General features: G+C 38.2%; 4 protein-coding genes across 12 annotated transcripts in view; 3 read left to right on the top strand and 1 right to left on the bottom strand.

Moving 5' to 3' along the window:
- The window catches only part of Rsrc1 (arginine and serine rich coiled-coil 1), a 306,538-nt gene extending 260,533 nt beyond the window's left edge, over positions 1-46,005 (top strand). For 4 of the 5 annotated variants that reach the window (XM_040754324.1, XM_040754325.1, XM_040754323.1 and 1 more), the window contains 3 exons: positions 36,220-36,326; positions 43,127-43,279; positions 44,056-46,005. In XM_040754324.1, coding sequence (XP_040610258.1) covers positions 36,220-36,326; positions 43,127-43,279; positions 44,056-44,148 — 353 coding nt within the window. In that variant the 3' untranslated portion in view covers positions 44,149-46,005. The remainder of the gene's footprint in view (positions 1-36,219; positions 36,327-43,126; positions 43,280-44,055) is intronic. The other variant, XM_040754327.1, reaches the window with a different exon arrangement.
- Positions 46,006-60,694: 14,689 nt separating this feature from the next.
- Mlf1 (myeloid leukemia factor 1) lies at positions 60,695-86,141 on the top strand. 5 transcript variants are annotated; one of them, XM_021231740.2, is made up of 8 exons: positions 60,695-60,858; positions 73,661-73,808; positions 76,260-76,304; positions 78,339-78,398; positions 79,582-79,710; positions 81,680-81,839; positions 83,971-84,109; positions 86,020-86,141. In XM_021231740.2, the coding sequence occupies exons 1-8, from the start codon at positions 60,812-60,814 to the stop codon at positions 86,123-86,125; spliced, it is 834 nt and encodes a 277-aa protein (XP_021087399.1). In that variant the 5' UTR covers positions 60,695-60,811; the 3' UTR covers positions 86,126-86,141. The 5 variants fall into 5 exon arrangements, with proteins under 5 accessions (XP_021087399.1, XP_005078002.1, XP_040610255.1 ...); XM_005077945.4 differs by having other exon boundaries at positions 78,315-78,398; XM_040754321.1 differs by lacking the exon at positions 76,260-76,304 and having other exon boundaries at positions 60,696-60,858.
- Positions 86,142-96,374: 10,233 nt separating this feature from the next.
- Positions 96,375-137,893, top strand: Gfm1 (G elongation factor mitochondrial 1). Its single transcript, XM_005077948.4, has 18 exons — positions 96,375-96,580; positions 97,904-98,056; positions 99,533-99,665; positions 102,167-102,371; positions 105,193-105,309; positions 107,133-107,283; positions 110,798-110,952; positions 112,313-112,397; positions 115,661-115,798; positions 117,293-117,394; positions 118,940-118,996; positions 121,769-121,906; positions 122,131-122,213; positions 130,073-130,235; positions 131,764-131,908; positions 136,226-136,386; positions 137,369-137,422; positions 137,540-137,893. Exons 1-18 carry the CDS (start codon positions 96,497-96,499, stop codon positions 137,669-137,671), a joined length of 2,256 nt encoding a protein of 751 aa, XP_005078005.1. The 5' UTR covers positions 96,375-96,496; the 3' UTR covers positions 137,672-137,893.
- Positions 122,247-128,037, bottom strand: Lxn (latexin). The gene is made up of 6 exons (XM_005077947.4): positions 127,643-128,037; positions 126,424-126,486; positions 125,399-125,576; positions 124,972-125,108; positions 122,826-122,888; positions 122,247-122,570 (listed from the first exon to the last, which is right to left on the bottom strand). Exons 1-6 carry the CDS (start codon positions 127,769-127,771, stop codon positions 122,472-122,474), a joined length of 669 nt encoding a protein of 222 aa, XP_005078004.1. The 5' UTR covers positions 127,772-128,037; the 3' UTR covers positions 122,247-122,471.
- Positions 137,894-144,179: the final 6,286 nt, after the last annotated feature.

Raw genomic sequence — 144,179 nt, 5'->3', positions numbered from 1 at the left:
CTCTGATGGGTCTTACAATATGTGCATGTAGGTCTGAGACACTCTCAAGCAGAGGGCAGAAAGGGGCCAAGACTGAAGTGTGACCAAACTGGGTTGTCCTTTCTGCCGTGGCGGGTCCACTCTAGGTGGGGAGCAGGCCCAGGAAGATCCAAGGAGGGGGATGTAGAGAGTTGGGACCCTAAGCAGAACCCACACTCACCTCAAGCAGAGGGCAGAGGGGGGACCAAGACTGAAGTGTGGGCAGACTCAGGGTGTTCCTTTCTGCTGGGACAGGTCCACTCTAGGTGGGGTGCAGGCCCAGGAAGATCCAAGGAGGTGGATATAGGGAGTTGGGGCCCAAGCAGAGCCCACACTCACCTCAATCAGAGGGCTGAGGGCCAAGGAGGGTCTAAGACTGAAGTGTGGGCAGACTCAGGGAAAATTTTTAAAGTTCTTCTAGTGATAATGGAAATGTCCTGAAATTGGACTGTGATAATGATTGCTGCAATTCATTAACTTGAGCTGGAGGTGTGACTCAATGGTAGTGCGCTTGCCTAGCATGACCAAGGATCAGGGGATTAACTGTAACACTGTTGAGGGGGAAGGGGGAGTCATTGTATTATACACATGAACAGAGTAAATCTTGCAATATATAAAAGTATGCTTCAGTAAATTGGTATAGCTAATTTTGTTTTTAAATTTAACTGGACTGAGATACTTAGGCTAGTGAATTGTATAAAATATTTCTGTGATTACTGTCCTCTAACCATCTTGCCATAATAGTATTTATCATAGTCATTCATTTCATTCTACAAGTACCTAGTGAATGCCTCTTATATGAAAGACACTGTTCTAGTCTTAGGCTTCTGGTGGAAAACAGTGTATTGGAACAACATCCTAGTGGTGAGAGGTATTTAAGAACAAACATGTAAATGATGACAGGTGTTAGGGAGAGCAATGGAACATAGCAAGGGCTTATAATGTGATACCCTTTGAGAACTTTGGACAGGAAAGTAATGAAGACTTGTAAAGTTTTCTTGGCTTATTCGCTTAATAAACCCTACTCCTGTAAATCCATACTGTTAAATTTTAAATTGTTTTGTGTTATATTTGATGCTTCCTCAAAATAAGAGACATAAAGCATGCCAAAGTGTAGTCATAATCTCTTGGCAACCAACAGTAATAAATTTGTATTGCTTAGCATTTTACCAATCCAACCACTATAGCAATGTTTGGCTTTTTAAATCTACTTTGTCACAACAGTGGGGAAAGTGAAAGATACAAGTGTAAACAGAAGACAAAAAGGAAAAATTAAGCATAAGAAAACAGTAAATAAAAACATAAATTTATGTATGATATACGATTGGAGATGAGTTCTTACATGTTTTTTATTTTTTAATTTCCATTTATAACAATTTTTCAAATCCATCAAATAAAATCATCTCAAACAAATCAAGCAATTTCCTTGTTGGCATATATCAGGATATCCCTGAGAACTTTTAACTATATCTCACTGTGTTTTGGAAGTGTGGATACCCAGGCCTCAATGCAGCACAAAAGAATAAAGACCCTGTCATTATTACTCAGTCTGCCAAAGCCAGCCAGAGACCGACATTTGTGAATAATTGTTCTATGTCATTCGTTTGTAACAAATATTACAAGATTGTGTGTTCTAGTTTTACAGTGAGATTGTCATTGACACTTTCAAGTTATTACCTCCCCCAAAGAACTCAGTTTTCAAAGCATGCAATAAAGTATGTTATGTCCTTATGGTACTACCCACCTTTTTGCTTTAAAGTTTGGTTCCCCCATTTTACTCCCAGATATGTCTTAACAAGTGGGATAAATCGAGTCCACCCTCTGAGAATTGAGTGTTTAACCACATATTTGCATGGTAGACTGTGAAAAGCAACATTGTAGATAAGTAGTAGACTATGAAAATCCAATTGTTCAGGCAATATATTCATCAGTTTTATAAGTTATCTTTGAAGGTAATGCTTATGTATTTTTATATATTTATTTAAAATAACTCATATTAAAACTAGTACTCTCAGCTAACTTATAACACCTTGAATGAAAAAGATGTATATTTTAGGCTTCTTTATAATCTCAGATAATAAGCCTTCATCATATAGATCCTCCTTATATTTATGATAATATTTCCTGTTAACAGTGCCTATGCTGTGAACTAACAAACCCTTTAAATGCCACATCTGTGCCTCTGCTGGGATTAAAGGCGTGCACCACCAACGTCCGGCTTGTAAACCAAAACTTTTATGTATTTAAAAAAGGTCACCATAGCTGGGCGGTGGTGGTGCACGCCTTTAATCCCAGCACTTGGGAGGCAGAGGCAGGTGGATCTCTGATTTCGAGGCCGGGCTGGTCCAACAGGCTCCAAAACAATACAGAGAAACCCTGTCTCGTAAAACCAAAAAAAAAAAAAAAAAGTCACTGTAAAGAAACCTGCTACTTGGTAAACTTACTAGAAAATGATATAGTATTTTTTTATTAATTATTTTTTACAAAACTTACTTGGTGGTCCTCAGTGACTTTCTAGTCTTCTCACAGGTCAGGAACAGAGTCTCAACTGAATATTTACATTAAAAAAAATCACACAATAGAACAAAAGGTATCACCTTCTTGGGAAAGGCCTGTGAGGTTGAGGAACCACTTTGACCAATAACATTGAATCATGCCAGTCCCTAGGCAAACAAAGGAGATCTACAAATCTTCTCCATCTCAAACTAAAGAAAGATAGGAATCAAGCACAAGGAAGTGATTTTTAAATTTGTTTGTATGTGAACAATGTATTGAAAGCTTCTTGAAAGTCTAGACCTGCTGCTTTATCTGTTCCTTCCCCTCTTAGGACTGATCCACTCCCCAACAGTTACCACTAAATGGCTATGTGTTCCTGTAGAGTGTGAACTGTGAGAAGGCAGCCAACATGCTTACATGTCCGTTTTGCTATGCCCCAATACAGAATGGTTTCTGCAGTAATTTAAAAATGGAAGATGATGATTCCCTAGGGAATTCTGAAAATTCCAAGGGTGGGAGTGTCTTTTGCTTCTTCGGGTGGAAGGAACAAGGTTTCACCACATTGTCTAGCATAGGGAACCATGGGTTCAAGCAGTCCTCCCACTGCAAGAGTTTATCTTTAAAAAAAAATGCATTAGATGTTATCAGTGTAGAAAAAAGGCCCAGCAAGACCCTCAATTATTATAGCACCACCCGCTTAAGACTTGAATGTCCTCATGGTTATTTTTGTCCTCAGATTTGTTTAATAGTTATGACAAGCAAAACCACCAATCAGAAAAGGGGGAAAATCAGATTGATGTAATTGTTTATGGTCTTGTCTATAAATATGAATTTAAAAGACGGAAAATGATGAAATTATAAAATATATTTTTATTTCTGCATGATTTGATATGACTAGGTAGAATAAACTGATTTCTCTTTAACATAAGTCTTAATTCAAGTATATTCTTCAGCTCCTTGAAGTATCCTGGACATGCATTACATGCCACACTACAGGGTTTTTTTATTTAATTGTAATCTCCCTCTCCTTCCCTCCCTCCCTTCCTTCCTCCCTATTTTCCTCCCTTTCTTTCTGTCTCTCTCTGTCTGTCTGTCTCTGTCTCTCTTTCTCTCTCTCTCGCTCTCTGTGTGTCTGTGTGTGTGTGTCTGTGTGTGTGTGTGTGTGTCTGTGTGTGCATGCGTATGTATGTTTTGGAACATTTGTAATCAAATCCATGCTCTTATAAGGAAGTTGTGTTATTTTGCTCTGGTTTTCTGCCTTATCATTGTTTTATTACTTTTAAGAAACAGTCCATTCTCTTAAAAGAGCACTTGGACTTTTCAACAGATGGAAGTTTATCTTGGATCAAAACAAAGCTTCTGTTTCAATGTATTCCTGCCTGAAGGCAGGAGACTGGACCAGAAGACATCATGCAAGCCCCTTGACAGACCTGTGTTTTGTTTGCAAGTCTCACTGCTGTTTAGTGAGCTGAAAAGAAGGAACTCCTAGTGCCATCAAAGCAGCAGCAGAGCTATTGACATGCTTTGTAAGTTATTTTTGCTTTTGTATTGAAAAGGTGGCCTTAGAAGTGCGGTGAGCAGTGCAATACTTTAAAGCTATTGCTTCCCAGCCCATCAGAAAAGTTCTTATTTCTTCACTTTGTAGTGATGGTGCACCTGCATCATTGTTACTGTAATTGTATTGCCAAATCAGGTGTGAGATTAGTTGTTGGATGTTACATGTAATCTGCACAGAAATCAAATTATTTAACCTCGAAGCCCACAATACCTCCTCCTGCTGGTTTGCTGTTAAATATTCAGTATTTTCTTGTCATGAATACAAATGGAGGACAAATTAGAATCTACAGACAGCTGACCTGAGCTTCAGATTAGAGACTGAGGGGCCTGTGCTGTTTTAAATGTTTTAATTATCATATTCCCAGTAGCCAGTTGAAGGACACACATAAAATCATTTTTTAACAAAAGAAAAAGCAAGTCTCCTCCTCCTCCTCTCAGTGCAAGTGTTTGAGTATAATTGTGTTGCGCTTCCATTAAAGCGACGCTGATCGGCTGCATGGAATCAGGTCTATTAGTAGGAGTCATTTTTAAACGCCAAGTATTCCCAGTAATGTTTTCTCTTGGTGTGTATTTGCCTTGTCGGAAGGATGATGTATAGTCCTCATTTTATTTTGGACAGTGGATCTGTTTTTGTGTGTGAAGCCTAATTTAGACAACAGATCTGGTAGCTTCCATTGAATGGGGTAAAATGTGTAGAATAATGGACTGATTTATACATAACAGCACATATTTACAAGCTACAAACAATTGTTCTGGGAATAGAAATACTTAATGTGTGCTAGTCTGAGATTTATTTTTGAATAAATAAAATTTTATAGCTTAATCAAAACTTTCATCATTTAAAGCAATGGGAAGGTTATAATATAATTAGAATGTTAAGCTAGTTGATAAATTATTAATATATATTTATAGACCAAAACAATTTTTAAAAGAAAAAATGTCAAGTAATTTTATTAACATTTTTATCAAGTATTAATCTGGTATCTATAGTGTTACATTTGCATTTTTTGTTTCTTGTATATATGTTGGTGTAATGTTGATTTGATTAGTTATGCCTGGCTAGTAAGCGGTGAAACATTTTTATATACTCTTGGGAAATAAATTTGGCAGAAAATCAGCATGAGTAGATTTAATTATCACTCTGAGACCTTTCCCTTTTCTAGCTTAGTGATCCTGAAACTCCATGTGTCTCACTGAAATCTGTGTGGACGCTAAGCTTCGCTTCCCAATTTGTTCTTCATGCAATGATAAGCCAAGCAATTACTGGTTTATTGATTTTTCATCATGGCAAATTTAAAGTTGATTTTTTCCTGAAAAGGCAGGGGTGATTAAGTGTTTCCCCTCGGTTTAGTACAAGAGAGCTGTGTGGCAGAATCTAATATCCTGAGGTCAACCTCTGCAGGCAGATAATACGGTGTCTTGGCCACGTGCTAAAGAGAGAAATCAGGACTACAAATGTGATAGGATATATGTGGAGACAGTTTAATTTGCTCCATTTATATGAACAAGTCATGTGGCACATGCTTGGAAAACACCATTTTCAATGGGCTTAGAAGTAAGGCCCACGTGGGCAGAGAGAATGAGTGAGTACAGACAAGAAAGGTGCTATTGGTTATTAAGGGAATTTCACTACAATTTTTAGATGAAAATAGCAAACCATTGGAATATAGAATTTTCAAAATATGGAGTGAAATACACATTATTGTGACAATTTGCTGGACTATAAAATGCTAAAGTAAACTTCAGTGTAAGAAAATTGTGATTAAGCTATGCACACTAGTCTTAAATATGTATACATGATAATCTCTTCAGGCAGTTTTCTGGCAGAGTATATTTTTAAACTCTGAGAAAGTACAAATTTTTCAACAAAATAGTCCATACTTGACTCAAATTACTTTAAACACCTGAAAAATTTTTAAATAATATTTAAAAATTACTTATTATAAATAGGAATATAAATATACATGATGATAGGAAACTTGAAACATAAAAATGGTAGAAAGTACATCAATAACTTGAGTCAATATTTCCCATAGTATTAATATAAAATTCAAAGGTTCTAATTTTAGATTCAGGTTCAACAAAATATATTTATTAAATCATAAAATAGAAGAATCAAGTTCTCAATTTGCTTATGTATCTTAGTCTTTTATATGGCACTAAATATCCTACCAAAAAATTAACAATTGTAATGCACTCCCAAATCTTCAAGGAACTTTTCCAACAAGTTCTTCTCCTGAGAAAGTTTCTTCCTGTGTGTTAGAAGCCTATGGGTCTAGGCCTAGGTTACATATTGAGAAACTCTTCTACTCAGCTCTGTGTATTTGTTTTCTCCTCACATCTAATAATGCCATTATGATCATATATTTAAAATTGATGGATATGTTATCTCAATATCTATTTCCAAATACTTGTGATTTATGACAAATGTACATAAGTACATCATTTTCCATATAGAGTGACTCATAAATTAGATGGTTGTGATTGTTTGTCACTGACTGTAGTTTTTATTTAAAGATGTTTTTCTCTGAAATAGTAAATATTAGGGAAACATTCTGACTTCAGTGAGAAAACCTTTTTCAGTAAATATGAAGTCCATATTATATGAAATATTCATAGAATACTTAAAAGAATTTAGTCAGAAATGCTTGTTTATGAACATCAAAGAAAATAATCTTGTTTTATTGTTTAGTGGCCACTCTGCTCATCATTTCTCTGGCTTTTTAAGTCATGTGGCACTATGTACTTGTCTCCCCAGAGCGATTAACAATATTTTCAGACCAAGAAAATGCCAATGTATTACTCTTCAAAGGTTCTTTCCTATCCCGGCCTTCAAATAACCATTAGTTGACCTAATCACTAATTGATAAATCACAGTCGGTTGTCTCCTGTCTGACTTTTAGTGTTGATTGAACTATAGTGGCCTCTTTTAGTTAATGGTTGTTCAAAAAGAGAGGTCAGTATGGAAACATGATCCCTGCCTTGCTTTTTCATTCATATCCTTCTGTTAGCAAAACCTCCTATCTGTTGCTGACATCATGTTAAATGCTAGTACTATGAAGATAAATTAGACAAGTTCCTTATTCTTTAAAATCATATGTTTGTGACCATTAGAAAGATATGCCATATGCATAAAGTGTGAAACAATGTGGAAATACGCTTCAGTAACAAAATGCAGGTAGACTGTTTGCGAAAAGGGAAAGATTACTTGTAGGCAAGAGAATTGGGGAATGCCTTGAAGAAATTGCTTACATTTTTCAAATCTGTCAATATGGCCAATCCTGGGGTAAACATATATAGGAGGTGGTAGCAAGGGAAGGGGAAAGAACTGTTCTGTTTTGTTTTGTTGTTTGTTTCAGCTTCCTTTGCTAAAATGAATACCTAGCCTGGTTATATGATTATACCCTCACAATAGCCCTGTGAATATGCAGTGTTCTTGTTTTATATAAATCAGACAAGCGGTTTACTCAAGATCCTATGGAGCTGGAACTTAAAATTTTTCATTCTAGCTTTATATTCCCAGTTCCCTTTTTATTGTTTTTTGTGTGTGTTTGTTTTGTTTTTCTACTTTCCAATTATGTAGCATACATAGCAATTGAGTTGACATCTTGACTTCCACAGCAACAGACTCTGAAACTGACCAGTATTTCAAAATATGGCCTGCATCAAAATAACCTGAGAGTAATTTTTAGCATATCTAGATTTCTAACACCTTGTACTTTTAGTATAGAGGAATTTGACCCCCAAACTTACATATGATCTAAAGTGTCTATGGTGAGTGCAGTTTCCTGTGTGTTCTTTTGCATAAGTAAGTGCTGGGAAAGAACTCCAACTAGCATGATTTACCACATAATGTAAGGGTGAATCATTCTGTGTATGTAGTTAATCATTGTCCTTTTTTCTCATTTTTATTGCTTCCTTAAGAATTTGTGCAGTATACTTTGATTGTATTCAACCCTGCCCCAACTCTTCCCTGATCCAGCCCCCTTCCCTACACACTCAAGTTTGTGTTCTCTCTCTTTATTTTAAACCTATCAAAACCAATTTCTGCAGTCCATACACTCAGGGAGCCACACCCCTAAAGAAAACTGACTGCCCCCCCCTTTATAAGTCATCACTGATTATTTAAATATTTAATTTTATCATTGTGTTCTTTTCCAAATTATTTTATATAAATTTTTCACGCAATATATTTCAATCATATTCTACTCCCTCCCCCAACTTGTCTCAGATCCTCTCCAGCTCCCTACCCACCAGCTTCATGTTCTTTCTCTCAAAAAGAAAATGAAAATCAAATAACAAAACAATAAGACAAAATGAAGACAAACCAAAAAAACTGCATAACAAGTAAATAAACATTGGGTCTGTTTTATGTTGGCTAACTATTCTGGGCATGGTGTCTGTCTGGAATGTGATTGATAAACCCAAGGACATTGAAGAAAACTGGTTTGCCCTTTGCTAGCAGGTTTCAATTACAGTTTGCGGGTAAAACTTATAGTTCAGGGGTATAACTCTCTCCACTTCCCTTTCTCAATCCTGGGATTCTTATCTAGTCTGAACCTGTGTAGATCTTGTGCATGTTGTCACGGTTTCTGTGAGTCCATATGTGTATCAGTCCTGTTGTATCTGAAAAAAATCCTCTTTCCTTTGTGTCATTTACCACCTCTGGCTCTTAAAATCTTTCTACCTCTTCTTCCGCATAAATCCCTGAGCCTTGAGGGGAGGAATTTGATAAAGACATCCCATTTAGGACTCAATGCTCCTAAGTCTCTCACTGTGTACATTGTCCAGTCATGAGTTCCTTGCTTAGTTGTCATCTACTGCAAGAAGAAACTTCTCTAATGAGGGCTGACCAATGCTCTGATCCAATGAGTCATTGGAAGTCATTTTATTGCTATGTTCCTGAAACACATGGCCTATCTAATCTCAAATTTGTGGCCCCTTTAGTAGTACCAGGTATAGGGTCCAGCTTATGGAATGGGCCTTAAATCCAAGCAGGAAGTGGTTGGTTACTCCCATAACATTTGTGACACTATTGCACGGTCTCTGGGCGATATTGATGGTTACTTTTCACCTCCAGTAGCACTATGAACACTATTAAGCTTTTAATTGGTCACCAGCTTGATTTTTCCATTTGTGATGAAGTAAATAAGTTGTATCTTCAGTAGTAGGGTCTTACCATCAGATTGTCGAAGGTAATCCATAGCCTCAGCAATAGCCTGTGATGTTTGAAGGAGGAGATCCTATGAGACCCATTTGGCCAATGACTTAAAAAGATGGAACCTATTTCTGACACTGGAGGTTTTAACTTGATAGCATAAAGTGTCTATTTGGGATATTCTCTCCCCTATTATGTGTTGACTACTTTTAAATTTCTTTCCTATGTGTATATATTTTAAGAAGCTTCTATAGCAGTAGGCTTCCATGTGGCTTTTCAAAAGGCCTTTAATCTTATTTGTCCCTCCCTACATTCTCTCCTTTATTCTGCTCTCCCAACTCCCTCTCCCTTTAATCCTCTCATTCTAACTTCCCTTAATATCTCTTAATAATACTATATACCATGTCCCTTTCTTTAGAGGATCTCCTCTTCACCACTTGCTCCCTCACTAGTTTTAACCTCTGTGGCTATTTTGAAAGTGCAATGGTATCCAACCAAAATATTTATAAATTCTTAAACATATATTAAACCATATTTCCTTATTATGAAAGCATAGTTTAGTTTTATTTCCAATGCTGAGGCATTCAAACTAATATGCAACTTTTTTTGAGAGAGAGGATCTCTCTATGTAGCTCTGGCTGTCCTGTAAACCAGGCCGACCTTGAACTCACAGAGATCTTCCTGCTTCTGCATCCCTGGTGCTGAGATTGAAGTAGTGTGCCACCATGACTGAGTAAATCATACTTTTTAAATTTTTTTATTATCTTTGAAATGGTAGTTCATCTTACTGTCGACTTAAAATCACCAAACAGCAACTGAGCACTGATGTCCTGTCTATTCATTGGTGAGCTTAATTATTATTTTGGCCACATAAAGTGTCAATTAGCCCTCCATTGGCTATCAAGAAGTGTTCAAAGAACCATTTGAGGAAGGGAAATGAACCCCTACTCTGGCCTACTGACACATTAGATAACAGTTAAGAAAGTACATGTTAGATTGAGTGATGATGTTGTATCCTGTAAGTTCAGCACTCCAGAGCTGGCAACAAGAAGATCAGGAACTCAAGCTCATTTCAGGCTGCATAGCAGATTCAAAGACAAATTGGTTCACGTGAAACCCTGTCTTTAAAAAATAGCCTCCATAAAATGTACTAAATGATTGTCAGAACATGGGCAGAATAGAGAAGAGAGATACTAGGAATGCCCTAATGCATGGATGCCTTGAAAATGCTATCTTTAAAGTTTGGTTTTCATTACTATATAAAATTGTATGAAACACAATGTAATGCTTCCACAATTGTATATATTTATGAATGATGATTATGATTTGTATCTTTGTGTACACTATCCATTGTGTAGTACAATCTGAAATTTCACAAATACTTCCAATGACAGAATGTTATTGTGAACAAAGATGTGGACAGCAAAAACTGTAAGTTTAAAGATTGGAAAGAATCATTATCTGTTGTGAAGAAGTTTTAGAAATTCTCTAGCCAATTGCTTCTCTTGTCTGTGTCTTTTTATGTGAGGAGTGATATATACTAACAAATTTAAGTTTGAAAGAGCTCTTTTAATAACCACAAAATTTGAATAAGGGTGTTGTGAAAATGATTTAATTAAGAACTACTTATACTTAGAATGATATATTTCTTATACTTGATACTTAGAAGTGTGCATCACAATCAGTGATGTCATAGATTTTAGTATCCACATCATATTATTTTACTATGTTGTTTTATCATTTGATCTCATCCTTGTGACCTGCCATGTTCAGCTCAGATAAATGACTCTGGTTGTAGCTGACAAGAGGATGTTGTTCAACTACTGGTAAGTATATTGGAAATTATAAACATTAAAGGGAGCTGCTCTGATATTGGAGCATATCATGATGTTTTTAGAAACTAGCAAAGTGTCCTCTATAAAAATAAAATAACCTAATAATTTTAAAAATAAAACAAAATTAATTTTCTTTTGACAGGTGAAAAAGGCCATTGCCTTATTAACCTCTGCTGTTATATGTAGGTTATTTCTAACTATGTTAAACCAGGAGTTGAGTCCCTCTGTTTAACACTTCTTAAGTACAAGTTAACATCCTGCCTTTATCTAATTGCTATCAAAGACATTAGCCTATTTGCCTCTAGCATGATTCAATTGTATGAGGTCATGCAGCCTGACTATAATAACTTAAAGTGCTTCACTTGGTGATAAGAAAATATATTAAAATGCTCTCAGGTTCATTAGTTATTGCCTAAGGTCAGACTTATGGTTAGTCCATTTACTAAAGTTTGTTGTCAAAGCAGTAAGCTGAATTCACATTTGTAAATCTTTCAATATAGGAAGCATAATGAGTTCATAACTTGTATTTTAATCCCTCTTTTCCAATATTGATTATTCTCATTTCTATCACTTGTTATAGGGATTGGAGATAGATTTAATGTCATCTTGTCTCTTAAGAATATGTAAAAGATCATTTTCTTTAGTTTTAATTCAGGTGAATTTTAAAAACTTTTAGCAGGAAACTATGTAAATAAGAAGGCATTGAGTCATTTCATTTTGACTTTGACTTCAAATCTTTCTATATCCTTTCCTAAATGACCAGATGAGATCAGGCCCCTCCAAGCCCACCCTCTGTGTCCCCCATGAGCGAGCATGTGTGGCTTCATTAGGCTGTTCAACCACCTGGTGTGGAATCCCTGATCTCAAGAGATTCTCAACATCTGGCATTCACTGTGATCTCTATATATGTAGACTTAATCTTTTCATTGACATTTTACAAAGAAAACAATGTGAGACAAATTAAGAAAATATATAGAACAATATGAAATACTTATAGAATGCTTTATATGCCAGTGTATTTTCAAATTATTAGAAGAAATAAACCAGTAGATGGACGATCAATAAGTATTTCAAATTACTGTATTTTATAGCAATATAACAGATATTGTTCTAAGAGATATATCTACTTATATAAGAAATTGTTCTTAAGTAATCAATCTGTAGAAACCCTTTAATTTTCCTTTAAATAATTATATATTTCAAGACAACTATAAGTAAGTTCTTGTTGCTCTAATATAATTTTAATTGATAAAAACTTTTAAGATGACTTGATAGCAAAATAAAGGACAAGATTAGTGTCTTATTAACCTTCTGAAAGATAGTGAAGTTGAGTCTCTGAATTGTAGAATATTGAGATAGCTATACTAAAGTGAATGTCTCATCAGGAAAACTAATAAACCTGTCCTGCAAGAAAAAAAACTAAAGGGAATTATTGAGAAACTATTATTGAGTTATAAGTGAAATAATGCTGTGGCTTTTTAAATAAGAAAATCTATTTTACTGTCTTAATTTTTTTCAAAATGATACCTGAAAACTTAAGTATTTTCACTTACTTCTTAAAATTGTCCCAAGTACTTTTGCTCTAGTGTCTTGTACAGACCAAAAATAAAACCATGATGTAGCGATGGGAGGTTGTTGATTTTGTTCTCTTGTACATTCATGGATAGGGCATTTTCATGTATAATAATTTATATTTTATTGGGAATAATTGAAGAATATTTGCTAAATAAGGTATACATGTCCAACTATACTAAATAGATCTCTGGTATACCCCCAAGAAATTAAAAACAGGAAGAAAGATTCAAGTCTAGTAATGATAAATCGCACTTGACATGGATTGAAAAATAAGGGTGGAGTGAATATCTGGATTTAATCAATAAAATTTCTGTAATTGTTTAGTTGTTTAATTGTGATTGTAATTGTTGCAATATTCTCCCTTTTATCTGGAATGTAGTTCTGAGGAAATTCAGTGCTTTGTGTTCTTGGCGCCTGTTTAGCCATCAGCAGAGCAAAGGGACAGACCGTCTAGTCAAGCACGGCTCAGCTGTGTTGTCGTGTTTGTTTTTTTACTCAGAAGAATTGCCTGAAGTAAGTGGCATTTTGCAGATGAGGAAACCGAAACTTGGAAAGGAGAATAATTTTCCCATAATGACATTTGTACTAGAAACAGGGTTCTAACTAAGCTTATGTACTCCATGCCTGTATTGTTAGTTTTTTAATATAGTGTCTCCATGTTCATTTTCTTAATAAAGGAGTAAACTTAGTTCTTTTATTTCCCATACCAGCAATTAATCCCAGGGCCTCATGCATGCAAGGCAAGCACTCTACCACTGAGCTACATTCCTCACTAACTTGATTCTAAATGATAGTTGATAGAGAATATTTCCACTTTCACAAAGCTCACTAGTCATTAAGTCAACAGATATTTAGTGAATACTTACTAAATGCGTATCATCAACTTAAACGTGAATGGGCTTTATAATCTATCTGTGCAAAAGATTCTCTTTAAGAATTAATTCTGTGAATGCCTTTAGCAGTATACACAGAATCTTAATTTATCATGGTACATGTATTTTCTTCACAGAAAGCAGTGTCTTTGTGAATTATTCATGCAACATTTGGATCCTGCCTTTGCACACACTGCCCCCAGTCACTCAGGAAGTACAGGTAATAGAAATGTGTTTTAATGACAGCTTAGTTAAGGATCAGCAAGCTGTTGCCACTTGGTCACATTTTCCCACAGGGTGGTTTTAAAAATAAACTACTGTTGAAATAAAATTACACTCATTTGTTTATAGTGTATAAGGTCACTTTTGTGCTGCAGAATCAAGTGGTCACAACACAACTTGTGCCCTGCACATCCTGAACTAGTTGCTGTCTTGCCCTTTGCAGAAAAAGTTTGCTCACCTCTGATTTAGAGCAACATCTGAAAATAGTTCTAACACCAAAATGCAATGATGTGTACATACATACACATGTGTGGTATAGATAAAATCATACATAAAGAAGAGAATTTGCAAATTTTCTGTCATTTTATGACATCTGTACAAACCATATTCTTTTTGCCTAACTTCTTTGACCTGGATATTAAATATTAATGTTATGTCCCTGATAATATATCTAAAGGTACAGTTAGTGCTTAAATTTATGTTATAAATTGTTATCCTTTCTCTGAGTAAACACTCAACTTTAATTTTATGTATGTCTCATATTCACATACTTGGAAGATTAGGTTTCTCTTTAATCAGGATAGACAGTAATTCTCAAATGTGTAGACTGAAGTGTTTGATTCAAGAGTCTGAGATGGGAAACAGTAATTTTGTTTTTAACAAGGGCTTAACTGATACTGCAGCTATTAGTCTGGGACCACTGTGGTAGACCTTGATGATAGTAAAAGAGTAGCAGTGGTATTGAAAGTGGTCACTGATTTCAAAAATGTATCACCTTTTCCAAGAAGGTCCTGGGGTCACTAAAGTACTGAGAATTCTTTAGTGGAGGTGCTAAAGAGTGCTTGTATACATGATAGCCTTGCACATGGGATTCTCAAAGCTGCTAAAGACTTACTCAAAGGTCAGCCCATATTTTGGTTCTTACTTGAAACTATGGTAAACCTATTGGTGGAAACCCTTTGTACAATAATAACTAACCTAGTTAATAGTCAAAACAACAGTGAAATTTCTCAGCGAGTAAAGGTGCTCATTGCCAAGCTGGACGGCCTGAGTTCTAAGCCAAGGACCTACACAAGGGAAGGAGAAAACTAACTACAAAATGTTGTCCTTTGATCTCCACTAGCTTTTTGTGATTGGCATGGCTATACACACACACATAAATAAACAAACAAATAAATAAATAGATAGATGTAATTTAAGGATTTGGGGAAATGGGTAAGCCTCTATAAAATCAACAGAGACCAAAAATTCCATAAGGTGGTTCAATACAATTAAATAACAGCAAAGGACTATGAAAAATCTCATAACAAAGAGTATTTCAAATGAGATAAATGGACAAATGCAAGAGTTGGCTCATGGGAAAAACAGAAAATTTTAAGTGGGGATGAAAAGGCAAAGCACAGTAGAATATATACAGCAAAAATGTATAATAATGTAATTAAAGAATGTAAGCTAATATACAGTGGAAAGGGCAGAAGGATGAGATTTTTTTTTTTTTTTTTGGTTTTTATGAGACAGGGTTTCTCTGTATTGTTTTGGAAGCTGTGGGTCCAGCCCGGCCTCGAACTCACAGAGATCCGCCTGCCTCTACCTCCCGAGTGCTGGGATTAAAGGTGTGTGCCACCACCGCCCGGCAGATGAGATGATTTTTAATGACTGGTCTTTCTGTTTACTGATTGAATAAAGTTGGGTGTATCATCTAACCTCACTGAGCTTCAGTTATCCACATAAAAAATGAAGAAAGCAATGCACCTCTCACAGAGGTTTTATTAATACTGAGTGTATGAAAGCACTTTGAAAAGTTCATCTGGGTGTTAGCTCAACACTATGTAAACAAAATAATCTTGACTGTGGAAGGAAATAGTAAAGGCTTCCATTGTTAGGACTCAGGGAACTAAAGTTTGTTAGAGGAAAAAAGTAATCAATACTGTCTTTGCTGAATTGTTAAGTTTATCAGATTCCTGTGTTTGCTATTTCATTTAATTTCTGAGGTTTGGCCTTTAAATTTTCATTCATTTATACTGTTTAGACTTTTGAGGTTTTCGTTTGTCAGAACTGTGAGCTCTTGGGTATTACTAACACAAATATTGATGTGTAGCTTCAGCCTATTAGGTATCAATGGAAATCAGAAAATCAATAAACTTAATAGCTGTTCATTACCCAGTTGATGCATTTGCAGGACTCTGTTGAGTACTGTCAGTGAATAATCAATTCAGTCAACATCTATTACCAGATCACTGCCAGAACTTTTGTATAATACACTATTTTATTTATGACTTTATATAGCTACTACAGCACTTTTTATGAGTCCGCTTTGTCTTGTGGGATTCATGTTGCTTATAACTGTGGTCACTGGAAGCACCTGTCATGCTGAAGGTCTTCCTAGATTAACCCTCACTTGACATAAGAATGGCTCTAGCTCTAACAGCGTTTCCACTGTAGGACTAATTTTAGGAAGCAATTCACTGAACATGCTGACAGTTAAGAATCCCTACTGTGTGCTAAATAGGAGTACCTTTTTGATTACTTCTGAATTATATCGCCTACTGGGTCAAAACATATACTCTACTGTAATCTATGAAGTATTAAATAAATGGTGTGTTCAGAGTTTAAGTAAACTATTGTACATGATAAAGATTTGAAAAGGGCTTCATAGGGGTTGTCATTTGAGCTAACTTACAGAAGGAAAACTCAGGTCTGAAGAGTAGACAATAGGCGTCTAGCCTGAGGGATTAACTCAATAACTGTAAACAGAATTTGTTTTAGGGTTTCTCCTGATGTTTAGGCTAAATGAATTTTTTTTTGGAGAAGGTAAATTCTAAGCTAAGAGTTAAAGAAAAAAACAAGGTGTTGTATAGATTAAAAATAGGAAGATCTGCTGATAAGAAAAGCAGCATACATGAAACCTAGAGATTCAGAAAGAACATGGTTTCAACCTTCATCCAGGGATTGATGGAAGCAGAGACAGATACCCAAAGCTAAACACTCAACTGAACTCCTGAAACCTAGTGACAGAGATGGAGGAGTGATGAGCAAAGGGGTCAAGACCATGATGATGAAACCCACAAAGACAGCTGACCGGATAAGGGGGGAGCTCTTGAATCCCAGACTGATGGCTGAGAGGCCAACAGAGGACTGATCCAGACTCCATGAATGTAGTGCCAGGGAGGATGCCACAGAAATCACTGGGGCCTTGGGTAGTAGATCATTGTTCACCATGGTTTATGAATGAGCTTTGGAAGCCCATTCCAAATAGAGGGATGCTCTCTCTGCCTGGACACATGGAGAAGGGCCTAGGTCCTGTCCAGGATGAAATGACAGACTTTAGAGATTCCCCCGCAAGGAGGGCCTCACCCTCCCTGGGGAATGATATGGGGATTGGGTGGGGGGTTGGGGGGCTGGTGGAGGGACAAGGGAGGAGAGGTGGGAGAGGGAGCTGGGATTGACATGTGAAACATTCATGTTTCTGATTTAAATAAAAACATATATTGAGGGAAAAAAAAGATTCTGAAAAGTGTTGCTGCCATTACAGAGAGGGGTCTGGCTCAGAGAAACTCAGAATGAGGACAGCAAATGGAAGAAGACAAGACTGACGATTTCTCAGTGCTATTTGTGAAGTCTTGTATCTAACATTCTCAAATTAAAGTTATATTTTACTTAAAAAAAAAAAAGAGTTGCCAGGCTGAACCGACAGCCTCCAAAACAATACAGAGAAACCCTGTCTCGTTAAAAAAAAAAAAGAGTTAAGAATGAAATGAAGTTTAGCATGGCTGAAACTAAGACACAGTGTGTTCCATGGATAAAGTCCTTACACAGACAGTAACAAACCCTCTTTCAGCAAAGTCTCAGAGCAATGTGTTACTGCCATAGGATTGTCTACAGAGCTGATTTTTATAACTGCTATTAGGAATGTCCATTATTGTAAAAGAAAAGGCATTCATGAAAGCATCCTCAGTCAAGGAAGCACTTGAGGGAAGTGCATGGTCTTTGTATATGAAATAATTGTAAGAACGCCTATTTTACAGTGAGATTAGGATTATGTTCTGTAGGCCAAAACAGAAACTCATGAGGAAGAGTTTCAACAGTTCCTTTTTGTTTGTTTGTTTTTGTTTTGCTGTTGTGTGGAATATCATGTCTGTGTTGTCTGGGATGGCCTTGAGTTCATTTTCTCAGTCAATACTCATGCCTCAGCTTCCTGAGTAGCAAGGATGGCAGGCTTGGGTGCCTCACACCTAGCATTCAAATCCTGGCCAAAAATTTTTCTGTAAGGAATGTTAAATGGTTTGGAATTTGTGTCTGAAAGGCTTAATCAGTCCCAAGTCTGCAATCACCAGATTATGCATGGCCCCAGTCAACTAGTGTGGTGTGTTAGGACAAGGCTATGTCCAGTCAACTAGTGGGGTGTGTTAGGACAAGGCTGTGTCCCACCCCACCCTATTTGTTTCCTTATCCTTTATTTCTCATCATTTCCTTTCTCAGTTTTTCATACCTTACAGTGGGGAGGGACTGTACATGTCACATTTCCCTGTCTACTCTCTTCCTCTATCTACTTACCCCCTACTCTCATTTTCCTTACTTTAACTATCCATAATATACATTATGCTATATATGATATGTATTATATATAGTAAATATATATACATGCTGAATGCCACTTTGTTTCCCTTATGAATATGATTTGTACATTTTAGATATGTTATATCATTGACAGATATAAACACAAATAGTATAATATTTACATTACTCTTTTATGGATCAATTATATATCAAATATGATATGTATGTCAAAACTTATTCACTAATTTTTGTCCCTTGACCCTACAGAACAGGTGAGAATAAAGCCATAAGATGATACTTTCAGTGTTTGTATCGGTGTTTGCATTTGCTTTTAGTAGAGATTTGGTTGGAATAGTTCTCTGTAGACTCTATATTATAAAAGAATACTCTTTTTTCTCCTCAATATATTAAAGGATACTCCTGAAATAAAATAAGATGTTTTTTGGAAGAAGTAACTACTGTGAGAGCCAACTAGTTGCTTTCTAGCCCTGTATTATTCTGTAGGCAATAATATGATCAATTAGCTAGCTTGTACTTCAGTCATGTTTGTCTAACTACCCTGCTCTCATACATTACTGTTTATTGCTGTGCACCATGCTTTTTTACTTTTTGTGTTACATTAAGAAAGCTATGCATTTTGCAAAACTAAATATAAGGAAATAACAACATGGTACAAAATACCCTATACCAAAAATAATATCTAATACATTATATTTTACGTAGTGTTAGGCTTTGGGGTGTGCATGTGGGGGGGGTGGGTGTGTGGTTTTGGGAGTTTGTTGTTGTTGTTACCACCTAATAACTGGTATGCTTGTCAAGTTCTTTAGTGAATACTTGGGGGGAGTGATTTTGATTATTCTATGGCACATGATTCAGATTTGAGTATTTCAAATAATATATTCTGTCCTGGCTATAATAAATAAAGATTGTTCTGAGAATTGGATATATCTGTCCTCAAGAAAATTTTACCACTGTCTCTATCATGTCTTTCATCAAGTAGACATGTAAAGCCATCCATCTATTGTGTGGCAGTATTCCTAGGGAGACATGAACAAAAGTCTATTAACACAGATAAGTAACTGACTACCAAAATCCAACTTGGTGAACCAGTGAGTTTTATTGGGGTAACTTACAGGACTCTACTTACAAGAAGAGAAATGGCTTAAAGTCAACTGAATGACCAAAAAACCTACCCCTGATGTGAAATGGTTCATGAACCTGGAAACCTGGGAGTTCACTGCAAGCAACTTGACTAACTGCAGAGTATCTCCGCAATTCAGCTATTTTTGCAGGCAGCTAGGCTAGTGCAGCTTAAGGGTTGAGAGTCTTCTAGTAACTCTGCTTGTCTAAGAGCATGTATCAGCAGTCATTATGCATTCTGGGGGAAGGAGACCCATATATCTGGTCAGTTTCAGGGACTTCCGAAGCTTTCAAGTTGTTACTTCCTAAGTTTAATGAGCTTCCTTGCAAGATGGAAGATTTTGTCTCAGAAGAAATTTCTACATAATACCATCCAAACTCACTGTCTTTCTCCTTAAAAAGTATTGCTTCACCCATCATGCCCTTCCAAATGTAACTTGTCATAAAATCACCAATATTTCTGTTTTGCTAAGTTTAGTGTTGTTTTTTCATATTGTCTTCAACAGCAACATTCAAACTATTTCATCTGTTTTTCTATCCTATCTCCAGTTGTCTTTGTTAACTAAAACCCAGACCTCTGCTTTTCTCTTTTCCTACTTAGGTCAATTTGTCATTTTCATCATATGCTTTACTATCCCTATTTCTACTTCTAAGTTATTTCTTTGGAATAGGCTTTTTCTGAACTCAGACTTGGGAGGTGTTTTTTTAAAAAAAAAAAAAAAACAACAGGTGTCTCAGTCTGTCATCTTCAAAACTGAGCTTTGAAGTCTACCCCTAACTCTTTTTCATTTAAGTGACTGGACCTTAGTTTGTCTAATTGCCTAATTCATCAAACTGAAAACCAACCTTGATTCCTGATTTCTTTATCTTTTCCTTAAAATTTCTGCTAACTCTACATCCAAAATATGCCTTCAGCTTTTCTATTATCCATTGTTAGATGCGTATTATGGCTTACTTGGACTCTAGTAATAGTGTCATAGCTCTCTCCATTTGCTGTATTCTGGGAAAGTAGAAGGAACACCTCCTCTACAAGATGAGTGCTGACATACCCTAAAGCAGACAGCATAACAAAGGAAATGGTTACAGATTTGGTTGAAGAATTTAAAAGGAATCAGATTATCTGGGGCTTTGAAAATAAGTATCGCCAGGTGGTGGTGGCACACGTCTTTAATCCCAGCACTCGGGAAACAGAGGCAGGTGGATCTCTGAGTTCAAGCCCAGCCTGGTCTACAGAGCTAATTCTATGATAGGCTCCAAAGCTACCCAGAGAATCCATGTCTTGAAAAACCAAAAGAAAAAAGAAGAAAAGAAGTAGTACTATTCTATTGCTCTGAAGACACACTATGACCAAGGAAACTCATATAAAAGAAAACATTTAATGGGTTTCAGAGACTTAGCCCATGATCATCATAGCAGGCAACAGGCATAATCCAAAGACAGGAAGGCATGTGGGGTGAGGGAGAGACACACAGAGAGACCTCAAAGCCAACCCTCAATTACAAACCTGTTAATCCTACCTAATAGTCCACCAACTGGGAACCAAATATTCAAATATATGAGCCTGTGGAGACCATTCCCATTCAAACCACCACAGTAAGGGTATGGAGTTTGAATTTTATTCTAGATATGACAGAAGTCAATGGTAAGTAATGAATTTATGGTCTGGAAGAGAAAAAATAATCTAGATGAATCTAGAGATTAGAAAAAATGTCAAGACCAGAGCTAATGATTTAGGGGTCATCAGGTATATGATTTAAAGGTCATAAAATTTAGATGGTATGAGTCACCTGGAGAGTACATACAAAAAGGTGTGAGCCTTGGTATATCCCAGGGTTTACAGGAACCAGTATAGGAAAATGAGGCATTGCAGGCACTAAAGAGAAGGAAGGGAGGAGGAAAACCAAACATGTACCTTATCATGAACTGATGAAAACAGGCATAGATCCACAGCCAAACATTAGGCAGAGCTCAGGATATCCTGTAGAAGAGGGGGGAAAAGAATTGTAAGAGCCACAGGGGTATAGGACACCACAAGAAAACCCACAGAATCAACTAACCTGAGTTCATAGGGTCTCACAGAGACTAAAGCAACAACCATGGAACTGACCTAGGTACTTGATCCTCTTGTGGAACTCCTAACTGTAGGATCAGTGATTGTCTCTGACTCTTTTACAGGCTTTTGGGACCCTACTCCTTATTCTGAGTCACCTTGTCCAGTCTTAATACATCGGGAGGCGCTTAGTCTTACTGCAACTTGATATGCCATGTTGTGTTGATACTCATCAGAGACCTGCTCTTTCCTCAACAGAAATGGAGGAGGAATGGATTGCGAGGGAGGAGATAGGGGACAGGGTTGCGGGGAAAGGACTGGGAGGAGAGGAAGGAGGTGAAACTGCGGCCAGGATGCAAAATAAATAAATTTCTTTATTTTTAAAGGTTCTAGTGGTACAAAAGGAAGCAATAGAAATGTAACCTTTCTCCTACAAATGTCATCATTAAGTAATTTCAAAAACATGTACTCTAGAAATTCTTGTTAAGAGTAATATCTCTCTTTTCCTAATATTTTACAAGAGAAAGAGATTCTTCAAAGTTTTCTTCCCTAATAAAGAATAGTTCTTTGACCATAACAATCTATCTGTTCAACAATTCATCTCCTCATTCAGCAAGTGCACTAGATTTCTTATGAGCATTTACTATGACACAGACACTGTTCCTTTTAGACCTCAAACCAGACTGTTTAGACAACCCGCCCCCCAAATTAAGCTGGTCTGGTTCATTTCAATTTTGTGCCAAAACTTCAGCACAATTGGTAAGATTTTTTTTCCCTCAGTCAGATCCTCTTTGAGCTTATAGCCCAGCAGTGTCTCTGGATAGAGACACAAAGGACCGGATATGTTCTCCTAGGAGTCGTCACTTCAGTAGATTCCTCGTTTCTGCAGTTATATGCATTTGAACAAAGACTTTTTGTTGTCAGTAGTTTTTGTGAATGTGTACAATATACAAAATTGTGAGGGTGGGGCAGCAAAGAGACACTGAAGCTTACCTTTTGAATCCATTTTAGAACATTTTGGTCAAATGGCTTTCTGACATGTTGGACAGTAATTGCTCCCAGGGACTTGTTTTACTGTCTGACTAATCACTGTCTCATTGCTTCTGTATTATTGACCCTCTGTCCATCTGGCTGCTGGGATCAAGCCCTGAGTCAGCTGGTAAAACCTCTTCTTGAAATGTTTAAAATTAATTGTGGATTTGCAGTGGTTTCATTGTCAAATGTTTGTTTTTAATGTCTACCTTGCAATATGATAGTTTGTGGGAATTACATGAATTTGAGAAGTCCTGGAGTATATTGTGCATGTATACTCCATATGTATGAGTATAAACATATGTATATGAGCATATATCTTTTAGTGTTAATGGGTTGGTTGTTAGCCTACATTTGTTGCTGTTTCTTCCTGAATTAGAGTGGCATGCTTATCTAGTCTAAGTGGTACTCCCTGACTGCCCACTTAGAGTCCCACCAATGGATGCTTGCACCTAAGAAGTTTACAAGGTTTCCACTTATGTGGACTCATTACAGATCTCTGCTAAGACTTGGAGATACTCACAGAATGATTGCCACTAACACTGACTGCTACCTTGTCCTCTCCAAAGTTCATGTGTCATCTGAACACCTGTTACCTATCAGTGTGTGGTATGAATCCGTCACAGTAAGATGTGGAAAGTTTTAGTAAACCGCTCACAAGTTCTATTGCTGTGCTTTGAAATCATGCCCTAGAGCTACTGTCTTCCCACACTCATTACCAGTGGTTGTACCTGTGAGGCTCAGAGCTGTGGAAGACTCTGCTTACCTCACCACTTTTCTAAACTGTCCTGCTTGCTTTCATCTACAAGCCCCTTGTCCTATATTATTCCCAGAGTGTACACCCATCTTCATTTTCTCCCTCCAAGTTTATCAATCCTACAAAGCCCTGCTCATTTCCATGGAATAACAAACTCATCTCTGCCTACCCTAATACAGAGGTCACACTTACAGTGTAGGAACACCATACCCTAACTCAGAAGAAGGGAGTTGCAATGGTAAAATTTGAAACTCAAACTTAGAACAAACTTTTCTGACATAATTCACCTACAAGTAGAGCAGAGCTTCCCTATTATTTGTTTCACAACTCAAGGTATTGTTTTTATCTTGAAGAATAGTATTAGCAAGAGCAGACTAGTGGTCAGTATTGATAATCCTTCATTCCTCAAATTGATTTTCCCCAGAGCACTGAAGAAGGACTAGAATGTTTCTCAGTTCCCTCCCCTCGTCCTTTTGCCCTCCTCCTCATCAGATCCGAATGACACTGTGTATGTCTCAGTTTATTCTAGCTAATATGAGGTCTGGTCTTGCTTTCTTTACTGATATCATAATGTATAAAAAATAGCTTAAAATATGGGAAAATGTCTCCATTTTTATAAAGAATATTGATCTAGAATTTTCAGCCGAAAGGTTTGCTACTCTTTGTCTTAATTTTTAATGAAAATAATTTGATAATTTTGCTAAAATGTGCTAATTAAAATCAGCTATGTATGTAATTCATATGACGGGTTTATCAGAATATATTTATAGCATCATCAGGGAGATTCAAGCTTATCTAAAGTTACCAACAATAACCTAAAGCAAATAAGACTCTCATATTCCTTGAATCAGCCTGGTTAATTTGTATTCAACATGGAAAAACAGCCCATGATGTCAGGACTTATTGTACAAAATGTTCCATAAATAATACTTAAAGTGTGTACAATAGCCTAGAGACACATTTAAAATAATTCTTTAAACTTCATAACTCAGTGATAGGAAGATAAGGAATACAATTCTAAAATGAACAAAAGATTTGTACATACATTTCAGTTACCAAATGTCTAATAACTGCATGAAAAAGTTAACTATCATTGCAATTCAAAATACAACCAAATATTGAAGATATTGAACAACTATTTTATAGACTGTTGGTGGGAATGTAAAGTGACACAGCTGCTTTTTTTTTTAAGTAGTTTGGCAATTTGGAGTGGCAGTGCAAAAAATTGAATCCAGGACCTCAGACCTTAGTTAAATCCATACACTAGAATTCTACCATCACTAAAATAACACACTAAAACATTGCAAAAACAGTGTCGCTTTTATCTCACAAGCATGCTCAGTGAAAGAACTCAGATATGCTATTTATGTCAAATTGTAGACATTGCAGACTATAGCTGCAGAAAGTAGGTCTGTGATGACTCAGGTCAGGATAGGAAGGAAATTGACCGAAGAGGAGCATAAGGACACTTTTGGTGACAGTGGAGATATTGTGTATTGTGATCATGGTGATACCCAAGTTTAACTTTGCCAAAGTGGGAGCTGGCAGGAAAATGAGTAAGTATAGGGACTTTCTGTTTATAAAGTGTCTTTCCATCTGTCAGATCATTTGAAACCCTAAGTTGTAACTTTGGCAATAAATAAGATCCCCCATTTGGAAGTTTAAGCCATTTTTTCAGTCTTCTATTTCATTTACATGAGTCCCCTACTACACTAAGTGGTTCCATAGTCTTTGGATCTCTGATAATATTTCAAGGTAAATACTTATGATTATATGTGGTTATAAAACTTTGAGGTTTTATGTATAATTTTAATCTCTCAAACAGACATAGAAGGATGGTAACAAATGGAAGAATATGCTATGTTTTCCCTCCTTAAACAGAGTATTTTGCTATAATGTAATTTTAAGAGAAATACTAACAATAAATACTTAAAATAAACTTCATTAAGGCTTAACTTGACATTGTGCCTGTTTCCTCTAAATTTCTGTGTCCAAATATAGCATGCTTATATAAAAATAAAATGTGTTAGAATTCATAGCTTTCTACTGACTGCTTTGATGTTCAAATATCAAATATGTTAAATACCTACTTCTGACATAAAGACATCCCAGGTACTAGCTTGTCCTTATCCTCACTGCTCCTGATCCAGAAAGACTTTTTATTTATTAAAAATGAAAACAAAGAACTGGTCAAGAAAGGAAATATAAGACAAAATCCAGCCACCATCATCTCCCCTGTCTTATGAAATTAACAATTCAAATGTTTATTTTAGTCAATTCTTGAGTATGCTTCTCATTGCCAACTTGAGCCTCAGCAGTGTTGCCTGTGTGATTCTAAACTGAGAGGGCTGACGCCAACACCAGCGCTCCCAACGTCTCCTCAATTTTTCTTCATTAGTCTTAGTGCATACATAGTATGACTTGCAGAGACAAAGGCATTGCTGCAAAACTTGGGCAAACTAGAAATTAGTTGTTATCTTCTTTGCACCTGAGAGTAAAACATCACTAGTGCTATGGGGGGGGATGACACAAGTGTGTCCTGTTGCCTTATTGGAGACAGAGAATTAAATGCATGTGTTATGTGTAGGTTCAACGTTTCTTCTAAAAAAAATACGTCTTTTCATTTCATCATGATATCCTAATAATCCAGAACTTGCCCTTTACAAAATATAAGACCCCGGAGTTACTATATATACTTACAAACATACCTTTGGATAAATGAATCTTTTCGTCTTCTATTGCTCTTCACCTCTGTCTCATTGTTTTTTCAAGTTCTACATTTTTGAAATGAATATTTAGAATTAGAGGTATAGCTCAGTGGACAAGAGCTTGCCTATTATGTGCAAGGCCCTGGATTTGATCCTCAGCAACACAAAAATAAATAAAAATATACAGATTTTAACCTAAGACAGTTATCCTAAGCAGTGAACTAAAGATCTTAAAACTTAAGTTATTCTATTGTAGTTGTTTATGTAAATGTTTCATCAGCCATTATTAATATTCCTGTTTTCCCTAATTTGTTATGAAAGGTGTAACTGTGATAAAATAGTACACTGCATTTTTATCTTAAATCACAAAGATATCTTTGTATTTGAACCTAAATGTCAGTATGAATTTGTGAGATCTTATTTTTATATGAATACATGTATTTTATAATGTATGTGATATATGTCTGTGTTTATTATAGCTGTATTTGACTATTCTTATATACACCAAGATTTATATTAAGGCATTAGGAAAACAGGCATAGTCACTCATGGATGTTAGTTATATATAAAGGTTATTGAGGATGCAAAGATATAAAAGATAGAAGAACCTAGTAATTGCCTTTAAGATCAGAGCACAAAGCATTAGTTTGGATTTTACAAGGCCAGCCAGCAACAAAAGAGCAGTAATTTATGAGCTCAGCGTAAAAGAATAGCATAATTGCATTAAAAATTAATGCTAATGAACACTAAAATGGGGAAGGTGGTTATGATGAAAGTTTGTATTCATCTTCCCTGGTTTGAATGATGGCTAGTGGCTTGATTAATGGCTTAATTTCTATCAATTAGCGGGGAAAAATCTCCTGTGAGACAAGGGTAAATTGAGCATTGAATTACATATCTTGCTTTTGTGTGCTAAGAAAAAAAGAGCTGCGTATCTCTGATATTAGCCACAGTGACAAATGTGGTGTGCCCTGAGATGTCTGCACCAGCTCTCCTGACAGGCGGGCTGTGTGTGGTTATAGGGTGTTGGAGATGGCTGGCAGACAGCATTCATTCTGAGTTCCTTAGAAACATTCAGCTCTCTCATCTACAGAATTTTAATTAGAGTCAATAACAATTCTGGAATTAAAATGGACAGCAGACAGTAACTACAGGTTCCTTATTCTGATCTACTAATCTAGGTTCTTCAAGTTACATGGCTTTCTTTTATCTCGTTAAATAGAAAACTCCAGCAGCCTTAGTTCTGTTGGAATGATTATTTCCTATTATTGCATTAAAGTAGACTTGATTCCCCAGGTTTAACATATCTTGAGCAAGCATAAACTAGTAGTCTTTGTAGTTGAACTACATAGCAGCCAAATTCATGAAAATTGTGGTTTTTGTTTTTGTTTTGTTTTGTTTTCTAGCAGCAGGTGTTGCACAGTAAATCAAGAACTCTGAAGTGAATTTTTTTTCCTGCTTGGGTTATTTGTAAGCTTAAGTGGGAAATGCTAGGTTTTCAGAAACAATTTTGTATTATTGTTCATTATAAAGGTTTTAAGAATATGACATAATAATTGTTTCAAAATGTTAAGTGTAGAAGATTCTAAAAATACACTTCTGTAATCCATGTCAAGATAATGCCAGAAGAGCACAACCGTGTATACATCTCTTCTACAAGTAGATCTATGTTACATTTTTCTATACATGCATAGGCATTAGAATACACAATAAGTACAGTCCTGTGTATATTTGTTATTTCTGGTAAGTGGATGGAGTAAGGGGAAATATATTGCTTGGTGTAAGATGGGTAAGTAATTCAGTTTAGAAACAATGAATAGATCACAGATCATGGACTGGATCCCAATTCTACCACCACCTAGCCACATGACCTTGGTGGAGTTACTGATGGCCTTCAGTGAGAATAGTAATGTTATCCCAGCAGTTATGATGGGTAAATAAGATAATGTGTGAAGTGGTTAGTCCAAAGTGCCTTAAATCTAGCCTCCCATTGCTGCCAGAATAGTGCATATGGCCATTTAAATGAAAACGTAGGCTCCATCTTGTCTCCCACTAGAAAGGCATCACAAATAATGACTGGAGCAAAGGTTTTGTGCATTAGACTATAACAGATTTTCTCTAAACATAGATTCAACCACTTAAGGTAGATCATGCCATAAGAAATGGCAAAATCCTCTCTATCTCAAAGCACTGCATCCAGGCAGCTGTGACAATGGAGTAGCCTCCCCATTAATCCCACTACCCTGGTCCACTGTATGGCCAGGACAGATAAAATTGTATGGGGTCTTGTTCACCTTCTTCGAGATGTGAGCAGGACTGCCCTCTAGTGTTCCTACTCTCTGTTCTTCCTCAAAGTCTTGACTGACTGCCACACCACAAGTGCGCATCACAGGGTGAGTGTACCAAAGCCAGTTAAGCCTGGCTGGGTTTAAAGCAGATTGGCCACTTCAGCATGTTTAGTACAATAGCTGAATGGCAGTGAGCATATTACTATAATAGCACTCATCTACTGAGTGCCTGTAACTGAGCACAGGCACATCATTTTCTTCATGTCATTTTCTCTGCTGAAATGTCAGTGTGTCGGGCTGTTCCTCCCTGTTTCCCCAGCTAACATAGCCCTCCTAGCTCCAGTTTCCATAGTATCATTAGTATCATGAGGCACCTTACTTGGTTTTATTTGTCTCTCTCTGAAAGGAACATTCAGTTTCTAAATCCAGGTATTCAGAACAATGGTTGGTGTGTTGAATGTGCTCAGATCCTTGCCAGGAAAGCAGAGGAGGTGGAATCTCTCACCCTTCTAAGATGCATAGCCCATTACCACCCCAACACCACAAGAGAGCAGAGACCTGCACAGCATGCATCATTTGCCCAAGGCTACGACAGCTTGTAAGTGGCAGAGAAAGTTTAACACAGGCAGTCTAACCCACAGCTCCAAAAACTATCTCTTAAGTTGCTGAAGAGATGGCTCGTGGTTAAAAGCACTGACTGTCTCCAAGAGGACCAGTCCAATCCCAGCACCCACACAGAGGCAACAGTCCTCTGTGACTGCAGCTCCAGGAAATCCGATGCTCCATCTGTTCTCCATGGACCCACCCGTTCGCTCGTGTGCGCAGGCACATGCAGGCAAAACACCAGTACACAAAATGCTTAAGCACTTAAAAACATTGAATTGTTTGAGTTAAAACTTGTAATTTGTCACTTGCAAGTTTTACTTGTAATACCCAAGATTTTATTTTTGATGCTTTTAATGTCTTTAATTTTCAGTTATTTGACAAATGTATGCTACTTGTTCACGAAACTACGCACTCTCCACTAAAGCTCTGAAGGTAATACAGAGGTATTTTGTCTCCTAACTGGGGAGACAGAGCTGTCACTCACACAGAGATTGTGATCAGTGTAAGGCAGCATATGCCAGTGAATTATGAAAGAGGCCTCTTTTCACACCAGTGGCAAGAGACAGCATCATCACAACACAGGCATTTAGACATGGCCTTAAATGACAGGGAAAATATACACGTATGAAAACTTCCTAGGTGAGAGGAGCTGAGGCAAGGTTTTGTTTTTATGAAATACAGTGGCCTGCTGCCCCAGTCACTTGATTATAAAGTTTAACTGAAATTCTTCTTTGCTAGTATAGTCATACTGAAATTACTTATTTAACCCACTGTAGTGACAGTTTAATATGAGGTGGGCTTGTGCTGGACCCCATGCAAGGATTGCTTGTGAAAACACTTAAGTAACCCACTGTGGTGAAGTTTGTTATGGGGTGGGCTTTCACCCCTTGAGAAAACACATGAGGGCTGTCTGCTTCCCTCAGGACTCTGTTCCCAGTGTTAGCTTCCAGAAACTTAGATAAGGCCTTTTCTCCCTAAAGAGTTTTTCTGATTTTTCGAGTTCTTTGTAGACATAATTTCTGGAGATTTGTTACCAGGAGTATGTTTTATGAACAGTCTTTAAATATTAAGATTGGATAGGTTTCTAATATGTGCCTTTTAAAAAGAAACATTAATGATATATTGGTTTGGTAGTAGATAAGTACATAAAAATAGATTCAGTGTTGAAAGTATAAAATCCAGTGTGAAGCTTACCAGTTTCCATTCCAGATAGCTACTATAATTGTACAGAATTTCATTGCATTGTATAGCCTTTGGTTCTGGTTAATTATGGTGTGTGATTTTATTTTGTGTGCAACTTTTTATAATAGTTTACATAAAGCAACAAGATAAATTGTTTTAAAATAGGAAAGCAATAACTGTGTTTGGTTAAATTTTATTTTCATAAGAAATTAGCTTAATAATTTTAAAATTCTAATTTCATTTGCCTACAAGTTTTATTTATTAACCAACTTTACTCTTCAAGTATGTTTTCTTTTTGTTGTTGTTGTTGTTGTTCTTGTAAAGCACTTGGAAATGCTTTATAGTACAGACACTTTTTTTATTTGAAACTGTGTGTTCATCAATGTTTTCTATTCTTGGTTAATATCTCAGTCAATTTAATCTGAAAATAGGGCAATCGTTTCTATTATTCATAGATTTGTAGCAGTACTGTTAGTATATAAATATTTTTTCCTGGAATAATATCATATCAAATAACTCAATAACCTAGACAACTGACCCAAATTCTTTGTTAACATAAAACGCATTTTAACTTTGGATAGGTTCATAAAATATTAATAACTGGAAGGAACCAGTTGAAGATGTGCTCTTTGCATGTCTTTAGGATGTCGTTGAAATACCAGTTGGCCTTATCCCAATATGACATCCTGGGCAATAGTGCCATCTGCTGTTCCTAGCTTGGTACTGCTATTACAGGAGATACACTCCCTGCCCCCGTTTATGTTTGCAATCAAAAATTTAAATATAGACTAAAATTTTGTATTTTTAAATGAAATGAAAAAAATTTCATTAGACTTCTCTATTTCACAGTTTAAATTAGTAAATAATACTTGATGATATTCTAAAAGAAAACTTTATAAATGCTATTATAACATGAAACCACTAATGACTTCAAGTATGAGCTTATTTTTCAATAAAATCAACAGTAAAAACATGTTACTTTATCACAAAAAGATCAAAATTACGTTTGTTTGTTTGTTTGTTTGTTTGTTTGTTTGTTTGTTTGAGACAGGGTCTCTCTTGTTGCCCTAACTAGGAACTAACTCTATAGACCAGTCTGGCCTCAAACTCACAGAGAGCCACCTGCCTCTGCCTCTGCCTCTGCTTCCCAAGTGCTGGGATTAAAGGTGTGCACTACCATACCAGCCAAAATTACTTTCTACAAAATTAGTTAATACTGATATTTTTTTGTCTCAAAATGACTTCCTGATCTCTCTCCTCTCTCCTCCCTCTCCTCCCTCTCTCTCTCTCTCTCTCTCTCTCTCTCTCTCTCTCTCTCTCTCTCTCTCTCTCTCTCTCACACACACACACACACACACACACACAGAGGGAGACAGAGACAAAGAGAAACAGAGTGTTTATGTATCTTTTCATGTCATCTGATCAAGGAATACACTGTACTTACTAATGACGTTCTTGTAGAAATTACTAAATGTTAATGGCTGTGTTTCCTTCCTTTTCCCCATGCTAAAGTTTTTAAACATTATTTTTATTCTTCTAGTAACTTTTTACCTCCATTCTGACAACTGAATTCAAGGAAAGCGGAACTCTGTCCCTAAGCTATACCTCCTGACCTTCCTTTCCCAGCCTTCTTTTTGGTCTGGGTCAGGGGCTCGCTGTTACTCAAGCTGCCCTTATGCTCACTGCACATCCCAGTCAAGCTCTGAACTCACAATGTCCCTAACTCATTTCCCCAAGGAGCTAGGATTACAGGTCTGTAACATGAAGTGAGGCATCCAGTAATTTGTTTTTCTTTTTGGCTGATATGATGCTTTATACACATTCATGTAAACATGCAAGAAGTAACTCGTTTAAGTCATATTTTGTTCATCTTAAATTGGCGTAGATTTTTTTGATGGCATGTAACAAAGAACCTGGACTAAAATGGTATGGTATATGTTATTAGTGTGTTTCATTTTGCTTCCTAAACCTGCAAGGTTATGCTCAAGATTATATTTGTAGACATTTGGTACTAGAATTTTGAATAAGGGACAATTTAATATATTTATGGTTATTGTTTTCAGATAATATAGAGCTGAGCTATTATTATGAAGCAGAAATTTTACATCTCCCAGGCATCTTCCAATTTTTAATTTAAGTATCATTGTTGCTGAGTTTGGCTTCAGCATTAAAAGATGAAAGCTGTGTAGTTTGTTTTCACGTTGTAAATCAGGCAAGCTGGCTCTCTCCTCTCTGCCCTGTCACCTTGTTAGTCCTGAGGTGATTTTTTTCTTAAAGGACAAGGATAATGTTCCATTTTCTCTAATCTTTTTTCTCTCTTTTGTAATTTCTACAGTGCTATTTTAATAAGCATACTGGCCCTTTGGCTGGGTTCTGTGATACCACATTTATTTGTATTATGCACTGGTTGTATTTCCAAATTTAAAGCTACAAACACTACAAGCTTAGAAATCAGTACTGTTTCTCGGTTCACCTCTGACATTTAATACTAATGATGTGCTTTGCAAATCCAAATGAGAGAATATGTTAGACAGTTAGAGAAAAAAATCCAAGAGATCCAGCAGCTGATACATGGGAGACATTATCCTGAAGTCAGAAATAAGGACTTCTTGTTGACAATTTATGATGGTAAATAATCCTGGTAAATCCTAGATTCAAAAAAAATGTTGTTTTCAGGGAGACATTAAAGATGGTATCCACTTTTTGTTATTTTTTTGTGATATAGCTTTTTTCCTATGCATGGAGCCTTAAAAATTACACATTAGTATGGTATGCATTAATATTAATACATTAGCTAGACAAAGAATCTCTCATTTCATATGCTCAGTACATCACATAATTAAAATCTAGAGAACCTTTTATACGAAGGCAAAGGGAGCTATTTGCTCTTCTGTAACACTTTGACAGTGTGTGAATTTATACTAGGAAATGTACTGCTCCAAAAATGGGAAGTTGACTGCAGATGCTGTTGTTTCCAAGCATTCCACACATGACTTCTCAGCAAGGGCTCAGGTGGAAGGATGGTCTTCCCCTTGAGTAAATGGATGCCTGCACAGGACTACACAACTGTAATCTGTGATTGGCTGAAAGTTGAGACAAAGGTTTTTAAGACAATATCAATTTTTACAGACTCTTCCCTTCATATTCCCTATGTTTTTCTCTGTAACAGCTTCTGAACATTCAGGCCAGGGCTGCTGGAATACAAAATCTGCTTTCATACAGATAACCTGACTAAACTCATCCATTATCTGTAAAGTCTAAATCCCAAAAAGTTGAGCTGCCTTAACGAGGATGCAGTAGCTTCTGGTTCAGCCATGTGTTGATACCACTGTCAAGGGATAATTTCAATGGCAAGCATGTAAATGTTTTTGTCTAGCTAACACTGGGGGAAAAATAAGTAAGTGAAGGTTGCTTCTTACTAAAATGCTAACTATGAAAGAAAACTATAAGTCAGTCATCAGTTGAGCATTCATAAAACCATCATCATGAAACTATAAGATAGATGATAGCTGTATAGTTGTAAAATAGTGTAAAGAAAGCTCTAAGCTGTAGTGAGTTGTACTGAAGATATCGGAAGTCAAGAGGAATGTAGTATGCTAGTGTCACACAGTAAGAAGAGATATAAATAAATGGTTACAGTTTTATAAACAGTGAAAACTAATTCCAAACCTAATAAAAATAATTATCTTTGGAAGGGAGGAAGAACTCAAGGCCTGGGATAGGAAAAGCAGTCTAAGTCTCTGAATGGTCATGTTTTAAATTTTAGACTAAAACTCCATCGCAGTATAAAAATGGGTGTTAGCCAAAAATCAATACCTAAAAATCAAAAATAAAGTTATGAAAATAAATAACCCTATCAAATTTGTAGCTTAATTAGATAGAGAATTATTTCAAGTGACTTTAGAGCAGTGGTTCTCAACCTTCCTAAGGCTGTGACCCTTTTCTATGGTTCTTCATGTTGTGGTGACCCCCAGCCTATTTCAGTGCTACTTCATGACTGTAAATTTGCTGCTGTTATGAATTGTGATGTAAATATGTGATGTGCAATTGTTGCCATTTTATTTTTTAATCTAATGAATACCTCAGAGGAGAGTGAGTACTTTTGATAGTACTGTTATGAAGATTTTAGCATATGAGAAGATGCTTGGCTATAAGATCACTTAAATCACAATTGCTGATTTAAGTTATAGTAGCATGGATTCATATTAGAATTTCTCTCTTAGGATGTCTTTTCTTCCCAGCACATTAAAAAGACTGAAAAGCAATGGCAGTTCAGTTATGACAAATGCTCAAATCATTGATTCTGCTGTCTTCTCCTGCTGGAAGGAGTTTTGACTTTGTAGCAAAGTGGATATTTTTAGTTGAGGGACAGGAACTGTATAAGATAACCCTCCAACACCTTGGCATGCCTTCACTATTAGGGATCACACCATAAGACAAACTACCCAGAGTTGAAGCATCAAAATAAGAAAGTACTTGCCTTGGATTAAAACTATTTGCATATTATTGTGAGATAATAATGGCATCTTTGGTCACCTTTAGACCAAAAATACTAAATAAGGAAAAGAAATCAGGGCCAGTGAGATGGCTCAGTAGATAAAAGTGCTCACCACACAAACATGGTGACCAAGTTCAGTCTCTCAGTCCCACAGTGGAAGGAGAGAACCAATTTCCAGGAGTTGTACTCTGGCCTCCACATACATGCCATGGTGCGCACATATGTGTTAGAGAGAAAACACTTTTGTGACCCCACAGTAGAGGCTATATTTCAGTCACCAACAGCTAATGAGAGAATGTTCCCCAGTGTAAGACAATCAGAACTAGTGAATATAAGAAAAATTACTATTTTATAGCTTCTAATGAAATAATTGATTTAAGAAGCAAACAGTAATGTTACTAAAAGTATTAATTGAAAGATTGATGAATAGGAACTTTATAATGGAATAGGGCAAACTGATCAGTTTGAACATCTAAACAGGCTGTCAAAGGGTTTCCTGATTTAATGTAACAAAAATTACACAACAGTGCCTATTATAAGTTTTTAAAGTTGATTTATTTATTTTTATTTTATGTGTGAGTGTGTGAGTGCCTGCATGTATGTGTGTGCACAACACGCATGTCTGGTGCGTGCAAGAGCCAGAAGACCCCCTGCACTGGTGTTGTGGGTGTTTATGAGCTGCCAGGTTGGTACTTGGAACTGAACCTAGGACATGTGCAAGTACAACAATGACTTCTAGCCCCTGAGACATCTCTCCAAATGTCAAATAATATATTTTTGATCAAAATTAATTGAAAGGAATGGAGTCAGGTCTCTGTGCTGATCTGTACAAACAATGGGTGATAGAAGAACATGTTGGATAATAACATGAGGTTAATTTCAGCCAGATTCAGATGGCAGAGAACTATGAAATAAGTAATTAATTTTCTTCAATAAATAAGTGACAATGAAAGGGAGGGGTGGTAGGCTGTGTGGACAGAGCCTTAAAATCCATACTACCAAGCAAGTATAATGTAAATCCTTGTTTGTATCTTGTTCAAGCAAGCCTACTTCAGGATGACATCATTTTAATCAGTAAAAATTAAATGTGGAACATTCAAATTATATTTAATTACTGGTAATTTGAGACCTAACAAACAGCATTATGATAACATTATTATTATTGGTGACAAGCTTTAATCTGTTAGAGGTGACCATTAAAATATTCAGGGGAAACAGTACATGGTCTGGAGTTTGTTTTTGCATACTATGCCCTCTTTGATTTGTTTCTACGTATTCTAGGTCTCCATACCAAAATATATTGAGAATGAGAGTCAGTAGACTAACAATAACAAAATGTTGGTGATTATGTAAATTGAGTGATGGTTATAGGTGGATTTATTGTCCTTTCATGCCTTTTGTGTATTTCCATAATAAAATAAAGTAGAGGGAAAGGCCTTCCCACAAAATTGTTTAGATTACCAAAAATCATAATAGTAAAGCCTCCTCAGTAGATTTTAGATGAGAGTCTTAGTTTCTAGTTATATTTTATTTTTGAAATTCAAGGGGGGAAATGCTTTCTGTAGCTTGACTTAATGTATTTCATTTACATCCAGTTAAAAGAAAGAACCGAGCATGGGTATAATGAAGAAGCTTGTACCAAAGTTCACTATCATTGTTCTTTTTTAGACCAAGCTACCCTGGTGGAACAAGTGAAAAGAGTAAAAGAAATTGAAGCCATCGAAAGTGATTCTTTTATTCAGCAAACATTCAGATCAAGTAAAGAAGTCAAAAAAGTAAGTTTTTACATGGTCATAATGATTAAGCCTTTGGGTTCCCACTGAAGAGACTATTAATGAATTTCTTAGATGTGAGTGTTTCCAACAATGGGCAGATGAATGGGGGAGAAAATGTCTGTGGTGATATCTTGCTTGTACAAATAAAGCCTGTCTGAAGATCAGAGGATGGAGCTTGCTACTAGCTAACCATAGAGGTCTAGAGGTCTGTACAGATTGGAAGTGAGATGGCTGGGCAGAGAGAGTATGAAGAAATAGGAACTCACTTTCTTTTCTGCTAGGAAACTAATAAGGTAAAGGTGGCTTTGGCTTGCTGCTTCTCTCTGATCTCTCAGCATTTTCCTCTATATCTGACCCTGGATTTTTATTATTTAGACCAATTAGAACCCCATTTACAAATGTCAGTCATGCTGGTGAGAGAAGGAGTCAACAAGAATCAGCCCAAGCCTACCTATATAAAATACTGTAAACATGGATCTGGCACCATTTTTATTTTAAAGTTTATCAAAACAACTAAGATATCACTGTGATTCTGTAACTGTAATGTCCATTTCATTAATATAGACAGGTTTGTTTGTTTGGGGCTTTGGGGGCTTTTTGGAGCAGGAGTTGGGGGGCGGGCTTCAAGACAGGGTTTCTCTGTAATTTTGGAGCCTGTCCTGGAACTCCCTCTGTAGATCAGGCTGGCCTCAAACTCACAGTGATCCACCTGTCTCTGCGCCCCAAGTGCTGGGATAAAAAACATGTGCCGCCACCACCCTGTGTTTGTTAGGTTGTTGTTGTTTTGGTTTTTTGTTTATTTGTTTTGGTGTTTTTTGCTTTTTTTTAAACAAATGTCTGTATGCATATTTTGAATTGTTATTCCTAGATATATGTTGGAAAATGACTTTAAATGGTAACGCTATTACTCAAATAGAAGAATCTATCTCTGGTCTTTGCCTAAATGTGTGTCATTTATTCAACTTCAGTAAAGAGTTTTGAATACATTCCATTTCTGTTGAATTTTTTACTTATTCTTTCCCTTGTTAATAACACTGCTCTTAAGAATTTGCATTCCTAACCCTGTCTCATAAAACCAAAAAAAAAAAAAAAGAATTTGCATTCCTTTAGTAGGAAAAGATGTTATAAGGAATACATGTGACTGGGTGGTGGTGGCTCACACCTTTAATCCCAGCAGTCAGGAGGCAGAGGCAGGCGGATCTCTGTAACTTTGAGGCCAGCCTGGTCTTCAAAGAGAGTTCCAGGACAGTCTCCAAATCTACAGAGAAACCCTATCTTGTAAAACCAAAAAAAAGAAATACATGTGTCTTTTTGTAGCAGTTGTGTAGTGAAGTAATAGCTGTAATTTCAACTTACTTTAAAGTCTTCTACTTTACTGCATTGCACTTCTAAAGTGCAAATGTAGTAAGACTGTATAACATCATAATGATAGATGTAATAATCATTTATTTTTTTCTTTGATATCAGATTTCTAAGTAGTTGTGTTTTGGAATGTTACCTGTTTTTAATAATATGAAGTTATTTGTTCAACTTTTCATTATTTAATGGTTCAAAAGTTATCCTCCAAAAATATTATAGCAATCTAAATTATGCCCAAAAGTACAAGGAACTTTCTGTTTTATAAACAAAATCTTTTTCATGTTTATTAAACTGATATGTCAAAATTATCAAATTGTTTCCTATAGATTCCTGGTGTTAAGAGAGATCTGAAACTTTGCCAGATATTTTTAAAGATAGAACATACAAAGATATGAGTTGAGTGTGTGATGTATGTTAGTTTGTATGTTAGTTACAGGACTAGATACCCTTGGATAACCCACATATTGATGGCTGGGAGACCAGCATGGGACTAAACCAGACCCCCTGAATGTGGGTATCAGTGAGGAGGCGTAGGTAATCTATGGGGCCTTGGGTAGTAGATCAGTATTTATCCCTGGCATACAAATGGACTTTGGGTGCCCATCCCACAATGAGAGATTTTCTCTCAGCCTGGACTCTTGGGGGAGGGTCTAGGCCCTGCCCTGAACAAAATGATAGACTCTGGAGACTCCCCCATGGAGGGCCTCACCCTCCCTAGGGAATGGAGTGGGGATTGGGGGGGGGCGCTGGGAGGAGAATGGAGAGGGAGCTGGGATTGACATGTGAAGCAACCTTGTTTCTAATTTAAATTTTAAAAAGGCAAGAAAAAAAAAAGAAGTATATCATCACAACTCCTGGAAGCCACAGCTATGAAATGAGCATTCATATGTACATATGCCCATTATATTTAATATCTTAATCTTGCATAGTATAAAGACATTTGCCTAAAAGAATGTATTTATTTGAGGATTTGGCCTTATATTTATTTTCTGAAGTTCATTCTGAATTCTTATTGGACATTCTTACAATCAATGAGTAAGTTTTCCTGTGAAAACATTCATCTAGAGTCTGTAGACTAGGTTTTGTCTTATGACACTTTCCTATCTGGTTTCCCTTTACAGTTACTTTTAATTTGTATTTTTCCTTCAAGAACGCAAACTGGTAAGGATTAGTATCAACAGGGAATATGCTGGAGCCTCAGGAGATGCCATTCTCCCTTGAATACGTAGAGTCGTAGCCATCCAGCACATGACTGTTGTTAGGAACCACTACACTCCAAGATGCTCAGAGGAGCAGTGATGGGCTAACAAGAATAAATTTATACTCCACTGAAACATAAAATGAGGACAATTTATTAGCCTAGAAAGTGGCATTGCTTTCTAGTCTGAAATGTCTGTGTCTGCAGTAGAAGGCCAGGACTCAGGATGCCTAAGAAGATGAATTATTTATGAGGAGATTACTTAGCAAAGAGAAGTAAATTATCCTGAGTACTATTTCATCCAGATCCTGGGGAGACATGATGGTCTATCCTTGCTGCATAGCAAAGATTAACTCTCTTGGGGACTAAATCACCCAGGGCCCAAGTTTCCACATCTGTCTCTTCTGGACAGTTTGTGCTCTTACAAAGTTTGCCTCTAAAAAAGGCTGTCCATGCTAGCACTCCTCTCAATTGGTGTCGATTTCCTTAGGAGCTAAGTCCACTAATTAAGCTAGAAAGCTGTCACCAAGAAGAAACTGCCTCTTAGCAATAACATTCAAGACATGGCCGTCATACAATACATATTTATTTATCTAGTTTAACTCTGAAACCTTACCCAAGTACTTAGGGGATGTGATAGATCTTTAATACATCATTAACTTTAGAAGCCAAGATATAGCTTGTTTTCAGGATGCTGTACCACATAAACTTGTTCTCAAAGACTGGTATATTTGACAGATAATCCTCCAGTGTTCAAAAGGAGAGTAAATAACCCTGTGACACGTGGGCATCTGTGTTAACTTGGAAGATCAGGGAAGTATTTTGCAATTATACCACCAGGTGGCAGAATTGCACAGTCAGCCCTTAATGTGGTTTCCTTTTTTTTTTTTTTTTTACTGTTTAGTCATAATTTTCTCTTAGAGTTTCTGTCACTTAACTATGGAGCAGCTACTGATTTTACAGCCACATTCAACCACTCTACAACTCCCATGCTCCAATCCTAACTTTTGATTGTTTTAATTTACATGTATATTTATACTTTTTTTTAATGTTGGGATTGAAGAAATGGCTCGGAGCACAAGAACTCCAGCAAGCATAAAAATAAAGGTTTAGATGTCAGCACACAAAGGGGAAAATACCAGGGAAAAAAGCCAGGTGTGGGCACATGTGCTGGTCACTGGGTCCTCCTGGCAGCCCGCCTATCTCCATTTTCAGTGAGAGACCCTGTCTCAACGGAATAAGGCATAGAGTGATAGAGCAGGACTCTGCATCCTCCCCACCCCCACCCCCACACACACAATGGATAGCACACAAAGGAAAAAAAAAACAAAATGAGACTAATTGGCCTCTATAATAAGAATGTTGTCTCTGAAGAGAGAGAATCCACTGCGTCTCCACATCTTTTCAAGACAGTTCAACATGAGGTCAGCATCTCCTGCCTAAGTACTATGGGAATATGATGGGGTACAAAGACAGGTTGTCTTTATGAGGAAATATAGACTGCCAAAAATTGTTTTATTGAGTCTTGTTGAATTCCCCATGCAGAATATTGGGCTTGCCTTTAATGCAATTTCATAAATGTATATCATAACTTTATTTCTAGGGCCATGACCTTCTAGGCTCAGTAGATCAGAGATATACAAATGTTTGAAATCTGGATAGCATGGGAGGGGGATATTGGCTCTAAAATATAAAAAACTGCCAAATAAAATTTAATAACTATTTCTCTTTAATGCCTATATGTAAAAGTTAGTGTTATGGTTCACATTAATATCTTAACTATTTGGCTTAATGTTGATAAGCATACCATCATTTAGGAACAGTTTGTGGCATAGATTTCTCTAGTTTGTAACAATTTCTGCTCTTGTTTGATGACTTATCAGAAATATAGCCTTCAGGGACATTTTGCTTATAAAAGAGTAAAAGTCTTCTATGCATACCGACCAGCTTGCTTTAGCATGAAAATGAATTCATGCTTGAATCAAATAAAATGCTAAAACAATGAATGAATCTTACCATTATGCATTAGCTCATCTTGGATGAAGGGATGGTTGAGTACATCAGGTGCTTGTCATGTAAGTATGAGGACCTGAGTTCCATCTCCAAAACCTCATGTAAAAATGTGGTGGTGTGCTTGTAATCCCAGCACTGGGGAGGCAGAGACAGGTAGGCTTCCTTCCGTCACTGACCAGCAGGCCTACCTGTTCATTGAGCACCAGGACAGTCAGAGACCCTGTATCAAGAAACAGTATAGACTCTACCTGAGGAACAGCACCTAGTGTTGCATTTAGCTTTAACCCACATACACATGCATATAGGAATTAGCTACTGACCACAACATAAGGACTTTCCCTTCTATCGAAACAACTATAAAAATTTGACAAGATGTATGGTGCAGTTTTCAGGTACCTAACATTAGGTAGCACGGGAGTGATCATCTTATGATGAGTGAGGCAAAGTATAATTCTCCCAGTCCCTGGCCCTTCTGCCTAGAACCAGTTTCCTGTACTGGTGCTGAGTAGAGGTGTGGCTGGGCTTAGCAAGCAGCAATCAAGGGTCTAACTGCATGTCATCTGTTCTGGCCTCCCTTCTGATATTCCTTCTTTCACACTGCACACACTGCTCACTCTGCCTAAAGCTTTCTCTTCCTATTCTCATTTTTCAGATCTTAAATTTTACCTACTAAATAAAAGATACTGTGCCTAGGCACGGATTTTAAACTTGACTCACCTCTCCAATCCCCCTCATTCTTATTTATTTCTTGCTGGAGTATAGTGTTATTAATCATTATATACTTATTAATATATGTGTTTATAATCTGTTCATTCAGTCAACAACAAAAAGCTCACCAGCAAAAATACATGGCCCTTTTCTAGTTTATTCTCCCTTTGTATCTGGGACTTACCAAGCAGTGTTTAATGAGATTACTAAATTGATAGGTCTCCAAATTGAAGATCAAGTAATCAAAAAAAAACTTAATTAATTTATGCATGATTCACCCTCTGAACATTTTTCATAGTAATATTTGTTTTGAACTTCATTCAGAAAATGGGTGTTAAGAAATAGATACAACTCAAAATAAAATAGAAAGTAAAAACAATTTAGAACCAATAGATACAGAAAAAGACTACAGAGGAAAATTGACTTCCCATTTGTTTCTTTTATACTATATTTCAAGTTAACTTCAGATTTTTATCTAATTCATTTCATACAATCCCTACAACCTTACTGCTAATCAGTCACTCCTCAGGCCACCTCCTCTGTCAGGGAAGATTGAGGTTCACCTGAGTCAGCACATGCCACTTGTTCCTCCAAGTTCCCAGCATTTACAATAATGTGTGGGCACCCATGGTATGTAGTTTACAAAAAAACACTGCATGTAGTTTGCAAAAAAAATAACAAATTTAGTTTTATTCTTGCAGAATATGATGTATCTTTTTAAAATATTTAAGTAATCTTAAAAGATAATCTGTGAGTCCATCAATAGATGATACACAGATAAATAAAATGTGCAGATCCATACAATGGAATATTTTTCAGCAACTAAAAAAAATAAGTACTGAAATGCTATAACATGTATGATTCTTTAAAATACTAGGCTCAATGAAAGAGCCAGCCACAGAAATCCACTCAGTGCATGGGTCCCTTATATAAAGTGACCAGAAAGCCAGAATATCCAGAGTAGACAAAGCCATCATCAAGAGATTGGAAGAAATAAGGAGTGATTGCTCAGATACATGAAATGTTGGAAGGAATATTCTGAGATAGATCGTGGTAACTGTTGTATAATTTTGTAGATATGCTAAAATCCATAGTATGGTATGTAAATTATAGCTAGCAGGGATAGATATGTATTTTAAGGATAACTTTTAGACTTCTCTTTATACCTGAGGCCAACCAAATATTAGTGATATACTGTAATATTTTATTATTATAATTTAGACATCAAATATGTGTGTATGGTATGCATGTGTGTATGCATGTAAGTGTGTTTCAATAATATAAGACCAAACACTGATTTCATAAGAAAAATACTCTCATCATAGGAAATTAAAACAATTCCCTCCACACTTGTATTTGTTTCTTTGAGTAACAATTTTTCCTCATTCAGGAATGTGGAACCTTTTGAGATGAACATCATCTTAGAGGAGACTTACTAGAACAATTATTGTTCAATATTAGATATTATGAAAGCCAACTTCTAAATGTGAATCATGCATTAATTGCTGTGTTGCATTTTCAGTCTGTAGAACCTAGTGAAGTGAAGCATGTGACCCCAGCATCAGGACCAACATCAGTAGCTGCTGACCCGCCTAGTGTTGGAAAGGAAATAGACCCTGACAGCATACCCACGGCTATCAAGTACCAAGATGACAATTCTCTAGCTCATCCAAATGTGAGACCCTTAAACCTGATGAATCTGCTCACTGAGTCACCCAAGCAATCATTCCTTTATTCTGACACTAGGAAGACAGGCAGGAAAGAGTTCATGGCTTTTCTTTGCTTTACATGGGCAGCTAACCTCAGGCCTTAGGATTGTTTACATATATTTGAGTCTTGTGTTGTCTACATATTTCCTGACTTCAGGAACGATTCTGTCAAAAAAGGAAAATGGAAAAAAAAAAAAAGGCCAGGCGGTGGTGGCATACACCTTTAATCCCAGCACTCGGGAGGCAGAGGCAGGCGGATCTCTGTGAGTTCGAGGCCAGGCTGGACCAACAGCCTCCAAAACAATACAGAGAAACCCAGTCTCGTAAAACCAAAAAAAAAAAAAGGAAAATGGTAAATGGTTTTCCTTTTTTATAACTGACAGTAGAAGTTCTAATGCTAGCTCAGCTCTGGTTTTTCAGCTGTGAGCTGTCACTAACACCATACTTTACGGCCTTTACACAATGATGTGATTGATGTTCCTCAGAAAAATGGTAAGAAATAAACTCACAGACATAGGTTGTAAAACAGCCAGTCAGTGAAACCATGTTCAGGTTGTTCCTTTGCTCCACTACTGCTAAGTGCTAACTCATAGTGGGTGGGTTAAGCAGTGACATAGCCCTCAATGTTGAGCAGTATACACTGCTGTTCTGGGAGTCTTCTATCAGAGTGATTTGTGTTATGTGGCGTCAGTCCCGCACTACTGACGCACAGTAACGTTCCTTCTTCTTTCTTTTATTGTAGTTATTTATTGAAAAAGCTGAAGCTGAAGAAAAGTGGTTCAAGAGATTAATTGCCCTCCGTCAAGAAAGATTAATGGGCAGTCCTGTGGCCTAAGGAAGACACTTATGGTTGAACTGACAGAAGCCTTGAAAATTGAGGTTTTTAAATACCAATATTAACTTTTACTCAAAATAATTTAGCCAACTACATAGAAAGAAAATCTCATTTCTTCCCTAGTGTTCAATGTTGATTCAAATCAAACATTGTGAATAGTGAATCTATTATAAAAGGTATGAGTGCATGAGCGTATTGTCTTGTTAATAAAGCTAATCACAAAAATATCAGTGATGAAGTAAATAAATATTCAGTAGTGTTTATCATGGTTTTTACAAATTTGTGTTTTGACCCTTTTATGAATTCTAAGCAATAACTGTGTCATATTTGAAGACAACATCTTCTGCTAAATCTTCTCTTGTGCCAAGTTTGATGTCAACCCTCTAATCCTAGTCCTCTGGAGACTTAGGCAGGAGGACCTCAACCCCAGTCTGCACTACACAGCAAGTGCTGGGACACCTTGAACTGCATGGTGAGGCCTTGTCTGAAAATATTTCAATTAGAAATCAGTTTGTATTCGTGTTCTTTTGAAACCTGTAAGCAGACCCAGCCCTATCCCTTGGAAATCACATGCCCACTTTATCACTCACTTTGCATTGCTATGACATAACCTCAGAGGAAAGGTTTTTGTCTATTGCTTGAGAAGATTCAGCCCATGGTCAGCTGGCTCCACTGCTTTTAGACCTATGGCTGCTGATAGGGATCCAAGAGACAGGAAGGGCCTAAGGTACCCTTCTAAGATACATTCTACTCACCTGCTCCTAGTGTGTTCCCTCCCTCCTGACAACCCATTCAGCTCTGAACTCATGCTTTAATTCATTGGCAAAGTTACAGTCCTTATAATCCAGTAACACTCTCAGTAACACCACCAGTGGGGAACCAATACTTAAACATTTGAGCCTTGGGGGGACACTTCGTATCCAAACCTTAATAACCATGCTAGACCTATTTGATTATCCAGATACCCATGATGGGAAACCATTTCTGGGAAATGAGGGCTCTCACATCCCTCTTGCTTAGCTAGCTTGTCTTCCCTCCCTAGGAAGCAGCATGTGCTGTCTTTCTCTAGTGACTGAGCAACAGAACTCAATGTAATCGTAGTAGATGGACTAGAGAGAAGGACTTAGGTCCTTGCTGTACATAACTGAATTTCAACCCCTGACACAAATACTTCCTTTTTCCATCTTTCTCTGCTTACTTTCACATGATCTCTATGAGGACTGGAGCTTAAGACACAGCCATGGGAAGTCCTTGAGATATGATACATAGGACATTTTGATTCCATCTTTTTCATACTTTAGAACTACAGAAATTCTCAGCTCTGTTAAAAAAATGAAAAAAATGAATTTGCACTCCATTGCAAGCGTTAACACAGAGCTTTGTTTTAAATGCTTGTTTTTATGAGTACATGTCCTTGATCTTAGTAGACACTCTTAATTAAACATGGCCAGTATGAAGTCAATTCTGTGTAGTTGATGATGCAGATACACAGTAGTGGTTTCAGGACAGATTAATGTTTCTGAAATATTTTGCATTTTAGTTCTTTGTATAATATGTAAACTGTAAATGTGTTCTCACAAGAAATATATGTCTAGGAACAGATATAGGTTTTCAATTGGCCATAGGGAGTCTCCAGAATTTTTTCAGTATGCTTGAGTCTTCCTATTTGTACAGCAATGAAGATACTATGACCTACTTTATAATATACCTTCCACTCATATTCTTTGATAACAGGTACACCAAACACAGAGGCTTGAATTAGAATGAGTTTGTATATCAAAGATAAATGTTTTGTGGGAAGAAAATTAAGTTGAAGTTTGTTGTTTTAAGTGAACAAATAAACTTGGTCCTAAAGAACTCAGTGACCACTTCCTCCCTTCACTTTGGTATGTCATTAATTTTGTTTCCTTCTGTTTCTTTCTAAAACTACAGTATGACCACAGAAGCCAAATCAGATTTAATGAGGAGACTTCACAGAGCATTTCAAAAGCATTGCCAGACTCAAGCTAGATGATGCACCCTGGCCATCTTTAATATCCCAACATAATAAGCTTGTAAAGCACAACAGTCCTTTTCATGTTACTTGATAATTATAATAATTCAGCTTATATGTGACCTTAAGTGCATTGAAGCAAGATTTCTTGCAAATGATAGGCATTAATGCAGGTTATGTTTTTATTCCCTGTTCTAAGGTACACTGTTAGAAAGAACAGACTAAGAATGATGTTTCTGGCACTCACTGTTTATGAGGAGGCCCATGATGAGGGGACAGAGTACTTTAGGTCATTTACCTACTTGGCTTGAGCATCCTATCTAGCATGTGAAGTGAGGATATTAATAAATGACCTTCCTGCTTTCGTGTTTTGCAGTGGGAATAGCATTAAAAATGTTCATAGAAAAGTATATTACTTACCCCAAGTGAACATTTTGACGTAGGGAGATTTTTGAAATACAGAATAAGCAGTTGCATGGGTAATAGTTTAAAAAGCTACCCTCCAGTTTATGTGTGTTTCATTGTACTTTGATCTGTTCTTGTCAATAGCGCACATCCCTGCTTTGTGTTCAGTCAACCTTTCCTGATCTGCTTCCTTGACAACACCATGAGGTTCTGTTCTGTCACAAGGGAACTGCCATGTACTTATTTGAGTAATCCAGAACTTTTTCATGGTCATATTTACCAACTTATTCATGAATATTATTTTGAGTGCTTACTTTATGCTCAGCACATTATAGGGACCTTTGAACATACACAACGTGTATCAGTGAGGTTTAGCTACGAAGCCCACACATGGAATGATATAAGAAATCTAACACATACTGTTAGTAGAGACGTCTGGGTTATGTAAAAGAAAGAAATTAGTCTGAATCAAAAAAGCACAGGAAGGCCTCGTGGAAGAGATTACACAGCAGTAAAACTAGACAGTTAAGAAGGCGGCACCTCCAGCTCACAGCCACTGGTTTTGCCTCCCAAAGGCGACTTTAGAAGACTGGAAGCTTCCGCAATTCTTTTGCCTATGGTTAGGGCTTTCACAAAGTTTTTGTTTTGGACATCAATCAAAAATGTTTTGGTGAAGCCGGGCGGTGGTGGCGCACGCCTTTAATCCCAGCACTCGGGAGGCAGAGGCAGGCGGATCTCTGTGAGTTCGAGGCTGGGCTGGACCGACAGCCTACAAAACAATACAGAGAAGCCCTGTCTCATAAAAACCAAAAAAAAAAAAAAATGTGTTGGTGAAATGACCAGACAACTGTTAAATAGTATCCTAACAAAACTTACTCTTGGACACCCTTGTGGGAAAACGTGTCCTTCCCATAGCAAGAATACCCAAGGCTTTAGAATAAAGCACAGGTAAAGAACACTGTAGAATGGGCATTATCTTAACCTTTGTCATGAAGATGAAATTTTAATATTTGTGCTCCAATTTGTGGTAGTTTTTTTCCTAAACCAAATAAAATATCCAGACAGTATATATTTCAAGACTGCTTTTGCTATCATTTTACCCCAGAATTTGGCCCAACATTTTACACAGCAATCACAACTGTCTTGTTTTGTTTTTATGAAAGAATTTCCCATTTTAGCTGTCTGGTTATTTAAATCGCTCAATTAGGGATAAGGTATTTATGTTCATTTCTTATTGCTGGGATAAAATCCCTGAGTAAAGCAGCTTATAGGACAGAGGATTTATTTTTCTCATAGGTTTGAAGGTTTCATCCATCATGACAGGAGAACATGGCAAAACAGCTTGTATGGTAGTTAGCAGGAAACACAGTGTACGCCTGGCTCTAGCAAGGTGTTCTCTTTCCTCACCTTGTAGGGCAGTGTTTCTCAACCTTCCTAATGCTGTGACTCTTTAATGTAGTTCCTCGTGTTGTGGTGACCCCCATTATAAAATTATTTTTGTTGCTACTTCGTAACTGTGAATTTGCTACTTTTGAATCATAATGTAAATACTTTTAAAGACAGGTTTCCCATATTGGGGAAACCCATAAGTTGAGACCCATAGGTTGAGAACCACTGTTTTAGACCATTCACATCACTTAGCCTGTGAGATAATGACAGCCACATTCAGAGGTCTTCCCTCAGTTAGTCCTTTCTGAACATATGCTTGGAGACACAAAATCTTCCAGACTCTTCTCTAGCTGGTTAAATTGACAATTAGATTAACCATCTTAGTTGTGGAGTGCAGGCTGTGGTTTCAAGCTTCATCACCAAAAATACACAGAGAGTGCAGTAAAATAAATTTCACAAGCTCATTGGGACAAGTACAAAAAATAAACAAACTTTACAACCATCTTAGTGTGTTTTCTCTGACTTATGTATCCAATGTCTCTAACCCTACAAAGTTTAGCTCTGTGAAGTATAAGATACATGGTACTGTTTCTTCTGGATTAGCATCTGCTGACAGTGACTTTAGACTTTACACAAACATCTCATTAGTCTCACATTCTCCCAGGCTTTCATTAAAGTCTAGTCTTCATTGCATAATTTGCATTGAAACTTTTTTAAAACATAAATGTTTTCCAAATACCAGTACAATGAATTTGTGAGTAGTTTTGTTTGTTTGTTAATTTTGTTTTTTAATAAATTCTATGGATAGATCAAATGATGTGGGTATGATCATTCAGGATCTACCCTATGCTGCCCTCCTATGACTTCCTCTTCTTCCAAAGAGATAGATCAATTTTCAAAAACTAAGACTTGCCAATGTAGTAAGACAACACTTTAAACTCCACAATGTAACACTTTATTTTTAGGTCTTTGAGAGGAATTGCAAAATGATACCACCACAGTTCTCAGAGTGGTGAACTGAGCTGACCCTCTCTCTCTTCCTACATCCTATACATGGTACTCAGTCGAACCCCACAATACAAAAATTCTGCCTTCAGAAGCTTTTCACAATAAGCTGCCAAGGCCTTGTTGTCAAGCAAAATCCATGACTGTGTCTGTTTCCATGTTAAAATGGAGTTTTTAAAAAAGCATAAATGGCTTCCAAATATACCAAGACAATGTACTGAGTACTTATATTAAAGATGGTGGGTATTCACCTGGCGTTGGTGGCACACACCTTTAATCCCAGCACTCAGGAGGCAGAACGATCTCTTTGAGTTTGAGGCCAGCCTGGTCTACAGAGAGAATCCCAGGACAACCTCCAGAGCTACAAAGAAACCCTGTTTCAAAAATCAAAAAAAAAAAAAAAGGGTGGGGGGGGACTGCCTGGTTTTGTTTTGTTGTTTTCTAAAAAATCTATGGATAGACAATTTATTTAGACTTTTTGTAGCTTAAGTAATTCTCCTTGATCTGGAGGAGATAAGTCTTAGAATTTATAACTTTGTAATGGTTTGAAATAATAGCTTTCTTTCAAAATACTGTATGTTTGAATGACCAATATCTACTCACATGAGGTTAAAAAAATGTCTGAAATCTTCTAAAGTCTTATAAATATGTTTTGCTGCATTTCATAAAAAACACGTTTTAGAAATGTACCATAAAGTATAAATAGCAATGTGAGCCCTGTGTCATTTAGTAGCTCTCTACCAAGAGCACTTGACCCTTCAAGGAGAAACTCATTTTCACATTAGCACCTATTCTCTGTGCCTGTACTTGTCTTCAACATTGTGTGGCCAACCTTCAACAGAGGAACTTATACAGAGACTTTCAGCATACCTTTATAGTTGAATCTTAAAATGACTGTAGTACAATTTCCAAGTAACACTGATTAATTCCTAAATTCCTAGGGAGGATATTTAGCCATAGACATATGAGGTCTTTGAAGAGGAGTTATATAAAAATAAGTCTTTTTCTCATGTGAAAACCTATTTTAAAGTTACCACAATCTGTGACAAAAAAGGCAACATATATCAGTAGAAGTGAAATGGTAGATTTCAATTCTAAAATGAACCTTGCAAATTAAGTGATTGCCTGCCATCTTACTAGATTATGCAAATTCTTCAAAGTTCCCAATGTTTGCCACTATATTTTAGATAAATTATATAATGAAAACATTTCAGGTAGTAATAAAGCTGCTCATTTGCTACCTTTGTATACAGGAAATTACCTTTTGGGTGGGAGTCAGGGTTTCTCTGTGGCTTTAGAGCCTGTCCTGAAACTAGCTCTGTAGACCAGGCTGGTCTCGAACTCACAGAGATCTGCCGGCCTATGCCTCCCGAGTGCTGGGATTAAAGGAGTGCGCCACCACTGCATGCCTAGGAAATAGCTTTCTTAAATAACATAAAATGAAAATTATATATTACATTGTTATTTTTCTTATCATAGTTGCATGGGTCAGTCTGTAATACCTGCCACTGAGCCTTGCACCCTTACTGCACATGATGAAAAGTGAGAACTGACTTGCACAAGTTGTTCACTGAACTAACCTCAAAGAAAAAAAAGGCAGAGAAGAGGGTGAGGTCATGGAAGCAAAGTATATACCTTCAAGGGCTCACCCTAAGTAACCTACTTCCTCTAATTAAATCCCATGTCTCTGTTTCTACCAAAAAATGCCGGCAGATTATGAAGCCATTTGTGAATTAACCCAATGGATTTAGGTTAGAGCTTTCATGATCCAAATGCTTCCTACAAGACCTGCCTTTGATAGTTACACTTGGGACCACACCTTCAACACATGAATTGGGGGAATATTTAATATCCAAACCACAGTGAGAAATAGTGTTTCAGTTCATTCATACCAGAAAATTTCCTGACAGTTTTGATGTAAAGTTTTCTCAAAAAGCCAAGTTCTCTCAGTAAGCCACATTTATATTGAAGATCCTACAAACTGACTAACACACTGTGATTATGGAGAGATAGAATATTGCATGTCAAGAGCCAAAATTATCTTACAATATCACCAGTGCCTTTTCATGCCTATTTACCATCATCTCTGTGTCTAACAACCTCATAACAACAAAGTAAAACTTTGAGGATATATCATTAAGCTTAACAAAAAGCTAGCTTCCACCAATCTTTAGTTAAGAATGCTATATGGTAAACTCTGGAATTCATGCAGAGGTTTCCCTTTGGTTCTGCTGGGCCTTCCTGATATCCCCACAAAGGCATTTGGTAAAGACACTGTGGTGTCTTGAATAAGAATGGTTCCATAGGCTCAAATGTTTGAATGCATAGTCCCCAAATAGTGAAACTGTTTGTGTAGGAAAGGATTAGGAGATGTAACCTTGTTGGAGGAGGTGTGGCCTTATAGAGGAAGGCATTTCCCTGGGTTTGAGGTTTCAAAAGCCCATACCTGGCCTAGTGTTTCTCTTCCTGATGCCTGCAGATCAAAAGCTACTGGTTGATATACTGTTTATGATTTATTAAAGCCACTGGAGGTGAAAATAATGGCCATACTAGTTAGCCATAGAGGCCAAAGCAGTGGTGGCACATAACCTTAATCCCAGGACTCAGGAGACAAAGGCAGATGGATCTCTTAGAGTTCAAGGCCACCCAGGGCTACAGGAGATTAAATCAGTCTGAAAGAGTAACAGAGTGCATGCCTTTAATCCCAGGATTCATGAGATGTATTTAAGACAGGAACAGAGAGGGTCTCAGAGCTGGCATTCTGAAATTGATTCTCCAGTCACGTTGAGGAGAGGCAGCAGTCTGAGGCTTGGTGAGAGCTCATGGAGACAGGATCAGCCATTTCAGCCTGAGGTAGAAGTAAGAGCTAGTGACTTGGTTGTTTTACTTCTTTGGTCTTCAGCTTGAAACTTGAACTCCAATGTCTGTCTCTGGGCCTATTATTTTTCATGTTACATGCTTCAGCACCATGTCTGTCTGCTTTCTGCCTGGATGGTCATGGACTCAACTACTGGAACCATGAGTCCAAAATTAAATGCTAACATTTATAAGATTTGCCTTAGTCATGGAGTGTCTTCACAGCAATAGAACACTAACTAAAACAAGCTCGATTTCTTTCTTTGGTTCTATGACTGTAAAAGTTCACATGGCCCCTTCCACAATAAGTAGCATTATTCAGATAGCTTAAATTTCTGTCCCTGGAATTGCTCATTTGTTTTTGGCTCACCATAATCTATTTTCTTTCAAGCAAAATCTGTGTTTTACATAAACAGTCCATAAACGAAATTTTATACAAAAGCAAAAACTTAGCTGCACAATATATCTACCCATTCAAATTTCTGTCTAATGTGGGAAAAGGCTTAACCTTAACCTCTCAGCATTCCAAATGCTAGACGTGCCCTTCCTACTGAAGTTATACTAAATACAACAGCCGTGGCCTTATACACAAACATTTCAGATGTAAAGTGAATGACATTTAAATGCTGAGAATTGATAACCTCGTATGCTCTTCAACACTTTATTGCAGACTGGTCCCAGTCAGTTAGAGTAGTTCTTTAAAGCTGAAAACAATGTCTTGGAGAAAGTTTGGCTTGCAGGTTTCAGCTTGACTCTGTTTTGAAGTATACATCCATGGGATGAAGACATAGGGGAAAGGAGGCACAAGATCATCAATTTGACTCTGGGCTTTGTCCAGTTTGACAACTTAAGTGCTTTGGTTTCTTAACTAAACTTCTCTTTTCAGAAGGAAACCTAAAGGAAGTTTTCATTCATCATATTTTCAACACATAGAAAGTGCTCAATTCGATTCCAATTCTACATTTTCTAAACAAACTTTACTGGATGATTTCTGTCTCCACTAGGAGTATCTGTCAGTCAACAGCTACTAAATTACTGTTGAATTATCCAGCTGTGTAATCTCATGGAAATGAATATTTCAGTAAGTCTCAGTACTGTCATTTTTTTTAGCCTGCACTTGGTTCTCAAATGACAAAGGGGAAATAGGAAACATAGTCTTTCTCTCTGCTACCCCAGGAGAAAGATTCCCTGGCCAACTTTCCTAAGTAGCCAGCTCTGGAAATCAGGTGCGCAACTGCTGGAGCATCCCCTACTTATATGTATGAAAAACATATGTATTGGCAGGAAATAACTGGACAAAAAAGTGGGTTTAGCTGCCGCAACACCAACAATCTGCAAGTAGCAATTTATAGTAGACTCTTTGTTACTGTCTGTGATGGCTTTGAAACATATCTGCAAATTTGTCATGACTGAATGTTTATGTGTCTCGGTGACTTGCTTACAACCAACAGATTACATGGGAGGTGACACAACATAATGCACCCAGCTATTCCAGAAAGATTTTTGCTTATATCTAACTCTCCTGGAACACTCACACTTTCAACACTTGAGTAGTCACAGAAAATGACCAAATACTAGGCCCACCATAATCTGACAAAACCAGGCTCTTGTGGAATCCACTTGTTGGTGTTACCTAGTGTCAACTGAGTTCCTAGCTCTAAACCTGCATCAGGCCCCTGGAGTACAGCCATCAGACACTGGAGTACAGATCCCTCCAGTCACGTCTTCCCACTAAGGCCCCATCACAAGCATCATCATTTGTCTGTCTAGTTTCTTCATCCACTGAATTTATGAGGCTAATAATGTGATTGTTTTATAGAGGTTGGGGTTTGGGATGCAGATGTAGAAGTCTCAACTACTTCTCCAGCACCATATCTGCCTGCATGCTACCATGTTCCCTACCATGATGATATTGGACTAAACCTCTAAAACTGTAAGCAAGCCCCAACTAAATGCTTTCTTTTCTAAGAGTTGCTGTGGTCGTGTCTGTTCACAGCAATGGAACACTGACTAAGACAGTCAGCTTTATGCTGGGCAGTTGCTACTATTATTAGAGAGGCTACCTGGCCTTGTGCCCTGAACTTGAGCTGTAGAGTTCAGATTCACTGTTGCAAGCTTCTCTGTTTCATGAAAACAGAAATTTTCCATCATGTCAAGTTCCTATGTGAGAGGTAATTTATATTATATGTGTAAAATATTTAACATAACGCTCAGAAAAAAAGTCAATAAAAGTAGGAATAATACAATTCTCTGAGTTTATGTTTGCAGTCATTTTGCTTTTTAGGGTAAATTTTCTTTTTTCCTCATGAGCAATTTTCTTATTTTTACAAAGCAGATTCACCATAGACACTTATAGGCAGTACCTTGTAAATGTGTTTGGACTAAATGACAAGTAGAGCTAGAAAATGAGAGGCCTGTGTTATAAAAAAAAAACACTGGGTTATTTAGTGTCTTTAGCTGAAAAGCAGAATGTTCTACAAAGCTGACTGTCATGAATAAGGCTCTATGAGCCATAACCATCAAAATGACTGTGAATTAAGAGAGAAAATTAATTCCCAAAGGAAATCACTGTAGATCTCATTATTTCAGGAATAACCCACCTTAGGACTTTAATTAAAAATAATATTTATTCAAAATAAATGAGTGCTGGCAGGTTTCTGCAGAAGCCATAATCTTGGTTATGCTAAATCTTCTTATATTAGTGCTGACATCATTAATCTCATTTGAGGTGCCCTCCAGTCTGACAGCCCTTATAGCACTGGGGCAATTTCTTGCAGAAGCCTTTTTATCTTCACTGAAGAGTTATAATTCATGCAGATACCTAATGTAAAAAAGGCCTGGGCAATTAGAGACATCACTCTGAGATCGTCACTGGCACTTTATCATGTCAGCGAGTATCCCTTAATGAGTTTGTTCTCAGACAGAGGCCAATATCTCAACACTGCCATCAAATTAATGGTGGCTACCTTATTGCTTTCTTTATGTATACCTACTGTTATCTGTTCTAGAAAAGCATCAGGTGTTTTTATCAAAATTCACAGAATAAATCTAGATAAAACACAACATTTATTAAATCAGAAGAAAAAAATCAGCAAAAAGAATGGCAGCAGAAAAGGTAAGTTAGAATGACTCAGGCAAATATAGGAACTGTGCACTATAGTGTTTGGTTAAGACACACTTTCAAATTTGCCAGTTAATTGTTGGCTGATATTTCTGATCATTTTTTTCTGGCCTATTCTGATTACTTTTTACAAGTTACTAGTAGACATGTGAACAATTAATCCATAACAGTGTCTGGCCTCATGCGCTTCAATCTGCAGTATTGCAATATGTAAATAAAAGGAGGGAGGATTTTTCAAGTGGCCAGGGAGAGAAATGTCTCATTGCTCACATATAAGGCCACCGGTTCAATCTCCAGCGTCACAAAAAGAAAGTAAAGTGTAGGTTTACTACACAAATACTGTATGTGCAAGCTCTGTGACAGAGGGTAAAATCTTGGAAGCAGACAGTTTTATTCACAAACTGTTTCGTGTGAACTATTTTATTCTAACATCTATAAAATTATTTTATCAAAACTATATGAAAGACAATCTAGAAAAAAATGAAATGTAAGTATTTTAGACCAGAAGCCAATATAATTTCAATACAATTTAAAATTTATTAGAATGGATTTTAAAAGTAATAGAATGCATTGACTCTAACAAACTTGAACTAAACTTTGCGGGTGAAAATTAGTTTGCAATCTAAATGTCCTGTAGAAATGAATTACTGCCTTGTGACCCTGACATTTTAAAATCTGGACCTTGATGATGTGTCTGGGGACTGGTGTCCAGAGGGCCCCATGCCAGAGGCCAGGGTACATCTAACCTCTCTGAGCACATGATTTGCTGTCAGTCTAGTTTAGAGTTACGTGCAGAAGCCAGTGTGTGGATGTTACAGGGCTCATGTGTCTCTTTCATGCCATGAAAACACTCACAGTGACTGGATCACAAGCTGCAGCCTGCAGCCAAATTCAGCCACGGGCTTATTTGCTGTGGCCTGCTCAGAGGTACTTTGTTTTTAATTAGTTGTGAACTTTAAAAAATTAAGAGAATTCATGTAAAATCCATGTGACCAGTAGGCATGAATCTCTGCAGGGACATCTGAGTACTATACAGTAACCTGCTCCTTCAGCAGGAAGCCAGCCCCCTGCAGCAACCTACAGGCCCACCCCTCTAGGCCCCTACAAAGACACAGCAGGATGACAGGAGGGGGGCTTCTCATCTGACTGAGAGACTTTAAACAGGTGGTTTCTCTGCTCTGCCCCTCATCTTGCTCTTGTGTAATAAATAGGCATAGTACTAGTGTTTGCCTGTCCAGTCTGTCAAGCATTGAAGCTGTGCCCAGCACACAGCAGAAGCTCAATAAAGTTGTTTGCTACTTTGATTATTAATCCCATTGCCATCGTCCATGTCCCTCCCTCCCTTTTATTTGACTGACTTCAATTGGTGTCTGTGTTTTTTAACTCTGCTCCTCAACAATTCAATGCGTTTTTTATTGTTGTTGTTGTTGTTTTGGTTTAGTTTGGTTTCTTTGAGTTTGGCTGATTGTTTTCTTGTTTGTTTGTTTGTTTAGAAAAGGGGGCCAGAAGAGCTCATACCAATGTGTTGACTAAAAACTGGATTCCACAGCCTGACCACCAAATTTCCAGTCCCAAACCTACCACCAGCAATCGTGCTTTAGGAAAACTTTCTACAACAGCTCATGTTTTCCTCGATGAAATAGTGATGGGTTCTGTGAATCAATGTGCCCTGACTATAGGAGCTTTTATTAAGACTCACACAAACATACACACACAGCAAATACACACTGCAGATAGCTCTGAACTTTGCATGGCCTTACAGTGACTAGAAGCAGATAATCTTACTATTCCAACTAGTAAAGGCATCGAAAAACATCACAAATGAACAAATGACATTCTAGTCCTCAATAATTCTCAACAGATCCCCCTGGTTGTCTTGCCAGTAGTACTGCTATTCAATTCTCTCCAAAAATAACTTTCAAAAAATAGCTATTCAGATAGCCTCCGTTAAACCACTTCTGAGAGCAGAGGAAACTTTTCTACTTTTTGGTTGGTTTTGATTCCATAATTCTATTTTTTTAAGTGTTACTTCTTATCAATGTAAATGCACAACACAAATCTCACCTCAAAGAGAATAAGAAATAGCTCATTCTTAGCCAAATGTGAATGACCATAGTAACACAGAGTCGGGTTGCCCTGAATAAGATGTCCCACTATGAAAACTATTAAAGGAGATTTTAATTAAACACAGAACTATTAAAGTCACAAATCAAGTCATTTACCAAATACCGTAAGTAAGCAAGAAGTAGCCAAGTTGAGAAAACTCTGCTATGAACTTCAGCTGCTCTCAGACCGCTTTCTTAGCTTTTAGATTGGTGGAAATCAGTGGTCTGTTAAGAATGCATGTAACAGGTTTTGATAATGAAAAAGAAACAGGGTTGGGCAAAAGGGACTAAAAGAGCCCAAGATAACTTGACTCTGGGTCTGCAACAGTCTTGTTTTCCACAGTCAAGAAGTTTAATCAACCATTTGATCTTGTAGAATCTTGAACTATAGTGACCAGCCCCCATTTCAGCAGCCATGACAGGCTAACATGTGCTTGCAGGTCACTAGGAGGTCAGATGCCCTCCTCGTGGCAAGGAGCCAATCAGAAGTTAGCTGTTAAAAGAGGCATTGAGACTAGGGAACAGAAGCCTTGGATGAACTAAAATCAACAGTTATGAAGATGTTTTTAACAGTCTAAAACTAAGGATTCTGGAGAACTATAATAATATAAGAAATCTTCCCAGTACTCAGGAAGCAGAGGCAGACAGATCTCTGTGATATCCAGGCCAGCCTGGTCTACAGAGTGGGTTCCAGGACAGGCTCCAAAGCTACACAGAGAAACCTTGTCTCAAAAAAAAAAAAAAAAAAAAGAAAGCAAGCAAGCAAACAAACAAAAATAACATGAAAATCTAGCATTCAGCGCCTAACAATTTCTGCTTTCTTGGGCACTTGAGATGATATATTAGAAACATGTTGAAAACTCGACAGGAAAACTCTAAGGTGCTGTAACTGAGTGTTTATAGAATGTCTGACATAGTAGCTAATGCACTGGAATGTAAGCTTCAATAGGCCAGGGAATTTTGTATTCTAAATGGATAGAATAGTGTCTGAGATGTAACTTTGCTTTCTTAAATAAGTTGTGAGTTAATGGGTGAAAAAAAACATGAACCTAGCCGGGCATTGGTGGCACATGCCTTTAATCCCAGCACTCTGGAGGCAGAGGCAGGCAGATCTTTGTGAGTTCGAGGCCAGCCTTGTCTACAAGAGCTAGTTCCAGGACAACCTCCAAAGCCACAAAGAAACCCTGTCTCGAAAAGCCAAAAAACAAACAAAAAGAAAAAAAATAAAACATGGACCTTGCTGACACTTCAAATTCTTGGTGTCATTAGTAGAATTGTAGAATTGCTTTATTACATGCATTTCTCCCGAAGTCTTTCCTTGATTTGGTGTTTTTTTTCCAAATGAAACATAAGCAGTTGTGTGACTAGAGATTACATGTGTGAATATGAAATTTTCCACACAAACATACTAGTACGTGACCCTTTTAAACTTTGTAGTGAGGCAAAGCAGGATGATGGAGATAATACAAGCTTTCGAGCAGGGCAAATCTTAGTCTAAAGTGCGCCATTGCGTCTCTGGACACCAATGTTTTCATATGTAATCAAGGAGAAGCATCTTAGTACACATGGTACTGGAAGGTTTAACAGAGAAAGCAAACTTGGAAGCACTTAGGAAGGACAATGCTTGGAACATTCGAATAACTGAGAACTATTATCCTTATAAAAAAGCTCATTATTTTACTCTCTGAAGGTGAGTTCCAAGTCACATGAATAGAGCTACACACGTGAGATACCTGGCACCTTTGTAAGGGTCTGAAAAGTTGAAGTAGATGTGTATTTCCCTCCCATGGCATTTTGCTCAAATTCACTTTCTCAGTGAAGACTATGTGGCATTCCCTGTTTATAACTCTCACTCTTCCCAATTTTGGGGTTCACACTCACTACCTTTTATTTTTTTGCCCATCCTCGTACAACATTAACTGCAGGAAGGTTTCACAGATAACAGTGATTATAATTGTCTTTACAGCCATTTCCAAGGCCCTCTCCTCTCAGCTTGGTCTGTATCTCTTGCGCTTCCTTAGTGGGGTATTCATCCTCTCCTGACCAACTCCTTCTTTTGTTTCCATTTCAAACAGATGTCATGGGATTTTGGTTCCAGTTATTTTTCTTCTATTGTCTTTTTATTAAAAGGCATTATAAAGACGTCTAAACTGTGTTTGTAGTTCTGGGTGACGCCTACCAGCCTGTTCTCGAACTCAAGTTTTCTGTTTAACGATGTGGTAAACTCCATGCAACAAGATGAACTTTTTCTGACAACTTTGCTTAGCCTCAATCCAGAAGTATTTTAATATTCTTGTTTGTCATACTACTGCTTGTGTTCATTTTATAGTTTTTAAAAAGTTTGATCTCCTTTACGTGTTCTTTTTGCTAAACAAACTAATTTGGGATGTTGTACAGAAAGTTTTGCCATGGAAGTAGTTTACAAGTTTCCTGATCCATACATGTTCTCTGAGCATCATGCTGAGGCCAGAGGAAAATTAAAATAGCCTATTTATTTCCTGGAAGGGCTGTGTCATCTTAGACTGTGAAGTCTGCCCTGCCTCAAGCCAATAGGCTCAGGGAAGCAGGACTGTCAGAGAAACCTGGCGAAATGGGGGAGGGTAAAGGTTCAAAGGATTAAATTTTCAGCTCCAAAAATAACCCTGAATACTCCTGCCACTTCCAAATCAGGTCTTGCACACTTCTTCCAAGTGGCAGCATGCCACCTCTCTCCCACAGGGCCCTGAGGAGCCATGGACACCCCTCCAACTCCCCAAGGGTACTCTCCAGAGAGTGTGGGAACAAGCAAATTGAGGGTGTCTGAGCAAGATGCTTTTCCTCCCTTCCTTGTCATTATCCTTTGTCTTTGTCTTCTTCTCTGCCCCCAGCTCTGGGAAGGGTCTATATAGTACTTTCCAAACCTCAACAGTTGGATAATTACTTTAATGTTGTCCCCCTCCCCCCATAATACCATATCTAAAGCTCACCAGTACCATTTCCTGAAGATCACTTAAAATGTTTGGTCTTATCAATAAGGTATCTAACTGCTTTAAGATGAAAATCAGTTTTTTTGTCACGAATAGAAGGTTCCTTTATACCATAATGGAAATAATAGAAAGAGAATTTTAATTAGATATGGCTGCTTGCTGCAGATCTTGTGCCCAATCCTGCTTGTTAAGAATGCTGGAAAGGTGTTAAAGACTTACTAGCTTCAACATGAGATCTGATCCTTAAAATGGACAAGGATGGGACCAGAAAGAGAGCAGTTTCTACTTTCATTTTATGATCCTATGTCTACATCTTTATTGCTTTGAGTTTTAGGTCACAGAAACATGTGCTTGTTTTGTTTTTGAAATCGGATAGGCTTCATCTTGTTTCCTTCAAGAAGTGAGTGAATACAGTACTTGATAATTGTACTCAAAACCTTTTTTCACTTTTTTCATTATTTGACCAAGGGCGGTTTGGAGCCGGTCTAATGTTTTGGGTCCTGCAGCTCTGATACCAAGCGGTCTCTCAGGAGCCCTGCTGAAAGGTTCCTTGGGCCTCGAGCCAAACTTCAAGCCCCGCCGTGTGTTTACCGCGGTTGCCACGGCAGCCGCGCACCGTCCTCCCCTTGCCCCCCTGCCCCACCTTAGTGACGTCAGAGAGTCAGGGCCAATGGGGAAGCAGCAGGCGTCAGGCCCCGCCTTAGTCGCGGGCGCGGCTTTCGCCGCGGGCAGACCGCGCGAAGCGAGTGGAGAGCAGGCTGGTGGCGGCGCGGTGAGCAGTGCCCATTTCCACCCCGCGCCCACCGCCCGCCGCGCAGCCACGATGTTCCGGATGCTGAGCAGCAGCTTCGAGGACGACCCCTTCTTCGCGTGAGTGTCCCAGCCGCCGCTCGCTCCCAAGGGCCAGGGGACGTGGGCGACTGCCCGACAGGTTGTGTGGGGCTTTGGGTGAAGAGGAGTGGGAGAGAGGAGGAGCGGGCGTGAGGAGCAACGGGCGTGAGGAGGAGTGGGAGGGAGGAGGAACGGGCGTGAGAAGTGGCTGTGAGGAGGAACGGGTATGAGGAGAAATGGGGGAGAATGGGAGACGTGAGGACTAGCTGAAGAGCTTTGGGGATCACTAGGTGAAGAGATCGAGATATGGAACATGAGGAAAGTATTTAAGGCTGTAAGACAAGAAGACATGGAGGACATGAGAGAGGATGAGCAGAGCAGCATTGGGGATGGGAAGAGGATTTAGGGGCCTGAGGTGAGGTAAGGAGAGGATTTGCTGGTGGGAGGTGAGGTCTAGGCTACCCAGCTTCTGAACAGCTTTCAATGACTCCGAGGCCCAGGCTACTGATGATTTGGGGCAATTTGGGATTCAGTGGTCTCAGATCTGAAGCCCTCCTGTGCCGGGCTTAGGTGGTGACCATAACTGCCGTCTTGGTGGAACTTCTGGTAAGAAGTAGTCACTTTAATAGATAGGGATGGGGAGGGCTTTATAAAGTGACAGTCCTTTTTGGTATTTTGTTTTTGTTCTTATTTTTTAAATTTGTATTTTTATTTTGTTTGAGATAGGGTCCTGCTCTATAGACTTGACTGGCCTGAAACTCTGTGTAGACCAGGCTAACCTGGAACTCTCAGAGGTCCACCTGTTTGCTCCTCCCTAAGTGCTGGGATTAAAGATGTGTGCTATGGCTATTTGTTTGTTTTGTTTTTGTTTTGTTTTGTTTTTGAGACAGAGTTTCTCTGTGGCCTTGGAGGCTGTCCTGGAACTGGCTCTTGTAGACCAGGCTGGTCTTGAACTCACAGAGATCTGCCTGCCTGTGTGCCTCCCGAGTGCTTGGATTAAAGGCTTGTGCCACCACCGCCCTGCCCAGGGTTAGGTTCTTTAAAACAAGTTTTCATATGGTGAAGGTCGTCACCTTGGCAGCACTACCAAGTAGGAGAGTCATGCTAGATGCTTTGCAGGGGTTGGATGTTGCCATGCAGCCACCTTTTGTTTTCTTTGCCTGCTTCATTAACAGAACTGGCCTTGTTTGGAAAGGGACTTCTCATATATCAATGCAGAGTTGGGGGAGAGAAAAAGAAGTGGTGTGCAATGAACACCTCAGGTGACAGGGAATGGTGAATGGTTCCCAGTGAAATAAATGAGGCCTTGGGAAGAAGACATTCAGAGACAGGTTTTACAATTATCTTGTTTTCTGAGAGTATTTGAGCTTATTTTATGCGTAGGTATAGCAAAATGAGTAGCACTTAATTAAATATGTAATTTTTAAAAAAGTCTAGCAGGAGTGTAATTTAAACTGTTGGATGACCCTCTGAGCAAAGGCAAGGAACCCAGGATTTAAGATCAAAAATAGTAACAGATTAGAAACAGACATACACATCAAAAAGCACCCTTCCTTCATAGCATGAAAAAGACCATCAGTCATATTCTTCAACACTTCATAGCCTTCTTCAGATCCTGGCAACCACTGTCAAAAATATAAGGCAAATTTGTTGTAATTAACTATAAAACTGATTCATGCTTATAATTTATTTTATAACCATTATACATAGCACAACACATATGAGGGCAAACAAGGAAAAGAATGAATTTATATTTCAGGTAATCTGTCCTTTGACCTACTTCTTTCACTCTACTCCTAAAAAAGTATTCATTATTTAATGTTAAATTAAATAATTTATTAAAGTGATAAATTTACTAAACCATCTGTTGACCTTAGGAACATAAAAGGGAAGTAGGATACATTGGTCATACTCACTGTTTTTATATAATATTGTATCAGATGCTAACTTTGTACCTGATCATTGGGTTCTCTAGTGTTACTTTAACTTAGAAAATATTCAGTAATCATTGTTCAATGGTGACCTAGTATCCTTTTTGGTTTATGGAGCAGCTTATGTATAGTGTTTCTTGACTGCTGATAGTAATTACTATTTTCATTAAATAAATGCCATTGTTGATACGGGTATTTCCTAGTTAAAATATTACTCTTTTTTTCTTTTTAAAGTAAACTTTATCATTAAAAAGCCTTATAAATAAATAAAAACATCACATATACAAATTAACTGGACCCATGGATCTTACAGATAGCACTGAAGTATACGATGAATACAAAACTGATCTCTGGAGAAGGTTCTGGGAAATGGCCAAACCATACATAAACTGAAGAGGACACAGCAAATGGGAAAAAGAAAACAAAATTCTACCTTGAGCCCAAGCTCCATGTGCTCCATGCAAAGCAGCCAAAGCTACTACAAGACTCAAAAGTCTTTCTGGCCTAAGAACCAAGGACAGAGCTCAGTACAACCATGGTCACTGAAAAGTACCTGGGGAGGGTGACAGTGAAAAGCATCCTGAAAGAAAGATAGAGAACTTTCCTGTGGATAAATTCTGTAGACATCTCTTTTAGGCTTAACTATCTGCATAAGTCAGACTCAGAGCAGTTTACTGAAGAGGATACAAAAATCAAGCAAGGTTTACTCTCCCATTTAAGACACAGAATTTGAATTCTAAGGCAAACACATTAATTACCTGCTTAGGAAAGATTTACCATTCCTGAAGAATATAACAAGATTTGGAACCTCTACAACATAACAGCCACATTCTGTACATTGAAGTCAAAATTACTTAACAGGAAAAATGACTCATTTTGTAGATATAAGACTTACCCTGAAGTTACCCAGATAATAGAATTAATAGACAAAAAATTTAAAGCAGTTATAATTTTGCTTCATATGTGAGGGAAAATAATGATTGTCATGAAAGGAAATATATGACATCTCAACAAAGGAAGTGCAATTTATACACAACATGTCTATCTAATATGTATACATATAATATGTATATATTATATATCAAATAATAGATCTGAAAATTACATTTGAAAGAAAAAAATTAGCAGATGACAGAACAATCAGTAAACTTGCACAAAGACAAATAGAGGACCAGGAGTGATAGTGAATGCTTTTAATCAAGTTCCAGGCCTGCCAGGACTACATATTGAGAGCCTGTGTCTATAAGGAGAGAAACATGAAAAGAAAAAGCTCCCCTTGAAGTATAACAAGAAATAATAGTTACAATTTAGCATAGACCAGAGGTAATGCTGACATTGCGATAGATTTTTCTGTTGATGCTTTTGGATCTTTTTAGTGTTTTTTTTCTAATTTAGGATTTTGTTCTTTAATAAAGAATTCTATTAGTTCATGGACATATCATTCAGCACACACCAGTATCAATTTAATCACAAACTATGTTTACAACATTTCAATCTTCTGTGACCATTATATGCAGACTTGACAGAAACTGATGGCTTTTCTTGAAATTACTTTAAATAGCGTTATTATAGGAACATGTCTATGGTGGAAAGAATAATGATTCCTGTAAAGATAATCATATCCTAATTCCCAGAACCTGTGAATATACTATTCTGCTGGCCAGAAGTTTCATAAGCTTCTTGTACCTGTTTCAGCTGCCCCCTAGTTTAAGAGTTTATTCTTGTAATGTGTATTAGCCATCTGTTGCTGCAATAAATTATAGAAACTTAAAATATTATATCACATCTGTTGATCAAGAAGTTTAGGTGAGTATTTCTAACTCAAGCCTCAAGAGGCTACACTCAAGTCTATCGAACCTGAGGTTATCACAGGTATTGTCTAAAGGAGCATTTCATTTTTCATGTTCATTCTATGTCTGTTGGCTAGTTTAGAAATGTGCTTCTATGTTCCCTCATGCAGACATCTCCACAAGCCCTCCAAGCCATTGTGCATGAGAGAGCACCTAAGATAAAACTCAGTCTTTGAAATATGTAAATTTGAATGTATATCCTGTTTTGTTATAACCAATTTATTTTAAAAAAACAGGTCCAGAAGTCCAGCTCATGTTCAAGGGCAGAAGAGGTTACATGATGACATAAACACCAGGGATTTGACACCATTGAACCACTAGAGTAGGGTCTATCACATCTAAATGAATGAATTCCTTAGTATACTATCATCAGATTTATATTTCTAAATTGATTAAATTTTAAAAATGAAAGAAAAGACAAAATTATTATAGACTATACTGTATAAGATTATAATCTGTGGTGAAAACTGAACACCTGTGCTGCAGGTGTAGCACAGTAGCGTTCTTATATGAAGCTCTGGATTTGATTCTCAGCACCACATAAAACTATGCATAGTGGCAGATGCCCATAATTCTAATACTCTGAATATAAAGGTAGGGGGATCAGAAGTTTAAGGCCATCTTCATCTATATAGTGATTTCAAGGCCCGCCTTAACTACATAACACACAATCTCAAACAAACAAAACAAAAATAAAAATATACCTTAACTTGAAAATAATAATAGGATTACAGATATGTGGTTGATATTTTAAAACAAAAAGGCAAGACCAAGGGTTGCTTAAAAAAAAAACTAAAGAACTCTAACCAATCAACAACAAAAGACAAACATGTTTAGATAGGTGAGGTATATCTGTGCACTGATTTTTATCACTTATATGAATAACAAATACAAAATAAAATCACAATGATATGATTATACTGCTGTTCAAATAATTTTACATTGAAAATACTGCTACCAAGTTTTAGCAAGAATACAGTGCTAAAAGAGCTCCTAGTACACAGCATTTATAAAGTTAACATGCTTTTACTATACATACCAGCAACTGAACTTACAGATGTTTACTCCAAAGAAATGAAGCTTTATTTGCACAAAACCCAGCATCTGAATACTTACAGCAGCCATATTTATAAAGACAAAAAACTAGAAATAGTTTTGTGGGTTTATTATGGTGTGTGTGTGTTAGATTTAGTTAACATTTGGTGAGTAGAACAGTATGGATAAATTACAAAAGCATAATTATAAGTCAAACTATATATAAAAGATGACACACTATATAATTTCATCATATGAGATTCTGAAAAAGGCAAAACTGACAAAGCCTGTGATGCCAACTTAATTGAGAAATTCCTAGATTAGTAAAGGACACCTTTGAATGATTGAGAGAATTTCCTGAAAAGCATTAGCTGAGGCAAAAAACACAAGGTGAATATGGTTGGCCCTTTCCCAACAGGCTGGAGCTCCAGATAGAGTACCAGAGAGAAAGGAGAGAACTCATGGCATGGGTATTCTCACTGCTTTCCTAGTCACTTTGATGAGAGCAGCTTTCCTGCATTTTGCCCTGTCTGCTATGATAGACTGAAACTTGGAAATTATGAACAAAATGAGCCCTTTAAGTTCTTTCTGTGAGGTATTTCATCAAGATGATGAAAACCTAACAAAAACATATTAGTGTAAGTAGAATTTGGGGAGATGGTTTTCTGCAAAGTTCAAAACAGAACATTGAGAATAATATAAATATTGTATACCATAATTGTGATTAGACTATAAGTTTTAGAAAATTAAAAACTGTACAATTATTGGATATAAATAATACATAAACGAAGCTGAGTTCAAATAAACAAAAAAAATTGTATGTACACACAAATACAAATTCAGTTAAGCATTTGCTAATCCTAAAGCAATTACATTTGAAGCAATTTTGCTTTTTAGATTTTTTTCGCTTTTTAGGATATTTTCAAGGAAGAAAAGGCATGGTCTGCTATAATATGAGGCAATAAACCAGAGGCAGTTAGATACATTATGTGACGAGGTGGGTGATTGCCAAAAAAAAATCTAGTTTTAATTATAAAGTATAATAGGAAACTTAACAGAACTAGAGAAAATCCAGAAGACTCAACAGGAGGCACTGTCTCCTCCCATTGAGGTAGAGTACCAGTGGTATTACTCAGGAATATGATTTGCATCTGGGAGTCAAGGAAGGAATGCTTAAGTTAAAGCTGGAACCAGTTTTCTTGCAGGCAAGAAAACATATTCCAACTATTCCCATCCAGGTCTCTGCAGTTCACTTTCTTTCCCATCCTATTTAATGCCCAGTGCAGGTTTAACTGTTCACATTTTTCTTTTTTTCTACTTTCCTTCTCTGTTCTCTTTTCCATTTTTTCTTCTATACTTTTTAAAAAGTGAATTCCAAGAGAATGCAAACATCTGAATGAAATAAGGTTAATATGAGATATGAAGATAGAATTCAATAAAGAGAAATTAAAAAGAAAACCAATCTGAAATACTGGAGGTATATTATTCATTGAATCAAATAAAAAGCTCAAAGTAAAACCTTCACCAATAGAATGGGCCAAGGGGAGGACAGAATATTAGGGCTTTAAGACACTTAGTGACTAAGAAAAATTAATAAGAAAATACAAACAGAATATACAAGAATATAAGATCCTAGGGAACACTGTGAAAAGATGAAATCTATGGATCATAGATGCAGAAGAATTTCATTCTAAAGGCATAGGAAATATTTTCAATAAAATCATAGTAGATAATTCACCAAATCTAAAGAAATGTTTATCCAGCTACAGGCGATATGTAGATTTTTCAACCAATGAGACCAGAAAAACAAACTTCCTCACAATAAATAGTTAAAAATTAAACATGGAGAGCACAGAACATACACTGAAAGCTATGCGAGAAACACTAGGTCACATATAGACAGGCTTATCAGAATAAAAGCAGATTTTTCAAGAGCAACTCTAAAAACCAGGCAAGTTAGGAATGATGTATTTCTAGGTCTAAAAGATTGTTACTCCAGGTAACTATAGTCATACATTGGAACAATTTCTTGTTTTTTTTTCCTCTGGCTACAATGGAATAAAAATAGAAATCAACAGAAAGAGAAACTGTAGTACACAAACGAACTCTTAGAGATTGAACAACAGAATGTTGAATGATGAGTCATTGAAGAAATCAAGAAGGGAATTTTAAGAATCCTATAACCAAAACACAACATACCCGTACCTAGTAGATGCAATGAAAGTAGCTCTAAGAGGGGAGTTTATAGTTACAGATGCCTATATTAAGAGACCTCTAATAGCTATATAGGTTCTTAAAAAACAAAAACAATCTAAACCCAAAATTAGTGGATAGAAAGAGATAACATGGCAGAAATTAATTACAAAGAATCACTGAATGATGGAGTTCTTTAAAAATGATAAATAAGATTTAAAAGATAAGCAAGATAACAAATCCTCAGCCAAACTAACCAAAGAAAATAGAAAGCACAAATTAATGAAATTAGTAATGAAAAGAGACATTATAACAAACAGGTAACAATGAAATTCCAAAGATTGTGATGTACCTTAAAGAATTATTTCCACTAAGAAAATTGTATAAAATGGATTAATTTATTGATGTTTATGACCTACAAAAGTAAATCAAGATGAGATTAAGTAATTTAAACAGATCTATAACAAGTACCAAGACTGAAGCAGCAATTAAAAAACAAAAAGTTTCAAAAGAAACAAAGTGCAAGCCCAGGTGGATTCAATACTGAAATCTGCACCTATAAAAAAGCAACTAACACCAGTACTTCTCAAACTATTCCATAAAATGAAAACAAAAGGAATACTGTCAAACCAAGACCAGGATTACTCTTATACCAAAGCCAGATAAATACAGCAACAAAGAAAATTATAGGTCAGTCACTCTGATGAACATACACAAAAGTTCTCACTAAAATATTTGCAAACTTATTCAAGCACACAAGATCATAATCAAGTTGGCTTCATTCCTAAGATACAAAGGTAGGTCAAACTAATGCAAACCAATAAATATAATACATCACATTAATGAACTGGAGAAAAGAACTCAAATGATCATCTCAGTAGGTATATTAAAGGCTTTTGAGAAAATTCAGTATCCCTTTATGACAAAAGTCCTGAAGAAATACGAATGGAAAATATATATATATCAGTATAAAAAAAGGTTATATGGCAAACCTGTTAGTCAACATCAGAGAAAAAACTCAAGCATTTCCACTAAGATCAGAAATGAGACAAAGATATAACCCTTTCCTACCCCCACTCAATCTAGTCCTTGAAGTATTAAAATAAGACAAAGTATATAAAGAGATACAAATAGGAAAGGAAGAAGTCAAAGTATCCTAATTCATAATGATCCTACACATAAGAGACCATAAAAAATCTAACGGAAAACTCTTATAACTGGTAAACACTTTCAGCAATTTAGACTCCAAGCTAACATACAAAAATCAGTAGTTTTCCTATATATAAATAAGAAACATGCAGAAAAACTTGGAAAACAACTATTCATAATTATCTTAAGAATAAACCTAAGAAAGGGAATGGTCATTACAGTGAAAACAGTAAAGAAAGACACTGTATAGGTGAGTTAATATTGTGAAAATGTCCATATTGCCTGGAACAGTCTTCTAAGTTGGTATAGTCTGCTTCAAATTTCTAATGTTTTCACAGAAAAAGAAAATATCTTGGAACTTGTATGGAAGCACAAAAGATTCCAGATAGCCAAATGTATGCTAGAGGCATCACTATACCTAATTTCAAATTATACTATAGAGCCATAGTACTGGTACTGGTACAAAAAGACGTGTAGATCAATAGAGAACCTAAATATGAACTCCTACAATTACAGCTATTCTTTACAAAGAAAAACATATTGTGAGAAGACACCCTCTTGAAAAACTATGCCAGGAAAACTGGACATCCACATTCCAAAAAAAGGAAGAAAGAAAACTATATTCTTATTACTCATTCTGAACAAAAATTAATTCCAAATGGATGAAAGACCTTACTGTAATACTTCACACTCTGAAGCAGAGGAATAAAACATTTCCAAGATGTAGACGTAGACAAAGACTTTCCTACTAAGACTTAGTTGCTTAGGAAATAATGCCAACAATTGGCTAGTAGGATTACATGGAGTTAAAAAGATGTACAACAAAGGAAAAAATTGAGTGAAGATCCAGTTGGCAGAATGGGAGAAAAATATTTGTTAACTACACATCTGATGGGATTAATAGCTTGAATATGCAAAGAACTCAAAATTTTTAAGTTATAAGAACTCAGTCTAATACATGCAGAATACCGTACGCATAATAAATAAATAAATCTTTAAAAAAATCAGTCTAATTAGTAACTCAAGTAATGAAGTGAACAGACTATTATTTAAAAAGAAATACAAATGGCCATTAAACATTTAAAATGCTAACCATGTTACCCACCAGAGAAATATAAATTAAAACTATGTTGAGATATCTTCTGACCCCGTCAGAATGGTAGTTGCCTGGTCAAGGCAACTTACAATAGAGTATATTGGGGAGTTAGTTGAAGTTTAAGATGGTTAGTCTGTGGCCATCATGGTGGGTAGGCAGGCAGGAATGGCTCAGCTCTGGAGCAATAAATGAGAACTTAACAAGTTGAGACAACAACAAGGCAGAGAGAGTGCACTAATTGTTCATGGAGTGGACTTTTTAAACCTCAAAGCCCACCCCTAATGGTAGGACTTTTCCAATGAGACCACATCTCTTAATCTTTCCACCATACTAAGGATCAAGTATTCAAATATATGAGCCCTGTGGAGGCAATGCTCATTCAAACAATCACAGCAGTCAGCAATAAAACAACAGCCAATCCTGGTAAGGATATGAAAAAAGGGAGCCATTATATACTACTGGTGGGAATGTGAACTTTTCAAACCACTATGAATATCTGTATGGAGGCTCCTCAAACTAAAGATAGTCTCCATATACCTATATATACTGTTCCTATTTATCATCATCATCATCATTATACTTTATTACAGGGGTACTTGCACTTAAGTTTTTTATTGCAGTACTGTTGACAATAGCTATGTTATGGAACCAAGCTAAGTGTCCATCAACAGAAGAATGAGTAAAGAAAATGTGGTGTGTATACGCAATGGATTTTTTTCAGACCTGTCATTTGCAGGAAAATGTGTACGACTAAAAGTCGTCATAATATGCAAATTAAGTCAATCTCAGAAGAACAAATATAATTTTATTTCATTTGTAGTTCCTTAGACTATATAGATACACAAATACAAAACTACTTAGAACAGAACGGGGGCCAATGGGAGGCAGTGTTGTGACTACACTAAGCCAAAAACATACAGAAACCTATTTAATGTGTGTCCTTCCACAATGTCAGAATTTATTAAGTAACAAATTCATAAGGCTTAACAATTTCAGTGACAGCAATTTGTCATATTATCTACCTAACTTGGAAGCCTATCTGAGACACACATAGGTTCTTTTACTCCAGTCCTAATTACAGATATATTAACTTTTTATTACACAACATACAGTAAATATATCTGTATCTATGCACACGTATTGGTTACAGAATGAATTCAAATTAAAGAAGTTGCAGCAGAGTTCATGTGTTCAGAAATAGGCTATGAAAGCATCTGTACTGATGAGATAAGGAATCAGTCCAGTCCTATGAGGGAGCTGCTCCAGGAGCTGCTGCAGGGCTCGAGCGCAGGAGTCAGGTTTGACAGTGAAGCTGCTAGGTGAAAGGCCCAACCATTGGATGCAAACCAGGTCCAGGTCTTACAGAGGTAGCTCCCTTTCTTTTCCCAGGAAGATGGTACAGTTTCTGGATCCACCCAGGACAAGTCAGGGCCTTAAAAATCACTTCCTTATATATAATATAGAATAACTTAGCGGAAGGCACAGTCTGATCTGAACAGGCAGGAATACTCTCTCAACATATATAGTTGTAAGAAATGTCCTTATATAACCTATTCCATAACACACCATGATTATACACCAATGAAAAAATAATTTTGGTGCTAGAGATTGAACCTAGAGCCCCATATGGTAGGCAAACATTCCTCTACTTAGCAGGTTTTCAACCACATGCTACGTTTTTTTTTAATTTCCAAGGTAATGTATGAAGAAATCTGAATCTTGCTAGTAGGGTTGAATTTTAAGCTAATGCTATATAATTCAGAAGAAAAGTCCTTTCTGTTTGAGATTACTGGCAGATGTTGGCTTTTTAGGCCTTCATTTGGTAATGTCAAAGGATTAGAACTGGATTAGCAAGAGAATTTGTAGATGGTAACTGAAGTGGAGAATTCTGGAAGGAGGCCACACTGTTGTGGGGAATTGAGTTAAACAGCAAGGAGAGCCATAATGTTACTTTGTAAAGTAAGTCACAATCATGATATGCTTTAAATATTATAGAATGAAAATTAATTTATTGATCCACTGGTTAGTGTATTTGGAAAATATTGGAAAACTATTGTGATGAATTGTTATGATTTTTACGTTTTTGAATAGGAATTGCAATGGAAGAGTTAACAAGTATGTTAAGTACATAGAAGAGGGGCTGGAACATTATCATTTCTATGTGTTTTAAAAGTAAAATCTCTTTCCCTGAGAACAATAGGGAATGGTGTCCATACATGAGAGAGGAAGTGAAAGTAAAAGAAATGAACATTTATTAAAGTTACTAATTTATCATATTTTGTGTTTTCAGGTTACATAGTTTGATCTTGATAGTAGGAATATTTGATATCATCCTTATTTATAGTTGTGAAACCTTGTCTACAGAAGGAATGCTCAAATGCTAATTAATTCAGGTACCACAGAGTCACAGAGGATCTTGCTCCTCAAAGACTGATAAGGACCTATTTGGGTTAAAATTACCAGGGATACGTATTTGTAAATCAGATCTAGAGCCAGTATATTTGATTGTCATGCTAGGTATGAACAGGAATCCATATTGTTAACCAGCTTGATAGTTGGTTTGATAATTTCAAAGAAGTTTGACATTTCTTGAGGCTTAATATTGAGATATTTTGATGGTTATAGTATTTAGATATAGTAGAAACAAAAATTAGCCTTAGAAGCAAGGCATGGTGGCATACATCTTTAACCCCAAGTCTTGGGAGTGAGAGGCAGGTGGATTTGTGAGTTTGAGGCTAGCCTGATCTACAGTGTAAGTTCCAGGACAGCCAGGGATACCTTGTCTTGAAAAAAAAATAATTAGCCTATAAAAATTATCTGTAGCTTTGGCTTTAACTATGCAGATATAATCTGTATTTTTATAGTGTTCTTTAGCATAGCAACGGTTCTCAATGTTCCTATTCAATGATAAACTCTCAGTAAGTTAAAAATAAGTGTTATTTATGTTAAGTGTGTGTGTGTGTGTGTGTGTGTGTGTGTGTGTGTGTGTGTGTGTGTGTGTGTAAGAGAGGGGGATGTGGGAGCCTGTGGAAGCCAGAATAAAGTGTTGAGTCCTCTAGAATTATAGTGAGATGCAGTTTTAAGTCTTCTGGGGATACTGGGAACCAAACCCCAGTCCTCTTAACTATCTCTCCAGCCCCACCCAGTATTATTGTATTTCAGGAGAACTCCTTTCCAAACTTTTATTTGTTCACATTCAATTTTAAAAAACAACTTCTGTACGTTATTTGATGCCTATGGAGTATTCTTTATTGACCCTGTAGAATTATGTTGTAGATATCCTGTAATGGTCTTACCTGATAGAAATATTTTCACAGTTTTCCTCTTCTTAAACTACTTATGATATGGTAATTTATATTTACCATTTTAATACAACATGAGATGAAAGTATATTTTATTAGTATAATAACTATAGTGGATAGCAAATAGGATAGGATTTTATTTATATTTATTATTTATAATACTAGGTCTTTTATCAAATTTCTTCTTCTAAATTGTAATATTTTGTCTCCTTAGCAATTATATTAGCTCCCAAGTTTCTTTGTAGTAGTTACATTTAATTTTCCATTATTCTGTATTTTCAACAGTGATTCCTTTCTTGCACACCGAGAAAGTATGCGCCACATGATGAGAAGTTTCTCTGAACCTTTTGGAAGAGACTTGCTCAGTATCTCTGATGGTAGAGGAAGAACCCATAATCATAGAGAACATGATGATGGAGAAGATTCCTTAACTGTGAGTTATTTTAAAGAAAGTCTGTAGGAACAGGACAAAAATTTTACATAAGCTACATACTTATAATATAGGGTATGACTAATACTTCTATCATGGAAGTATTTATTACATAAAATGAGATGCATGTTGAAAAGCTAAATCTTGGAACAATGAATGTTAATGGTACAGAATTTCTTTGTGCTATTAAAATTTTAGAATCATAAAGTTATACAACTATAAGCTATTGTTTCTTGCATATTTCTCCTCTGAGAAAGAACTTCCTCCCATGTGCTGAATTAGAACCAGCAAGAACTCCTGGTACCACATACTTCAGAGTTTTAAATAGTAACAAAATCTAGTGTGGTATTTTATCTTTATTGGGCCACTAAATTTTTGTTGGGACACATTAGACATTCAAAATGTAGATTAATCTTTATTTCAAAAGATTTGTATAACTGCATATTCTCAGCAGGTTTATCTGAGAGCCAAACTGGGAGGATATAAACATACTCAATTTAATAAAAGAAAAGATAGTTTACATATGTGTGTTAACCATTTTGGGTTCATATCCTTTTTCTGTTATTTTTTACCCTCAGAAATGGCAATTACAGAATCCATAGGGATTTCCATAAAATTTCACAATTGAAAAATAGATATTTAGAGCTCAGCAAACATGATTAAGCAATTCACAGAATTCTAGACTACTCTAGAAAAACATTTTCATATTTTCTGCATCATCATAAAACCTGATTAATAAAATTACATGTGTCATTCCAAATAAGAGTAAGCTTTGCATAGCCACACTTGTTACTTTCTTCTTCATTAGTAAATAGTGTCACTTATAGGCACTATATCTATAATACTATAAATTAATGTTACATGGTGAGATATATATAATTTTTAGTTTAATCCATTTCCTTAACAACTAAAAATTAATAGCAGGAAAAATTGACAGAGAACATTAATTATGAATATTGAAAATAATTTGAGTATTAAAATACTTTTTGTATTTGCTGTAACCATGTCAACATGTATCTCTTTGGATTTATATGCATAAATGAGCTACTTACAAGCGTTCCTGAAGGAAACTTATAATTCAGCTGGAAATGTATTAAAAATGTTTATGCAAATAAGCAGTAACTCCATTGGTCATCTGTTGGAGCAGAAATAACTGTCTCTTATACAGATACTTACTAAAGCCACTAAATGTTTAAGAGGAACTGGAATAAGAAGTATGTAACCTAATAGATTTGTTTCTGTGAAACTGTAGTTGGCAAGATTCATTATTTAGAACTATTTGCGTGTAAGTATTCTTCAAATTATATTTATCTTGACAAAGTTTCTTTAAATCAAGAGAAAGACACATAGAAGACATACATAAATGTCATGATTAAATAGGAAAGTCAAGTAGGAAGATAATTCTGAATATAAAACAACTTCAAGCCAAGTGGTGGTGGGAGGTGATGATGGTGGTGGTGGTAGTGCATTCCTTTAATTCCAGCATTTAGGAGGCAGAGGCATACAGGGTCTCTGTTAGTTCAAGGCCAGCATCGGCCACAGAGGGAGTTCCAGGATATGCCCCAAAGCTATATAGAGAAACTCTTATCTCAACCCCCCCCAAAAAAAGAAAAAAAAGTTCAGGGCCAATATTTAAATGAAAAGTTAAAGTTATTGGTCCCTTATTTTCATGTATAGTTTGGTGACTAACAAAACACTTTAGACTGAATAGCTTATAAACAGACAGTGCAAACCAGTGCACCCCTCCATGGCCTCTGCATCAGCTCCTGCCTCCAGGATCCTGCTTGAGTTCCTGTCCTGACTTTGATGATGAACAGTAATTTGGAAGCTTCAGTCAAATAAGCCCTTTCCTCCCCAAGTTGCTTTGATTATGGTGTTTTGTCACAGTAATAGTAACCCAAACTAGGACACTGTCTCAAAAAAAAATTAAAAGTTAACATAAAAACTAGATAACCTGATAGTTACCTTATATCTCAAGATATAGCATATAGACTAGGTGATACATCAGAGGGCATCTAATCTATTCTTTCAATACAAATAAATAGAAGTAAGAATTTTATTGTTGCATCCAACATGTTCCTGTTCTAAAGCAAGAGTAGTAGCTCATTAAAAAAATATGGAATAGCAATAGCAATACAAAATGCTTTAATCCTCGTCATTATACTTTGTTTTATTTTAAAATGTTTTCCTTAGCCTATAGCAGAGTTTCTTATAATTACTTTACTAAATACAGTCATATTTTCAGTAATACCGTGGCTTCTTTATTTGCTAGCCAGACAGATGCTACAATGTGTAATAAGCAGATAATTTTTAAAATACACATTGAGAATTCTTTATTAAAAATTTCTGTAATGATGGTATCTCTGAGCTATATGACTGTGCAGTGCAATTTTATATTTTAGCTGTGCCTATATAACAAATGCAACCAAAATTTATTGTATACTATTTTTCCAGGCAACAAGTTTTTCTCTTGTGCCTTTTGGAAGGTTTGGTGGTATGGTTCGTGTCATGAGACAAATTATTTTAGCTATGTTTTTAACAGACACTTTCATTAACTCAAGCAGAGTGAGTTTGCATGCATCTCATTAACCTCCATAATGGCTGTTAAGCTTCATACTGGAAACCTTTGTTTTGTGTATTAAATTTACCTGAGTGCTTAGACATGGGTTTTCTAAAGTAATTACCAGGGTTGTTAGGGTCAGAGCATGGGTCTGGCAGCACTAATAAGCCAGGCTTACCCACTGATCATCGGTAGGCCAATTAAACAGACAGTAGTGAAAAGCTGACAAAGGAGATGTATTTAATGTTGCCACATTGAACACTAAAGAACTAAAATCCAGAGACCTTCCCAAATCCATCTTCAGGGTCTTTACCTGGTATTTTGATGTGGATGGAGGGTGTATGTATTAAGTAAGCAGTCCTAGTCCCTGTGTGGTCCCAGCCATCACTGGCCTATTCTTGTCTCTGCTCCAGTCTCTCCTGCAAAGAATATGACAAGTTGTCATGACTAAATTCCTCTACTGCCTAGTATCAGCCTTCAGCCGTTTCATTTTCCTACCATGCAATTCCTGAGGAAAATCCAGTTTCTTGGGGATTATTTCAATAGTCTGATAGCCACAGAGAGCACAAATACATTTTTTAGAATATCTTCATTGCTGTCAATATCAGTGGTTGTCAATCTTCCTAATGCTGCAACCCTATAATACAGTTCCTCATGTTGGGGTGACACACCCCAACCGTAAAATTTCTTTTGTTGCTACTTCATAACTGTAATTTTGCTACTGTTACAAATTGTAATGAAAATATTTTTGGAGATAGTTTACCAAAGGGGTTGCAACCCACAAGTTGAGGACCACTGGTCAAGATGGTTACAGTAAGTAAATCAAAATATAAAATCAGTCTTCAGAAATGGAAAAACAGATTTTTAGGGAACATTCACTTGTTTTTCAAAGAAACTCAGGTATTCTATTTCAGACTTGGACTCCTAGATGCCTGTAATGGCTTTCTACAAAAGTAACAAGGCATAATGCTTGGGAAAAAAAACTCAGATTGGCTGTTTTTCTGATTTTGTTGCCAAGGAGTTCTTGGGTTTTTTGATGCCTACACAAGTATGGCTGCTCTATAGCAGACTTTGCTAAACTTCTAGCTTCCATCTATTTCACTAGTTTCTAACACCAAAATGTAATTCAAGGATTAGAACATAATAAATTTAGAATATTTGTATCTATATTTTCATGAAAAACTTTTCATTATTTTCCACTAAATTTGAGCTTTTTGTGTCTCTGAAGTTTGAGATGTAATATTTGTCCTTACTGAGGAACTAGTTCCAGAAGAATGTAGTTTATCACCAAGATACTAGTAAAATTCTGAGGAAGTTCAAACTGTGGTAGCACACAGAATACAAGCCCACAACCCAAAACTTTTGGGTGTAATGGTGAAGATTAATCAGAGGTGACTCTTTAAAAAAATGTATTTATGTGTGTGGAGATTTGTACACATTAGTGTAGTACTAATAGGGCCAAATAGAGAATGTCAAATACTTGGTAGCTGGAGTTAGAATTATAGACAATAATGAGCTTCTTTACTGCTGGGAACTGAACTCAGGCCCTACACAAGAGCAGTATGTGCCATCTCAGCCACCCCTCCCTAGAAGACTTTTTGAACCTTAAGGATTAGTAAGAAGAAGAAAAGAAAAACATGGAGGAAAAGGAAGAACTCTGGTTTAAGAAAGCTGACAAATTATACTATGTCTGTATAAGTATATATACAAACACATACCTAGGTATATAATGTGTATATATATTTGCAGTGTTGTAATTCCCTAATTTGTATTGGCTTTTTGCACTTTTGCATATGCTTCTTTAAGTCTTGTTGTATAGTCCTTCAGTTATTTTTGCCTAGTTGATTACTGCATGATACAGCAAATTGAGGAAATTTTTTTCTGTTTTGAGAAAATTTATTTGCGTCTTTGGTGTTGTAGTTAATAACATGCTTCCTAATATCCTGTAGCATACAGATGTCAACCCTTTTCAGGCAATGGATCGGATGATGTTAAATATGCGAAATGGTATGCAGGAGTTACAAAGAAACTTTGTAAGTACTAAAAAGAAACTGATGAGAACATTATTTTCCATTATTGACATCCTATATTGTAGTGATTTTCAAACATCTTTAACTGTAGTTAAAATAGCAAAGTTTTGATTATATGATTAACCCATATACAATAATACATGATTATTACATTATTACATGAATTACATAAGTTATATAGTTAACCCATGTACAATTCTTATATAATTGATGCTTATGTAATTTATTCCTGAAACAAAAGTAAGTGATATTATATTAGAGTATTATAATTATGATAGTATCAGCTTGCTGATATTTTTTTTATTCAATTAAAATTGTATTAGATTAATTTATTTTATAACCTAAAAGTCTGAAAAGTTACATTAGTTGGCTTATACATGATTTAAAAAAATCTAGCCGGGCGTTGGTGGCGCACGCCTTTAATCCCAGCACTTGGGAGGCAGAGGCAGGCAGATCTCTGTGAGTTCGAGGCCAGCCTGGACAGAGCGAGTGCCAGGACAGTCTCCAAAACAATACAGAGAAACCCTGTCTCAAAAAAAACGAAAAAAAAATCTAACCTCAAAATAGTCTTAAGTCACTATTGTACATTTTTTATAAATTTTCATATTTTATGGTTACCTATTTACTTCATAAGTTGCATTACATGTAATTAACTAAAATTTAATATTAAAAAAATCTGAAAAAATGATTTGGATGTTAGATTAGATCCATACATTCTAAATGTTATCAACAAACACTAGTACTCCTAATGTTCTGCTTTTATTAGCATCAAAACAAGTAACCTGTTTTACTGCAATATCCAGTTTGAATTCTATGGATCATTTAAGAATGCTAAAATATAGGGTATTAGCAATGATTTTAGGAATGTATAAATCTGGTACCCAAAGAAAATATGAAAGTTCCTGGGACATACCTAATTCACTTAATCTAGATTGGCAAGACTAGATAGCCTCTGCCTAAGGGACTATATCATCTTTATTTAAATCTAAGCCACACAGACTGAGATATGTGACTCACTTGTTATTCTTTACAGAAGAAATAGTAATTAGCACCAAAACCAGAAGTAGATTAGGACACCCAGTTCCATTTTGATAATTATACATTGCTAATGTTGTTTATTTGAACTCTTGGCATTCATTCTTCATATTTAACTAGAATCTTAATTTAGAATTTCCTTTGTTTCTAGGGTCACCTTTCAATGGATCCAAATGGGCATTCATTTTGTTCTTCCTCTGTTATGACCTATTCCAAAGTAGGAGATGAACCACCGAAGGTTTTCCAGGCCTCAACTCAAACCCGTAGGGCTCCAGGAGGAGTAAGTTTTTAGTTCTGTTATTTTTAGACAAAGTCATACTGTGTAGCCTTAGCTGGCCACAAACTTGGAGCAGTTCTGCCTCATTTTCCTAGTATGGAATTGCTGGGATGAACTACCATGCCTAGCTTTGTTTTTTTTTAATATTCTTAGTATTTTATTAAGTTATAGAAAAGTCAATTGTCGGGGCTGGAGAGATGGCTCCGGTTAAGAGCACTGGATGCTCTTCCAGACATCCTGAGTTCAATGCCCAGAAACCACGTGGTGGCTCAACAACCATCCATAATGAGATCTGGTTCCCTCTTCTGGCCTTCAGGGATACATGGAAACAGAATGCTGTATACATAATAAATAAATCTTTTTAAAAGAAAAGGAAAAGTAGATTGTCTGAAAGTGGCAGGGGATGGGAGGGAGGCATGGTGAAAAGGCACTCATGACTATGGAAATCATTAGCGTCCAACTGTAGTTAGTTGATGGAAGTTGTTTATCACCCATGAAGGTGACCATCACAAAAGTATTTATTCATCTTTATTATATCTTTACATTCATAAGATAGACACTAAAAGAAGCCTTTTTTCATGAAGTAAATGTCTACTAATAATTTATATATGAAGTTAATTTTTAAACTAATAAAATATTGAAAGTATATAGAAAGGATGTATAATAAACCCATATTTTGTCATATGGTTTAGTTAAATCAGCATTTTTCTCTATTTCCTTTAAGACTTATTCTTTCTCATTTTTTGAGTATGATTGTAACTGATATAAATTTTCTAAGATTACTTTTCCTGTCTCTCAGGAGACAACCATTTTCTATACCTGGAGCTTATCATACTTGTACATTTTATACTTAATGAATACAGAATAAAATATAAGATTATTTTATAAATTTCTAAACTTTATATACAAATAGTATCGTTATTTTATGTATCCTTTAAAACTTACCATTTCTCTGTTGTATGTTTCAGAAATTTATTCAAGTTGTACATGTAATCCAGGTTTCTTTATTTTTATTTTAATTTGTTTTTGTTTATTTTGAGACAGGATCTTACTATGTAGCTCTGGCTGGCCTGTAATTCACTATGCAGACTAACCAGACCTTGAACTCATAGAGTTCCACCTGCCTCTGCCTCCTGAGTGCACCACCATACCCAGCTTTTTATTTCTTCTCTTAACTATTATGTAGTTCCCAGTATATAACACAAAATTTTATCAATAATATCTTGTATAAGAATCTAGGAATATTATTTCTGGGTTTGTAGGGTGCATAACCCCTCACCTTTACTTTGAAATTACCAAAGTGATGAAAATTCTTGACTTCTACAAACAGTGGTATGAAAATCCCCATCTCCACTGCCTTGTAGGTTGCAGTAAGATTTTTAGATTTTTAGATTAACAGAATAATGGATATAAAGCAATTCATTTTCAAGTCTGATGTGCAAACACACCTATTAGTGATATCTTTGCATTGTTTAGCAAATTTACTGGCATTTTACTTTGCTGAACATAGTGAAGTCTTAATGTAAACTGAGTGTAATGATAGATGCCACATTGGCTAGCATAAACATTGTAATAATGCTTCCACGGAGTTGGTAGGTTGGAGTCATGAGACTCAAGCCCTTCAGCGTATTTGATGAGTAAGTAGTTGCACTTACTAACTTCCATTCATTACATTGTCAAACACAGTGTGAAAGGTTTTATATGACTTACTTTACGTAACTAAGTTTTATATAACTTTTTCTGTTTTAATTTTGTATTACAACTTGGAAAGGTTAAATCGAAGACAGTTAAAGATTAGGAATTTTATACCACACCAAGTTGATAATGGAACTGAGAATAATTAATCATTTTATTAGTTGTACAAAATAATGGACTTTAGAGCAGCAAATAAACAGACCTTGAAGAATGTAGAATTAAATCCATTGTAATGTGCTTAAATGTTAGCTGAATAAATTTTATTTTAATTTTAAAGATAAAAGAAACCAGAAGAGCAATGAGAGATTCTGACAGTGGTCTAGAGAAAATGGCTGTTGGTCATCATATCCATGACCGAGCTCATGTCATTAGAAAGTCCAAGAACAACAAGACTGGAAATGAAGAGGTCAATCAAGAGTTCATCAATATGAATGAAAGTAAGTTATCACAAAAATTATTTCTCAAAAGGTAAAATAGTAGCTACATTTCTAGAACTTCATGAATTCTTAATTTTATTAGGATAGCTTGTAAGGAATGTGTAGGAAATGCTAGACAGAGTAATTCAATTGTGGTTCTATCATCTAACATTTTTACAATTACTTTTGTTAAGGTGAGGTACTGTTTACTTTTCTAATAAAATGATAGAATGAAAGATTTTGAGTTTTTTTTAGTAATACTATTAGTAGGCAAATGAGTATTTACTTTTTTGATTGTCAAGAAGCTTAAAAAGTCTAAAGTTTAAAGAAACAAATAAAAACTAGTCCAAACTTCAGTCCCACAATACTACTCAAGTTTTGGTGAATTTCTTTTTAATGATTTTATGCATAAAAATGTTTTTTCAAATTGGTATTTTGCTATTTTGTTAATACTATGCTCAATTTATCTTACCATTATAACTACAAACACCTATTTTTTCTGAGTGTTACTTAGAAGTTTGTAAATAAATCATAATTTAAAAGATTTAGTCTAAATATTAATAATCAACCTTTTATTTTTAATTAAAATTAAGATATATTAAAATGTCACTACATTTATCTCATTTTCAGAAAATACTTTGAATAAAGTTTTATCATAGTAAAGAGATTAATATATCATTTCAGAAAAAGAAGTTATTTTAATTAGATAAAAATTAATATTATGGGCTGGTGGGATGACTCAGGAGATAAGGTATGCACTTATTACCTAACCTAACAACTTAAGTTTAACTCCCAGAGCTCTACATGGTGGGTTATGCAATAAGATGAAAGTCAATAACTTGAGCTTTTTTTAACTATAGTAATTATGATCTTACTAAAATATATAGAGATGTCTAGAGAGATGGATTAGTGGTTAATAGCACATACTTCTACAGAGCACCTGAGTTCAATTCCCATTGTCAGGATATGGGGAGAAGAGGAAGCCCTGAGTGAGTGAATTCCTAAATGAATGTTTATCATTGATGTAGATACAGCCATGAAAGGGACCAGGACCTCAGACCCATGAGAAACTGGCAAAGGCATTCCCCCTAGGAACTGACAAAGTCTTCTTCCTCTAGTCCAAGTCTGAATGTTTACAGAGGATTGATCAGTGTGTACAAAAACTAGCAATTTCAGCTTCCTCCTCCTGGCTCGTTTTACAAATTTAGGCTACTTCTCTACAGAGACCTCCTGTGGAGAGTAGCTAAGCGACCCCCACACACACACACTGCTGCTGCTGCTGCTGCTCAGTAGCAGTTGGTGCCACTCAAGCAGAGTGCTTACAGCCTACCTGACCCCAGCTTTTCTGTGTGTGTGTGTGTGTGTGTGTGTGTGTGTGTGTGTGTGTGTTGTGTGTGTGTGTTGTGTGTGTCCTTGAATTCTTTAGTCCCTCTCCAGCTCTAGTCAGGGTTTGGGGCCAACCTATGCAGGTTACATCATCAGGTAGCTCACAAGTACCTGTAACCACAGTTCCAAAGAAATGCCTCTGGCTTCCAAGGGCACCAGCACTTGCATACCCACACACATATCATATGTACATATAATTTTTTAAACCATAATACATATATGTATTTATATATGTACCCTAAGTATTTTGTAATGATTAATATGTTGGAAAGTTAAGTTTAACATATTTTTATAAAGACAATTTAAAAGAACAAGAACAATCATCTATATGTTTGTTATTTTTATAGAAATTAGTTTATCTACTTCATGACATCATAAATTGATAGTATTAGGAAATTGACAACAAGCTTAAGAAGGCAAGTTAGAAGTATGAAGAGGTGAATAGATATACAAACTACTTGAAGGTCTGTCCAAGAACATGGGATGTACTGATAGTTTTGAGATGATTCAAGAGGAAAGTTTGTAAATGAGTGTATTTGAATCATCCAGTCTACATAGAATAATAGCATAATCAAGAGAATTAAGTGATAAACCATATTATCATAACCAGATAGTCATTAGGAGAGAAATAAACAAGAAGGGAAATATTGCAGATGTGTCCTGCCTCTGTTGTAAGGTTAGACTACATGAAATGTTTGGTGACCCAAGGCAATACTGACAGTAGAAACCTAAATACTTGTTCCCTTTATTTTGACATTTAATATAGGTGATGCTCATGCTTTTGATGATGAGTGGCAAAATGAAGTTTTGAAGTACAAGCCTAGTGGACGACTATACAATCTAGAAAACACTAGAATGCGAAGTGTGGGTCATGATAATCCAGTGTCACGAGAACTCAAAAAGAGGTAAAAGTTATTTCTAACAGTGTGCTCTTAAAGGATATTTAAAAGATATGTACTGTAGGTTGGAGAGATAGCTCATTTAGTAAAGGTTTTGTCATGTAATCTCAAGGACCTAGGTTTGATCACCAAAACCTATGTTTAAAAAAATAGTCTGACATAGTGGCATGAACTTGTAATCCAGATCCCTGCATCTCACTGGCCAACCAGCCTTGCCTGCCATTTAAGTCAAAGCCTAGAGAATGATAACCGAAAATTTTTATGACCTGTATAACTGCACATGAACATGAATGGTACTCATGTATTCTTACCCACATACACAAACATACAACCACAATGTTATGTAACTACCTCTTATCATGTTCTTAAGAATATCTAGGTTGTATCTACAGTATCTTTTATGAAAAAAGTAACAACTTTATATTTAGTCTAAATAGTCCATGTAAATCAAAATTTTGTTTCTAAAAACAAATAACTATTTTAGAACTGTTCTTAATCATCAGGGCAAAAATAGAAGATAAAAATCCTTAAGAAATGTTATATACTGTGATGTAGTTATCTTGTGAAACAACTCCTAATATGGATATTCAGTCATACATGTCATACCAGGTTAACATATTTATATAGACACTATAAGGGGAAAGGTTTGTATTTAGAAAACTTAACTTCGTTACCAAGTAAAAATCCAGCATTTAATAATGAATTTTAAATGCAAAAGTATTATGTATTTCATGAAATGTAGTATTTTATGTGCACTAGATATGTGCATTTAGATATGTTTTACAAAAACTTTCATCATCTTTGAAATTGCTTTTGGAATAACTGGGAAAAGCAAATTTGTTGAAACCACATATTAAAATTCATGGTGCTTTTATAAATTTAGTACATATTCTGAAGTTTAAGTTCTTGGAAGAAACTTCAACAGCCCTTGAAACAGAAATCCACTCTAGCCAGGTGGTGGTGGCACAGGACTTTAATCCCAGTACTCCAGAGGCAGAGGCAAGTGAATCTTTGTGAGTTTGAGGCCAGCCTGGTCTACAGAGCAAGTTCCAGGACAGGCTGCAAAGCTACACGGAAAAACCCTGTCTCTAAAAACCAAAAGAAAAAGAAGAAAAGGAAAGAAAAGAAAAAGAAATTCACTCTATGCTCCAAGAGAATGCAGGACTGTTAGAGAAGACCTCACAAAACCAGCACTGGACAAATGGGCATCAAGTAGATTAGAAGCCTTGTGCCAAATTCTGAATGCTTTCTACTAAATGGCTAAAAAATCTGCCTCTATCTTTTTGGTAATATTTGTCACAGATTGAAAACTTTGGGTTAAACATTTAACATTACTAAATTTAAACACAAAATTAGGACCCAGTTAGAGAAAGCATGTTCATTTTGGATGTCCTATAAATCTGTGACCTTAGCAGCTGCATATTCTGTTAGTTCTGTCCATTCAGATTTTCAGAAATGAATTTCCACATGATAAAATGTGCTGGCCAACATGTTAACTATTAGATATGTGTGACTACTGAATTCCTTTTGACACGAGGGTGACATAACTCAGGAGCTGAATGTAAATGTTACTAGTGGCTACCATTTTGGGGTTTTTTGTTTGTTTGTTTGTTTGTTTGTTTTTGAGACAGGGTTTCTCTATTTTGGAGGCTGTTGGTCTAGCCTGGCCTCGAACTCACAGAGATCCGCCTGCCTCTGCCTCCCGAGTGCTGGGATTAAAGGCGTGCGCCACCAATGCCCGGCTGTGGCTACCATTTTAACAAAATTGTTTAAGTTTATCTTGGATAAAATATCTCCTACTTTCTTCAATGTTCAATAAAATAGTTTTCTAAAGTTTTTAAGGAACTCTAAACTGTAGTGGATTTTAACTTGAGTATTTTTAAATGGTATTAATTGTCATACCATTTAATTCTTAGAGAGAGAATTCATCGAAGTCCAGCCATTGAGAATGGAAGAAGAGCAAACATTTTTGTGGACAAGCTCAACGTCAAAGGATCACCTGTGAAAATCACCAAAAAATAAATAACTGTCCATTTCATTTGTTTTGTTGGTTTTTTTAACAAAGGAAGTCATGGTGCTAGATAATACATAATACAAAAGACCAATCTGTTGTTGAATTGATACTGTACTTTGCAACTTCTGAATCTGAATGTTCTTGTAAGTTTTAGCTTTACATTGTTCATACTTTAGGAATAAAATTTTGATGTTCAACAATGTGATTAAATTGGTAAACATTCTATAGTAAACAAAACTCTTTAAGACATACTAACTTTAAAATTCACATGCTGATTTTGCTTTCTCAGTTTGATATGGACTATATGTTATATATCGTAGTATATGTTATATATACTATATATAGTACATATATATATATATGTATATATACATCATTGTGTATTTACCATGGATGATCATGGTTCTGAACTAGTTCTGTCATTTAGTTTGGTACTGTAGGATGTTAAAATAAAATGCACTCAAGCCAGGTGGTGGTGGCACATGCCTTTAATCCCAGCTCTCTGAAGGCAGATCTTTGAGTTCTAGGACAGCCAAGGCCATGTCTTGAAAAACCAAAAAATAAAATACACTCAGTGTCTGCTAATATCCACAGTAGAGTTATGTGAATCAAAGTTTAGTTTTCCCAAGTTTTATAATGTGCTATATACTTAGCTAACTTTAAAACCATAAAGTAGTAAAACTGTATTAGTGATCCAGGCAAGGTAGCTCACACCTCTGATCCAAACATCCTATAGAGTGAGGAAGAACTGCTGAGAGTTTGAAGTCTTGAACTATAGAGTGCAAAACAATATCCCAAAAATATCATATATACAAATATATATGCACAATATATACCATTAGTATTTTATAAAAAAATTTTACAATGAAAAAGAACAAGAATAGTCAGTTGTTTTCAAGAAAATATTGTGAATCATTAATATATATGAATTTTGTTACAATTTCTGCATATAGTATAGGTTTGTTACATACTATATTCATTCAGTTTATCATCATTTAAATATCCTTTTAAAATTTTAATGTTGCATATTTCTGTTTTGTCAGAATTCAATGAAAGACTCCTTTTACATTTAGAAAAGTATGTTTTCTGGTCTGAAAACTAGAATAATTGATTTTTCTCAAAGTTTGTTAGCTGTGTATTTCTGAGCAAGGAATTAATTCAGTTGCTCCTCTTGTAATTAATTATACCATTTAGCCCTTTACTTTGGTATTCAAGCACTAAGCTATCTTTATAGAAGTTGGGGATGAAGTTGTTAAGAATATAGAGATCTTAATTTTTCATAGTTTTTATCAAGGAAAAAATTATGAAAAAATGCAGTATCATCTTATAAGCCTCAGCATTTTCTAAGGAGTAAAACTATGCTCATATTTTAATAGCTGACTATAATGTATGCTTAATTTTATTGATCTTTGTATTATATCCTTAATTGGTCATTAAAATAAAAAGTGTTCATTTAATAACCAAAATTAATTATATATTAGTTAAAATGTTCCTCTTACATGATTTACTAAAGCAATAACATAACATGGGGAAGTTGTTATATTGCATAAATGTCTTTTTATTTCATTTTATGTATGTGTGCATGTATGTGACAGTACATTTTTATGTGTGGGTTCACTTGCACATGTATGTACAACCTCAGGTGTTTTTCCTCAGTTGTCATTCACCTTATTTTTGAAGTAGAGTCTCTCAGTGGCCTAGTGCTCACCCATTCAACCTAAGTTGTCTGGTACCCAGCCCTAGGACTCTGTGCCTCCACTTCCAAGAACTTGAATTACAAGCGCATACCACCCCTCTCATCTTATTCACATGGGTACTCAGGATCCAGCGCAGGCCCGTGTGACCACAAAACAAGCCATCTCCCTAGTTTTGTTTGTTTGTTTGGTTAGTTGGTTGGTTTTTACATCCCCAAATTTCCCCTCCCTGCCTCCCCTCTTCACAGTTCCTACTCCTCCATCACCACTCCCCCATCCATTCCTCCACTGTTTTTCAGAAATAGGCAGGCCTCCCATGGATATCAGCCCACCAGTGTATATCAGTTTGCAGTGAGACTAGACACTTCTTCCTCTTCTATTAAGGCTGGACAAGGCAATCCAGTTGGAGGAAGGAGTCCCAAAAGCTAGCAACAGTCAGAGACTGCCCCTGTTTCTACTATTAAGAGTTTCACATGAAGACTGTAACATGTGCAGAGGGCCTAGGTCAGTCCCATGCAGGCTCCCTGGTTGTAAGGTTCAGTCTCTGTGAGCTCCTATGAGCCCAGGTTAGTTGGTTTGGGGGGGCGGGGTTGTGGTGCCCTTGACACCATTGGGTCCTACGATCCTTCCTCCTCTTCCTCAGGATTCCCTGAGATCTAATGTTTGGCTGTGGATCTCTACATCTGTTTCCATCAATTGCTGGATAAAGCCTCTCTGATGACAGTTGGGCTAGGCACCAATCTATGAGTATAGCTGAATATCATTAGGAATCTTAATGGCCCTCAGGGGTGAAAGAGCCCTGAGAGCGCCCTCTCAGGATATGGGTCTCCAGCTGTGTAAAGGCTTAATTTTTAAACAATACCTTTGCATAACTTGATTTGATAGGGCAAAATCTCAATAGTTAATCTCTTTTTGCCTAAACCATTACAAGATAACATGGCAATATTTCCTAAGTTTTATAATAACCGAACATAGCCATAAATCAAAGTGTTTTCCAAATACGTTGTTGAGGTGCATGGTATGGTATATCAAAGCTGGGCAAGTCTGTGATGCACACCTGATGTGATTTTATGACGTTCTTGAAATTGCAAAAATTTTTGTTTAATAGTGACAAAGATGGGAGACTATTTGCCAAAAAGAAGGGAGATTAGGAGAAGAACCAGAGAAGGTAAAGGGGTTAAATGTGAGCAAAGTGTAATTGTTGGTATGAAAACAACGTTGTCCTTTTTTTGAGATATATTTATTTTCAGAGGAAGGGAGGAAGAGGGAACTGGGATTGGCATGTAAAACAAGCTATTTAAAATTAAAATAATAAAAAGATATTTATTTTAAGTGTAAGTACTCTATCTGCATGTACAACTTTGTGCCACAAGAGGGCATCAGGTCTTACTATAGGTTGTTGTGAGTCACCATGTGGTTGCTAGGAATTGAATTTAGCAGCCAGTGTTGTTAACTACACAGCCATCTCTCCAGGCCCAGAAACTCTTATCTCAAAAGAGGTGAGATAATTTATTCTGGAGCCAAATATGAGTGACTATGACCTGCGAACACAGATTCCAGTTTCCAATTATACTATGTTCCAACATGGTAATAGTACTGTGAAAATAAGACTTTTCAAATATGTCACTGAAAACATTAGATAGGTGGTTATAGCAAAATGGAGAGAAATCTCTGTGTTAGGCCTCAGATGCTATCTGATGACCTTATTCTTAGCCTTTGGTTAATGGAGATTACTGGTCTCTTTTTTTTTTTTTTTTTTTTTTTTTTTTTGGTTTTTATGAGACAGGGTTTCTCTGTATTGTTTTGGAGGCTATCGGTCCAGCCCGGCCTCGAGCTCACAGAGATCCGCCTGCCTCTGCCTCCCGAGTGCTGGGATTAAAGGCGTGTGCCACCACCTCCTGGCTAGATTACTGGTCTCTTAAATTTATATATCCCAAAAGGTTTCACCAGATAGCCACAAGGATGTTTAGTCATATTCAGAGCCAGGCAAAGAATGGCTATTAGGGTGCTAAAGGCAGCCCAGGATAAATTGTGATTAGACTTTGGACATTCCAAGCCCTCCACAAACACTAACATTCTAGGTTGTTAATTGGCCTTACAAAAGATTCAGTTTAAGGTTTGGTTTTGTAACCACGGAGAAGTGAAGAGGAGACATTTATGCCTCTTGATCCACCAGACTCTTCAAACAGTGGATCCCAAAGAAATAGGAATTTTCCCAGGAATCTCATGCTGGGAGAAGGAAAAGGTGCTAGCCACAGGGGGACCATCCCTACCAGAGAAAGATGTCACACAGTTCTGACAACTTAATCAACCACCTTACCAGATGGGAATGAAACCTGGTGGATGGCTCAGTTGTTGGCAGGACCACACTTTGAACAGGACTGTTCAGATGTGCATACCTTGGTGCTCTGTAAACTTAAACCTCACTTCAATACTCTGAACATGAACTTGGGTGTTCCCTGGTTTTCTCTGTCCCTCTTCCCAGTGTGGCCAAGTTGAGTAAATCTCTTTGCTTTCCACTTTTAATTTGACTATTTTAATCGACTTGTTAAGGACAGGTGACTGGACCTGGCTTGGGACACGGGTTGTGACTGAATGAAAATGAGGACATGTTAATCACGCTGGGTAAGAGTAAGACCAGTACACAATTTTGAGCCAAATTTGAAGCAAGCTTTAATTAAATAAGTAAAGGCAGGATGATGGAATCTGGCCAGGTTTATTTCAGAGTTCCCAGAAAATGGCCACAAGCTGTCTTGGCCAGGTGCTTATAAAGGCAAACACACAAAACTATGTACTTCCCACCTTCATCCAATCAGGGGCAAGCATACATTTTGATTTACTTCCTGCCTACATGTGATCAAGCACATCTGGTGCAGCTGGGTTGACTGAACTTGCTTAGAGAAGGAAAAACAAGGTGTTTGTTATCTTATGTAAACCACAGCCTCCAGCCTCTCAGGAAGTGTCTGTTCTTAAGCAAGGGATTTAGAGGCTAGAGGCATTTTGGTCTTTTGGATATCTTAGGCACATTAAAACAATTTTGGCTCTCACTCATGACCGCTCCTAGGTATGGTTGAGGAGAAGGATTTTATTGTGGATATGAGGGAGAGCATAGCCAGAGGCATCTGGAAAAATCCAGACTGAACATGGCCAACAGAACAGATCCCAGGCTAGCCAGGAGTCAAGAGAGCACATTGGAACCAAGAGAGCACATAGCCAAAGCTGAGTTATATAGAAATCAAAAGATCCAGGGGCTGGAGAGAACTCAGAGGGTCCTAAATGTAATGTCCAGCAACCACATAGTGGCTCACAACCATCTGTAATGAGATCTGGTGCCCTCTTCTGATCTGCAGGCATACATGCAGGGAGAACACTGTATACATAACAAATAGATCTGAAAAAAAAAAAAAGAATCAAAGACCCATTTGTTTGCATACTCAGAATCCCTCAGGAACATTAAACTGGAAGCCATAACACATACACAGTTCTTGCTGCCTCAATCTCTAAGTTCACAGGAGCTTTGATATTGGAGATTTAGAGGGCCTTGTTCTGGTGTCCTCCATTACCTTTGGTTCTTATACTCTGTCTCCTCTTCCATGGGGGTTCTGAGTCTTGAGGGTTGAGTGTTCCAAGGTGTCTCTGCATATCATCTGACTGTAGGTCTCTATTTGTTGCCATCTTGCAGGAGGAAGCTTCTCTGCTGGTGGGTAAACAAGGTACTAATCTATGATTATAACAGAACAGCATTAGGAGTCATTTTATTGCCACATTCTTTTAGTAGAACAGTAATATTTGTTTTTTACCCTAGGTCTCTGGACTATCTAGTCTCAGTTCTTGGTCACTCTAGCAGTGTTAGACATGGATTCTATCTTGGGGAGTGGGCCTTAAGTCAAATCAGATATTGGCTGGTTACCCCTACGAGTTTTGTGCCACCACTATATTAGCATATCTTGCAGTCAGGACACCATCATAGATCAAGTTATTTGCGGCCGAGTTGGTGTTTACACTTCTCCTTTGGTAGCATGCAGAGTACTTTCCTGTACTAAAGATACTAGAACGTAGGGGTAAAACTTTGTAGGCACCAGCTTGACTTCTCCATATTCAGTGAGTTGTAAAGGTGTTATCTTCAAGAATGGGGCCTTTCTGTCAGTTTTTGGAGGCAACCTATATTCTTGGCAACAGTCTGAATTGTCCAAAGGGACTCCTTTGGCCAACAACTCAATTAGATGTAACCCAATCCCTAGACAGAAAGCTTCATTTGACATAAAGAGGTTGCCAGTTGGGGCTCTATCTCTTCCATTATCTGGAGATTTCATTTAGATCACATTCATATATGTCTATATTTTACTGTGTTAGGTTTCCATACTACCCCTCTCTCTAATGGCCCTTCACTGTCTCTCCACATTTTCCTTCCCCTCTCTACTTGACACTCCCATTTCAGATCCACCATTCATCCATCCATAACTATCTGTGACTAGGAGCGAGCTTATCCTGTTCCCCTCCTTCCAATTAGACCTGTATGAAAGTTCCTGTTTTCTGCCCATCCTTATTGTCTGAATTCAAGTTCCTGTTATCCGCTCATCCTTTGCTGGAGGGCCCTGGGAACATGAGCTCCTGACCTTGGTAGTTTTCCACTGTACCTGCTTACTAGTATTTAATGCTCTGCTCTTGTTACAATAAAAGCCATTCCCTTGCAAGAATGAGCTGTTGTCTTTTGTCTGCATTTTAAATGCTCAAGCCTTCACCTGGATCATTGAGAAGTGTTCCACCCCATACTTTCAATAATCTATCTATTCTATTTCTCTTTGCTAAAGAGATTTAACTGTTCCCCAAGCACCTTACTCTATACCTAACCTCTATGATACTACTGATTGTAACTTGGTTATCATTGACTTAAGAGCTAATATCCACATAAACAAACACATACCACATTTCTCTTTCTGGGTCTGGGGTAACTCTCAGTGCCACAATCTGACCTGCAGCTGGAGTTCAGGCCCTGAGACAGGGAAGGGGCATTAGCAGAACAACTGTCCGACCACCCAATAAATTTTACATAAGTGGCTGACCCTGGGCTCAAGCCATCATTATTTATACTTCAAAAATAAGTATGTTTTTCCGACCTTCCAGGATTAACCTCAGGCAAAAACAAATGTGTAAAATATGTTTTTCCCCAATTTTTATTTAAAAACAGCTTTTAAACCAAAAACAATATTTAGCTAGCTTGGCTAAATATTAAGCCAGGCACAGCTTGTACTTACAAAGCTAAAAGATGATAAGCATAGGCACACATTCTCAAGAACGGTATAAATCAAAACTTAAAGCATATTTACTTGCATACAGTTAGTTTGTATTTCTCTAGCTGTTCTCTTGTCCCACAAAAGGGTTTTACATGTCTTCGCCTCTATTAAAAACCCGAAGAAAAACCAAAAACAAAAAAAAAAAAACCGGGTGGTGGTGGCGCACGCCTTTAATCCCAGCACTCGGGAGGCAGAGGCAGGCGGATCTCTGTGAGTTCGAGGCCGGGCTGGACCGACAGCCTCCAAAACAATACAGAGAAACCCTGTCTCGCAAAACCAAAAAAAAAAAAAAAAAAAAAAAAAAAAACCGAAGAATTTTAGGGGAAATTATTGAAGAAAAAAAATGGGTTTCTGGGGATGATCAAATCTGTCCCATTCATGGCTGACAAGTGACACTAAAAACTGCCAAGGGAATCATCGACATTATGAGAGAAAAGAGAGTGCAGGTCATGCAGTACCAGCAATGTTCTACACTGTTCCAAGGTCTACTGGTTCTTGCCGTGTGAGAGACCATCTCTATGGGTTTTGCCTCATGGAGACCCACCCATTGGACAGGTGTTTATATGCTGATCTGAAAATAGGCTACATAGCTCCCAACATCTCAGGATGATTTTATCTAGCTCCATTCATTTACCTGTGAATTTCATGATTTCACTTTTTTAAAGACTGAATATTCCTCCATTATGTAAATATACCACATTCTCTTTACTACACTTCAGGTAAGGGATATCTAGGAAATCGGTGAAGGGTTTCCAGTTTCTGGCTATTATGACTAGAACAGCAATAAACATGGATGAGCAAGTGTCTCTGTGATGGGATGAAGCATCCTTTGGGTGTATGCCCAAGAATGATTGAAGGGACCAGACCCTCACCCAGCACCCTGCTTTAGCAGCCATGACAGGCTGCATAAAAGACTCAGCAACATGTGCTTGCCTGACTTTGTCTGACCTAGTCTAGGAGGGCAGATACCCTCCATGTGGCATCGAACCAATCCGAAGTTAGCTGGAGGACTTTGGGTGTGCTTTACGGTGCTTGCCACAGGGACATGCAGAGCAACCGCCCTGGGAGGGCCTATAGGCCATAACAACCAACTGACCAATCAACAGAGGACACCGGTCCTGAGACTTTTGCATACCCCTAGACACTCCCCTTGCTCTGCCCAATAAATTCCCCACCTAGTGGCCCCTTGGGGTCCTTCTCATTCTACCCATGGTGATGAATGGATGAAAGGCCCAAGCTAATAGTTAACTCAATAATAAAAGACAATTTGCTTTTGCATCAGAATGGGACTCTTGGTGATTTGGGGGTTTAGAATTTGGGCACAACAGGATGTAGCTGGATCATGAGGTAGATCAATTCTCGTTTTCCCAAGAAACTACCACACTGATTCCCAGAGTGGCTGCACAAGTTTTTGCTTCACTAGCAAAAGTGGTTGTGTGTTCCACTTTTGAGTAGTTAATTTTAATTTTAGGAAAGATTAGTCATTCATATCTAAATTATGACTTATTTGTCAATACTCATTTTATCTATTGATATATGTGAGTAGCCTGGGGGAATTTCCTTAATCTTTTAGGGACCTTGACTCAGGTAAAACCTTAGCCTGGCCACAGAAAAGAATTTCAAGATGGAGGAAGAACATTCCTGCCCAGTGCCATGAAGGTCTCTTGCAATTGGTTCCCGGCAAACAAGGGCTGTATTATGGTGAGCAAATGTAGGCTGTGGTGTAGGAGAGAGACAGAATGGCTAGAGGCATATCTGAAGAGGTGAAAGTAATGAGGTGTGGGTTGAGGTGATTTCTGAGCCAGGGCCATGGTGATATCTGGGCCACAGTCTGTGTTGATGTCTGAGGCTCCTGATACCATGGAAGGCCAAGAGGATAGGGCTGTGCATGGTTAGCCGGGCCCCTCACTGGTTGCGGGAAAACTGTCCTGCCCTTCATTGGCTGAAGCACTCAGGAGAGAGAGCGTCCTACACCCACCTCACTTGCAGATCCTGTTGCCAGGGGGCATGAGTGAGCTGACCCTTACAGGGCATGAGAATGGGAGAGCAGGTTTGTCAGCCATGTGGAGGCATTGGTGAGGGCGACAGTCCCCCTCTCCTCACCCCTTGACACCTGCATCAGGTTGGGGACCTAACCCAACCCCTCAGGAGCTGCAGTAGATTGTGTACTTCTTACACTTAAATTGTGATAAACATTATTCCCATTGTTACGCAGGTAAAACAACCATATTTAAAATTGTCTGCTTTTGTTTCGTTTTCGTTGAAAATGGGTCTCACTGTCTAGTCTTCTCTGGCTTGGAACTCCATGTAGATCAGGCTAGTCTGGAACCCACAGAGATTCAAAGAGCTCTCCCTCCTGAAAGACCCCAGGCGGGGGACTTTCACGGGAGGGAGACCCGAACCCAAGGAACACCGAGACCACGAGCTTGGATGCAACAGCAAGAGGCTTTATTGATAATACACGGGTACCCGGGGCATCTCAGTCTCGGGAACTGAGAGCCCCGAGCTGGGGACTCAGGGGTTCTTTTATAGCAAAAAGCACAGTACAGAAGCGAGAAGCCTAGTTACGGGACCCTGATTGGGTAATTTAAATGAGGCTGGGGCTCAGAACGAGGGCAATTAAGGTTTCTCTCAGAACTCAATTCTCGGCCTTGGCCCTATCTGAAGAACAAAAGGTTTCTGTGCCTGCCCAATCTTTCTGGGCTGGCTATGCAGACCATAGACACCTGTGCCCCTATCTGGACAGAGAGGCAATTAAGGTTTCTCTCAGAACTCAATTCTCGGCCTTGGCCCTATCTGAAGAACAAAAGGTTTCTGTGCCTGCCCGATCTTTCTGGGCTGGCTATGCAGACCATAGACACCTGTGCCCCTATCTGGACAGAGATAGTAGTGACTATTCAGCTGCGAAGACCTTGAGCCGAGCTCCCTCCTGATAAAAAAATGGCTGAGCTGTGGGGGAAAGGAGTTTTCCATAAGCCTCAGCTGCCTGCGCTGGGCCGGGGTCTTTCATTCCGACGTGTTGTTATTAAAGCAGTGCGCACCGCGGCCGGCGCATTTTTTATACAGCGATTATTTTTTATTTTATTTTATTTTTTCCCTTTAGAGACAAAGGGACCAGACTATCTCCACTCAGCAGTACCTCCCCTGTGACAGTCCACTGCACCAACTGCACTTTCTCCTCCTGACCAGGAGACGGCGCGCTGTACCCGGAATGCACCCCTAGGTGCCTCTCTTCCTGCCTCCCTGTAGCCGTCCTCCTCCTGACCTTCCTCCCGGAAGTGCCCTGCGGCCCGGGGTGCCGGCGTGACTTTGAGCGCTTCCCGCTCTGCTGCGGGTGCAGAGCAGAGCAGAGTAGGGCCGGAGCCCTGGAAGTGGCTGATCCAGGCTTACCATGCAGCTGCTGCGGATTGCCACGGCCCTGGGGCGTGGGCCCCTCCCTCGGGTCCCTGCCTTCCTGGGCTGGCAGGGGAAGCAGGTACTGGTGCCCGGCGATCCTTCCAGAGCCGGGCAGGTGGGGACACCCTTTCCTTTACCTGGGATCTTGAACGGCGCTGTCGGGAGCCCCGAAAGCCCCTGGATATCCGCACGCCAGCCCGGCCTTGAGAACGGCAGCCCTGAGCTTGATGTGTATGATCTACCTTAAAGAGAAGTGCCCCGAGTGAAGTCAGATGAAAAGTCAGTGACCCCGGGGCTCGTTATGCAGCGCTCTTCTGACTACTGAGTATAGTTGGATGCTCTGAGCCGGTGCTGTGGTCTTTGGTTGGCGCTCAGTTTCCCGGTGCTCTGCTCCGGTCACGTTTCCAACTTTGGTGTATAAATTAAACTTTGTAAGCCTTTGGAATGAGGTACTCCGGACAGGAGAGCCACTGGTAGATGTGGTGCCTTACCTGGGATGGAGCCCTCGTTTGTTTTGCTGTCATGTGTCCCTTTGACTTAATCATCCAAACACTTGTCAACTGTCTGCTTTTCGATGGTGTCAGTTTCCCCCTTCCCAGAAGTGGTTGCAAAGCGTTTGGGTGTGCGGTTTTGTTTTGATTCAATAAATACATCCCCTCTCCCCACTGTAACGTTATCGGGAACAACTGCCACCAGAAAAAAAAAAAGGTGCTTCATTTTTTTTTTCCGTGCAGATTAACCTGGGAACCTTTGGGGTATCTTGGGCAGCTAGTTGTGTAGACTGTATTTCCTCATATACCCTTGCTAGTTGTGAACCACGGGGAGGGGGAAGACAGAAAACCCAAGGTGAATTTTAACCTAAAACTTGTATTTCTTACTAAAGTGGACCTTGAGAGGTATCGTTCTGATTTTAAAACTAAGGTCTGGGGTGGACAAGATAGGCTCAGATGTAAGGGCAATTATCAAGCATGACAACTTGACATCAGTCTTTCGACTCATGTTGGAGGGGCCTGATCGGATTCCTTCAAATTGTCCTTTTGACCTTCACGTGACTTCTCTTCCAGAGGAAGAGTTCAATTCCCACCTTTCACATGTCGGCTCAGAATGGTCTGTAACTCCAGTTCCAGGGATCCAGGGCCCTCTTCTGACCTCCTCCTGTACCAGGAATGCATGTGGTGCACAGAAAGACAAACACATGTACACAAAATAAACAGATCTAAAGAGTCTAAAGCTAACATTGAACAGTAACACCTGTCCTGCCTTTAATTTTGAGTATTATTGAGAATTAAATCCAGGGTCCTATATATATTACCCTTTGCATTTAAAAAAAATCCATACTTCCCATTTTTACTGTGATTTCTTATGAAAAGTATGCTAAATTGAGCTTTAAAAACCTTTTCAGGCAAATTGGAAGGCCTGCCGATGGTGTTCGTCAGGAATAACTCCCAATGAAAAAATACGAAATATTGGAATCTCGGCTCACATTGATTCTGGGAAGACGACATTAACGGAGCGGGTGCTGTACTACACTGGCCGGATTGCCAAGATGCATGAGGTGTGTGGTCAATGGTTGGTTCCAGAGTGATAGAACTTGATTCTTATTGTTTGTAGTTATAATTTTATGACCAGCACAAAACCTGGGTCATAGAGGATTGTTGGCCAAAGTCAGTTGTACAAAGAGGGGAGGTCAAGCTGGCCTTATGTTCTCCCTAGAGGAGATCACTGTGAGTGTCCTGAGGAAATGTTGAGTGAGTGTTATGGACCCTTACCCAGCTGTTACGATATCCTTAACCATGTAATGAAGAATACTTGTTTATAACGTTACATGGAAAGTGAATTTCAAAGGGTGCTGCCGGCATTAAAAGACATAGCTCTCATCTTAAAGGAAATACTGGTTTACTCTGGAACCATTCTGTGTGACTGTGGCTTGGGAACACAGAGTTAATTAAATTCCCTGCTCTGACACAGAAGCAGTTTCATAATGTTTTAGTGTTATGGAACAAAGAAAGCTATAAATCAAGGCAACTTTAAAATGCACTCGTGGGTACCCCAGAGAGGCAGGCATTGGGCATGGAGAGATGTAGGGAGCTGTTCTACAGGCCCAAGACGCTCTCTGGTAGCATCCTTTTTTTTTTAAAATGGTTTTTCAAGATAGGGTCTCTCTGTGTAACAGCCCTGGCTATCCTGGAACTCACTTTGTAGACCACACTGGCCTTGAACTCACTGAAATATGCCTGCCTCAGCCTTCTGAGTGCTGGGATTATAAAGGTGTGTGCCACCAACGCCCAGCTCTGATAACATTCTTAGCTTCAGGATTGGCAGAAGCTAGTGTCCTTCTAAATCAGTAGCTTCTAAGGGGTTTTATCTATTATCACAAGGTATCAGGGCAGTTGCAGAGTGGGGCAAGGGATGGCTGGCTGTTCCAGAAGTTTAAAGCTAGCCCAACGTAAGGTAAATAACTTCTGAACCTATAGAATTCCAATCTCTCTACAGTAAGTAGTGAAATCTGATCGATCCAGTAGTCTCTGCAGGCACAGACTCCTTCAGCCGCAGCCAGACACAGCTTCCCTTTGGGGATTTTTGTTCACGGTGTTGAGTATAAGCTATATAAAACCCGTCAGGAAAAAAATGTTTAAAATATTGACATTTGAAAGATACTGCCATACCATGGATTGAGTTAACCCTCCAGTTTAAACTATTCTTCAGGTGAAGGTCACCCATTAAAGCATACACTTTAAATGCTGAGCCCTAACCTTTTGTGCCTCAGCATCCACATGGAACAGAGCTGAAAGGTCTGCTGCCTGAGTCTCGGTTCATAGACTATGTAAAACCAGCAGACAGCAGTCCAGAGGGAAAATGCCTGATTGCCCCAGATACTCCAGGGAACCCGTCATCAATTTATGAAATGATACCATTAAAGTATCGGGCTTACCTAACAGTAGTGTGTGTTAGCTTTGTTATCTGATTCCATTTCAGTAAAGATTTCTTTCTTAGGACAAAAGAAAACTCTGACTTTTTGTCTCATGTTTAGGTGAAAGGTAAAGATGGAGTTGGAGCTGTCATGGATTCAATGGAACTAGAGAGACAGAGAGGAATCACTATCCAGTCAGCAGCTACCTATACCATGTGGAAAGATATCAATATCAATATTATAGATACCCCTGGTAAGCGGCCCTTTGTTTCCTAGTTCCTTTGGGCAAAAGTTTATGTAGTTGTTTCTTCTACTATGACACAATCCATCTTTGAGTGTCACACTGTAAAAGTACAAAAATGACAGACTAGAGACCCACCATGGAGGGCGGGGGAGGAGGGGAGGGAGCGGGAGCTTGGTTTGACATGTGAAACAAGCTTGTTTCTAACTTAAATAAAAATAAAAAAAAAAAAGAAAAAGAAAAAAAACTGAATTTCTGTCAGATTTAGGATTCATCTGTATGTGACTTGCAATTCTAGCATTCCCTAATATCCTTTAGAAGCAATCCTGTTGAGCCTTGATCCTGATACAGGGTGTATAAAATTGGTGACATGAGGAGTCTGCATCACAATTTAAAGAAGGGTATAATGAGCATAGATTAAAAACTTTGAATTGTGCCTGGCTAGTTAGTTTTTTGTCAACTTGACAAAAACTAGAGTCAATGGGAAGATAAAATGCCACCATCAAATTGCCTCTAGGCATGTCTGTGGGGCCTTTTATCAATTGCTAATTGATACAGGGCCAAGCCCACTGGGCACAGCCTCTAACCCCCTCCCCACATGTATACAGGTGGACTAAGCAAGCCAGTATACAGCCTCCATGATCTCTGCTTTAGTTCATGCTCTGAGTTTCTGCACGGTTTCCCTCTTGGTGGACTGCAACCTGTAAGCCAAATAAAACTTTTCCTTTCAGATTGCTTTTGGTCATGGTGTTTTATCCAAAAAAAAAAGGGGGGGTGGGGGATGACTGACTAATACAGATCTTGGGTTGTGGTTACTGTGACAGTCCTGACCTGTTGTTTCAGAGAGGATTGCAGGAACACTTTGGAACTTTAAGCTGAGACAGCCATCGAGTGCGTAGAACTTTAATGTGTTATTGTGGCTGCTTAGAAAGTAGGAATTCTAAAAGAGAAGCCAATGAGGTGGGGCTTGTGAGGGTCCAGAGGGAAACAAAGGCTGCATCAGGACCACTTATGTGATATTTTGAACTAAGAATAAGGGGTCTGGTCAGCTGGGGCTGGAGACTCGGTTGTGTTTAAAACTGAAGAGAAACATTTGTTCTGCTGAGACAATCCATGCTGGTCAGCCGGAGGTGAGAACTTAGCAGTCATTGAGAAAAAGCCAGCATCCCTGAGGTAAAATCTTCTGGGAGTATTTCCCAGGGTCAGCACACAAAAGCTGTGGTCCAGGGAAGACCAAGATTTCATGTCATGCTGGAACTGAACTTGGTAATATGTAAGTCGTCCAAGTAGAGCTGATTTTGACAGCATGACACGGTCGGTCTTGGAGAGCAGCTGAAGCCTGGCTCTGTGAGAGGCCATTGGTGTGAGTGCAGCCCCAGGTGCCGTAGAAGGCCCAGGATTGACAAGGTCATGGAGAGAGGTTGAGGCTTGGCGTCATGTGATAGGGTTAGCCCTGAAGAGATCCCTAGAAGAGATTGTAGATCCAGTTTCAGTGGAGACCCCAACGTTTTGGAGGTGCAGGATGACCACCACGGACAGCAGGCAGCTGTGGGGTGAAGCCGGCCTGAACCTAGTAGAGAAGCTATGTGTGTGTTGTGGATGGTAGAGCCGGATAAGTGGAGCTTCCCTTTGGAACTTTTCCACTCTTGAAGTTTGGTTTTGCTCTGACTTGATTGTGCCTGTGTGCTGACTCTTGTGTTTTTATTTCACGGAATCCACAGTTAGGAGATCATGGCTGTTTTAGAGAGTCTTTTTTTTTTTTTTTTCTATTTCAGAGAGTCTTTAGACTACTAAAGACATTGTTTTTAAAGCCTGGGACTCTTGTATTGGTATGTCAGGTTGACAAGAGATACGTTTTTTGTTGTTGTTGTTAGTTTTTTTTTTTTTTTTTGTGGAACTGACACAACCTAGAGTCAAGTGGGAACAGAAACCTCATTTGTGAAAATACCTCTGTGGCAAGGGAGGTCAATGCAATATGGAATATAATATATTTATTTACCAGAGAAAGAGCTTACACACAAGCTTGAAAGGTCAGAAGCGTGGCAGGCTTCCAATAGAGAGCGACCGTTTATTTTTTCTTTTCCCTAAATATCCCACCTGTGCTAATCTCCCTACCCCCCCCCCTTTTGGGCATGGAGAGTTTAGTGGGCTCACCCCTACACCTCTGTCAGATTGCCTGCGGAAAATTCTGTGGGGGCATTTCTTAATTTCTATTGGACAGGAAAACTCAGCCCCCTGGGAGGAGGTCACCCTTCTAGACAGGTGATTTGGGGGTCATATAAGAAAGTGGGTGGAGCTAGCCATGAGGAACAATGAGTAAGAAACCATGGTCTCAGCCTCCATTCCTGCCTTGACTTCCTCCCTTGGCTTCCCCGGATGGTGGCCTGCAGCCTGTATGCCAGGTAAACCCTCTACTCTCCAGGTTGTTTTATCACAGCAACAGGAAACCTAACAAGGACTAATAGTTTGTATATTAGAAATTCAAACTGTTCTTTAAAACCCTCCTCATTTAGGCCATGTGGACTTCACAATAGAAGTGGAAAGGGCCCTGCGGGTGTTGGATGGTGCGATCCTTGTTCTCTGTGCTGTTGGTGGAGTACAGTGCCAGACCATGACTGTCAATCGTCAGATGAAGCGCTACAACGTTCCATTTTTAACCTTCATTAACAAGCTGGACCGATTGGGCTCCAACCCAGCCAGGGCCCTTCAACAAATGAGGTACTGAGCCTCCAGAATACCTATCTAGACAGCAGACCACATATTCAGGGCAATTAATTCAGTTATTCAATTGTATCCTGAAGTTTTTTTTTTTTTCTTGTTTCAAAAATGTATTTCTGTGAGTCTTAGTAAATGGAACAACCTCAGTGGTTTAATTTTCCTTGGTAAAAATCTTTTGGGTCCTTATTTTACTTGTGTTTGGCACCAGAAGAACTCTTTCCACCAGTTCTTTTTCTGTTCTCTGAGGAGCTTCTCTTTCTACATTATTTAATTACTCTGGTTCTTTGACTTCTGTTTGTATTTCTCATTTTGGAACTCTTGTGAAGCAGATTTGGGACATGGATCTGGCCTTCATGTCTTGTCTCCTGTCATACTTTTTTTTTGGTTTTTCGAAACATGGTTTCTTTGTATTGCTTTGCAGGCTGTCCTAGCTTTTGTAGACCAAGTTGGTCTCGAACTCACAGAGATCTGCCTGCCTCTGTCTCCTGAGCGCTGGGATTAAAGACGTGCGCCACCACTGCCCAGCCTGTCATACTTTCTTACTTTCAAACCTTTCCCTCTTATTATGCACTGACTCATGGGAGACCCCTTTTTATTAGTGTGTGTGTGTGTGTGTGTGTGTGTGTGTGTGTGTGTGAGATAAGGGAAGTTAATGTAATATGGAAATTAATATATTTATTTACCAGAGAAAGAACTTACACACAAGCTGGATGATCAGAAGCTTGGCAGGCTTCCCAGAGAGAGAGAGGTTTTCCTTTTTCCTTCCTTAAATATCTCACCTGTGCCCATCCCCACTCTCCCCCCATCTCTGCCCTTTTGGGCGTGGACAGTATTGTGGGCTCACCCCTACATATGTGTGTGTATGTGTGTGTGTGTGTGTGTGTGTGTGTGAGAGAGAGAGAGAGAGAGAGAGAGAGAGAGAGAGAGAGAGAGAGAGAGAGAGGGAGGGAGGGAGGGAGGGAGGGAGGGAGGGAGGGAGGGAGGGAGGGAGGGAGGGAGAGAGAGAGAGAGAGAGAGAGAGAGAGAGAGAGAGAGAGAGAGAGAGAGAGAGAGAGAGAGAGAGAGATGGGTGAGAGAGATGGGTGGAGCTGCCATGCCATTCACACATGGGAATCAGGACAGCTCTGTGGTTTTGGATCCTTCTACATGGGCTCCAGTGTAATTGAATTTTGAGTTACCAAACTTTTGTGGAGAGTGTTTCTAGTAATTGAGCAATCTTACTGGCCTAAACAGAACTTTTGAGGTTAATTTTTACTTGTGAATTTGATAGTCACCTGTGACTTTTCTGTTACTTAGCCTTTTAAAAATATCCAGCAGTTTTACAGCTAATTTCCATAAATTTTTTGCTATTTTAACTTTTTTTTTCATAGAGGTACTTTACAGATCTCTAAATTTGGTCTGGAGAAATAACTCAGTGGTAGAGCACTTGCCTAGCGTGTATCACCTTGGTTTAATCCCTAGCACTTCAAAATCTTGATCTAAATCTTATTTTCTTTCCTCTGGTAACTATTCTTGTATATTAATATATTTCTTTAAAAAATTTATTCAAGTAGTTATTTTTGTTTATGTGTCTGTGTAAATGTATACCATGTTTATTTTTGTTTATGTGTCTGTGTAAGTGTATACCATGTTTATTTATGTTTTTGTGTCTGTGTAAGTGTGTACCATGTTTATTTTTGTTTATGTGTCTGTGTAAGTGTGTACCATGAGTGCCGGTGTTCAGGGAGCTGAGAAGGAGGTGTTAGAACTCCAGGAGCTTGTTGCAGAGGTCCTTTTGTCCCAGCTGGTCCCTCCGCCCTTCAAATGAACACACGGACCTTTTATTAGTTATTAAACTGTCTAGGGCTTCTTACTGGCTAGCTCTGCGTTAATTATTAACCCATATCTATTAATGTATGTATTTCTACATGGACTCTTACTGGAGAATGCCTGGTGTGTCCTACTATCCCAGATTCCACATGATGACACCTTTGCCTGCCACATGGTGACTATGTGTGGCCGCCACTCTACCTACCTTTCCTAGAATTCTCCTTGTCTCCTAGACCTGCCTATCTTCCTGCCTCATTCACTAAACAGTATTTATTTATCAACCAATAAGAGAAACATATATACAGAAGGACATCCCCCCATCATGAGCTGGAGTTACAGGCAGTTGTGAACCTGCTGCAGATGCTGAGAAACCAGTTCAGTCCTTTATAGAGGAGCTTTTAACCACTGAGCCATCTTTTAATCCCCAGATATTAGTACGTGCCTTATGCTCACCCTTTTTCTGTAAGCTCTTGACTTCTTCAAATACTAGTCATGTCCTCTTAACTCTCTGTCCGTAGTTACACATGGAGTCCTAACTTACACTAAATGGTGCCACCAGAATGTATTTCTTCTCAAGGTGGAGTCCCTCCTGGTAACTGTGTTCTGTTCAGTGCACATGGGTAGTTGTGGGTAATGCTTTCCTCTGAGAACTCCCCCTCTGAATGACTGAATGACTATCTTTCTGTCTCTTGATTTAAGAATGAGAAGTAGGCTGCTATCCTGCCATCTTTAATTTCCTGGCTATTGGTTTTTCTATCTTTCCCTTCTGCTCTGGATGAGCATATTCAGGGAGTCTGGGATAAAGGTTATTTTGAGTTCTTTGTTGTTGGGGAAGTGGGTGAGCCTCTTTTTTTTCTTTTTAGCTCTTGAGTTTAGATGTCTGTTGCAGTTGCTTTTACTTCTATCCTCACCCATCCTGCTCAGGTCTCTTATGTCTGCCATTGCTTTTTTGCCTTTTGTCATTTCAAAATAATTTTGAGAGAAGAGGCAAACAAATACTTTTTTTTTCCAGATCCAAACTAAATCACAATGCAGCATTTGTGCAAATACCCATTGGTTTGGAGGGTGATTTTAAGGGTATTATAGACCTCATTGAGGAACGAGCTATATACTTTGATGGAGACTTTGGGTAAGTGCTAAAATACACTACTAAAATCTTCTGAAACCTTTTAAAAACATCAAAAAGGAAGGCATAAGTTAAACATAGACTATCTTTTTGAAATGTACCTGAATGTCATTCCTAAAGGTGAATTTAATGTCTTAAAATTAATTATTTTTAGTATTCATTCTAGAGAGATATATGTCACTTCTTTGGAATGCACTCATATCACATACTGTGCATGCATGAGCCTCTACCCCTGTTTTTGGGGAGGTATTCCTACTTAGCTCAGGCTTAGCTTGGGCTTACTTTATTGGGCTGGAAATGTAGCTCTGTGAGAGAGCACAGGCTAGACTTCAACTCACTATCCTCTTGCCTCAGCTTCCAAGTGCTGGGATTGCAATTTGGAGTAAGAAATTGACCAAGCATTCTTCAACCTTAACACCAGTTCTTGACTCATCTAGAGCCATGGTTCTCAACCATCTTAATTCTGCAACCCCTTACTACAGTTCTTCAGGTTGTGGTGACCCCCAATGATAAAATTATTTTACTGCTACTTCATAACTGCAATTTTGCTACCATTATGAGTCATAATGTAAATATCTGATATGCAGGATATTTGATATATGATCCCCCCCCACCTCCACCCTGAGCAAGTGATCATGGCCCACAGATTGGGAACTGCTACTCTAGGGGCTGAAAAGGAAAGTAATAAAACACACCAGCTGTAACAACTGGAAGGTATAACACACTTGATATTTAACATCATTCTCAAAGTATTTCAAGCTATTTATTTTAAATGAAAAACTAGACCCGATGGTGGAAGCCTGTCAGCCTAGCACTTAGGAGCTGAGTCTGGAGCAAGCCTAAGCCGGCTTTGGGGGCACAAGCAAGATTCTGCCACAGGCCACCCCACCCCATCAAGACAGGTGGTAGTGGTGGTTCAGAATAGACTACAGGACTATTTTTTACTGCCATCTAACTGGAAAACAGGCAAAGAAAAGGAAATACCATGTATTTAATACCTGAATTACAGCAGCATGAAACTGCTGCTAACACTGTAAGAAAGTTTCTAACATCTGCACTTTAAATGAGAAAACTGGTTTAAACAAGCCAAGTGCCTCCAAGCTAACCTGTTTGAAGCCTGTATAAGCTTTTGAAAATTCTATTAACAAGGGAACTAAGATCTGAAGACTGAATTCTTTAAGGTACTGAAGTTTTTGGTCTATTCTGAACCACTACCACTGTCTTAATGGGATGGGCTGGGTTCTGAGGCTGAATCTTGCTTGTTTTGCTCTTTTTGAGATGGTCTCTCCTGGCTGACCTGGAACTTGTCATGTTGACCAGGCTGTTCTCAAACTCACAGAGCTCTAACTGCCTCTGCCTTCTGAGCACTGGGACCAAAGGCATGTGCCACCACACTCGGTTCCCAAGTCATTGTTTTGACCTCATGTTCTGTGGCTCATTTTAATCTCTGGAATAAGATAAGCCAGTTGGTATTAAATTGGGAAGGATTTTATATTTCATCATGTGTCTGTTCTGAAAAATTTGACATGCTGAAGAATAGGAATGACATGATGCCTTATAACATCAAGGATACTTTTGTTTCTCTCATAGTGAACTGTGTTGAGTTTAGGCTCTTCTGTTCCCTGCTAGTACATTCTTGAGCAAATGACTTCGTCCGTTAAAGTAGTTTTGCTGTTTTGTCTGAACTGTAAGGAAGAGGTTGACGTATTTGCTCAGGGTTTTTGTCAGAACAGCAACAAAACACCTTAGCTGTTAACATACGTTTGATGTTTTATGTTTGACCAAACATTCCTAGAGTTACTATAGTAAAGCATTCTTTTTCTTAGTCAGATTGTTCGATATGGTGAGATTCCAGCAGAATTGAGGGCTGCAGCAGCTGACCACCGGCAGGAACTAATTGAATGTGTTGCTAACTCAGATGAGCAACTTGGTGAGCTGTTCCTGGAAGAAAAAATCCCCTCAGTTTCTGATTTAAAGGCAAGTACTCTCAAAATAAATCTTTTTTAAAACATTTTTTAAAATGTGTGTGGCTGTTTTTTTTTTTTTTTTTTTTTGGTTTTGTTTTGTTTAGTTTTGTTTTGCCTGCATGCAGTTCCTATAGAGGCCAAGAGAGGGCATTGTATTCCCCAGAACTGGCATTGCAGATGGTTGTGAATGGCCTTATGGGTGCTTGGACTCCAACCCTGGTTCTTTGGAAGAATGTGCCATCTTTCCAGTTCCTCAAGTCTTATATAATGAAAAAGAGGTTGATATGGGAGCAAAGGACATGATTCTTTTGTTAATGGGCTTTATTAATGAAATCTGATTTAAAATATTAATATAATTGACTTCCATAAAAATGAAGAATCTTGCCAGAGGCTTTTGAATAAACATTTCTCCAAAGAAGATATTCAAGTGTCAGTACATGAAAAGATATTCTCCAGTACTTAATCATTAGAAAAAATACAAATCAAAGCCACAGTGAGATACCATTTATACCATTATAAGACCAACCAACCAACTATCCAAATAACTGAAGAACCCGGAAAGCATGTATTGATGTAGATGTGTAGACACCCTTGTACCTTCCTGGTAGAAATGTGACAAACACTGTGGAAGACAGTATGGCAGTGAGCCTCTCCCTGGAGGCTCCTCCCGAGAAGAAAGGGTCTCAGCTGGTATAGGTGTGCCCAGCATCTACTGAAGCACTATCCACCACAGTCAAGTACCCTGTCTCAAAAACAAACAAAAGTAAGTAATGATTACTTGAGTTGTTAGAGACCCTTTATTTGGGGGAATTATTGTTTTAATTGGAGAATATAAGAATTTTGAAGATGGATAATGATGAGAGCAGCAGAGCATTCTGGATGGACAGAGTGTTGTTGAGCTATATGCTTCAGATGGTTAAAATGGTAAATTTTATGTGTTTTTAAAAAGACATTAATCTTTTTTTAAACCACTTGATATGCCTAACAGAGATCAGATAGGTAATTATTGTATATAAGATGTTATACTTAAATGTAAATTCAATAAATCAGAAACAAGAAAGAACCCTATTGCAGCTGAGGGTCCTTCCTGATTTTCTTTGGAATGTTAGCCTAGGACCCTGTCTTGTAATGTGAGTTCTTTGATATACTCAAAAGAGTTAGCAGTTTAGCCCTGGTGTGAGTAGGGAATACTCATAGAACATATAAGTGGTCTAGCCCTAAATAGTCGAGTATTATATATTGGGAACCACAATGGAGAGGGGTGTGTGTATGTCTTATTATTAAAAATGTGTCAAGTTTTAAAGATTATTTCCATGTTTAGTAACTGACTGGGATTCACAGAATTTAGCACATGGATGTAATTACAACTTTTATCAAGTCCATGGACAGAAAACTAAGTGAAGGGAAAAGGCACATGAGAGAGTCTGAAGGAGACAATGTGTGAGCCTCTAGAGGAATCTCACAGAATTCATTCCTTCAGCAAGAAGTTGTGACAGCTCCTGGATCTACCAAGGAAGCTTAGGCTGTCTGATGTAGACACTGGTAATCCTAGCCCTGGGAGACTGAGACAGGAAAACCCCAGGTTTGAGGTCAGCCTGGGCTGCATAGGTAGGCCATGTTTCAAAAAATCTAAACCAAACTGAACAATGTGAAAATGAGAGAAACTCAGTGCCTAAGATGACTATTGGGGTCTACTCAGCATGTACTCAAATTTTGGTCTCTCGAAGGAGAGTGTTTAACACCTGCCATATTGTGCTGAGCATCAGCTGAGCAAACAGTTGCTGCTCGCTCACAATGATGCGATCTTCCTGAGACCTGTGGTACTGGGTCTCAGGACTGTGCAGGGGTCATGTGGGCATGTGTTAGCTTCTGTGCTGTGGTTTGATGCTTATTGAAGTGTTGAAAAACAGCAACTTTAAAGGTGAAAATGATTGTTATGAAAACAAGGGAAATTTTTGGAAAATGGAAACTTTGTTAGACTGTTTTGTGGGATGGGTTTGATTTATCCTACCTTTCTCCCTATTTACCACCTTCATATAATTCCATGTTTTATAGATGTAGACTAAATATCCTAATGGTACTGTATCCCTGTTTGCATATTAGAGAGAAATGACAAGACATTATATGAAATGACTTGATAGCCTAATTGCTTGTCCCATAGTCATATCTGAGGAATAGAAACAGCACAAGTGTTTAAAGTAATTTCAAGCAGTAATTGCTTACTCTATACATCTCTTCCCTTTTTATATCCCTGTTCATGTGCTCAGTTCTTATCTGGCTTTTATTATAGTGATATTTATAGATATTTATAAATTTTGTCTATGAATGTTTTGTTCTAAGGTTTTGTGATCATTTGTGAGTGCATGGGTGTGCTTGGGTGTGTGGTGGTGGTTCTAAGTCTTGAACCCCTTGGTGGGGCCAGCTTTTTATTGTCCTTGGGAACAGAGGCAGGCAGATCTCAGTGAGTTTGAGGTTAGCCAGGAACATCTAATGAGACCTAGTCTCAAAAAACAACAAAAGCGGTTTAAGGGACAAGAGGATTTATTTGCTGGCAATTTCAAGCTACAGTTGGTTCTTACTGGGAAGTCAGCTGGAACTTGAGAGAGCTGGTTACAGTACATCCATCAGAAGCAGAGAGAGCAGTGGATCTCACAGTACATCCATTCAGAAGTAAGCAGTGGATCTCATAGTACATCCATTCAGAAGTGAGCAGTGGATCTCATAGCACATCCATTCAGAAGTGAGCAGTGGATCTCACAGTACATCCATTCAGAAATGAGCAGTGGATCTTATAGCACATCCATTCAGAAATGAGCAGTGGATCGATGCATGCATGCTTGTATTCAGCTCAGTTTTTCTTTTTCATTCAGTCCAGGGCCCAGCCTATGAGATGGTGCCTCCCAAATTCAGTGTGAGTCTTCCTACCTCAATTAATGTTATCAAAATAATCCCCCAAAGACATTTTTGGAGGTGAGGTTTACCCCTCCCGTGATTCTGAACTGTGTCAAGTTGACAATTAAAACTAGCCTTCACTTAGAGTAAATTCTCCCTTATCCCATAAGACCATTTCTCTAACCTGTTCTAAAAACATGTTTCTGATAAGTCCAGAGATTTGATTCTTGCTTTTGTTTGTTTTGTTTTTGAGACAGGGTTTTACTATATAACCTTGACTAGATGGCTTTATACTCATAGAGATCCACCTGCCTTTGCCTCCAAGTACTGGGATTTACCACACCCAGCTTTGTATGTGTGCCTGTGCGTGTGTGCGTGTGTACACCTCTTTTAGTACCAAATAAAAAGGAACAGTTTTAGGACTGTCAAAAGTAATTATTTCATAAATCACTACATGGCCTTAAGAAAAGCAATTTTCTCCCTGGTTTTCAATATGTTGACTGAGTTATTGAGATGTTATCTTGTTCCTTCCCTAGAACCAGCACTCTGGAGTATCAGTTCATTTTATCTGTTTGTTCATAATTGACCTGAAGCATAAATTGTTATGCTAACATGAATCATTTTCTCTATAGATGGCAATCCGAAGAGCGACACTGAGTCGATCCTTCACTCCTGTGTTCTTGGGAAGTGCTCTGAAGAACAAAGGAGTCCAGCCTCTTCTGGATGCTGTTTTAGAATACCTTCCCAATCCATCTGAAGTCCAGAACTATGCTATACTCAACCAGGAGTGAGTATGGCTACCCAGACCTTGGTTTGTGAAAAGATACTTTAACGCTTACACACTGTGAAGAGGTTTAAAGATTGGTCTTTTATTTATTCCTATGATTTTCTTTCCTGATACACAAAAATCACCATTTTAGTTGGATATCAATTTTGGTGTACAGAAAAATATTTACTACATGAGTACCCATATATTTGTGACTTAGAAGTATGATTTGTGGACTGGAGAGATAGCTCAGAGGTTAATATCACTGACTACTCTTCCAGAGGTCCTAAATTCAATTCCTAGCAGCCACATGATGGTTCACAACCATTTATAATGAGGTCTGATGCTCTCTTCTGCTGTGTAGGGAGAACACTATAAGCATAGTAATTAAATCTTTTTTTAAAAAGCATGATTTGTTCTATTATCTCTCAAGGTTTTTAGTATTAACTTTTTTTCATTCAGTATCGTTTATTTTCAGTTACAGAATTATTTAACTTAAAAAAAAAAAGAAACTCAGGCTGGTGAGATAGTCCATCAGATAAAGGTGTCTGCTGCCAGGCTTCATGACCTCCGTTTGATCCCCAGGGCCCACATGGTGGAAGGAGAGAACCAACTCATAGATGTGTCCTCTGAGCTCTACATACATACACATAAAATAAAATAAATAAAATGTAAAGCAACAACTAGGAGAGAAACTTTTTTAAAGGCTTTCCTGAACTTATTCCGCATACTCTGGAGTATTTAAACCTACCTTGGTCCTGTCTGTAGAGTTACAAACCTGTAGGACCCAGTCTTATTGAACCCTTTCAGTGAAACTCTGTAAATCAGAAGCTGTTAGCAGACATATGCTTTTCCTCTTAGATAAGAACACATTGGGATGGGTGAAATATTAATGGGTAGGTAGATGACTCAGCGGGTAAGGTGCTTGCTGCTGAAGTGAAGACATATGTAAGAAGCCATGTTTGATGGCGTGCTTGCAAAGAGTTGTGGTAGTGTGGGAGGGGACAGTGTGGAGACAGCCTAGTGGCAGGTTCTGTAAGAAACCCTGTCTCGGCCGGAGTTGGTGGTGCACGCCTTTAATCCCAGACTTGGGAGGCAGAGGCAGGTGGATCTCTGTGAGTTTGAGGCCAGCCTGGTCTACAGAGCAAGTTCCAGGCCAGACTCCGAAGCCACAGAGAGAAACCCTGTGTCAAAAAGCCAAAAAGAAAAAAGAAGAAGAAGAAGAGGGCAGAGAGTGATGGAGCAGGACAACTGAAGTCATCCTCTGGCCTCCATCCATGCGTGCAGATACATGCATACACACACGTATATACTACCACATGTATACAACACATACAGGGACATACTATGTATTATAGTTTTATATTTCTTTTATTTAAAGTGACTCAAAAGAGAAGACCAAAATCTTAATGAACTCCAAAAGAGACAATTCCCACCCATTTGTGGGCCTGGCTTTTAAGCTGGAGGTAAGATGCTATCTAACGTATTTACTGCTCTCTGTAGTTTTCTCTTACTACGCTCTTAACCCTGTTATAAAATGACTCTGTACACCCTTGTGAAATACGTAGGGAGGCAGAAGACACAAGAATGGCTAGAGCCTTTAGTGATAAGTTGGTAGTTCCTTGTTTTTAGATGTAGTTAGTTAACTCTTTGCAGTTTTAAAATGTAAAGTTTTATAGAAGCTGTACTCTACATAATTTTACCTTGGTATTTCTATTTAAAATAGCTATATCCACAATCCATGTTTCTGTAAATTGTTGTAAAATTTAATGTATTATTTTGTGTTGGGTCTTGTATGTAGCCCAGGCTGGCCCCAAATTCACAATCCTCTTGCTACGGCCTCTTGAGATGTGGGGTGACAAGTGTGCCATCATAACCAGCTTAGTTTAAGCATTTTAAGTGGTATTATAAAATTATATTAAGTAGTTCGGGGTGGTGACAAACACCTTAATCCCAGCACAGGGATTAATGTTAGGCAGAGACAGGCAGATCTCTAAATTTAAAGCCTGCTTGATCTACATAAAGAGTTCCAGGACAGACAGAGTTACCCTGTTTCAAAAAGCAAAAACAAAACAAGCATGTTAAATAAGTATGCATAAATGACTTAAAGTCATCTAATTTTTAGACATTATTATAAACAAAAGTGGGTCCACTTTTAGAAAAAAAATTTGTTCTGAGTCACTTATGAATGGACTCAACCTAGCTCTGTTTTTAAAACCGAAATCTGTAGATAGTTGTAAATGTACAGGTATTGCTGTTTTTGTAAGTAAATTGCAGTGTGTCTTTACAGTACAATATTATTTAGACTTCAAAAACTAAGAAAATTATTTATTTTAATGATTTATTTATTTTTTTGTTTATGTGTTATCTGTGTACCGAGGTCGAAGAGGGTGTTGGTTCTCTGGAGTAGGAGTTACAGACAGTTGTGAGTTGCCATGTGGATACTGGGAAATGAATCCAGATCCTTGCAAGAGCAGCAAGTGCTCTTCACTGCTAAGCTATCGCTCCAGCCAGAATGCCAACCTATTTTTATATATATTTTTTGAGACAGGGTTTCTCTGTGGCTTTGGAGGCTGTCCTGGAATTTGCTCTTGTAGACCAGGCTTGTCTCAAACTCACAGAGATTCGCCTGCCTCTGCCTCCCAAGTGTTGGGATTAAAGGCGTGTACCACCACCACAAGGTACCTATTTTTTACATGGGAAGTTATTTATTTAAAAGAACATATTTTAGATTTGCAGAAAAATCATAAAGGTTTGTACAGAGAATTCATCCATTTCTTCTTAGTACACATTATTACAACTAATGGAATAATATTAATTTACTACTAATATCAAATATTTATGGTTATTTTGTTTACATCCCCTTTTTGTTTGTAATCCATTCAGCTAGCACATTAGATTAAATTATCTTCTCTCCTTAAACTCCTGTCCTAGCTAGTTTTATGTCACCTTGACATAAGCTAGAATCACTTTGGAAAAGAGAACTTCAACTGAGAAAATAGTCCTTCCAGCTTGGCCTGTAGTGCATTTTCTTGAATGATGGTTGATGTAGGCAGTGCCATCCTGGCCAGTATTCCTGGTTCTGTAAGAAAGCAGACTGAAGCTGGGCGGTGGTGGCGCACACCTTTAATCGCAGCACTCGGGAGGCAGAGGCAGGCGGATCTCTGTGAGTTCGAGGCCGGGCTGGACCGATATCCTCCAAAACAATACAGAGAAACCCTGTCTCGTAAAAACCAAAAAAATAAAATAAAAAATAAAAAGAAAGCAGATTGAGCAAGCCACGGGGAGCAAGCCAATAAGCAGCACACTTCCATGGCCTTTGCATCAGCTCCTGCCTCCAGGTTTCGGCCCTGCTTGAGTTCCTGTTCTGATGTCCCTCAGTCCTGGACTATTCTGGAACTCTAAATGGAAGTAAACCCTTCTGACCATGGTGTTTATCACAGCAACAGAAGCCTAAGATAGCTCCTATAAACCATCCTTAGATTTTTTTTTTCCTTGCTTCCCATGTCCTTCATATTTTTGAGAAGGGCTAGTCCAGGAAGTCTTTGAATTTGAGATTTCCTGATGTTTCTGTGAGGATTAGATTGGGACGATGGGTAACAGGAATGTGACTGCAGAGGAACATGTCATCCTTGACAAATACCAAGCATGCAGCTTTTTACTATTATGATGACCTTGCTCACCTGACTCAGGTAGGGTTTGTCAGGTTTCTTTCCATAAAATTGCTCTTTGTTTTCTTTCCTTTTCTTATTACACGCTTTAAAAAGAAGTTGTTGCATTTGGCTGTTAAGTGACTTCTCAAGAGGAAAGAAACAATTGTCTTTTCACCCAGATAGGACACCAGTGACAGACCAAACACATTTGTCTACCTAAGTTTATCTAGCTTGGTGAGCCAGTGAATTTTCTGGGGCAGCCTACAGTAGCATGGAGGTCCCTAGAAAGCTTCAGCACCAAAAACTCCACCCCATGGTGATGCTTCCTGAAAGCCATGTCCCTGGAATCACTGCCCAGCTGGCAGGCTGCAGCACCAACACATCCCCTCTTCCCCAGATACCGTTTCTGCTTCCAACCACAGGGAGGCACTCATGATCTTAGAACATTCTGAGCTCTCTGAGTCTTACAAGGTTAATTAATTTCCTGGGTCTCATGAGCTCCACTCTTCTCTCCATGCAGGAATGTGTAGAAAATGCTTCCTTTAGGAGGAAATGGCTGCTTTCTATATGTTTATAGTATAGTTGTATTTTGTTTACGAATTATTTTTAATTAGCGTTTTTGTGTGGGGTGTGCAAAGGAGTTCAGGTGCCCACAGCAGCTGGAAGAGGGAATCAGATCCCCTAGAGCTAAAGCTACAGGCAGTGTGAGCTGCCTAATGTGGGTACTGGGAACTGACCTTGGAGAAGCAACAGGTGCCACTGAGCCATTTCTTATTTTGTAATTTTAAATATCTTTTATCCTTTTATTATTAAGGTCAAGGTGTTTTACTTATTTATATAAACTTTTGCTAACAAATTTGAATTTTTAAAACAATTGGCTTTTAAATTTATACTAAAACATTTCATTTTTAAATTGGGGGCTCTCTTTGTATATATTTTGGTGATATATACTTTTATTTTCTGGTTTTGTCTCTTCATTGTTAATATAGCTAGAATTTGTTTTGATTTGTGAGGTTGAATCTTTTCTCTTTCAGGCATTTCTTTTGTTCTTCTAAAAATGCACTCTTGACTTGTAGGCAGGCCGTTTTGGACAGTTAACTTATGTCCGCAATTATCAAGGTGAACTAAAGAAGGGTGACACCATCTACAACACAAGGACAGGGAAGAAGGTGCGAGTGCAGCGGCTAGTTCGCATGCATGCTGACATGATGGAGGCAAGTATATCCCTGAGACTGCTGGCTTCTCTAGCAGGGTGAAGCAGATGTCCTTCTGGGTGTCTGAGCTCCAGCAGAGCATTCACTTTGCTTGAACACACGCTCTCCTGCTTCCTCTGAACTCGGCTGTGTGGTAACTGAGCTGGCACCTTGCTCTAGGTGAAGTAAATTGGCAGGTGTTAAGAACTTGGTTTATTCCCAGAGAAGGTAGCTCTACTTCTCAGAGGCCAAGGTTCAGAGACTCTAGGATTTAACCCAAGTGCTTTCTTGAGAGCAGCTGTGAAGGTTTATAAATTCAGGAATCGAGGGCAAAATCACCAGGCCAGCCTGAAATGCATAAGGAACTCTGTTGGGAGAGAGAGAAAAAGCATTAGGAGCATTTAGAAATGCAGTTCTTGAACACAAATGAGTAGTAAATAAAATTCACACAGTTTTCTACCTAGTTTGATGAATTTGCTTTCTGAAATAAGCTTGCAGTGAATGTACTGGTTAGTGTTAGAACCTATATCCCTGTTCAACATGGGATTTAGTACTTGATTCAAGAGCTACAAAGATGCTGGCATTGGAGGTACGTGTTCAGGAAGTGAAGACAGGATCACAAGGCAGGGCCATGTTGCTTCCAGAATCCTCTTGAAGATCTGTAACTTCTCAAGGTGCAGTCCGTGTCTTTGACTTATGTTTGAATTGGCTCTGAATGTGTCTTAGCCTTTTGAAGTCCTTATAGACAGGCTGTGGCAGGAATGCTGGCTGAGTGCTGAAGCCACTCCTCTCTCTAGTGTAGCTGTGTTGTCAGCCTATTGGTTTAAGTAAAAACAGGAAGTTTTTGGAAGACATACCTTTTGTTTCTTGGAAGATAAAATGGCAGTCACTAAACTTGATAGCATTGCAAAATAGGCAGCAAGGGGCAGGCTAAAGGGTTAGTAATTGTCACAGATATTTCTTGCCAACCTCTAGCAAATGTGTATCATCAAAGAAAGACGCTCCCCCCACAGCTATCATGAATGAACCATGAGTAGGGAAGGACAATAACTCGGAAGCTTGGTGGCAGCAGTGCTTTGTTCTAGCTTTCCTGTGTTTTTGTAATGCTTGCATCTGTAAGAAATTAAAAATATTTTTAGTACAATGGCTTCCATTCTTCTGCCTTTGTTTACAAAACTTCCTTTGTAGTTTCCCTTGTATGTATGTCCCTCTGGCCTCACTGTCCTGAGGCAGCAGAGTATAACTCCTCCTTTTAAAACAGACCAATTAAAGAAGCCATAGCTCTGGAATTTTCTACTGAGTATAAAATCTTGTCTGTTCAGATAGATAGCATCTTAAAGACCTGTTGAGGACATGTCTTGGCATGATTGGTTGTTGGCATTGGATTTGCTAATTGTAGAATCCAGGAAGAATTTCTGCATTGCTTATGTGCAGTATGTTTACAGTGCAGTTACTTCATACTGTGCCTTGACTTACTTTATGTGCAAGTATAATTTGCATTGTGTCTTTATTTAGGATGTTGAAGAAGTATATGCTGGAGACATATGTGCATTATTTGGCATTGACTGTGCAAGTGGAGACACATTCACAAACAAAAATAACAGTGGCCTTTCTATGGTAAGCCATGTAACTGCTAAGCTACTCATCATTTGCATTTTAAGTGTCTATTTTTAGATAGTATATTTTACATTGCAGCAAAACAGCTACAAAGGTTTGCATTGAATGCCACAGGCAAGTTCATCATGACCTTTGTTGGTTGTAGCTCTCTAAATATCAGCTAGATAAGTGGTTAGTAAAAACATTCCACAGTCCTCCAAAGCTTTAAATGTGGAAGAAAATCTCTACTAGATAAAACCTGGAAAATGTAGCTCCTGCTCTTCTCCCCTGAGGTCTGCTGCCCTCACTTTTAATTATTGTCATTATCAGGCTGTTCCCAGTGGAGTACTACTTATCAAATCAGTCACTGGAATATGACCTCTTCCTAAGCTAGGAAACTATAAAGCTAGACTATAATATTTAGAATAAATTTGGGGATAACAACATGTATATGCTTAGAAGGTGTCTTAATGCCAGGCGGTGGTGGTATACTCTTTTAATTCCAGCATTCAGGAGGCAGAGGCAGGTGGATCTCTGTGAGTTCGAGGCCAGCCTATGTTCCAGGATATCCAGGGCTGTTAGAAAAAAACCAAAACAACAACAAAAACCAACAGCAACAAATTATTCTCTGAGTTTAGTAGATTATTATAAGACCATTCAAAATCCATAAATCGGCAATTTTTAAGATCTCATTAAGGACATTTTATATTTTAGATTAGGCCTTATATAAGTGCTTGTCATCATCTGGAGAGATGATTTAGTGGGTAAGAGCTCTCTTTACTTTTGCAGAGGAACCAGGTTGGGTTTCCAGCACACATATGGTGGCATACAGCTACCTAACTCCAGTTGCAGGGATCCAACACTTTTTTCTATCCTTCCCAGGCTCCTGCGCAAACTTGGTGCACATACGTACATGTCCACAAAACACTCAACTTACATACATAAGTAGAGGCTTGCCACTGCATTATGAAGTGGCTAGTTGTGGTGGGAATTGTTCACTTAGACACTGAAGGAAGTGGGTCTTGGTTAGTCTCACTTCTGTCCAATACTGCTTGTGTGGTTCTTGACCAAGTTACTTTTGGTCCTTTCAAGCCTTTAGTAACTTGACTTGTAACATGAAGATAGTTCCTGCTTCTTAGAGTTGTCATTGATCAAATAAGATGTGTGTATAAAGACTCTGGGTCCCCTTCTGTTTCCCTTATTGTAAATAAAACATAATAACTTATCAGAAGATTGCAGCAGCAAATGTAGAACAAGCAATAAGAATATATGCCCACAAAAAAAGAATTCCATATGCCAATATTTAATTAACTTCATTATAGTGATTATGTTAAATAGTTAGATCAATAAATTAGATAAATTACTTTATTTGGGGAGCTAGGAGTTCATGTAAGTATACATGAGTTTACTAATGTTACATTCTTACTTTAATACAAAACAGACGAAGACCCATATTGTCCATCCTAAGATGTTGGCTAGTGTGCCCTTTGTTTTGTTGTTAAGTAGTATGCTAATTACTGAGTCATAAAACTTTCATTTTGTGTTTTCTTTAAAAATGTTTTCTAGGAATCAATTCATGTTCCTGAACCTGTCATTTCAGTAGCAATGAAGCCTTCTAACAAGGTAGGAGTTGAAGCTTCAACAAATTGCTCTAAACTTGAGCTTTCTTTGGTCATTCTCCATGTTGCATGTGGTGTCTTGCAGAAAGCAGCACTGAGCTGGTTTCTGCTCCTTTTGTTGGTACAGAGATGGGCCTTTTCATTTAGTAGTTGGTCCTCAGTGTAATTGAAGGGATGGATGGCATTTAACAGTAGAGAGAACTTAGTAACTCTTTATCGTTAACATCATCTACCTTCTTGGAGTCTTAAAATTATTGAAAGGGGAGAAAAAGGTGTTTGTCTCAAGTTGTATTGAAACTTCATTATCAATACTTTACAGTGTTGAACAGTTAAACACTTTGTGGATTATAATACATTTTATGGATTTGTGGTAACACACTGAAGTGTCTTATTATGGCATCACAAGCCAATGGGACAATGTTTTAAAACTTCAACTATAATTTCATATTTAGGCTTTTAAACTTGCATAATGTTTTTACAGTTATATAATTAGTTTTGATATCATTTGGCATTCTACAAAGCCAAAATTGTTTGAATGCCTTGCATTCATATTGCTCTCCTTTGGAATCAGTTCACTCTTGAGCCATAATTATTTGGTTTTTAAGTTGCTTTGTTGGAGTTAATTCATTATGTATTGAGTGAACACTTTAAGACATCTTGCCATCTGAGAATTATCATTTACATATTTGTCCTCTAGGATACATTACTAACAACTGAGAACCTGTGGGATTTTTCCACATCATTTTCCAATATAGAAAAGAGAAACTCAAGGGGGCAAAAACCATGAAAACAGCCCATCCTCTTGGGATCTCATGGGGGGGGGAGGTAAGCCTTGTGGCTTACATCTCTGAAAGATACCTTTGCTTGTTTCAAGTTCTTTCTAAGGCTCACTAGCAAAGTTAGAAATGAAAGGCCTCTCTGTACCTTTTGTTCCTACATTCAGAACTTCTAGTGAATAGCTCACAATGACAGAGGATATCATGTGAACCAGGGGATTTTTGGTGTCCTTGTCTACTTATGCATTAAAAGTGTCTTCTCACAAGTGAATTGATTTTAATCAACTGATGACATCTCTCTCACTGTAAAGCCTTGAGTTTTGGTAGTGAGCAAGGCCAATGCTTCTGCTGAGTGGGGGGCATCTGGCTAGTGCAGAGAAAAGTCAAGAGTTACTTAAATGCACTAACCTAGAGACTGACTGCCCTCATGTGTGCTGCCTGTGTGGCCTTGAGCAAGTTAGTTCTGTCTACATATTTACATTACAGTTGAATTTGAGATAGCATGCACAGTACGCATTATAGCTCCAAGCATGTGATTAATGCTGCCACTGTTACTCCTCATACAGGACCTGTTTGTTTTTTATTGATATCATAAGAAATTTCCAAAAATGTAGTAACCTAAAACAACACCAATGTATTTATTTTATAGTTTTGTAGATCAGAGATTGATATGATTCACTACAGTTTAAATTAATCAAGCAGGAATATATTTGTATGTGTGTGTATCTGTCTGTCTGTCTGTCTGCCTGCCCCTTTTAGTGTGTGCAGGCATGTGTTCATGAAGGTCAAAGGACAACCTCATGTTTTGACCATCACCTTCCACCTAGTTTACGAGAGGGTCTCTTGGTGGTTTACCCATGTGTGTGCCAGCTAGCTTGCCTGCTACCTTCCAGTGATTTTCGTGTCTCTGCCACTCATCTAGCCATGGGAGCCCTTTGAGCTGTCTCCCCAGCTCAGGGTTGTATTCTTCTTGGAAGTTCTAAGGGAAAAACCTTTTCATTGGTTACTCACGTTTGTGGGGAGAACTTGTCTCCTAAGGGTGTATGATTGGGGTTTCCATTTTTTCTTCACTTCAGGGTCATTCCTAGCTTCCAGAGCTACCCACCTCTTTTTTGGCTTATGGTCTCCTCTGTCATTTTTAGATGTCATGGATTTTTAAAAATTATGTGTATGTGTGTCTGTCTGTGTATGGATATATTCATGTAGAAGTCAATGGCATCTGATCCCCTGGAGTTCTAGTTACAGGTGGTCATGAGCCACCTGACGTGGGTGCTGGGAACTAAGCTCAGGTCCTCTGGAAGTTCTCTCAACCACTGAAACACCTTTCCAGTGTTCCCTTCCCTCTCCCACCATTTTTAATGCTGGCAGCAATGGGTTGGGTCCTGTTCCTGCCTTTCTTTCATCATCGTATTGCTTTACGATTCTGTCTGCCTTCTTGTATCTGCAAAGGATCTTGTGCTATATTGAGCCTACTCTGACAATTCATAGAATGCTCCCTATCTCAAGAGTTGGGAGAAGTGTGTGACTTATCCTGCTTACAATGTGGAATTAAAGTACAAAGGTATATCAGATAACCAAGGAGATTGTTTTGATGTGCTATTTCCTTTGCTGTTGATCTTAAAAGAGAAGTAAAAGCGCTTGTCTCTACAGAAAAGTCTTGGTAAACATGCTGACTATATTATATAAAGGATCTCCAAAAGTGTCAGGCGCTTCCTTTCACTCAGGCCGTTCCCACAGATGGATAGTTTGGTCAGTGGGATAGGAAGTGACAGCTAAGTCTTGGACCCTTGTTTTCTGTCTTGGTATGAAGAGAAAATCCTGTTCAGCTGGCTGGGCTCTGGTTTTGGCTGTGGTGGCCAAGGTTGTATTTTTTCCCAAAAAAAAAAAAAAAAGGGTTTGAGTAGAACTAGATATGGACCCTCTTTATTTCTTAATTGCCAATGTATATGCAGTTGTTTTTCATGCTTAATCCTATAATGACCTTTCTTCCTCTTTTAAAGAATGATCTAGAAAAATTTTCCAAAGGTATTGGCAGGTTTACACGGGAAGACCCCACATTTAAAGTCCGCTATGACACTGAGAGCAAGGAGACAATTGTGTCTGGAATGGGAGAGTTACACCTGGAAATCTATGCTCAGGTATGGATCACAGAGCAGCTCCATGCAGCTGCCTTGGTTACTATGTGTGTTTTGTTAAAAGTCAGTTAATAGAAAATCACATCTGATTGTTGTCAGTTATTAAAATGATTTAAAATTTACTGTTCAGTTTTTTACTATTTTTCATTGAATGCTACTAAGGTATTTTTTTCATTTTACTTTATAAATACAAACGATATTACTCCCCCCCCTCCACTTCATTTTAGAGAATGGAAAGAGAATATGGCTGCCCTTGTATCACAGGAAAGCCCAAAGTGGCCTTTAGAGAGACCGTCACTGCCCCTGTGCCGTAAGTACACAATGCAATCAGACTCCATGGGACTGAAGTGGACTTTTTATTAGGGGACATACATAGTACTGTTACTGTTGGGAAGACATCTTTATGTAGTAATACTCTTTATTATGGAATCTATGCAACTTAGAGCTGTAGCCAAGACAAAGAGACACTGTGGGATTTACTTGGCTTATTAGGCTAGATGCCAATGAGGACAGTCATCCACATCGTTAGGAACATTTTTCCATTTCATCTGGGTCTTAGGGTCTTTGTTTACTCTGCTCCTGCTTCCTTTGGGAGACGGCTATTGTGCTTTACTTTTGTGCCGTATTGTGGATGCCACAAAACTTGCATTTGCCAGGGAATAATCTCCTGCAAGTAAAGAAAGTTAATGCTGTTATGAAATTAGAAAACATAATTGAGTTTATATTGTTGGCAATATTTAAAATGCCTTCATCAGGAATAGCAGCAAACAAACAAATTCAGATGTTATAAAAAAGACAGTCTGGTACCTGCTTGAATTTTCATTAGCTTTTAGAGTCAAAAGGAATAAAGGTACCTGTGTGGCTACAAAAGAATTCTTGATTTTCAAAGTAGCATCAAATAAAGATAAGTCATATATGTTACCTGCGATGCAATGTCATGGAGTAGAATGGTATAGTCTAATTCAATGAAGTCATCATTTCTTGGCTATGACAAAAAAAAAGTGTTTAAGCAATATTATGGCAAATACATCTTAATTTTTTGAATTAATGTTGATTTATAAGAAAAGAATTTGAAGCTCATAGCTGACTTCAACTTAGCCTGACAGACAACTATTTTCTTACGTTGAAGAAACAAATACTCTTTCAAACAATGTTTTAAAAAAACATTATTTTGTATTTGTTACTCTAAAAATTGTTTTTCTGTTTTCACTTTCCAACTTGTGGCTATTCAAGAGCATTATACTGTATGTAGCTTTTTATTTACAAGCCCTTAGTGTCAACGATGGCAATGGGAATTCACACGAAAAGAAACCAATTATATAACATCCTTTAGAAAACAGACAGACAGTAGTAAAATATAATGACTAAATCATCTGATTTTACAATAAAGCTTTGGTCTGTACTGTTTGTTACTTTAGGAATAAAAAGCATGTATGCAGTGAGCTACACAGAACTACTGCATCTGTGTAGGTTAAAATCATCATCAGAAATGTATTATGCCCATGAGGCTAAGACTTCTCAAAGTTTGTCCTTGCTGTATTGAGGCTGTAATGGGCAAGCATGCTTGAGCGCTCCTCCAGTTATCAGTACTTATACATGTAACCCGAGAATCACCATTCTCACTTTTAAAATCATAATATAATGAGAGTCAGGTTTTTTTTGCTGCTGCTGCTGCTGTTTTTAGTAAGCATAAAACCACTGGCTTGTAAGCATGAAATCACAGGCTGGACATAGCTTGAGAATTCATAAGGATGATTTTATGGTTTGATAGTTCAGTCCCCTCAAAGGAATGTTGTAGTCAAGGTTGGTATCTGGGAAATGCATTTGGAAAGCAGAATCTCTGTTTCTCAAAATGCTGCAGCATTTAATAGGTTTGTGGCCTCTCACTCCGAGTGCTGTAACTGCTGTCCTGCCAGCTGTTATAGGTGTCTAGTACGCAGTTACAAAGGCCCCTGAAGACACACAGTGCTCCAGCTCTTCTGCAGTGTGCAGCCTGCATGCTGAAAGAGGCAGCAGGAAGCCCTTTTCTTGCAGTTTATGGAAACTCTCTTTTGATTCTTAGTACTCTTTCTTGTTTCCCATTAGATACCAGTTGAATATTCCCTCATTTTACCTCCAAGAGGAAAAACTAAAGAATCTATTCAGATATATTTCTGGTCTAGAAAGATGCATTTCTACATACCCATGGTATTAGGCTTAAGAAAGCATGAGGCTAGTAAACCATAACTAAAGAGATTAGAGAAAAGAATCACGCATGCACCGAGGAACAACTAGAACTGGTCCAAGCTTACAAAGACCACAGTGCTATGATTCTCTCTGGACAGAAATGCCAGTCCTGTCTCTAGGTAGCCAAGGAACCCCATTCAGTAGAGAAAAAATGCAGTTAGTTCAGACAATAGCAATTCAAATACACTGTCTAGGTTGTTAAAAAGGAAATATTCTGTATTAAACTGAATGCAAATAAATAAATAAATAAATATCTAGCTAAATTTTAACCCACAACTTCATAGTTTTGAAGTGCAGCTTTGTGATAAAAAAAAATGGCCCTCAGGACTTTTGTAAAGCAAATTAAAGATAGGATGATTTATTAAAAATGTATACTGTGCCTGAGTCTTTGTCTAGCATATACTAATAAAGCTTCAACCCTTTTTACTCTGGAAAAGGGTCTGGATAAAGCATCATAGATAACCAAATCTGATTTGCTTGGCATAAAAATGCAATCTAGAAACTGCTCATTAGAAGATGTTTCCTAGAAAATCCTTAGCTTTGCCTTGGTAATATTTGCTGCCTGTGATGTGTGACCAGGGAAGGCAAACTCAGCAGACACAATTGTTGGGAAGATAGATGTTAGGCAGAGAGGCCTATGTCTGGGCTCTCTGCTGGTAAGCCAAGTGCCTTTGGGGACCAGTGCTGTTGCTTTGGATGCTTCCCTTCAACTTGCCCTTCATCAGGGCCTTCACACCACCAGGGTCACTGGTACGGCAACGGGAACACTATCCAGTTACAGACACCGGCACTAAGTCAGTATTAACTGTTCAGAGCACACTTTGTAGAGAGAAATTACATACCACTTGCTTGACGGTTTGAATTTGTGCCATTTTATACCACGTGTCTTCAGTTGAATTCTGCCACATTATATAACTGCAGGCGACCCAGGCTAAGTGGCGAATTGGCTTCATTTGTGGAGACACGTTTCCATGACTGTCTGGTAGAGGAGACATTTATATGCTAAATGTATATACTAACCTTTTTAGATTAAAAAAATTAAAAATTTTAGTCATGCTTCCTAGTGTCCTAATGTGTGTGAAAACTAAATTAAGCCGTGGATTTTAAAATTCCAGATCCTCCTTTTTATTGCTGGATTAGATTAGAAATAAGTATTTTGGTAAAAGTCAGTTTATTTCCAACATAGTTAACATCAAACAATTATGAGCATGGGTAATAGAGATACATCTCAAGTTTGAAAAACAGATTTCCCATGCTTTATGTGTGTACCTGGAATGTTTTGTGCTTGTAGTGGTTCCTTCATAGACATAAGTCTTTGATAAAATGTGTTATCTTCTTCATCTGGGTTCTTGCCAATTTCTCCTTCAAATGTGAAGTTGACCTCTGGTGCAGTCCCTTGTCCCATTTGAGGGTAAAGAACTTCGGCTGTGCAGTTCACTGTAACTTGCTGTTAGAAACATTTTTACAAAAGATCAATCTTACAGATGGCCATTTATGATCGTAAATGACTAGGTCTCAGGAAGTTAGGAATGCTAACCCTAAGACTGCTTATACTTCATTGTTAGTGGCTGTTGGTTTGCCATGTCGACAGGACTGGTCCCTTCTAAGTTTGGTCTTTACCCTTTCTCTCTGCTTCTGAAACCACTGTCTTTTCCAGATGCAGACACAGCAGTGTCTCCCTACTATAAAAGTAAGGGATAGTGGTTGTCCAGCAGCTCAAATGCCTTTCAGGGAATTTCCTCTTGTGAGTGTCTTGAGTTCTACTCAGGGAGAAGGCAAACTTTCCACAATTTCAAGATGGCTGTGGCACAAAATGCAGCTCTTTCTTTTAAATTTATTCCATTAACAATTTGACAGGCATAAAAATTTTTTCAAACTTTCCTGCCTCATTACTGAGGGATTACTGGAATCACAGTTGGCCATTCTATTGCTCCTGAATTTCTAAAGGTACTTAATTTGAATACCCAATTAAAAGGCAGGCATAAAAAAGCAACCATGACTGGAGAGTAAATTACTATATTCAATCATACAAGGAGAGTTCAGACCCTGAGAATGTGTGATCTTTTTAAGGGTGATTTATCTGAACTGAAATAACTGACCGTCTCTAAATAATTAAATAGAAAGAACTGAGGCAGTGCATGCTGGCTCACGTGACTTCGCCTGCAGAGGGGCTGCCATTTATACTCAGAGACTTGTCAGCACCAATAGGAAAGGCCCAAGATCAAATCCTTCTGCAAAAGTGATTAGAATATGCTGAATCAAAATTTATTCACTAGACAGGGCATTTAACTTACTTTTTGGATAATTTCTTCCACAGAAAATTTAAGGCAATACTTGTGCCCTCTTCCTGGAATATCCTAAAATTAGGAAAACAAGATACTGTAATAAGTCAAATCTTTCTAGTTAGGACATTCTTATTACTATTACGTGGCTGGGAGGGTGGCCAGTGTAAGGAAATACATGTAAGCTTTGCATCTTTTTAAACATAACACAATGGGTTTCATTCTGCCACTTTTCATGACTATATATATATATATTGCTGTACCTCATCACCCCTCCCCCAGGCCTTACTTCTGATTTGTCAGTCTCTATTGATTTATTTTAGAGTAGAAGATGGATACAAGCATACAAAGTACACAGATTAAATGACAATAGGATACACCTTTGGAGAGGCTTATCTTAAAGCCCAGGGTATCAGAGCATCCAGTGACTGAATTATTAGAGGCAGATCGCTGCCACGTGATCGAGAAACAACGCGTGTATGTGCTGTTTGTGCTTGTGTCTCTTGATCTGCCAAACCATACTTAAATCTTATGAATAGATAGATTTAGATATTCCACTTTCACATGAGAATATAAATTTGAAGTTTACACCTAATTATCGTACCTAGTACAGCTTCAAAAATAAAAACCTTTTCTCTATAAACAAAAAATTTCAGCAGTTGTGTCAGATTATGGGGGTGTCGTGGTGGGGCACTCTTGAGGCCTTAAACATTAGCCCAGCTTCAGCCCGGGAAACGCTTCATCTCAGGCAGGATGTGGGTGGCCGGAGCCTGGCAGCAGCACACAGTGCTTTTGTTCTCTTACAAGGGGCTGGCTAGTTTCTCATAGTTTCCCGTCCTTTTGGGTAAAGGGCCGAAGAGTTGCCTTTAAAGTTTAGGGAGTTGTTTGGAGGCCATGAGCTTCGGTCGGCCAAGACAGACAGCCAGCAGAAAGACAAAACAGTAACAGCTTCCAGGGTATTTATTGAGAATGCCTTCCCTCTAGACCTCGTCTCACCACGGAAAAGGGAAAGATGCCCCCACCTCGTGCATCTCCCCAATTCCTTGAACTAATATGAACAAAATCTGGGTCTGCGTGGGTTCTCTGCGGGACGGTGAAAGCAAATGGTTCTGGGCTGAGTCCCGTACTAGGGACCCGGAGGAACGCTAGTTTCGGAGGCAGAGCCTCGGGCAGCGGCGGTGAAGGGTGAGAGCCAACGGATCCCAGATCCCAGCCCGGGCCCGGGACTTACCTCCTTGCTGGCCTGCTGGACCGTCTGCACCTGGAACACCTTGTGGGGGGTCCCCTGCTGGTAGTTGATGCAGTTCTCTGCCACTGAGGCAGCTCTGGAGACTGCATAGTGGGTGGCTGGGATTTCCATCTTTGGGGTTCAGGGAGTGCGGGCTGCCCTGGTTTAAGGGGGTCGCAGTGGATGCAGTGGGCGGCGGCCGAGTCGTCTCCGGTGCGGCGGCGAAGCCTACAGTTGGGTTGGATGTGTGTGAGCCTCAGCGTCTTCCTTCCCTCTTCCTCCTTAGCGCAGGAAACTGTTTGGGCTGTGGCTCCGCCGCTAGGAGCCCGGCCCCGCCCCGGGGTAGGCGGGTGCCTCCTAAAGAAAAGCCCGGGCATTCCCTCTGGCTCCAGCAGGCTCTGGCAGGTGTAGGAAGGAAAGGTGGGAATTCAGGAGGCAAGGTCGGGTCTTTCCAGCCATGCCCCAGTGGGTCCTCTAGAAACCATCAGCTGCTCCTGGCTTTTTACATGCAGATTGGAATAGCTTTCCTCAAATGGGCCTCACAGGGCAAGGTACCAAGTCCAGGTGTGATTCACCCCTACCTTTCCCACTGTGAGCCTCCAGGAACTGGCTTGCTCACCCCAGCTTTCTTTGGAGTATGATCTAGAGTGGAGAGGCAGAAAAAAACATACTATAAAGTTAGGGGACTAATTGGAATCAGAGAAAAAAAACTTAAAAATGTATGTGCAGACCTCCCTTACTGCACTGATCTTAGAAATATGAGACTTAGTGACTCTCTTAAAAATTTAATGTTATGATTTTTAATTATGTGTATTTATATGCACACGTGAGTGCAGGCACATGAGATCCCTCTGGAGTTGGAGTTCTGTGCCACATGTGTGGGTGCTGGGAACCAAACTCAAGTCCTCTGCGGTGCGCTCAACTTCAGAGCCATCTCTCCAGCCTACTTAAGTCTTTAAATCTTAGTTACCTATTGTAATTTCATCAATGGTAAATATTCAGTTCGTTATACTCAGATTTGAATAATGTGTAGACTGTCTTCAAGAAAACAAGTTATTATGAATCTCCAGGATCAGGTAATTTACACTATTGATTTTATATTACAATATGAGCATTGAACAAGGTAAAAAAAATACTGTCTTGTAACTTGAGTATGATTATAAAGTCAAAATGGCTAGTCATAGTGGCTCATGCTTTTAATCCCAGTATTTGGGATTCCTTCCAGACTACCCAGACTACCCAGACTACCCAGACTACCCAGGCCAACATACTGAGACCAGTTCCAGACTACCCAGTTCCAGACTACCCAGGCCAACATACTGAGACCTTTCTCAAAAAATTAAAAATAAAGTAGATAAAAATGAGTCTATGAATTAGAGATAAGCAAGAAACCCAGCAGAATTCTCAGTAGCATTACATTTGATATGACATTGTATTTTGACAAAGCTACCTCTCACTGGTAGCCCCCCACCCCCACCCAATCCCCACATCATTCCCCAGGGAGGAATCCCTTGGGGGGGGGGATCTCTAAAGTCATTTCATCCTGGGCAGGACTTAAGCCCTTCCCCAACTTGTGTTCACCATTATTTAGTTTGCCAGTTGGTGTTATCCTTGTAGATCTCTGGAGATCTCACTAGTATCAGCTCTCTCCTCAAGCTTATAATGACTCGATCTATTATGGTATTTCTCATCCTGCTATCCTCTATTCTTACCTCAACTCAACCTTCCTGGTCCCCCATGCCTTCTTCTCCCCTCCTCTTATCCCCCCTCTCTTTTTCTTGGTTCCTTCTCTCCTCCCCGATGTTCCCAATCTGCTCAGGAGATATTGCCTCATTCCATTTCTCTGGGGTATCATGCATCTCTCTTGGGAACCTCCTTGTTTTCCAGACTCACTGGCACTGGGATTGTAGGCTGACATTGAAAGCCTTTTTTATGCTCATTATTAGCATTTTGTCATTAATCATTTTCAGGTCTTAATTATTACATCTGGTACTGGCTTTAAATCATCAATATCTATAATGCTAAATAGTAAAATCAAGTAGAAACTGCCTAAATAGATTAGCTATAGCTATCAGAGTTCTTATTTTAAGTAATCATCCTTGTTTACTACATTGTGTGACTTGGAAGGGTAGCGTTCCAGAATTGGATGAACTCTTTGGAATGGAGTTGTTAGAAGCCTCAGGCTGATCCTGTTAGAAGATTGAAAAAACTTAATTGCTTAGGTGGTATGCCTCTCATTCACCCTGAGTCAGAACAGAAAAAAATTTCTTCTAAATAACTTCTATAATAAATTCCATAGTATGGCCTTGCTAGTCAAAGGAAAAGGTTTTAAAAAATATATGAGCTGTGGATTTTGTGTAAATTAGTGGGAGTTTATTTCATTTTGCTAATTACTCATGCTCTGTTTGTTTTCTCCTCCTAAATCATTTGCAGATTTGATTTTACACATAAAAAACAGTCAGGTGGTGCTGGCCAGTTTGGAAAAGTAATAGGTGTGCTGGAGCCCCTGGCCCCGGAAGACTATACTAAATTGGAGTTTTCTGATGAAACTTTTGGGGCCAACGTTCCAAAGCAGTTTGTGCCTGCAGTTGAAAAGGTAATGTTTAACAAAGCTCTGTAGCATTTGAAAGGAGGTTATTTGCTTTTAAATCATGCTGTTCTCTTCTGTCATGTTTGTGTCTGTCATGGTTGCTTTTAGTTAAACATCCTTTTTTATGGACTGTCACGCTTTCCATCTCCAAACCTCCATTCCGGTTGAGGGGCTGTAAACACATGCTGTGACAATGATGGCAAGTTGCTCTGTTCATCTTATGGATAATCACTCTTCATGAATTGATGCTACTACATTGATTGCAATCATTCATCAAAGTTTGTGGTAGTTTTAGGGGCTTATGAGTCTTGTGTGTGCTGATGTAGGAATGCTTGTTTGTTAAGACTCCTGGCACCTGGGTACTTTTCTACCACATTTTTGCTGCTGCTGAATGTGCTCTTGGTAAATGAAGAGCTACTTTGTTTTGTTTGTTTTGAGACAGATAGTCTATATGTAGCCCAGAATGGCTTGGAATTCAAAGAGGTCTACTTGCTCTACTTCCTGAGTGCTTTGCTTAAAGGTGTGTGCCCCTTCATCCAGGCAGAACTAGTTAAATTGGGCGTAAACTGCTTGCCTGCCCCCTTCAAAGCTGTTGAGGCCAGATAAGGTTGTATGTGTGAGACGGCAGAGAACGGTGCACACTGAGGAAGCCTCAATACTTGCTTTGCTTTCCCTGTTGCTTGTTCTGCACTCTAAGCAATTGTTTAGTTTGGACAGCAGGTTATAATTTTGATTTCAGTGGTAATAGCATTTTTTATTGTTGTTGTGGGTAATGTATTTCACTCTTACTTTAAGATAATCCTTTGCCATTCACACACTTCTAAATACCAGATATCTCAAATTCACAGAAGAAAGAGAAGGCTTTACATAGTTTTCAGCATACATAGTTTACAGTTTTGAAATGTCAGAAATATAATCTGTTATGTGTGTAGCTGTGTCCCTGAATTAGAGGAGTTCTAGAAGTATTTAAGTGACTGAAAAGAAGTTGCAAACTTGTCCACTGTTCTCTAAACATGCATTTTGTTGTATGTAAATTATACCTTGATGAAGCTGCCTTTCAAAAAGAGAGTTGCATTTGGAAAAATGAAATTCTCTTCAATTCTAGTTCTCAGCAACACCCTGCATCTTTACACGGTGGTTTTTATATTGTGATATACCAGTACAGCAAAGTAGTAATGGATCTGTAATAGGGCTCAAGCCACAGCTACCGCCTACACATCCATATTGGTAGAGTTGGTGACCTTAGCTTGCCTTTCCTCCCTTCCTTCATTGGGTCTCTATAAGGGAGTGAGTATTAAGTCATTCCTGCAGTTGAGGTTGTGGGGCAGTGTTGATGAGTGCCCTTACCTTCATTTTCCAGCCATCTCACACCCGTCATGTACTGTCCCTTTCCAACTTAGTCAGAAGATTTTTGAGAGCTGAAAGACAGCTAATAGCTTAAGAAAACTACATTTCTGAGCAATAGCGTGCTTTAGAATTTTGGGTAATGCTCTGCAAGTGAAATCTCATTGCAGTTATATTCATTCGTTGTTAGGGGTTTTTGGATGCCTGCGAAAAGGGCCCTCTTTCTGGTCACAAGCTTTCTGGACTACGGTTTGTTCTGCAAGATGGTGCACATCACATGGTTGATTCTAATGAAATCTCTTTCATCCGAGCCGGAGAAGGTGCTCTTAAACAAGGTATGCTGTGTCCCAGTGCCCTCCATATTTGTGTTCCCTGGGAGACCGTCATAGTGAGAAGCAGCACTGTTTGTATTCTCCTCCATCCAGAATTTAGGATGGAGTATGGGAGGTAAGGGATGGATACAGATTTGAAGTGATGGGTGATGATTGTGTTCTTTCTTGCAAAAATCAAAGCCTAACCCTGTTCTAAAATTTCTGGATGTTTATCGTTAATGTGTTTAAGTTCATACACAATCTGAAGTTCTGGTTTTAATAGAGAAGACAAATGCTCAGAACTCTTTAAAAGTATTTTAAAGATAAATTAACTAGTCGTGTTATTTTTAACTCATTTATTTAAATGTCAAGGAGTTCATAAATTTATAAGTAATTTTTTCATATATCACATTTTAAGCAGCTAGGCAATATTATGAGAATGGAAAAGTGTTTGAAAGAATTCAGTAAACTTTATGCATAATACAGACTTCCCACTAAACTCCTAAAATTGTCAACCTTACATGGGATAATACCTTTACTAGAACTGTGAACTGTAACTCTGAGCAGTTATAGGCAGGCTTATCTGACTCTTTCCTATTTTTTAAATGTATATGAGTGCTCTGCTTTCATGTGTCCTACACTACAGAAGAGAGCAGCGGATCCCATTATAGGTGGTTGTGAGCCACAATGTGGATGCCGGGAATTAAACTCAGGACATCTGGAAGAGCAGCCTGAGCCATCTCTCCAGCCCCCTGAACTCTTTGCTTTTAATTCAGGGCAGTAGGAAACAAATGACAACAAAGTTATTTAAGATCAGAATTATCCAGCAAAGAATTTCATAGCTATCCTGAAGCCAGAAAATTCATTTTCTTTGCCTCCTCATCCAGATCTGGTATTTGTCAATTTCCTAGTAATATACGTAAGCATCTTTACATAATAAAATTATGATTCATAAAACATTTAAAAGATATTTCCATCAAAGAGCTAAAACAGACAGTAGATAATTAATATTTCTTTATTATTTCCTAAGCATTCCATAAATCAGAATTCTATTGATTCTGTACGCATTTTGAGCTCTTTGAATTCCTTTTGGTCTAAGTTTGCATCTGTGATTAATGTTAGACAGTGTCTTGGGCTGCTGTTTTCTAGACTAAGATGCTAATTTTTTATTTTATTTAAAGTTAATAATTATCTTCTAGTTTTCAGCTATAGAAAGGAAGAGTAATCATCCATTTTTTATATTAGCTGTGTGTGGAACAGGCTGTGCAGTCTGCGATGCAGGAATTTGCTCAGTCTGAAGAAAGGAAATGATGTGGATGTTAGTGGCATAGCTCAGATTAGTCTGCCCACCTCCTGACCTTGAAATGCCCACTCCTTTAATCTTAAAATGAGTGCTAAGTCACTTTAATACTTCTTAGAAATACAATTGCATAAAAAGCACCAATTGTTTTATGCTGGTTCTTGAGTAGAAATTTGTAACTTTCATGGAAATAGAGATTAGGTAAAGCTAAGATAAATTATTTACACATCAGTTAACATATAGCTTCAGTTTTAAACTCTTCCTATATTTAAGTATACACATATTCCAATGACAAAGCAAATGAAGTGAATGTACAAGGAAAAATTCTGTATTATAATTAAAATGGGAAGTTTCTCTCTCTCTCTCTCTCTCTCTCTCTCTGTGTGTGTGTGTGTGTGTGTGTGTGTGTATGTGTGTGTGTGTGTGTGTGTTCTTAACCAAGTTGTGTGGATAAGCAAGGTGCTAGCATGAAAAACAACTGATTTGGGGTTTCTCCATGTGATTCTTTTGTCTTTATGATTAAAGATAAAAATATATGAAGCTACATTTTTTTCCATAAGTAATTGCCAAAATAGAATGCAGTTTAAAAAAGAAAGGCATTAAATTTGGAATAAAAATCATGATTGGTTTTTAAAAGTCCTAAAAAACAAAAGAAAGTTTTAAAATGTTAAAATGTGATGCATTTAACCCCAGCAGGTGGATCTATGAGTTCAAGGCTAGCCTGGTCTACAAAGCAAGTCAGGATAGCCAGGGCAACCCAAAGAAATCCAAACAAACAAAATTAATTAAGTAATTAATTAATTAAATCAAGGACAAGAAGTTTTCACCAAACAATAAAAGAATTGATGCATATATGTCACTAATTGCAATTTGAGGGTGTTTGGGTAAGACTGATGCTTGCTAAATGAGATCAGTATTAGAGTAGCCTATGCTTAGGCTAGTGTGTCTATAATGATATATAGTAAAATATGTGATATAGTATCAAGATTAGAAGATAGTTTAGATTTTCATATACCAGTGCAAACCAAATTTTGAACTTGCCTCAGTGATCAATCAGTGATGTAACTTAAACTGAAATATGAAACCAAATGTGCTTGGCCTGATTTGGCCCTACAGATGTGAGTGTTGCTGTCACCTCCATAACTAGTTTTTAGTTATTCTCCCAAACATTGGCCTTCCAACCATTCTAAACATAGCCAGAATTGTTGTTAGCTCATTAAACCTGGCAGGGTCTTCTCCAGGATCTCTTGCCATTCTGTGCCAGGGTGTGAGTTGAAGTCTTTCTTTCTCTTCTCCTTACTGTATAAAAGTAGGTCCATCACTTGAACTTTCCCAGGCTGCCTGGGAACATTACTTGGAATAGTACTTGAAAATGTCCCTAATGTGTGTGTGTGCGTGCACGCACGTGCATACGTACATACATACATACATACATACAGTTAGGCACACTGAATACAATTCTTCCTGTTATATTGCCTTTGGTTTAGCATTGTGCCATGCCACTCATTTCCCAGCATGTTCACCTCGGTTGTTGCTCATAATGCTTATTGATCCCTTGGGTATGCTGTGTTGAGTACACGAGAGTGCTTATCTTCATAGTGACCTTAGAACTGAGAGGGCTGAGGTTCAGAGCAATTAGTTTCATAGCCCAAGATCACATACTAGTTTGGTGGAGTTTAAAGTTAAACCTAGACTAGTCTTAGCCCTTGACTACCTCCTCTTTTAGCCACTTAAGCACCTGGCCTGCTGATGCTTGTTTGTATCAGTGTACTGAAATAGGGAATCACCAGTGTTATTAACAGAAACTTACAGTGAATTGGGTATTGGGATCTATGGGTAATTTTAAGAGTGCTATATGCAAATATCAAAACATTGTGTACATGGCATAGAAACTTGAGCATCTGTGGAGTTTGGTACCTAGTTGAGGTTCTGGTGCCAACCCCCTACTGGTACTGAGGAATGTGTGTTACATTGTCACTCTAACAGTTCCTGCACTTAAGACTAGTGCCTTTAGAAGGACTTATATAAATATACAAAAGAGGTTGCTAATTAATTCCTTACAGATAGATGGCTCTGGAAAAACTATGGTTATTTTCAAACACATAGCTTATTTTCTGTGTTTTGCTTAAAAGCTTTTATTTAAGGACGGTGCAGCTGGTCTGAGGCTAAACATTCTGCTCCAGCAAGCTACTAAATTAAGTATAAATATTTGAAGTTTTATTTTACTTCCTCCGTAAATATCAGCCAGTATTTGTAACTAAGAAGTACAGTAGTTGTGTATTAGATGGGACAGAAAAATACACAATGAGTTTTATGTTAAAGGGGCTGTTAACATGTGTTCTGGTAGTTTTCAGTTATTGGTGAAGAAGCTTAAGACGTGGATGGACTTTTCACAAGAAGCAATAGCTTGTTAGAGGACCTTAGTCTTGGTCAGGCAGTGGAATTGTTCAGCCTAGAAAAGAGGAGGCTTCTTAGAAATGACTGGATTCTTTTCTTCAAACACCTTCACTTATCCTGCCCTGTGATAAGTGATTGTAATATACAATATGACATACATACATACATACATACATACATACATACATACATACATATGTGCCAAGGACCAGGAAAAAAGAGTGGGTTTCTGTTGGTCTCACTGCAGAGCTTGTCTGTATGTGAAGACTGCAGAGAGACCAAGAAGCACAGCTGAATGAGTTTGCACAGTAGAAGCTGCACTTGATGATTGATGCTTTCTGTGCTCTGCAGTTTAATGAGATTTAAGGATTTTTTTTTTGTAAAGTATGCTAATTGAAATACTAGCACCAGAATGAAACATTATCTCTTGGAATTTCCACAAAGATAACTGTTACCATTACTATATAAAAACAAAAAACAAACAAACAAACAAACAAAAAACAATGGATCTGGGGGAAATTTGAAACATGCTGCTTGTATACCTTTGGGAAAGTGCCACCTGTCTCATATAGAGCTGGAGAGACTTCAAGTTTAATGACTAATATACTTTTCTTTTTGTTGTTGTTTTTTATTTTTAAACCTAGCCTTGGCAAATGCCACATTGTGTATTCTTGAGCCTATTATGTCTGTGGAAGTTGTAGCTCCAAATGAATTTCAGGGAACAGTAATAGCAGGAATTAACCGGCGCCATGGAGTAATCACAGGGCAAGATGGAATCGAGGACTATTTCACACTGTATGCAGACGTAAGTATGGTCATTGGTCTCCCAGGTTTCTTTGTTTCATTTTTCCAGATACATTCTCACACTAGCTCAGGCTGGCCTGGAACTCACAGTAATCCTGATGCCTCAGCCCCATGAGATAACACCTTTGGGGTTACACATTGTCTTGCTTTTGTTAGTCACAGAAGGAAACCAGTTGACTTTGGTTTTGGAAATTGTAGAGCAAAGTGAAGCATTGCTTTGAGTTTGCAGCTTCTATTTTGTGGCAATTTGTATAATTTTCTATGAGAGCAACTCTTCAGTGCAAAAGCCAAAAATAGGATTATTTATATCTTGGCTATGTATTTTTGGTGAATTTGTTTTTTCTTAGATGTATAGCTTCTTTTTTCCTGTTTTAACCTTATTTGTATAGCTACTTTATTGTGTTATAAGACTAGTATTTACTTCCCTGATCTGTACCCTGTCTTAACTTCAATCTCAGGGAGGAGAGAGTATCAGTCACATTGTAGATCACTCCAGAAGGATCTTGCTGTCAGTGTCCCATGTCACTACCCAAAGGAGGGCTTTGTGCAGCTCAGTGGGAGCGCACATTCCAAGCATGGGTGAACCCCTGCAGGGGGAAGGCATCAGTGGGACACACTGTGAAATCAAAGATTTTCTCTAGCTGGGCGGTAGTGGCGCACGCCTTTAATCCCAGCACTCGGGAGGCAGAGGCAGGTGGATCTCTGTGAGTTCGAGGCCAGGCTGGACCAACAGCCTCCAAAACAAGACAGAGAAACCCTGTCTCGTAAAAAAAGATTTTCTCTAACTATGCCTGTCAAATAACTTTAAAATAGGGTTTCCTGTCTGGGATAAGACAGAAGTGACTCTGACTTTTGATTCTTTCAAACCTAAAATTGTCAATAGAAAACTAATTTTAAGGCACTAAATTGACTAATGCATCCCTGTATTTCCTCAAATGTTTTTCAACAAGTGGTGCTAAAATGTTTATTGTGTTTGTTTTTAGGTCCCCCTAAATAATATGTTTGGCTACTCCACTGAACTTAGGTCTTGCACAGAGGTAAGCAACAATAATGTAGAATGAAACCTCACTTTAGGGCTCTTCAGGAAATTCTGCATGCTTAAGAGTCGTAAGCAAACAAATCTCTCTTCCTCTCCCTCTCCCTCTCTTTTCTAGGGGAAAGGAGAGTACACAATGGAGTACTGCAGATACCAGCCGTGTTCACCGTCCACACAAGAAGAGCTCATTAATAAGTATTTGGAAGCCACAGGTCAACTTCCTGTAAAAAAAGGAAAAGCCAAGAACTGACTCTCCTCACTTTGAACATAGTGACTGTTTGACTGTTTGACTACAAGATTTAGAGATGATGGATCCAGTGGAATGAACTCAGATGGCTGAAACAAGTTTTAGGAGCCCTTGTTTCACATTCAGAAGCTTCTGTGTATATGCAAAGATAATTATGTATATTTTAAACTGTTGACTGTTTTATTGTTTAATGAATAATTAAATAAAATTAAAGTATTACTGAAATATATTTTAATATTTATTTAAGGGAGGAAGAGAATAATTTCATCTTAGAATATATTTAAATTTACTTAATTTTTTTTTTGACAAGGTCTGTGTGTGGGGTCCAGTTTGACCTCAAAACTCACAATCTTCTTGCCAAGTGCTAGGGTTATGGGTATACAGCACCATGCCCCGCCCCCACCCCGTGCGCCCCCCCCCCCCACACCCATGAGCTAGGGCTATGGGTATGTAGCCCATGCCTGCCCTGCCCGCGTGCCCTTCCCACATGCAAGTGTATGTACATTTGTGGTTTTGTGTGTGAATGTATATGCCAGAGGTTCCTTCTCATTGTCTTCCAACTCAGTTTTGAGATAACATCTCTCACTAAGCCCCAAGGATTCTCCTGTCCCTGCTTCCCTCCAGTATGACTGGCCTGCAGCTCTGGGGACAACCCCATCCACCCCACCCCCGCCCTCTTCCTTCCAGTGTGACTGACCAGAACCCGGGGATCTTCCTGCCAGCTTCCCCAGCACTAAGATTGCAGGTACGTGCCATGCCGAGCTGATTTTACATGGTTCTATGGATTGAACTCGTGCTTGCTTGACCAGTGTTTTACAGACTGAGCCATCTCTCCAGCTACCTAAATCTTTTTATCATGAGAGCTTCCAACATGCAGAAAAGTTGGAAAAACGTACAAAATAGCCATGTAGCTTCTTCCATTTAGAGTCAAGAGTCAACACTCTTCAGTGGTTTACTTTTCAAATAAGTTGTCTATTGCCTCTGAGGCATACATTGATACTTTGAAGTTATGAAAGTAAACATTGTACATCATGACGTGTAAAACTGAATCATGGTCTTACTATAGAGCATTTTCAGATTCTTCGTTAGACCATTAAAATAGTGAAGATGGCAAGTGGCTTCAGTTGGTGGCTTCTGCACATTTATAACCCCCTCTGTGTTAAGAGTACAGTGTTATAGACAAGAGCAAGGTGCTTACTTGTGTTCTCCTTACTTGTATTTATAGATCTGGTAAAATGGAATTATAAAGTTGTTGCCTGGTCATTTCATTCTCATGACACATGGTAGTTCAGTTTGAGTAATTAGAGTGTGGCCTATATCCTATTCACTGAGATTGAGAAAGAGCAATTGTTAAGCTTTTGTTTCCAGAATAAGCTGGCTTTATACTTTCAAGAATTTTTCACCCCCAAACCTCTGATACTACGTGCATACCTTAGTTTGTTATCCTTACTCCATAAAAGTAGTTAATAGAAATAAGTTGTTTTCATTTCTTGTGGGAGTTTTGGACAGGCTTTCAGGTCTAGCCTTGAACTTTTGCTCCCCATCCACCCCACCCCACCCCACCCCCTACCACGCCTGCCCTGTGTTACAGGTCTGCAACACCTTCTGTAGCCTTTGGCTTTCTTTCTTTTTTTAATGATTTATTTATTTATTTATTCTGTATACAATGTTCTGCCTGCATACCAGCAGAGGGCACCAGATCTCATTCTAGATGGTTGTGAGCCACCATGTGGTTGCTGGGACTTGAACTCGGGACCTTTGGAAGAGCAGCCAGTGCACTTAACCTCTTAGCCGTCTCTCCAGCCCCTGCTTTGACTTTAGTCTAGAGAATCTGTAGACTATATAACTTTAGAATTCTAGGATAAAAAGAATTAATTTGCCTGCTTTAAATTAGATGCATTATCTACTTTAATTTTTGTAACCCTGTGAAAGTAAATACTGTCTCGTTGTAACAAGAGAAAACATACAGAGAGAGTAGATCTTTTGGAGACCATGCAGCTCATTAAATTTTCAAATGGATACTGTGGTTACAGTTATTCACTAGCTCTATTTCCTCGTGTATATGTGTTTCTGTATCATATCATCAAACCTGGGAAGTGGTTTGCATTTGGTACTGTGAGTATATTCTCAGTAAGGAAATACTGCCACAGAATTTAGGAAAGCCTCCAGATATTGAGGATAATCAGAAAAATGGATAAAACTGAGTGTTTTTAATTTGTTAAATATTCTGGTTATACCATCAGGAGGCAGAGGCAAGTAGATCTCTGGGAGTTGAAGGCCAGTTTGGTATACATAGTAAGTTCTAGGACAGATAAGGCTACATAGTGAGAACTGTCTCAAAAGAGGTGTGGGGAGGAAGTAAGATGACAGGAAAGAGAAGAGAAGGGAAGGAGGGGAGTAGAGGGAAGGGAAGAGAAGAGAAGAGAAGAGACTATAATAACTATCCTGGGTATCTAATCCATCAGCAGCATTTCATAGACCATGGCATGGGTCCACATGAGAGTGAATGGGACACAGTCCCATAAGACAGGACCAGAGCCACATCTGTTGCTAACTTGTTAGTGATGGATGGGTGGTAATAACCAAAGCCTATAGCTTGGAAAAGATTAATGTGGGTATTAATAAATGAAGATTTTTATGCTACTATTATGAGGGATAGGTTTAGCTAACTTAAAGAAAGTGTTAGCTTGTGTTGGGGAGAGGCCTGACTAGTGACTGCTGCATGGCTGCCCTCTTCTGACACACTTAAAAATTCCCAGGAGCTTAAGTGAGGACCCATTTCCATCTCTAGGTATCAGGGCTCCCTAAACATGTCCAGTTTTTTCCAGTATGCATTTGATGTTAAAGATCACTACAATGTCACCTGCACATAGGCCAAAGACATGAAATTAAAGATTTTTTTTGCAATTCTAATGGATATCAATATTTTTGTGTGTGATATCACAGTTGGGCTATTGTTCCTTCAGATGATAACTGATAACATTAAAGAAATACAGTTGAGTTTTCTGTTATTATTTTCCTCCTTGCCTAATTGTTTGTGAATCAACAAAATTTAGTGTTTTGAAAATTAGGAATTTTTATATTTTAACATATTCTTTAATTTGGCAGCTACCAGAAAAAAAGTGAATTGTGACATGTTAGAACTATCCCATTGAAGAAGCTAGCTCCTTGCATTGTTGAAACCATGTGTTTTTAGATGACTGGAATTGGGAGGCATTGGGTAGGGACACAATGTGGAAGCCTGTGAACTCCCTGGAATCTACTAGAGTGATCCTAGTGAAGACAGAACCAGTCTCTTCTATAACCACGCAAAGCTTCCAGCTGTAGAACTAGAACACCAACCCAGCCACAAAACCTTCAGCCTACAATCTATCCTGCCTGCAAGATGTGCTGGGGTAACATAAGTACAGAACTTGTGGGAGTGGCCAACCAGTGACTGCTGGAAATCAAGGTCCATGCCAAGAGAAAAAGTCCATGCCAGCAGGGTTAGGAACCAGAGACTGGACAGCATAGAGACCCAGGGTAGAACCAAGTGCAGCTGGAAAAAAATTCAACAAAGTGATGACTAATGATATTCTGCTATCCTTGTAGGTCTGTGCTTAGCCCGGTTGATATAAAAAAAGAGTCATCCTAAAACCGATAGAGGCAGATGCAGAGAACAAGACACAAACATTGAAGAGGTACCTGTGGAAACAGAAGAGGGGGAAGATTGTAGGAGGCAGAGGATTCAAGGACACCAGAGAACATGGCCTACAGAATCAACTAAGCAGGCATCATAGAGACTCACAAAGATTGAAGTGACAATCATGGAGCCTGCATGCATCTCTAGGTCCTCAGCATACTTGTTATGTTTGTGTAGCATGGTGTTCTTGTGGGACGATCAACAGTGGGAATTGGGGAGTGTCTCTGTGGTAGTTTGAATGTAATTAGCTCCAAAAATCTCAGAGAGTGGTACTATTAGGAGGTCTGACTTCGTTGGAGTGGGTGTGGCCTTGTTGGAGAAAGTGTGTTACTGTGGGGGTGGGGTTGAGATTTCCTATGCTCAGGATGTCACCTAGTGTGTCAGTCTAATTCCTGTGGCCTGCATAGCAAGATATGGCCAGCACCACCTCTCCTTGCACTTTGCAGTACATCCCACCTTGATAAGTGACTGAACCTCTGAAACTGTAAGTGAGCTACTCCAATCAAATGTTTTCCTTTGAGAGTTGCCATGGTCCAAGAAAGGAGATGCCTTGATAAAGGGAGCCAGTATGTTTGGAGAGAGGTCTGGCACAGAGGAAATGGTAGGGGATCCACAGGGATGACCCCAACTAAGAATCTAGGCAGTGGTGGGGAGGCTGCCTTTGATGCCCTTCCCCTATTATGAGATTGATGACTACCTTGGTTGGTTGCCATTCCTAGAGCCTTCATCCAGTACCTGATGAAGCAGAAAAAGGCACCCCCAGCTAAACACTGAGCCATACTCCTGGAATCCAGTTGCAGAGAGGGAGGAGGGATGAGCAAAGGAGACAAGACCGTACTGGAGAAACCCACAAAACCAGTTGACCTGAACCTAGTCATAAATCTGGGGAACCAGCATTGGACCAAACCAAACCCTCTGAATGTGGGTGCCGGCTAGGAGGCCAGGGCAGTCTATGGGACCTCTAACAGTGGAGCCAGTGTTTATCCCCAGAGCACAAATGAACTTTGGGAGCCCATTCCCTATGGAGGGATACTATTGCTTGCAGCCCAGATACAGGAAGGAGGGCCTGGGCCCTCCCCCAAATGATGTGACCGACTTGGATGGTACCCCGTGGAGGGCCTCACTATCCCTGGGGAGTGGGTGGGGGGTGGGTTGGGGGGTCGGTGGGGAGCATGGGAGGATGAGGGAATGGGGGGATTGATATGTAAATAAGAGTGCTTCTAAAATAAAATAAATATTTAAAATAAAAAAAGAGCTGCCATGGTCATGGTATCTCTTCACAACAATAAAAATCCTATGACAGTATCTTAAAAAAAAATAGAAAGAAAGAAACTATGCATTGTTGATTGAGGATTGAAGTCTTCAGCTAACTTAGCAGAGCTTCATTGAAGACACTTCGTGCTTCTAGAGAATGTGCTAGTTCAATTACCCATTAATATGTAGGCTAGGGAGCATGGTGGCTGAGTCTTGTGTTTTGAAAGCTAGGAAAGGTCACAGACCTGACTAGAATTATCTAAACTGAGAAAAGTCAGTGTGATAAACTATAATGTCTTGAAGGACTAACATTCAAGTTCATAAACAGATATTTCAGCTGACCTTCAAACACACTGTCATAGTGTTCTATTGCTGTGAAGAGACACCATGACCACGGCAACTCATAAAAGAAAGCATTTAATTGGAGGCTGGTTTACAGTTTCAATGGTTTGGCCCATTATCATGACAGAGAGCATGGCAGCACAGACTGACAAGATGCTGGAGAAGTAACTTAGGGTAGTACAAAGAAAAGAAAAGGGAAACACTGGGCCTGCCTTGGGCCCTTGAAACCTCAAAGCCCACCTCCAGTGACACTTTTTCCAAGGCACACCTCCAAATCCTTTCAAATAGTGCCACTCCCTGGTGACCAACCATTCCAATCCATGGACCCTGTGAGGACATTCTCATTCAAACCACCACGTGTACTATCTAAAACAATTATCATTCACGTAGGAAAAATTGAAACTGAGTAGAACAGAATGAATTGACAACAAAGTTTTGCACTACTTTTGGTATAGCTTGAAATTCTCAAAGTTTTAGAGAAGCTACATGAATGTGATGGTAAATATAACTGTCACTGACTCGGTGACTCAGAATTTACACTGCTAATGGAAAGAGGGCTTGGGGAATTTAGTTTTTCATTTTATGCCAAGGCAAATGAAGCACTTGCTCTGTTGTTAGCCAGTGAAATCAATGTTAATTAAATCAAGCTCATGATCTCGTGTTAGAAAAGATGTTCTGATGACAGCATTGAGACACATTTAGTTGCTTCTACTTTGTGGCTTTTGCATACAATTCCTCTCCACGCTCTATAGCAAAATCAGTCTGTTTAAAAACTACGTTGTTTGTTGCTCACTGGCTGAGTTATGGTCACCTGTAAGCTTAATGGAAAATCTGTTGAAATCTTGGAGAAAGTTGAAATACCATTAAGAAGGATATTAAAGAATGGTTAGAGATCATAGGACAGCAATGTGTTACAGTCTATGCAATGCTCATGGGATCTATTTTGAAAGATTGTTTAGGGAACTTCAGTTAGAAAATCTTATCTCTTTGCTTGATTTGGGCTCGATGCAATCATTACATACTGCTTCTTGAACGTTTTGAAAAACTACTTTGTCTTTGTTATTGCATAGGTGGGAAAGCTGCTGCTTCCCTTAAAAGATCATGCAAAGGATTTAGGACTTGTTAAAAGGAGTGGATATGAGGGAGGCAAATGCAACAGTTTGGGGTTTTAAACAGAAAAAAGAATACACAATTAGATCTGCTTCTGGTTATCTTGTTAAGCATCCCTGTCTG

This window comes from Mesocricetus auratus, unplaced genomic scaffold, assembly GCF_017639785.1.
Source record: "Mesocricetus auratus isolate SY011 unplaced genomic scaffold, BCM_Maur_2.0 Super-Scaffold_100011, whole genome shotgun sequence".
Lineage (NCBI taxonomy): Eukaryota > Metazoa > Chordata > Mammalia > Rodentia > Cricetidae > Mesocricetus > Mesocricetus auratus.
The sequence above is the reverse complement of the archived record's forward strand: the minus strand, read 5'-3'. Positions and strand labels throughout refer to the sequence as shown.

Bases quoted from the DNA above. Each gene is read 5' to 3' on its own strand.
- Gfm1 (XM_005077948.4), top strand. From the start codon at position 96,497: ATGCAGCTGCTGCGGATTGCCACGGCCCTGGGGCGTGGGCCCCTCCCT. The intron at 122,214-130,072 runs GTAAGTACACAA...AATCATTTGCAG, and splicing joins ACCGTCACTGCCCCTGTGCC to ATTTGATTTTACACATAAAA. The intron at 137,423-137,539 runs GTAAGCAACAAT...TCTCTTTTCTAG, and splicing joins AACTTAGGTCTTGCACAGAG to GGGAAAGGAGAGTACACAAT.
- Mlf1 (XM_005077945.4), top strand. From the start codon at position 60,812: ATGTTCCGGATGCTGAGCAGCAGCTTCGAGGACGACCCCTTCTTCGC. The intron at 76,305-78,314 runs GTTCGTGTCATG...AATATCCTGTAG, and splicing joins TTGGAAGGTTTGGTGGTATG to CATACAGATGTCAACCCTTT. The intron at 81,840-83,970 runs GTAAGTTATCAC...CATTTAATATAG, and splicing joins GTTCATCAATATGAATGAAA to GTGATGCTCATGCTTTTGAT.
- Lxn (XM_005077947.4), bottom strand. From the start codon at position 127,771: ATGGAAATCCCAGCCACCCACTATGCAGTCTCCAGAGCTGCCTCAGTG. The intron at 122,889-124,971 runs GTATGTAATTTC...TTTTTGTCATAG, and splicing joins TTCAAACCGTCAAGCAAGTG to CCAAGAAATGATGACTTCAT. The intron at 122,571-122,825 runs GTAACATATATG...CTTTACTTGCAG, and splicing joins TCCATGACATTGCATCGCAG to GAGATTATTCCCTGGCAAAT.